General features: G+C 37.7%; 8 protein-coding genes and 6 pseudogenes across 11 annotated transcripts; 6 read left to right on the top strand and 8 right to left on the bottom strand.

Moving 5' to 3' along the window:
* The first annotated feature begins 21,796 nt into the window (after positions 1–21,796).
* Positions 21,797–26,235, top strand: LOC143596117 (fimbrin-5-like; annotated as a pseudogene).
* A 1,630-nt stretch (positions 26,236–27,865) lies between these two features.
* LOC143596132 (V-type proton ATPase subunit e1-like) lies at positions 27,866–31,253 on the top strand. Its single transcript, XM_077074982.1, has 3 exons — positions 27,866–27,985; positions 30,273–30,320; positions 30,999–31,253. The coding sequence occupies exons 1-3, from the start codon at positions 27,888–27,890 to the stop codon at positions 31,063–31,065; spliced, it is 213 nt and encodes a 70-aa protein (XP_076931097.1). The 5' UTR covers positions 27,866–27,887; the 3' UTR covers positions 31,066–31,253.
* A 425-nt stretch (positions 31,254–31,678) lies between these two features.
* On the bottom strand, positions 31,679–33,519 carry LOC143596121 (syntaxin-52-like). The gene is made up of 5 exons (XM_077074974.1): positions 33,280–33,519; positions 32,521–32,726; positions 32,294–32,394; positions 32,156–32,200; positions 31,679–32,050 (listed from the first exon to the last, which is right to left on the bottom strand). Exons 1-5 carry the CDS (start codon positions 33,492–33,494, stop codon positions 31,919–31,921), a joined length of 699 nt encoding a protein of 232 aa, XP_076931089.1. The 5' UTR covers positions 33,495–33,519; the 3' UTR covers positions 31,679–31,918.
* Positions 33,520–35,682: 2,163 nt separating this feature from the next.
* Positions 35,683–38,333, bottom strand: LOC143596118 (protein HOMOLOG OF MAMMALIAN LYST-INTERACTING PROTEIN 5-like; annotated as a pseudogene). Its single transcript, XR_013146651.1, has 6 exons — positions 38,240–38,333; positions 38,060–38,160; positions 37,252–37,361; positions 36,852–36,927; positions 36,558–36,689; positions 35,683–36,474 (listed from the first exon to the last, which is right to left on the bottom strand). The product of XR_013146651.1 is annotated as a protein HOMOLOG OF MAMMALIAN LYST-INTERACTING PROTEIN 5-like (transcript).
* Positions 38,334–40,378: 2,045 nt separating this feature from the next.
* LOC143596119 (E3 ubiquitin-protein ligase RSL1-like) lies at positions 40,379–44,382 on the bottom strand (annotated as a pseudogene).
* A 21,973-nt stretch (positions 44,383–66,355) lies between these two features.
* Positions 66,356–69,925, bottom strand: LOC143596122 (trigger factor-like protein TIG, Chloroplastic; annotated as a pseudogene). The gene is made up of 13 exons (XR_013146652.1): positions 69,656–69,925; positions 69,126–69,209; positions 68,858–68,986; positions 68,687–68,775; positions 68,404–68,587; positions 68,111–68,198; positions 67,874–68,028; positions 67,699–67,791; positions 67,318–67,410; positions 67,158–67,238; positions 66,887–67,036; positions 66,704–66,799; positions 66,356–66,587 (listed from the first exon to the last, which is right to left on the bottom strand). The product of XR_013146652.1 is annotated as a trigger factor-like protein TIG, Chloroplastic (transcript).
* Positions 69,926–71,214: 1,289 nt separating this feature from the next.
* Positions 71,215–74,213, top strand: LOC143596123 (uncharacterized). Its single transcript, XM_077074975.1, has 3 exons — positions 71,215–71,527; positions 72,893–73,048; positions 73,863–74,213. The coding sequence occupies exons 1-3, from the start codon at positions 71,240–71,242 to the stop codon at positions 73,965–73,967; spliced, it is 549 nt and encodes a 182-aa protein (XP_076931090.1). The 5' UTR covers positions 71,215–71,239; the 3' UTR covers positions 73,968–74,213.
* Positions 74,214–75,077: 864 nt separating this feature from the next.
* On the bottom strand, positions 75,078–80,075 carry LOC143596126 (grpE protein homolog 2, mitochondrial-like). Its single transcript, XM_077074976.1, has 6 exons — positions 79,929–80,075; positions 76,259–76,457; positions 75,976–76,160; positions 75,633–75,800; positions 75,413–75,541; positions 75,078–75,312 (listed from the first exon to the last, which is right to left on the bottom strand). The coding sequence occupies exons 1-6, from the start codon at positions 80,073–80,075 to the stop codon at positions 75,244–75,246; spliced, it is 897 nt and encodes a 298-aa protein (XP_076931091.1). The 3' UTR covers positions 75,078–75,243.
* Positions 80,076–81,676: 1,601 nt separating this feature from the next.
* On the top strand, positions 81,677–83,346 carry LOC143596120 (uncharacterized protein At4g14100 pseudogene; annotated as a pseudogene).
* Positions 83,347–84,458: 1,112 nt separating this feature from the next.
* LOC143596125 (GDSL esterase/lipase At4g26790-like) lies at positions 84,459–86,723 on the top strand (annotated as a pseudogene).
* A 943-nt stretch (positions 86,724–87,666) lies between these two features.
* Positions 87,667–90,703, top strand: LOC143596127 (zinc finger protein VAR3, chloroplastic-like). The gene is made up of 5 exons (XM_077074977.1): positions 87,667–88,088; positions 88,608–88,710; positions 88,819–89,042; positions 89,618–89,716; positions 89,802–90,703. The coding sequence occupies exons 1-5, from the start codon at positions 87,676–87,678 to the stop codon at positions 90,616–90,618; spliced, it is 1,656 nt and encodes a 551-aa protein (XP_076931092.1). The 5' UTR covers positions 87,667–87,675; the 3' UTR covers positions 90,619–90,703.
* Positions 90,704–91,634: 931 nt separating this feature from the next.
* LOC143596128 (upstream activation factor subunit UAF30-like) lies at positions 91,635–92,776 on the bottom strand. The gene is made up of 2 exons (XM_077074978.1): positions 92,603–92,776; positions 91,635–91,895 (listed from the first exon to the last, which is right to left on the bottom strand). Exons 1-2 carry the CDS (start codon positions 92,774–92,776, stop codon positions 91,767–91,769), a joined length of 303 nt encoding a protein of 100 aa, XP_076931093.1. The 3' UTR covers positions 91,635–91,766.
* A 1,709-nt stretch (positions 92,777–94,485) lies between these two features.
* Positions 94,486–100,527, bottom strand: LOC143596129 (EH domain-containing protein 1-like). The gene is made up of 16 exons (XM_077074979.1): positions 100,427–100,527; positions 100,269–100,348; positions 98,908–98,976; positions 98,761–98,818; positions 98,605–98,660; positions 98,460–98,496; positions 98,314–98,381; positions 97,876–97,989; positions 97,672–97,774; positions 97,546–97,595; positions 96,811–96,939; positions 96,471–96,722; positions 96,302–96,381; positions 95,620–95,746; positions 95,141–95,284; positions 94,486–94,743 (listed from the first exon to the last, which is right to left on the bottom strand). Exons 1-16 carry the CDS (start codon positions 100,509–100,511, stop codon positions 94,558–94,560), a joined length of 1,638 nt encoding a protein of 545 aa, XP_076931094.1. The 5' UTR covers positions 100,512–100,527; the 3' UTR covers positions 94,486–94,557.
* A 3,945-nt stretch (positions 100,528–104,472) lies between these two features.
* On the bottom strand, positions 104,473–107,673 carry LOC143596130 (uncharacterized). Of its 2 annotated transcripts, none has more exons than XM_077074981.1 (4): positions 107,351–107,673; positions 105,839–106,288; positions 104,820–105,132; positions 104,473–104,702 (listed from the first exon to the last, which is right to left on the bottom strand). In XM_077074981.1, exons 1-4 carry the CDS (start codon positions 107,645–107,647, stop codon positions 104,566–104,568), a joined length of 1,197 nt encoding a protein of 398 aa, XP_076931096.1. In that variant the 5' UTR covers positions 107,648–107,673; the 3' UTR covers positions 104,473–104,565. The 2 variants fall into 2 exon arrangements, with proteins under 2 accessions (XP_076931096.1, XP_076931095.1); XM_077074980.1 differs by having other exon boundaries at positions 104,473–104,746; positions 104,792–105,132.
* Between the last annotated feature and the right edge of the window lie 15,942 nt (positions 107,674–123,615).

Below are 123,615 nucleotides of genomic sequence, written 5' to 3' on the forward strand. Positions count from 1 at the left end.
AGAATCAGTATATTTGTGGAGAAGATAATAATGTGTCAGAGAATCTCCAGAGTATTTGCTTAATTGCTCAATACCCTTCGGTTATGAGACTGTGTGATTGTATGTAACTGACTGTGAATGAATGTGATTCAATATGATTGAATGTGTGATCACTGCTTGTAACTGTCAATGATTGAGTATGAATGTCCCATCAAAGTGGAGTTGATGCTGTATTTATAGTGCTAGGGTTACCACCGGTTGGGCTCAACCTCGTTGGCTTCCTCCAATCGCACTGCGCCACGTGTCCTCTGGGACACCTGGCGCTTTCTCGTTGGTTGTAATCACGTGGTAACACATGTGTCATGCTGAGTTGTCGACCTTTCATTTGGCAGCTATCAACATCAGCATATTCTTTCTCCTTAAAAAGATGCCTTCTGGAAGGTTGTCTGACGTGCACAATCAAGGTTGCCCTAATCCTGATTGGGATAAGGACGAGGTTGATTATGCGCACGTGTGATATGCGCCCATCCTGAGGATGCGCGAGGTCTTCTCTTTATTCTCACGCGCAGATATTTCATGCGCAGATGTGATATGCATGAGCATGTGATATGCGCCGCGCGCTGATGCGCTGCGCGCATATGTGATGCGCGAGCATGTGTGTCTGGGCAGATGTGATATGCACGAGCATGTGATATGCGCCGCGCGCTGATGCGACGCGCGCATATGTGATGCGCGAGCATATGTGTGCCTGGGCATATGATGCCTGAGGATGTTTTGTATGCGCCATGCGCATAGGTTTTGGCTTTATGTCTTCATAATGTCTTTATCTTGTGGGTTGACCCGCCTTGCTCGGTGTTGAGGCGGGTACATACCTCTTCAAGCCCCCCCCAGTCTAATGTGTGTCTTATCTCGCGCGAGCGCGGTAAGATGGATATTAGACTTACTGATTTTTGTCTTTAAATGGGGTTTTGTCGTTTTCCTGGTTGCTTTCATCGTTGCGCGAAGTTCTGTCCATTTGGTTGAAAACGAAGGGTTGAAAACGACGGGTCGAACACGTGGTTAGTTGGTGGTGACGTGCGCCGTAAACATGTCAGACGTTTCGTGTGCTCGAGGTGCTACAGTTGCCTTTCACGTCCCCTCACACAGCTGTCTTGAACACGTGTCGCGCTCGCATTGGTTAGCACCTGCGAGTGGGGGCGCGTCTCTGCTCCGTGGCAGGTCGGTTACGATTTTATGTCCCCTCAACAGTGTTAGGGACACGTGTCACGCCCTCGTTGGCTTGCACCCGCGAGTGGGGGCGCGTGAAATCCGATCAGCTGCCACATTTCTCTATCCTGGGCCTATAAAAGGAGGCCCTTAGGAAATTTTTTATCTTCATCTTCATTGTTGATAATTTTCGAGTTTCTGCCTTTCATATTCTGAATTGAGTGTTTTCATCTTTTCGATTTCTCGATTATCTGCCGCTGCAGTTGTATGTCTGATAGTTCAGACTCGTCTAGCCCCTCAATCACCTCTGTTGCCTCTCGAAGACGCCGTGTGAAATCTGTGGTGATGTCGACATTGAAGCAAAAGGGAAAGGGAAGAGGGTTGTTGAGACCACATCGGAGGAAGTAGGGAGGACCAAGGCCACCAAAAGGTGGAATGAAATCCTCTGCAAATTGAAGCAGGCCGATCTCGACAACCTCATCGCCTCTCAGGGCTTTCCCACCCTGTTTGGCTGCATGTTGCCTAGGTCCGGGCAAACGGCGGCGGACCCGCCTGCCAGCTATATTTCCCTATATAGCCACTTTTTCACCCACTGCAACCTTCGTCTCCCGATGACAAGGTTTGTGGGTGCACTGCTGAAGTTCTATGGGATTCATATATCCCAAGTCCATCCGTTTGGACTCGTGCGCGTGACTCACTTTGAGTTCATGTGCAAATCCCAGCGCGAGGAACCCACTCCTCGGCGCTTTCAGTATTTTTACAAGCCCAAGATCCAGGACAATTGGATCTCTTTCATTCCTCACAGTCAGAAGGTGAAGTGCTCCACTGTTTCATTCAAGAGCCTTCATGACTGGTCTGAGAGGTTCTTTTACATAAGGGCTGGTGTGATCCCCATCCGTATGACCATGCGCTCTATCTCTTCTGCGCCTGCGGATGAGGGTGTCCTCAAGAACCCAACTGGCGCCTGGGTTAAGAAACTGACCGCCGAACCATCCCCCGCGAAGAAAATTTGCGAGGAGGCGCTGGTTGGGGTCGGCATGAGTAAGCTTTGGGCCGATAGCGCGCTTGAGCCCGTTATCCAAGTCGACGGGTTGTGTAAGTTTATTTCATTGGTTTATTTATTTTTTCTGCGCGAACATAATTTTTTTGCTGATATCACTTGATTTGTTTTTGCGCAGTCACCAAGGATTATGTCCTTGCCGCTTATGATGAACAAGTGGAGGGTGGCTCCGTCGCGCTTGGCGCTGGGGAAGTTGGTTTCCCAGATCGCTTCGATGACATGTTCATCCCAGTGGATCTGGAATTTGACTTTGACAGTGACGCGCCTGGTAAGCCTTCGCACTTATGCTCATTCCTTTAGAATACCCAAGTTTATTAACAGTTCTGTTGGTTGTTTTTGTAGATGCGCTTGAAAACTACGAGCTAGAGCTCGCGGAAGAGGAGGAGGAGGAAGAGGAGGCGCCCCTACTAAAGCGCAAAGCTAAGGGGAAATCTGGCGCAGGGGCCAGTAAGAAACAGAAGAAAGATGACACCCCTGTCGCTCATCCCCATGCTCAAACGAAGGGACCTAAGGAAACCCAAGTGTTTACCACAAAGGTTTCTTTAGCTTCCCTGCCTGTGAGAGTGGGCAGACCTCCTGTCCACTTGAGGTATGGTGGCGTCGCCTCCTCCTTTCGCGCGGCTGAAGAGAGAAGCAGTGCCGCGCCTGCAACAGGTATACTTTATTTATCTTCATCTGGCTGAATTGTTATTAAACCTTTCCTCTTTGAATGTTTGCAGAACCGGCGACGGTTGCAGATGAGCCACAGGCGCCACAAGGTGCTGAGGCTGCGCCGGGGGCTGCTTCGGAGTCCCCTGTTCTACCCTCTGAAAAGGGTAGAATGAATTTTATGGCGATGTTCGCCGCGCGAACAGAATTGCGTCAAGGTATGTTTTGCACACTTGTCTTCTTTATTTTTCTTTTGGATTCAGTCATAAACCATTTTTCCTTGTTGATTTGTTCATAGGAGTTGTAGCTGGCGTACAAGTTGCTGGCGACACTCCTGGCGCCGTTGGCGGCGCCGCTGGTTCTGGTCCTGCTCCTGCTAGTGCTGATTCTCCCCTTATTGGGGTTACCAAAGAGCAGGAAGCCGTATTGCGCGCCGAACTGGCGGCGTCGAGACCTCCCTCGCCTCCTCCTACGCGCAGCCCTCTCCGCGAGGCTGGTTTGGAGCCCCCCAGGTCGCAGGAGAAAAGGCCTATTCAAGAAGATGAGGAGGATGAGGGGGCTCAAGCTGAGGGCTCCTTGGGAGACCGCGCCAGCCCTGCGATGCCACAAGTCTTCGCAGCGCATACTTCTGGTGGGGCTGGCGCTGACTTTTCTGCTTCATCCCCGCAGGTATGTTTTAATTTGTTGCTCCGCTGCGCGTACCTCCATATAAGTATGTTTTATGACTTAGAACATTTCTTGTGTTTTGTAGGAAGGTGACCACGTTTATCGCCCGAGATGGAATATTAATGAAGAAAGTTCCTTCCAATCCATGGGCGTATGCGAGGACTTCTGGGCTCATGCCGTGCCTCCTACTGAAAGGAGGTATCAGGAGGAGCGCACTCGTGCTGACTTGCTCAACGATCACATTTTCGCTGGGTCAGCTTTCTTTGCTGCCTCCCAAGAGCTTCATCGCGATTATATTAAAGTACGCGATGCTCTTGTGGCAGCCCAGCAAGAGGCTAAGGTGGCTGCCTGGAACCTTTCTGATGCTCGCGCACGAGCTGAGAAACTCCAGGCGGAGCTCAGCGAAAATAGAGCAAGTGCCAACACCGCCTATATTAAGCGCGGGCATGAGCTCCAAGCTGCGCGGGAGAAGCAGCAGTTGGCGGAGGCCGAAGTTGCCAAGTACGCGCGTAGAGTGCGTGTCTTGGAACAGCAGGCTGAGGCGCGTGACCAAGCTATCGTCCAGAGTATCACTGAAAAATCATCACTGGAGAGCGAGGTTGCGCGCCTGAAGAGGGAGTTGGCGGCCGCGCAGGCCGATAGAGATGAGGCCTTGGCGACGGCGGCGTCCAGCCAGGAAGCACTTGGTGCTGCGCAGGCGGAGAAAGAAAAAATCTTGGCGGCAGCAGCGTCTGATAAGGAGGAGCTACAAAAGACTAAGGAAACTGTTGAGTTATTAAACTCCCAGGTTCCTGTCCTCGAGACGTCTGTTGCTGGCCTAGCGCAGGATCGCCAATGGCTGGTGTCACAGGGCATAACTCGCCGCGCTTTGGCGATGAAATATTCCGCCGAGTTTCAGGCCCTTGTGATGGACTGCAATGCCGCCGCGCGCTTGGTGGGCCGAGCTGAAGGGTTTACGGATGGGTATGACTATGGCATGTTGAAGAAGAACCCATCCGAGTACCCTTACAAGAGCGACGCGGCCTGCGCGGACATGGCCGCGGTGGGGGAAAAGTATATGAATACTCCCATCCCCATCCTTATGCAGGTACGTTGACCTTAATGAGTTTTACTTGACTAATTTTTCCAAGTGTTTTGTACTCAATATTTTTCTAATGATTTTGCAGATAGCTGCGCTTGCTGACCAGCCCGACCTCGGCGCGCTAAAGAAGTTGCTCGAAGAATGCGAGAGGGCTGGTGGCGATGATGGTGGCGCGGGGGATGTTGCCCCTGCCAGCGGCTCTGGCGCTGCGAATAAATCTGCTCCTTGCCACCGTCGTGATTGAAGATTCCAATGAGGAGGAAGAACTTGACTACGGTCAGTTCGGAGATGAAGAGCAGGCCGCGTCAGATGCTGCGGGGGATGATGAAGGTGATGAAGTGGCTGACGTCGACGTGGAGACTTGAGAAGCCCTTCATCAAATTTTACATATTTAATTTTTTATACTTGTAATTTGTAACTCATCATACTTGTAAATTTCAATCCAATGGAATGAAACTTGTTTTCTCTTTTTCACATCTTGCGCATTTCCATTCATCTCTTCATGTTTGCTTGTAGATATGAGATATGCTTGCACGTTAAAATAAGAACAAGGTTGTAAGGAAATTATTCACTTAACCTCTGTTCTATTTTGTTTGTGGTTTCGCAGTATCTTGCTCATGCTGACATGCGCGCTAACTTTTCATTATTTCTTTTTTGCGCGTCGTTGTCGCGCGGTATTTATATGGAAGTATGAGTTTAGCCATTACATGTCAGCGTGTGTTACTCAGATATCCACTATGATTCCGCGCGCGACCTCGACCTGAGACCTTAACATGATATGGCATGTACTTTGCCTTAGTTGTGTTTAAGGATTTTTATGATCAGGCTGCGCGGGATGTAAGATGGATGTTTGTGAGTGTTTTGAGCTAAGGCTGTTTGTTTTGGGCTAAGGCCCTGACGTTTTTAGAGTTAAGACTCATTAACGTGTTTGAGCTAAGGCTCGTAAGTTTGGGCTAAGGCCCTGGCGTTTTAGAGTTAAGACTCGTTAACGCGTTTGAGCTAAGGCTCGCGCATGTATGTTTTACTTCGCTTTATTTTGCTTTGAAGTCAATATAGTGTTGTCATATTGTTCCAAATTAATAAAGGAAGTGTGAAACATGTATGCAAAGGTAATAGAACAAATATTGAAAGATAGCGCGACAAATATTGAAAGATAGCGCGAATCATCATTCATGATGGCTTAAAAGCCTTGATTACATATTTGAACTTTTTACATGAAGCATTTTCTAAGTTGTGCCGCGTTCCACGCGCGCGGCATCTTTTTTCCATTCAAATCTTTTAAAGTGTACGCGCCTTTCCCCAAATCTTCTGAAATTTGATAAGGTCCCTCCCAATTGGGGGACATTTTTCCTGGGGGTATTGCGCGACTAGCTTCATTGTTTCGAAGGACAAAATCATTTTTCTTGAAGTGGCACTCTTTAACGCGCTGATTATAATATTTTTCCAGCTTTTTCTTGTATCTGGCTTCATTAATGATAGCCGCTTCTCTGCGCCCTTCAAGCAAGTTAAGGTCCAATCTTCTTTCGCGCTCGTTATCAGTTTTGCTCATCATGAGTACCCTATGGGATGGGCATCCAATTTCTGCTGGGATCATAGCCTCTGTCCCATAGGTTAGGCTGAACGGGGATTCGCCATTGCTAGTTTTGCTTAATGTCCTGTGCGCCCACAGGACATTAGGTAACTCTTCGACCCAAGAATGGGATTCTCCCTCCAACCTTTTCTTCAGCCCATTTAGCAAACTTTGATTCGCGCGCTCCACTTGGCCATTCCCCTGAGGGTGGTAGACGGACGTGAAGATTTGGTTGATGTGCAATTCTTTGAGCCAGCTTGATATCTTCCTGTCAGTGAATTGTTTGCCATTGTCGCTCACAATTTCCATAGGAAGGCCAAAACGGCAAATGATGTGGCTCCAGATAAATTGCTTCATCGCCTCAGCTGTGATTTTTGCTAGTGGCTTGGCCTCAACCCATTTTGTGAAATAGTCTATCGCCACTACCAAAAATTTCACCCGCCCTTGCGCTTGCGGCAGGGGCCCCACAATATCAATGGCCCATTTGTGGAAAGGCCATGCGGAGGTCACTGGAATCAAGTTGTTCTTTGGACGCATGGTGTTTGGCGCGTAGCTCTGACATGCCTTGCATTTTTGGATTTCTTTTAGCGCATCCAAGTACATGCCTGGCCAATAGTAGCCTGAACTCATTGCCTTGGCAACCACCATGCGCGGACCAGCGTGTATTCCACAGATTCCTTCATGAATCTCCCTAATCACATAGCTTGCTTCTTCCGCATCCAGGCATTTCATGAGCGGTCCAAGATAAGAGCGCCGATATAATGTACCATCAAGTAGTTCATAGTTCTGCGCCTTGTGTCTTATCTTTCTCGCCTGTGCGCGATCATCCGGTAACGTCCCCTCCTTCAGGAATTCCATTATTGGAGTTATCCAGGATGAAGGGGTTGTATGAATTACAAGGACCGATTGCGTTTGTACTGACGGGTTGCTCATCACTTCCACCCTGACATCTTTGCCAAAGTGATCAAAATTAGTTGATGCCATCTTACTCAACGCGTCAGCGGACTTGTTTTCGCTGCGCGAGATGTGTATGATTCTGAAGAAGTCAAACTGCTCAACGAACTTTTTTGCCTGCTCTAGATATAGAGGCATTGTGTTCTCCTTGGCGTCATATAGGCCGTTGACCTGAGCAGCTACCAAGTAAGAATCAACATGGGCCTCTAGCCTTTTAACTCCAAACTTGCGCGCAATGCGCAGACCAGCCAGCAGGGCTTCATACTCAGCCTCATTGTTGGTACTCTTGAAGTCCAACCTAATAGCATAAGTATATTCATGATTATCAGGGTCCACCAGTTTGAGGCCTGCGCCGGACCCTTCGCTGTTGGAGGCTCCATCAGTGAATAGCCTCCAAACATCTTCTTCATCATTTGCTCGCGGAGGGTCTACCTCGCGCTGAGCTTCTTCAATCTTTCCCTCTGGGATTTCCGTGATGAAATCCGCCAAAACTTGACCCTTTATCGCTGGACGGGGCTTATAAGTGATCGTGTGTTCACCTAATTCCAGCGCCCACTTTGTCAGCCTTCCGGAGAGCGCGGGGCGTCGCAAGACTTGCTGGATGTTGTAACCAGTCAGAACTTCAATAGGATGACCATTGAAGTATCTATGGAGCTTGCGCGACGCGTGTGTTAGTGACAAAACTAACTTTTCCATGATGGAATAGCGCGTCTCAGGGTCTGTGAGCACCCGACTCACATAGTATATGTAACACCCCGACCAAAGGCGGATTATACATCGGGGCGCCACATATTGTTTCATTACTCGTGACACTATTGGGTGTCAATATTTAATAAATATATTCATTCACGCATGCGCAACGTATATATATAAGATATAAATAAACCAACTTAAATCAATATATTATAAATCAAAATATTCGAACAGCAATAACTCGTCTTGATACATTTTAATCTAGGTCCAAAATAAAGAAAACTTCCTACGTGTCCACAAGCTCCAAAACAGCTACTGCAAACCTGAACATGTGTTAAAATAAACGTCAAACACTTGCGTGTTGGTGAGAAATCAAGTTTAATACAATACATAGATAACAATAAATCTGCGCGCAACATGTGTATGTCTGGTTTTCAACAAGGGTGTAATCTGATCGGGACCAACTCTAAGATTCATAAGACTGCCAGTGCTCACAATTGAGCTCACAAACAAGACTAACTGTGCATGTGTAAATAAAAGAGAAAATCATAAACGATAGTTCTCCCGTGTTCATCTAATGGTACCATGAAAACTGCGGAATAGACCGACAAGACGGTTAATGATCCACACATACAAATAAACAGCCAAGTCTACGTCCTCAACACATGGGATACTGCGCGACTAAAGTTCATAAACAAGTTTAAGACTCTAAGTTTGTATGAACACATGATCATCCCAAAACATTAAAAGCAAAAAGGGATTAGGTACGAGATTACTCACTTGATAAACGATGCGGTGTAAGATAAAGCAAGAACCAACTTTAAACAAGCACAAGTTAACCTATAAATAAGATTATTGTTTTAACGATCTGTTTTAAGTCTAGATTATAAGTTTGCATAAGTAAATTATTATATATATATATATTACCGGAAAAGCAGGGCAGAACAGGAAGGAAGACGGAGGCAGAGAGAGGGCGGCAGAGAGAGCAAGGAGCAAGAGAGAATAAGAGAGATTAAGTGTTTTGTGTGTGTAGTGTTAAGAAAAATAAGATTATTATTTATAGGAAAACCCTAGGAGACATAAATCCAGAAAAAGGGGAAAAGGTCTTAACAGGATCAAGCAAAAGATATCAAAAAGCATAAGAATCCAAAAGCAAAGGATATGGAAAGATATGGCAGCTGCAGAGGCAAGATAAAGCTGTCAGGGAACAGTAAAAAAAGCATGGGCGGTTCAGATAAAGGTACAGGTCAAGCATGGAAAAAGCAGATCTCAAAAGATAATGTCAGTCACTTTATCTGCCAACCAATGGGGTTGGTGCGCATGCTGCGCCGAAAGTAACTTTTCAGACATAAAGCAGATTAGGTCAACAGCACAAAAGATAAGACAACACAAAAGCAAACGGCTAGATTAAACAGAAGAAAACTCAAAGGGTTTAGCGCGAGGAGGCTGGAGCGCGAAGGCAAAAGTGCGCGAGCGCGAAGGCAGACAGAAATAACCTTAACGCGTCGCGGAAAGAACTACATTTCCAAGCGCGCCGCGGGAAGAATCACATTTCTTAGCGCGCCGCGGGAGGAACTAAAATTCCTAGCGCGCCGCGGGAAGAACTATAATTCTTCGCGCGTCGAGGGATGAACTACGATTCTTAGCGCGCTGTGAGAACTACAAATCCTTAGCGCGTCGCGGGAAGAACTACCGTCCTTCGCGCGCTGCGAGAAGATCTACAATTCTTAGCGCGCTGCGAGAAGAGTTCATTTCGCGTAACGCTGAAACAGGTGGTCTTCACGCAGGATTCCTTGTAAGGGGTCTGGCGCGTGGAGCTGCGCAGACAACCTTAGGCGGGAAGGAACAAGGACAGCAAAGAGTTAGAAGAAAAAGAGGGAAACAAGGCGTAAGGGCGGGACGGCGACAAGAGGGAAAAGAAGGCGGAAAGAGAGAAGGAGAGACGGGACGGCGGAAAGAAAGAGAGAGAAAGAGGCGGGAAGGAAAACATTATTATTAAAAATAAAGTATAAGTATAAATAAATATTAAATCATAAAAGAAAGAGATCGGATAAGAGAAACGGGTACCTGGGTCGGGTCGGATCGGGGCAGATGTCACAGTCTCCCCTACTTTAAGAAATTTCGTCCCGAAATTTATCTCGAAGTAGGTTGCGCAGAGAACAGGTGCGGGTACTTGATCTTCATTTGATCTTCCCTTTCCCATGTAAACTCGGCTCCGCGCTTGGACTCCCAGCGAACTTTCACGATAGGGATACGACTGCGCTTGGTTTGCTTAACCTCGCGATCCATAATCTCAACAGGCTTTTCAACGAAATGCATAGATTCATCAACTTGAACTTCATCAAGTGGAATGTGAAGGTTCTCGTCAGCTAAACACTTCTTGAGATTGGATACATGGAACGTTGGATGCACATTACTGAGCGCGGGCGGCAGGTCAAGTCTGTAGGCAACTTTTCCCACACGCGCGAGAATCTTGAATGGACCAACATAACGAGGAGCAAGCTTACCTTTCTTCCCAAAGCGGACAACACCCTTCCAAGGCGACACTTTGAGGAGAACAAGATCACCAACTTGAAATTCGAGAGGCTTTCGCCTACGATCTGCGTAACTCTTCTGTCGGCTTCTGGCAGTCAGCAGATGATCACGGATCTTGGCGATTTTATCGGTTGTCTCTTGAACAAGTTCGGGTCCTGTGATTTGAGTTTCACCCACTTCGCTCCAACAAATCGGGGAGCGGCACTTACGACCGTAAAGTGCTTCAAATGGGGCCATACCGATACTGGAATGATAGCTGTTATTATAAGAGAGCTCAATCAAAGGCAGGTGTGAATCCCAATTACCTCCAAAATCAAGAACACAAGATCGGAGCATATCCTCAAGAGTTTGAATAGTTCGCTCAGACTGACCGTCAGTCTGGGGATGATATGCCGTACTCATGTCCAAGCGAGTTCCTAGCGCAGATTGGAGAGATTTCCAAAAGCGGGATATAAAACGGCCATCGCGATCGGATATGATGCTCAAAGGAGTACCATGGCGGCAGACAATTTCCTTGACATAAAGTTGCGCGAGTTGCTCAACACGGTAGTTTTCACGAATGGGCAGGAAGTGAGCAGACTTAGTCAAACGATCCACTATTACCCAAATGCTATCATGTTTGCTTGCTGTCAAAGGTAACTTGGTAATAAAGTCCATCGCTACACATTCCCATTTCCACGTAGGAATTTCTAGTTGTTCGAGCAAACCATATGGGCGTTGGTGTTCAGCTTTCACTTTAGAACAAGTCAGACATTTAGCTACGAACACAGCAATATCCTTTTTCATACCGGGCCACCAATAAGTAATGCGCAAATCCTTGTACATCTTATCAGCGCCGGGATGAATAGAATACCGAGATTTGTGCGCTTCACTCAGGATATCAGCGCGAAGATTCTCATCACAGGGAATCCAGATGCGATTGAGATAGCAGAGAATTCCACTCAGATTAGGCACAAAATGTGCTTCCGCGCCACACGCTAACTCGGCGCGAAGGTTACCATTACTGATGGATGCGCGCTGCGCGTCACGAATACGCGATTCAAGGTTGCTTTGAATCGGCGCGAAGTGAAGCTGGGTGCGCGGCAAGATACAGTTAAGCTGGTAGGGTTTTCGGCTGAGCGCATCGGCTACCACATTAGCCTTACCAGGATGATACCGGATCTCACAATCGTAATCGCTGATGAGTTCGTTCCATCGGCGTTGTCTCATGTTAAGTTCCTTCTGATCAAAGATATGCTGAAGGCTTTTATGGTCAGTGTAGAGGATACACTTAGTACCATAAAGGTAGTGTCTCCAGATCTTCAAGGCAAAAACAACTGCACCAAGTTCGAGGTCGTGAGTTGTATAATTCTTTTCATGAACCTTAAGTTGCCTTGATGCGTAAGCGATAACCTTGCCTCGTTGCATAAGAACACAACCGAGACCTTGGTTGGAGGCATCGCAGTACACGACAAAATCGTCATTACCCTCAGGTAGCGCAAGAACAGGAGCTTCACACAACAAACGTTTGAGCGTTAGAAAGGCTTCTTCTTGCTTCGAGCCCCAAATATACGGTTTACCTTTGTGCGTTAGAGCTGTTAAAGGCAAAGCGATCTTTGAGAAGTTCGAAATGAAATGCCGGTAATAACCAGCTAAGCCCAGAAAAGAACGGATCTCGGAAGGAGAGGATGGCGTAATCCAGTTCTTGATTGCTTCAATCTTGGATGGGTCGACATGAATACCCATCTTGTTTACAACATGACCAAGAAACTGTACTTCATCCGACCAAAATTCACACTTGGAAAGCTTAGCATAGAGCTGCTCGGTTCGAAGCTTTTGCAACACCAACCGGAGATGTTGCTCATGCTCGGCCTTGGTCTTAGAATACACCAGAACATCATCGATAAACACAATCACGAATTTATCCAAGAAAGGCCTACACACCCGATTCATTAGATCCATGAAAACGGCGGGTGCGTTGGTTAAACCGAAGGACATGACCAAGAATTCAAAATGGCCATAACGAGTTCGAAAAGCAGTCTTCGGAACATCTTCATCGCGGATGCGCAACTGGTGATAGCCAGAGCGGAGATCAATCTTGGAAAAACAAGAGGCACCTTGGAGTTGATCAAAGAGGTCGTCAATACGCGGTAAGGGATACCGGTTTTTAATGGTGAGTTTGTTCAATTCGCGGTAATCAATACACATGCGAAACGATCCATCTTTCTTTTTAACGAACAACACCGGAGCACCCCAGGGCGAAGAGCTAGGGCGAATGAATCCTTTAGCAGTCAACTCTTGAAGTTGGCTGGCCAATTCTTGCATCTCAGCGGGTGCAAGACGGTAAGGAGATTTTGCTACGGGGGAAGCACCAGGGACAAGATCAATACGGAACTCGACTTCACGAGCGGGAGGGATACCAGGAAGATCATCAGGAAAAACTTCAGGAAAATCACGCACAACAGGGATATCGCGAAGCTTCTTTTCTTCAGCAGGTTTAACCACATGGGCTAGAAATGCAATACACTTCTTCCGCATGAGCCTTCGGGCTTCGGCGCAAGACATAAGTTTAAGACCGCGGGAGGGTTTTTCGCCGTAAATATGAAGATCACCATTTTCTCGAGGAATGCGAATCAACTTCTTGGCGCAAATAACTTCGGCGCGATTCTTCGAGAGCCAGTCCATACCAATGATAACATCAAAGCTTCCAAGAGGCATGGGGATGAGGTCAATCAGAAAATCGTTTTCGTTAAGGTTAAGCGTGCAATCTTTAATCACTGAGTTTATTAAAACAGTTTCACCGTTAGCCAATTCAACTGAAAAATCTTCTTTTAAGTTATCGCGCGGTCGCGCAAGCTTCTGTTCGAACGCGCGAGAAATAAAACTTCGATCGGCGCCAGTATCAAAAAGTACAGAAGCATAAAATCCGTTAAGCAAAAATGTACCATTAACTACGTCATTATTCGCTTGCGCTTGGTGCGCGGTTATGTTAAAAGCTCGTCCACGCGTCACTTGGTTCGAAATCTGGTTTACCGGATTCGCTTGTGTGATTTGCACTTGTAGTCTCGGGCACGCGTTCCGGAAATGACTGGGATCACCGCAGTTAAAGCACGATCTGGGTCGTGGGTTTTGGTAGGTTGGTTGTGGGTTCTGCGGGTAGACTGGTGGTGTTGGCGCAATTGGATTGGCGGGAAGGACTCTACAGTTCTCAGCAGTGTGACCAGTACGGCCACATCGGTTACAAAGTCGACACGGGGTTTGGGTTGGGTGGTGAAATCTACAGGTTGGGCAAAAGGGATGGTTTCCTGTGTAAGGTTTCTTAGGAGGCGGGGCAGGGAGTGCTGGATTGGTTAAGGCATAGTTATGGACTACAGGAGGTGTTGGGTAGGCTGACAGAGGGTTAGGCGCGTAAACTGGGGGTTGGTAGATGGGTTGCTGGACAATGGGCGGGTTGGTAAGCGCATAGGCCTTGCGCCTGCGCTTGAGGTTGTTACGGTTTGAGGGTTCTGGTTTGGTTTCTGTTGGTTCAGGGACAGTCTTGGTGGGTTTGGTTTTCTCAGCTCCCCGCAGGAACAGGGTTCCTGCTCTGACATGGTTGTCGCTGAGCACAGCGGCCAACTCAATGGCGTCAGAGAGGGTAACTGGGTTTCTGGCCCATACAGAATCTTGAATTTCCATGGGGAGACCCCCAAGGAATTTCTCTATGGCTCGGCGGGAAGGGGTAACAAGGTGAGGGACCAGTAAGCTTAGTTCATGGAAGCGCGTCGCGTACTCGCGCGCTTCTCCGCTGTATTGCTTCAAGTTCCAGAATTCTTCCTCCAGGCGCTTAACTTCGTTGGGAGGGCAGAATTCTCGCGTAAGAATTTCCTTGAATTCCTCCCATGTCATGCTAGAAGCAGCCTCTGCGCCACGCGCATGAGCTACTCCATTCCACCATGTAAGCGCTCTGGATTCCAGGACACTGGAAGCATATAGGGTTCGTCTGTCTGAGGGGCATTGGGTGTGGAGGAAAGTGTTTTCTATTTTCTCAAGCCACTGGAGCATCACGGTGGCTCCTTCAAGACCTGTGAACTTTGGAGGGTTACCCGCGTTAAAGGACTTAATGTTGTAACTGGAGGTATTGTTTTGGCTCAAGGCTTGGGCTATCACGGCGGCCATTTCCTGGGAACGTTGCTGTCTACGCATGCGCGAGGCTTCTCTTCTCTGAAATCGGCGAGATAGCGGAGGCATTCTATAAAAGTTTTAATTTTAGTTAATATCTTGGTTTTATCGCAAAGTATAACTTTATAAAGCTTGGTTTCGCAGAGTTAGATACTATCAAAAGTTAAAGTAGATTAAATGACCCTAAATGCAGACTTAATAAAGGTAACAAATTCGAATCAAGAATCGACAATTCATGTATCACCATGACTTTCCGAATTCCCAATTTAAAATATACGAGCAAACGAGTATTGGAGATTGACGATTCATGTATCACCATGACTTTTCAATCTTCAATATAAAATACACAAGAAAATGAGTATTGGAGGTTGACAATTCATGCATCACCATGACTTTTCAAGCCTCCAACCTCAGAACATAATCGTAAATGGAAATTGAAAATCAACTATTCATGTATCACCATGACTTTTCGGATTTTCAAACCCAACAAACGAATATGTAAGAAAAATCAATAAAAATCGAAATTCAACAAAAATCGAAATATCGCGAAATAAAACATAAAATCATATACTGCGCAAGCGCGAGCATATTCATAAATAACGAGTAATTAACAATAAGCGCGCAAACATGAGATTTCTCTCATGCGCGAGAAGGGACTCTTAGGTATTCTAGGCCGTTACGTCTAACCACCTATCCTAAAGTCAACGAGCTCTGATACCAATCTGTAACACCCCGACCAAAGGCGGATTATACATCGGGGCGCCACATATTGTTTCATTACTCGTGACACTATTGGGTGTCAATATTTAATAAATATATTCATTCACGCATGCGCAACGTATATATATAAGATATAAATAAACCAACTTAAATCAATATATTATAAATCAAAATATTCGAACAGCAATAACTCGTCTTGATACATTTTAATCTAGGTCCAAAATAAAGAAAACTTCCTACGTGTCCACAAGCTCCAAAACAGCTACTGCAAACCTGAACATGTGTTAAAATAAACGTCAAACACTTGCGTGTTGGTGAGAAATCAAGTTTAATACAATACATAGATAACAATAAATCTGCGCGCAACATGTGTATGTCTGGTTTTCAACAAGGGTGTAATCTGATCGGGACCAACTCTAAGATTCATAAGACTGCCAGTGCTCACAATTGAGCTCACAAACAAGACTAACTGTGCATGTGTAAATAAAAGAGAAAATCATAAACGATAGTTCTCCCGTGTTCATCTAATGGTACCATGAAAACTGCGGAATAGACCGACAAGACGGTTAATGATCCACACATACAAATAAACAGCCAAGTCTACGTCCTCAACACATGGGATACTGCGCGACTAAAGTTCATAAACAAGTTTAAGACTCTAAGTTTGTATGAACACATGATCATCCCAAAACATTAAAAGCAAAAAGGGATTAGGTACGAGATTACTCACTTGATAAACGATGCGGTGTAAGATAAAGCAAGAACCAACTTTAAACAAGCACAAGTTAACCTATAAATAAGATTATTGTTTTAACGATCTGTTTTAAGTCTAGATTATAAGTTTGCATAAGTAAATTATTATATATATATATATTACCGGAAAAGCAGGGCAGAACAGGAAGGAAGACGGAGGCAGAGAGAGGGCGGCAGAGAGAGCAAGGAGCAAGAGAGAATAAGAGAGATTAAGTGTTTTGTGTGTGTAGTGTTAAGAAAAATAAGATTATTATTTATAGGAAAACCCTAGGAGACATAAATCCAGAAAAAGGGGAAAAGGTCTTAACAGGATCAAGCAAAAGATATCAAAAAGCATAAGAATCCAAAAGCAAAGGATATGGAAAGATATGGCAGCTGCAGAGGCAAGATAAAGCTGTCAGGGAACAGTAAAAAAAGCATGGGCGGTTCAGATAAAGGTACAGGTCAAGCATGGAAAAAGCAGATCTCAAAAGATAATGTCAGTCACTTTATCTGCCAACCAATGGGGTTGGTGCGCATGCTGCGCCGAAAGTAACTTTTCAGACATAAAGCAGATTAGGTCAACAGCACAAAAGATAAGACAACACAAAAGCAAACGGCTAGATTAAACAGAAGAAAACTCAAAGGGTTTAGCGCGAGGAGGCTGGAGCGCGAAGGCAAAAGTGCGCGAGCGCGAAGGCAGACAGAAATAACCTTAACGCGTCGCGGAAAGAACTACATTTCCAAGCGCGCCGCGGGAAGAATCACATTTCTTAGCGCGCCGCGGGAGGAACTAAAATTCCTAGCGCGCCGCGGGAAGAACTATAATTCTTCGCGCGTCGAGGGATGAACTACGATTCTTAGCGCGCTGTGAGAAGAACTACAAATCCTTAGCGCGTCGCGGGAAGAACTACCGTCCTTCGCGCGCTGCGAGAAGATCTACAATTCTTAGCGCGCTGCGAGAAGAGTTCATTTCGCGTAACGCTGAAACAGGTGGTCTTCACGCAGGATTCCTTGTAAGGGGTCTGGCGCGTGGAGCTGCGCAGACAACCTTAGGCGGGAAGGAACAAGGACAGCAAAGAGTTAGAAGAAAAAGAGGGAAACAAGGCGTAAGGGCGGGACGGCGACAAGAGGGAAAAGAAGGCGGAAAGAGAGAAGGAGAGACGGGATGGCGGAAAGAAAGAGAGAGAAAGAGGCGGGAAGGAAAACATTATTATTAAAAATAAAGTATAAGTATAAATAAATATTAAATCATAAAAGAAAGAGATCGGATAAGAGAAACGGGTACCTGGGTCGGGTCGGGTCGGATCGGGGCAGATGTCACAGTATATTGGCGTTTGGATCCCCTTGCGATCCACCAATAATACTGCGCCGATCGCGCGGTCTCCAGCTGACAGGTACAATGTAAGGGTTTCGCCAGGAAGTGGAGCTGTGAGCGCTGGCAACTTTATGAGACATTCTTTTATCTCAGTGAAAGCTTGCTCAGCCTCAGGCGTCCACTTGAATTGGCTCTTCTTCAAACAGTTCCTCAAGGTGTTAACGAATGGAGTAGATTTGCTGGCGTGGTTCGCTAGGAACCTGTTGATTGACACCAATCTACCATTCAGCTTCTGAACCTCTTTCATGGTGGATGGTGAAGGCATGTCAAGGATGGCTTCCACCTTTTCAGGGTTCACCTTGAAACCATCCTTAGTGACCATTACACCAAGAAATTTCCCCTCTTCTGCGCCGAAAGTACATTTGCTCGGGTTGAGCTTCATGTTAACCTCCGTTAGGCGCTGAAGAGTTTCCTCGATGTCTTTGAGCATTTGTCTCTCCTCCCTGCTCTTGATCACCAAATCATCAACGTAGACTTCTAGATTTCTTCCGATTTGTTCACTGAAAACCGAATCCATAAGTCTCTGATAGGTTGCGCCCGCATTCTTTAAACCAAAAGGCATTTTTGTGTAACAAAAAACACCCTTGTCGGTTCTGAAGGCAGTCTTGTCTTCATCCTGTGGTGCCATTTGAATCTGGTGATAGCCTTTGTAGGCATCCAGGAAACATTTGAGCTTGAATGGCGCAACGGAGTCCACCTTTGCGTCGATGTTTGGGAGGGGGTAACAGTCTTTCGGACATGCTTTGTTGAGGTCCTTGAAGTCAATACACATTCTCCATGACCCGTTGCTTTTCTTTACCATCACAGGATTGGCTACCCATTTCTGGTATCGGATCGGGCGGATGATGTTTGCGCGCAACAGGTCCTCCACTTGCTCATTCATGGCCTTCGCCTTTTCATCCCCCATGATTCTCTTTTTCTGAGCAATTGGCTCCACCGACTTGAACGTGTTAAGAGAATGTTGCGCCAAGTCTCGCGGGACCCCTGTCATATCGGAGTGTTGCCACGCGAAAACCGACGTGTATTTTGTGAGCAACTTTTTCATTCTCAATCTTGTTTCGTCTGAAATGGTAGCGCCAATTGTGACCGTTTGCTCTGGGAATTTTGGGTTTAAAATCCACTTCTCTGGCGCATTGTCAGCCATTGGAAGTTTCATTCTCCCTTCCCGCGGCGTGCTTGTCACTGCGCACAAATGATCGCGGTAAACAAATGTTACGCCTGTTGGTGTGGGGAACCCCAATGCGCCGTGCGCTGGCGACGGTACAGCATTAAATTGAGCAATCGTTCCCCTACCCAGGATCATATTGTGGCATGACGTGGTGGGCAGGACCAAGAAGTTGACAACTTCGGCTCGCTTGTGCTCATCATCCCCCATAGTTAGTTCAAACTGAATCTGGCCTAGGGGATGTATGATTTCATTTGAGACACCACAGATTGGTGCGTTCACAATTTCGAGCCGCGCTTGGTCTGCCGGGTCTAACTTTCTGAAACACTGCTCATACATAATGTCAGATTCGCTTCCAGTGTCCACCAGGACCTTTGACACTTCGTAATGAGCAATGTGTGTGGTGATGACGAGAGGACTGCTTATTGAAGGGCCTCCCCTGATTCTTGGGAAGATGACTTGCTGCTCGCGCCAATCTCCGTGGATTTGCGCGCTTCTCTTTTTTGACGTCTGCCCTTGTCGTCCCCCCTCAGCCACACAGATTCTTTTGTATTTCTTGCTGGCAGAGGCTCCTTCCGGTTGCTCATCTTCTATTCTTTGGTTTTTTACCAAGTGAGCCAGCCTGCCTGACTTTACATCCTTCTCGATCGCATCCTTTAAATGATGGCATGCGTCGGTGTTGTGGCCCGGGGACCTGTGAAATTCACAATATTTGCCACTGTTTTGCGGTCCCTTGTAGTGTAGTTGCTTGGGGGGCTTGAATTGGACATTCTCAGTACTTAACACCTGTGAAGGTGTTTTAGTGAGGGGCGTCCATATTCTTGGCAGAGGTCTGCTAGGATCTCTGCCGCCCTCCCTCTTGTCACCCTCCCCGCGATTACGAACTTCTTTTTGGGGCTGCGGTGAGGTTGGTTGCGCTTGTTTTTCCGCGGAAGAAAAACTTGTTGGCTGCAACCTGGACCATACAGAGTTCTGTTTGGCCCTCTTCTCTTTGCTGCGCGGTGATTCTGCCTGATGCGCTCTTTCTCTTGCCCTATCTTGGGCAATCTGTTTCTCATTTCTCGCGAAAACTCGCGATGCCTCCATTAACTTGGCCCACGTGGTGGGCATACCATCTTTGCTTACGAGAGCCCTGCGGAGTTGATCACTGCGCGCGCCTTGTATAAAGGCCACGCGCAGGAGCTGCTCAGTTATACCCCCGATTGCCAGGGATTCCTGATTGAAACGAGTGATGTAATCTTCAATCGTTTCATCATTCCTGCGTATGCAGTGCATGATGTCATCAGGATCGCGCGTGTGCCTGTGCTGCTGTACGAAGTGGGCTTGGAACTTTTCTAATAGTTCCTCGAACCCATCAATCTGCCCTGTCGGCAAGCTCTCGAACCATACCCGCGCTGCGCCCGTGAGGCAGCGAGCAAACATATGACACCATGTTGGCATCGTCCAGCTCTCTAGGTTTCCCGTGTTATAGAAACCTTGCAAAAAGTCATCTGGATCTGTTGTGCCATCATATTTGCCCAGACCACTTGGCATCTTTGTCTTGTGCTGGATGGGAGCCTGCGCGATGCGCGCAGTAAACTTTGAGTGTTTTACCAGGATGGCTGGTCTGTAGGGCGTGGTTACGTCTACTTGCCCTCTGACCGGTGGGCTGTACGGCATGTGCAGATCCAGATCTGCTCTGGCTCCAGGCGCCATGTTCACAGGCGCGCGGAGCTGTGAGCCTCCTGCATGAGTATCCCGTGTCTTCCTCATGCTATGCACTTCTTCATCACTGAACTCAGTGTGTGCAGTGTGAACAGAATGTCCTTCTTCCGGCGCGCGCGGCCTCTTTGTAGTCTGCTTATCAAAAGCTTGCCTTTGTGTTTGGTCGGCTAGCTTCTTCTGCTTGACCATTTCGTTGTACTTTTCAATCAGACGCCGCTGCTCGTTTATGAGCCATTCATTCGGATCATTTGCTTCATCTTCTGGACCCATTGGTCCTTTCAGCTTCGCGCCGGCCATATTTTGTAACGTGAGATCGTCTGGAGGAGTTTCAGTCTGGCCGTGAGGGGTTGTGACGAAGGGACGGTTGCTGGTGGTACGCGTAGAATCACGCGGAACCCTCAGAACCTGCTGTCCGTCGTTAACACCCTCACGTTCAATATCCTCCAGAGCTTGATCAACGTTACGAACTCCAGAAACCATGGTGATTGATTTTTTTTTTTTTATAGATCTGATGAGATCTGATTGCCGTTTGTAACAGTGGATGGCGCCAATGAAGAAACGTGGATCTACTCACTGGTAGCAGATCTACTTTCCTCGGGTGTGATTATACTATTTCACCGACGGTTCTTCTGGATCAGTGTTCTTCCACCTACAAAATGAACAGCGCCGTTACTTACCCCTCAGAAAGGGACAGAGGGGTCCTCTTTGGGGTAACCCTCCGGCGTGAGAATCAGTATATTTGTGGAGAAGATAATAATGTGTCAGAGAATCTCCAGAGTATTTGCTTAATTGCTCAATACCCTTCGGTTATGAGACTGTGTGATTGTATGTAACTGACTGTGAATGAATGTGATTCAATATGATTGAATGTGTGATCACTGCTTGTAACTGTCAATGATTGAGTATGAATGTCCCATCAAAGTGGAGTTGATGCTGTATTTATAGTGCTAGGGTTACCACCGGTTGGGCTCAACCTCGTTGGCTTCCTCCAATCGCACTGTGCCACGTGTCCTCTGGGACACCTGGCGCTTTCTCGTTGGTTGTAATCACGTGGTAACACATGTGTCATGCTGAGTTGTCAACCTTTCATTTGGCAGCTATCAACATCAGCATATTCTTTCTCCTTAAAAAGATGCCTTCTGGAAGGTTGTCTGACGTGCACAATCAAGGTTGCCCTAATCCTGATTGGGATAAGGACGAGGTTGATTATGCGCACGTGTGATATGCGCCCATCCTGAGGATGCGCGAGGTCTTCTCTTTATTCTCACGCGCAGATATTTCATGCGCAGATGTGATATGCATGAGCATGTGATATGCGCCGCGCGCTGATGTGCTGCGCGCATATGTGATGCGCGAGCATGTGTGTCTGGGCAGATGTGATATGTACGAGCATGTGATATGCGCCGCGCGCTGATGCGACGCGCGCATATGTGATGCGCGAGCATATGTGTGCCTGGGCATATGATGCCTGAGGATGTTTTGTATGCGCCATGCGCATAGGTTTTGGCTTTATGTCTTCATAATGTCTTTATCTTGTGGGTTGACCCGCCTTGCTCGGTGTTGAGGCGGGTACATACCTCTTCATTACTCATGTGCAGGCTTATTTGTTTCTAGAATCACTAGCTGCAACAAAATCTGGTGATGTGAAGAGCCCGACTTCGTTTCTAAATGCAACAACCACAACACTGCTTCACACCATTGATGAATCAGAAAAGAAATCTTATGTTGCTCACATTAATAGTTATCTTAGAGATGATCCGTTTATGAAGCAGTTTCTTCCTATTGATCCTGCTACTAATGAGTTGCTTGAACTTGCTAGAGATGGAGTTCTTCTATGGTATTTAAGCACGGTCTGCTCTATCATGCTTTACTATGTATTGGATCCAGTGTTTTCAACCAAATGGGCACACAAAAAGAACAATTTAAAAAAAATGTTCTTCTAAAAGGATTAATTGTAGAAAAATGTAACCGTAATTAGCCAAATTTCTGTTTTTGTAGGGTAAATAAGTTGGTTGCCTAAAACTAGAGGTGTAAACGAGCCAAGCCACTTGTGAGGTACTCAAGATTGGCTCGCTAAAAGCTCGAATTGAGCCAAGATTAAACGAGAGCGAGCTTAAAAATAAGCTTGTTTATTAACGAGCCCGAGCTTCACCTTATCGAGCTGGTTCGCAGCCTAAACGAGCCTATTATTTATAAAATTTTATTTATCATACTAAATATATATTATAAACATAATAATTGTTATTTTATAAATTTAAGATACAAATAGTTGTATAATGTATATTATGTTAAATCTTAAAGTTATAACTAAAATACCTATATAAATATTATAAATGTATAAAAGCCATAAAAATAGAGCCTGAAAGAGCGGAACTTGAGCTCTCGTAAGTTAAACATGCATAAAAAGATAACCAACTTCAGTCGATATTGTGTTTTAGGCTCGGCTTGTTTACACCCTTACCCACATCCATTTATTATACACTTTAGTCAACTTTGGCCTGTTTAACTCGTTTCCCTTTTAGATTTATGTTTGAGTTGTGACTTGTGACCCGTTTGAGATAAAACGCAATCCAGATCAACCATTCTTAAGTAAATGGGTTGAAATCACCAGCTGCACAAAAATCTCTAGTTTGTGGTGGGTTTTCTAATGTATTATTATGGTATAATGCAGTAAACTTATCAATGTTGCTGTGCCAAATACAATAGACGAACGGGCTATCAACACAAAGAGAGTACTTAATCCGTGGGAAAGAAATGAAAACCATACACTTTGCCTTAATCCTGCTACAGCTATTGGATGTACAGTTGTCAATATTGGCACTCAGGATCTGGTTGAAGGAAGAGTAAGATATATGGCTTAAAGTTATACTGAAATTTGATTTTTTAGGTTTTGGTAATCTTTTATTTACCACTTTTGTTTTGCAGCCTCATTTGGTACTTGGTCTAATTTCCCAAATCATAAAGGTGGAAATTATATGTTCATTTTATTGTTTTTTTAACATTTTATAATTTCTTAAAATCTTAACACTTGCTTCTTGAAATTGCAACACTTCCAGATACAACTTCTGGCGGATCTCAACCTTAGAAAGACACCGCAACTACTGGAACTAGTGGAGGACAACAGTGTAACTTTTTTTGTTATTATCTTTTTTCTATAACCTTTTATCATTTACATTTGATTATTTATGTACACGGGATGCTACTATATATCAATTTGCAGGATGTTGAGGAGATCATGGGATTATCACCCGAAAAGCTCTTACTAAAATGGATGAACTTTCATCTTAAAAAGGCAGGCTACAAGAAACCTGTAACAAACTTCTCATCTGATCTTAAGGTAATTTCTTTAGATTCTTCAAGCTTCCACTTATTGTTATAGCATTCATAACTAGAAAATGCCATTTGTTACATTATGTAGGATGGTGAAGCTTATGCTTACCTGCTTAATGTTCTTGCACCAGAGCACGGGAGCCCAGCCACTCTTGATGCCAAGGATCCTGTTGAAAGGGCCGATTTGGTACTTTCACATGCTGAAAAAATGGACTGCAAAAGATACCTAACTCCAAAGGACATTGTAGAATAAATCTTGCATTTCTTGTACAAATATTCCACCAAAGGTCACTTAGCTTAATTTGTGATGCATTTTATAGGGTGTTTGGATATGCATTTTGAATGTGATTATATAGGAGCAAAACCTCATCTAAACACCATCTCCTGTAACACCTTATATGATAATGAATATCGGGTTGGAAACGTGTTGCAGAAATGGTCTATCTGCTGATAGTAAAAATATCTCCTTTGCTGAGATGATGACAGATGACGCACAAATGTCAAGAGAAGAAAGGTGTTTCAGGCTCTGGATCAACAGTCTTGGGATTTCTTCTTATGTCAACAATCTTTTTGAGGATGTCAGAAATGGGTACATTTTTTTTTTACTAAAACCTTATGTTTCAGGCTCTGTTATTGTTTTTAGGCAATAAAGATTGCATCTTGTTTATACAGATGGGTACTTCTAGAAGTTCTTGATAAGGTTTCACCAGGTTCAGTTAACTGGAAACAAGCAACAAAACCTCCAATTAAGATGCCATTTAGAAAAGTTGAGAATTGCAATCAAGTTATTAAATTAGGAAAGCAATTAAAGTTTTCAGTTGTGAATTTGGCGGGAAATGATTTCGTTCAAGGGAACAAGAAACTCATACTCGGTAACACGGTTTTCAAGTTATTTTATGGCATTTTTTAGTTGGCTGCATGGGTGGGTCCAGCAGGAAAATGGATCATTTGTTAGCACAGGTTGAAACAGAATGGGTTGTGTTAGATTATAAATAATGTCCATGCTAATTATAAATATAAAAAACAATATTATTACAATAAAAATTTGAATCTTTGAATAGAAGCATTTAGTATTGTATATCCAACTAAAGTAGACTCTGTGTGACTTTCAACCTGTTTGACCAGCAATTTTGACCCGTCCAAGATAAAATATAACCCATTTTAATTTGCATGGCAAGTAATAATCTTGTGATAGAACTCATTTTTAATTTACATTTTTGTCAGCTTTCTTGTGGCAGTTGATGTGATTTCATATGCTTCAACTTTTAAAGAACTTAAGATCGCGATCGCAAGGTAAGGAGATAACCGATGCAGATATTTTGAAATGGGCAAACAAAAAAGTGAAGATAGCAGGCAGAACATCTCAGATGGACAGTTTTAAGGTTGGATACAATGATGTATTGATGTGTTTATTTGTTTTTCATGATCAGTCATTTTGTTGTGCATTAATGTTGATTGGATACTTTCTTGTATTATGTGTGCAGGATAAGAGCCTTTCCGGTGGAATATTCTTCCTTCAACTCTTGAGTGCAGTTGAGCCTAGAGTTGTCAACTGGAACCTTGTTACCAAGGGTAAAAGTGGTAATATGCTTCCTCATAACTCAAGCTTGTGTATATAATCATAATAATGGATTTGTTTGGCACCTTGTAAAAAGTCACTAAATTTTTAATAAATTACAAAACCTTACGTTTCAATATCGCTGTGAAGTTTTTTATGTTATTTTTTTTTTAAATTAAGTGGCCCAAATGGAACATATTTGAAAGTTGGTTACTGTTTAGTGATTATTTGTTCCAAGTTTAACCTAAAGTAGGAGGTAATTCTGAAGAAAAAAAAGTCACTAAATAATAACCAAGTTTCGTGTTAAATCGTTCAATATATAAACAATTATGAAAAAAATTATAGCAATGGAACAATAATGAAAATTTTCATAACAATGGAACAATAATGAAAACTTGGGTGGTTTTTATAGTTAAAGAAAGTAATAATATTGAAACTTGGTTATTATTTCACAATTTTATCCCTTTATAAATCAAAGAATTAACCTGGTTCGTTTCAGACTCGATCAAGAACACGGTTTAGAAAAATCTGGATTTACCACACCATGATCTTGTTTTTTGTTGGTTGTGATTAGATGATGAAAAGAAGCTGAATGCAACTTACATAATTAGTGTTGCCCGAAAGCTTGGGTGCTCGATCTTCTTGTTACCCGAAGACATCATGGAGGTAATTTGGGTAGCTTGTTACAAGTCTTAGCATTTATGTGCATACAATCTGACTTGGCGAATCGAAACATGTGTTTAATTTACAGGTGAATCAAAAGATGATACTTATGCTTACAGCCGGCCTTATGTATTGGAGCCTGCAGCAGTATAAGGATGAGGCTGAATCATCTCCATCATCGATTGCTGATACTCCTGAAGGGTCTCCGGAAGTTTCTGTTAATGGGGATGATGATAGCCAAGCGGGTCCCGAGATCTCCAACTTGTCGATCGATGATGTGGCGTCTGAAACTGCGGATACGGTTACATCGGTGACAGGACAGGATGACACTTCCTTGTAATAGTATGTTTTGGTTTGTACAAACTTTGGATAGCAGAACATGGAAAGGAAAAAAATTAGATATTATACAAAAAATACAAGGTCTGATTTCCTGCACTTAGGAACCATCTACATTGCCAGTTCGGTTGAGTACTCTTGAATCATCTTCATTTGGGCCGCCGGTTAGTCAAACCAGTTGAACATGATTAGTGATTGGATTAAATTTTCAAAATTTGTTCTTTTCCCTTTAAAAATCTCATTTACTAGTTTAGTTAATACTTCACAGGCTATATTTTGTCAATTACATGTTTCATATTAACATTGCAAATTCGCATCAAAACATTAAGTAGTTTTAATATTTATATTTTGTTTTAAATTAGTTACATTCATATTAACATCCTGTTTTGTTTTGTTTTTTCGCTAACCTTTTAACTATTGTTTTTAAACGTTTAATGTTTCTGCATTCATGCTTTGTTGATGAAGATGTTTAATTTTTTTACCACAATTATATTACCCTGCCTGGCCGTTTAAGTTCTTTAGTTTTTTAAATTACTTTTTAACGATTTATGTTTTAATTTTAATCTTAACTATTAAGATTAAAAAGTAGGGAAACCTTGAATATTGGACAACTATTATCTCTTATTGTTTTTAAAATTCTTGTGTTGACACATAAAATGGTTATTTTAACGGATAAACTTAAAACAAAGAGTAACACCAATAAACAAAAAGAAAAAGGTTGAACTATGACAGATTAATGTTACATAACCAATAACTCTTTCATCAGTTTGTTGGTTTTAAAGAATAATTAGCAATAGTTTATTTTTAACTATTTTTTCTAACAAAAGAAAAGGACGTGTTGAGTTTTACAGATATAAACTTTTGTGGTGGGCCTAGAACGCGAGGAATGGTTTATGCTCTCTTTTTGAATAATTGTGTATCTATGAGCCTATCATATTAGTATCATTGATAATTTGGTGTACGTACTTATATAGGGGCTAGCTGCTTGCTAGTTTTCTTTTGAATGCTGATAAAAGTTGGTCGTTCAAAAAGAATACATAAACTCTTGGTTTTTTATATTGGTTTATTCTGAGAGAATTTCATATATATTCTTTAAACCTTGTTAATTTCGCGTATATTCTTCATCAAACTTTAAATTCTCAAATACATCCATTTTTAATATTTTTTATAACAATTTCGCAGGTATCCTACTCTTTTTGTGTACTTATTTTACCATATTTCCTTAACAACTTTATCCTCTTCTTTGCTATCAGACAATTGTTGGGACACATTGATTAAAAAAACCAACAATATGTTGAAAACTACGAGAACCACATAATACACTTGTACATGATACTTTAAAATCATAATCAAAATAGTGAAAGATTACGTAACCACACCACCATCTTATGTATCACACCCAAAACATGTATTTTACGGTTGTTCAAGTTCTCAACGGCTTTTTTAAAAATAAGCATTCCTACGCCGTGCTTTGGAGATAATTAATTTAAGATCAACTCTTATTCTCTCTAATGGGCTTGAAATAAAGATCCATTTAACGTTTCAGAGCCCAACAAGCTGACGCCAGCAGTGCTTTAAATAAATACATAAGTCTGAAGTATGGTAATAATAATAATAATAATAATAAGATAGATCAGATCAGACGAGGAGATCTGGTAATTTATTATTTCTTTTAAATTCTACTACATACAAATTAGGCTTATGTATGTTATGCTGTAATTCGATTAGATCTTTTTGTTGTTAATAGGAGTTGAATCCATTGATTGGCGATGGGGTTTATATTTACGTCACTGATATTCATTGCAATCGGACTGATAGCATGCCTTTGCGCCAGAATCTGCTGCAACAAAGGCCCTTCTGCTAATCTGTATGCATGCTCACTCTCAATATATATTTCGATTTGTGAAATTTAGTTGAGGCAGGCTAGGCTGCATTGGTTAGAATTAGGTCACTAACATTGTCTGATCTAGTTTCTTCACAATTCAATTAGGTTAACTAAAGTTAGTCTTTTTTAATTTGTTTGTTCAGTTGGTAGCATATGCGTTTGGTTGCATAGTTTCAGTTAAAGCCTTTGCTTCATTAGGCATCAATCTTACACATTACATTTCTAAATAAATTCTAATTGCATTTGGCCGGCTGATATGCGACAATTGACCAATAGGATGATGGAGAGATTATAAATACTTTACTTGATTAAAAGGCTGATACATAAGAAAGCAGATGCAACTTTTGTTTTTATGTACATGGGCCGCCTTTCGCCTTTGGGGGCCTAAATCCTCACACTTTTTGAACCAGTTTATGCATTGAAGATCTTATGAAAAGAGGTCATACTCCACCTAACATTAAACTAATTGCTCTTGCATATGGCTATGATGACTTTGGTTATCATTAAATATATAATGGAGGTAACTGCTGTTTTCGTCTCTGTGGTTTAACCAAATCTGCGGTTTTAGTCAATTAGTTTCAAATTTGCTGTTTTCGTCCTTGTAGTATGTTTTCACTTGCAATCAAGCCCGACCCCACTAACCCCGTTAACTTTGCCCCATCAATGTGTCCCTCACGTGAGGGGCATCTTTATCCTTTTTTCTCTCCAAATTAAAACCCGGCCCTAATTCCGAATCCCCCTTTTAACTTGAGGAGAAAAAAGGACAAAAATTGCCCCTCACATAGTATCAGGGGCACGCTGATTGCTTTAACGACCAAAGTTAACAAGGTTATTGAAGCTGGGCTTGATTGCAAGTGAAAACAAACCACAAGGACGAAATTAGCAAATTTGAAACTAATGGACTAAACCCACAGATTTGGTCAAGCCACATGGACGAAAAGAGCAGTTCCCTCTAAATAATAAATAGAAAAGGATTCAATTGAAAAGGTTGGAGTTATATTTCAATACAGAAACGTGTTACGCGTGAATGTGTGCGGCTTGCTTTTATCATAATATATATTGGCTTGTGATGTGTGTCTGATGTTCATGTCATGACTTATGAGAACCATTACGATAGATACCAGGAAAGGAAAGCTTGATTTTAATGAAAAAGTAAAGATGGTTGACCTGATTCGAGAGGGGCTAATCTCCAATACATGAACACTTGATAATGTAAACAAGAAAAAGATATGACCCAAGGCCTATTCATTCTAAATAATTGGAAACTCCACCATTATTTTAGCTCTTGATTTTGACTCCTCAAATCCAGCCCTTGAAGAAACGACTTGTCCGTAAGTCGAGAAGAGGGATATTCACTGGTCACCTGGTTTATATCTTTTCAGATTGGGTCAATGGTGATTTGAAGATGAGGATGCCGATTCGCATAACCTCTGCACAGTGGTCGCCACTCTAGGCGTACAACGACGCAAGGAGCGGTCTCAGCATAGCGCCACGGTGGCTGCCACTCGCATATCCTTGTGCCACTTTTGAAATGCAACGGTGTCCCGGAGCTACCAATTCTTTGCTTTTGGCAAATGTTAATCTTGGTGTGCTAGCCGCGAGCTCCATCCCATGTGTGATAGCTTTGAGATGTGAACGTGGAATGAACAGCAACGGTAGGGCAAGGGATGTGCAAAGGAAAATTGTTTGGTGTTGTTTTACAGAATCTGCTAAAGGAGGAACAGGACATGGCTGTTGTGGAGGTGTTGGTGTTGTTGTTAGTGTCGATGTAGGTGGTGTTGATGGTTGGGGTGGGTAGAGATACCTTAGTGGGTTGTTGATGGTTGGGTTTTTTCTTCTTTGACGGTTGTGATGTGCTTTCGAGGACGCTATTGCATCTCAAAAAGGATATTCTATAACTTCCATGCATGAGGAAATGGCTGCCCATTGAGCAGCGATGGGAACGGGATTTGAACCGCCGTTTTCATTATTGCTCCGAGTGGAAGGTTCCATCGTTTTCTGACAATGGAACCAAGATAGACACCAGAAAATGAAAACTTGATTTTGTTGAAAACATAAAGATAGTTGGCCTAATTCGAGCTCCAATACATGAACACTTGATAATATAATCAAAATAGACAAGACATAGGCAAAGAAAATGATATGACCCTAAGCCTATTTATTCTAAATAACTGGAAACTCACCCACTATTTTAGCTCTTGGCTTTGACTCATTGACTTTGACTCTGTATTGGATACTCATAACGTTAAAATGTATATATCTCGTGCAGGTTCCACCTTACGTTGGTGATTACTGCAACTGTATGCTGTTGGATGATGTAAGTTTGTCTCCTGTATTATTAATTTAAGTTTCTTTGAAATATTGAAAGTTATTGTTAATTTAGAGCATCAATCTGTTAATGCATGAGCCCTTTAAACTGCATTTTCTCATAGATTGACCATCTATGAAGTATGCAATGTTGACTTATTAAATAATTAGGAAAGTTTTCATAAAATACCTTACAAAACTAGTGGTTTCCCCTTTCCATTCAGTTTTAGATACCCTCGTGGTAGTCTAGGTAAACCCTAGTCCTGTATGATTGGATTTATATTTCTTTTTTTGCAATTGATTGTCTAAAAGCAAGGCTGTCAGGGCAGAACAAGATGTGGTTGAGCCCGTTGACCATTCAGATTACGAAATGCATATTAAGGGTATATAGTGTCGTCACTTTCTTGTGGTTTGAACCCCTAGATTATTGCGTAGTTTAAACGAAAATGTAAAAAAAAAAACCTTTTATGTGACCTCCATTGAAAACTTAAAAGTCCCCACTCTCAAATCAGTCCAATACTCCCTTTGCCCCTTGAATGTAATATTTTTTCTCTCTTATAGACATCAGTGCACACATCAAACCATAAAACAAGTGATAACAGTAACAATTATAAATGTAAAGAATCAGATGTAATCAATTGAAACTTTAAAACACAAATGGACTCATTTGGTTTGTGGGCTGCTGCAGGTGGGCAATTGTTTATCTTGCACAAATGAATCCACTCATTGTTCCAATTCTGAGTGAAGGAGAATGAGACATCCTATCAGCCTGACATTTGTGATTTCTGAGGAAGTTAAAAGAGGAAATTGGTGAATATGGTTATTATTTATAAGAACCAGTGAGATTTGTATGTAAGCCTTTTGGAGTATATTTGGTTTGTGTTTGTTTAACAAGTGGCTTTCTGGCTCACTTTTCAATTTTCAATAGCTATTTCAATAAGGCAATAAATTGACTCTTTTAATTAGTTGCCTACCGTGTTTACTTAGCATGTGCTCATCTTAAGCATCCTTGGATCTTTGGGAATTGGCCATTCCATCTCACTCATAATCAAGAGCACAGGTCTTGGCAGATTTTGAACTCGTTATAGGGTTAACCCAACTCCTGATTAATGGAATGCCAATAAATGTACACCCTATTGCACACAGTCTTAGCTATGCATTGTCAAAAGATATGTAGTTGTGACTAGAAACTTCTAAGCATGTGTTTACAAACTTATAGATTGTCACACAGCTACATGTCAGCTACAAAGTCTCAAATAATCACAACTAATACCTATTATCTTAAATGAAATGTTCACCACACATCCATAATCATCTATTAGTTCATTTGATTCATGTATATAAAGTTATGAAGAATGTAAATCAAGAAGTTTAGCGACTTGAATCTCACAATAAATGACCAAAATAACAATCGTTTAAAAACTCGAATTAAAAACACAAACGCACCAAAGATATCAAACCAAATACTTTCAAGAAACCAACATATATGCACTCAACAACTGTTAATTTGAACAGAACATGAATCACTACACAACACAAGCAAAGCACTCAAATCACCAGTACAAAGAAGCCATTTTTCACACAAAACACAGATGGATACGCTTCACATCACAGGCATTTTATGATCAACCAAAGTGCCACAACTAGGACAACGATCCCAATCACCGACAGTAGCATGCAAAAGCAGGAGCAACCACCCTTGGCTCGTTTGTTCAGAATAGCCAAATTCTTCTGCACTCTCTGTTTCCCAAAAGTCAACCAAAATACAATTGTCAAACATGTCTCATAACTTGTAGCAATTAAAATATTTCACAATTTGTAAAAGCGTATTATTGTAAATGTAACCTTGAGTCGGGAATCTGTAACTTCTACATGTTCATCCAGGTCATCCTGCATGCCAAAAAAGAGCAAATGAACACAACTTTCGGATCACTTTTGTTGATGCATGGTTATTTATGACTTCTAATAAGAAAAACGCCATACAATGAGTCTAGTGTGGAGGGTAAGTTCCTCGTTGACTGCCAAAGCAATATGTTTAGTACTTATCACTGTTTCCTCCAGTTTCTCTAGCCCTTCATCTTGTTCTATAATAGGAATATCAAAATAGCCCGATTTATTACTATAAAACTTGTGAGGAAAATAACGTTGTTCCAAATGCAATGGTTTTTATATATATTTTTTAAAAGGTTGTGACTATTCAAAAAGCTTGCCTCTCATAATTTGTCTCTGAAGCCCAACAACGCCAGAGTTGTCCAAACCAGATATTCTGGTCATGGCATCAGCGGGCTTGATATCTGGCCCAAGCAAGCTATCCCTATTAGCAAAGTTTGACATGTTCAAAGTGGAGGCCATTTGTGTTGCTTTTGTTCTCAAATTTGTAAGCATATCTCTGCGTCGATTCATTTCTTTCTCTGTTCTGCCAAAATTGAAAACAAATTTACCAATATTTAGATAATTTTGTTAACAGCTTCAATATAGTTTGAAAGACAAAGCAATAATAAGTAACTGATCTGAGTGAGAAAACAAAACTTATGATGTGACCTGTTAGTGAAGTGTGTGCATATCATTAATATGCCGAAGGCCAGGCATTAATGAAACTGACTTACTTATGTAGGTACCCGCATAACCATGTATGCACCTATGAAAATGGAGATATTGACCATGGATGTAAATGTAATAATATTTCAACAAAAAATAAGAATCTTTGTGACAAATAATATTTCCATGCTCTCAATGTGTTATCAACATACTCTACGCTTCACTGAGCAATCATGTATCACAATGCATTATACCAACCACAATAAGAAGGAAATTCACCAAGGAGAGTGTGATAGAAACACATCACAGAGCTAACTCACGAATGTACAAACGATTTGCTGTGATGTTACAGCTATAGGCACAGATACAGATCTGCAGGACTCAGTTTGAGATTCTCTTATTACTATAGACAAACAGACCAACATACTTACAAGGGTTGTTTAGCAGGAAGCTTTGTCAGAAGAGACTGTAAGCTATCAAGTCTGGTTCCCAATATCGTAATCTTTCTCCTGATTGCAGATGAATGACGCTGTGCTTCTGGCCCCGTCCCAAAGGAACTCCTCTCTGATATCATGTTGGTGATATCATCAGCAAGCTTAGATGCTTCACTATATTCCCTCACCCATGGATCCGTGGAAGAAGCCATTAATCTGAAACAGAAGCAACAAAAGCCCTAACAAAGTCAGTCATCAACAACAATCATACAGTATACTCCGTAACTTCACAGCATGTAACACAAATCTCAAACTTACTATAAGCGTTGCACACAAACAAGTTAGATAAATTCTAAGCCTACCTAACTACAACTGCAAATCAAATTCCAACACCGCTAGGATCTCAGAAAACACAACGAAATTAGGTCATCTAAGTCATTATGGAACATAATAAATTAATAATACAAATATCATACAGTCTACTCCATAACTTCATCGAACGTGTAACAAAAAGCATACAGTCTACTCCATAACTTGATAGGATGTGTAACAAAAATCATGATCTTACTATATCCATTGCTCACTAACAAGTTATGTAAATTGAGAGCCTACCTAATTAATTACAAGTGCAAATTAAATTAACAGCATCAGTTTCTATGAAATTAGGTCATCTACGTCATTCTAACAGAACCTAATAATAATCCAGACACGAAGATCTAGCTAGAATCGATATACAATCACGGAAGGAAATTAGGTCATCATTGATTAATATAACATGCATATGATTCACGATCTATAATAGAACTAACAATAATAAAGCGCCAAATAAACGAAAACCTAAAAAGTATTACCTCAACCGAACAGAACAGAATAGATATACAGATTGATTGATAGATCAAAATTGGAGCTGATTAAAAATAATATTATATTATATTATATTATATTATACTATATAGAGATGATGATGTATGAGACACACGGCGCCACCGTTAACCGCCGAAATTGTCTTTCCTAATCGTCCTCCTCTGCATTTACTTTTACTTTAATAATTTAATCTAATCTATCTCATAACCAGATGTAATGTATTATTCTACACTCGGTGGATAAAGTCTGAATTGGAACGATGCCGTTTCATTAGTAAATGGCATATATGAATATGAATTTTTGAAAGCTTTTTTTTATAAAAACTAACGCAAGCTATAAATTTTATATTTTATAAAAGCTTACAAATTAAATATGGATGTATGTGATGATAGAAATAGAATTAACTATATTAAATACCAAGTTTTTTTTTTCTGTTCACTCACATATTCTACTATTCATTCAATGTACATCTTTTCTTGCACGCAAATAATTTCTTGTTGCAATTTGCATATGTTATATGGCTAAATTTTGTGGAACACGTGTTATGTTTGGCCTCTCCTCTACGTCCACGAAGTGATGAAGCCGCCTGTTTAAAAGACATTCGACTTCTTCGATTCAGTCTTTCTGATCGACATTCCACTAATTTGATTCAACATTTCTGATTATCTGGGTTGTTCATGCATTCGCTGGTGTTTTCAGTTTCATCCATCTTTGTTTTCTATAATTTGGTGGTTTGTTTTTGTTTGATTTAAATTTAAAAGCCTAATTTCTTAATAATATATGATGATATATTGTTATAGTATTACTGTTATTATTATCTTATTTACAAGGGAGATTTATTCATAAGGTTTTGAGAAAAAATGGATATTCATGAACTTATAAAAAAAAACAAAAGCAAATTCAAAATTTAAGGATCTTGGACAACTTGTGATAATAAATCTTGGTGTCATCCTTCATTATTCCATTCTTGGCAAAGCCAGCTACTCATCCACATCATCAGCATAGTCTAAGATTCATAAGGTATGAACTTTAAGCCTAGTGGCACTCAAATGTCTTGAGCTCGAACCCATTTACTAAACGGACTTCAATAGAGGCTCAGGTCAAGCTTGTTTAAACTTGATTTGATTCAAACTTTTAGCAAGTCAACCTTAAGCAACTCTCGAATGAGTCATTTACCTCATGTTTACATTCTGCTAGACTGCCAACTAAAGAAGGTGCTTGACTACTTGACGAATTTTGTATCTATGAAATTTGTAGGTTGTAAAGTTTATGCACCAACAAATTGCAAATGTGATGCAAAATTTGCAGATGTGTTTTTTAGCAGAAACATAGATAAGTTGTAGTCATCTGCCAGCTGGTAATCCTCAAATCTAAAGTATCTACATTGTGAAGATCTCAAATTATAAAATGCCATTTTCAGTCGAATATGTTATATATTACAACAAAAAAAAACATTTATAGCAAGCATATAAATATATATAACCACAAAACCAGAATAAACCACCAAAACAAAAGGTTGATAATTGATATGCAAGTTTAACAGGTCCAGCAGCAACTTAAAACACTCGCAGATGGATTAGTAAGCAATTCAAGAGATTTTTTACGGTAATCTACAGCAACAAAAACATCATCAAACGCCAATGCTCCAACGGCAAACCTTGCAGCCTTGTGCGCCTCCGCAATCTTCTCAGGGGGAGGTTGGTAATTACTGTCATACTGATAAGACTGTGCAGAAGTCGGTGCAGGTGCAGGTGTAGGTTCTGGAACTGGACCCGACCCATTTGTTGCATTTGGATTGTACTGAGCTGCAGATGGATAATCTGTTGGTCTAGTAGCTGAAGGAGAATAGGATTGTTCAGAGCCTTGATAATAAGATGATGGATAATGAGCTGGTGCGGCTGGAAGGGTAGTTTCGGAAAAACTAGGGTAAGACTGGAAATTTGGATATGTTAAAGGGGGGTCTTGAGAAGGGTAGTTTTGGGAAATGTGATGTTGAGGTTCTTGTGGATAAGATGACGGATGGTGATAACTCTGCGAAGGATGTTGCTGAAAGTTATTGGATGGGTATTCATCAGAAGAATAAGTTGGTGGCGGTGGCTGCGAGAAGGTTGAAGATGATGGCTGAAAACTTGAAGTAAGTGGTTGAAAATTTGAAGGTGGTGGTTGTTGGATGTTTGAAGATGGTGGAGGTGGCATATCACGTGGCGGTGATGGAAGACTAGTTGTGAACCGTTGGGAGTCATTTCTGTCGTAAAACTGGGGTGATTGATGTGATTCTGGTGCGGTTTTGGTGGTTGGTGGTGGCTCACTCCTGCTAGGTTCCAGGTCCTGTCAACATCCAAAATGTCAAAGTCAGGTTGACCCACTTTTTATTCAACAATAACTTTATAATTTGTTTAATAAGATCTTACATATCCATTGCTTGATGTGTCAGAGAGATCCTTATCACCCCCAGGGGGACCGGGTACAGGCTTCCTTCCTTCTTTTATAGCTTTTCTTATATCTGCTGCTTTCCATGCTGCATACTTCTGTTTCTGCTCAAGCTATTATGAAAAAAAAACCAGTTATAATCGATCAAAATTTCTTTTGTTCATCTGTTAAGTATTAAGTTTACCTATTAAGAAAAAGAAAGAAAATAAAAGTGGCAATGAGAATAAACAAAAAAAAAGGTATAAAGGCAATCAGATTATTTGTAGAAGTTGGACTCACATCTGAAGTTCACCAAACTGGTTAAGTATTTCAAAGAAAATGCTGGCAGCATAAAACGTCTTGGCGGTATTGCTGTGACAAGTTTGGATAAAGTATTAATGTTATAATCCTAGTCACCAAATCACCACTACAGTTATAAGGTTATATGCGTGGACTGATTAAAACGATTAGGAAACAAATTGACCAAGGTTTTTTTTTGCAAGAGATACAGTTACATGTTCTTAAATGAATACTGTTTGACAATACCTATAAAAAAATTATTCATTAAGCACTTGAAAACATTGGCATTTGAATTTGGAAGCCTTTTTAAGCACAATAAAACAATATATGTGCATTTAACTCTCTAGCAAACCAGTGTTAAAATAGCTATATCATAAGAAGTAAAATTTATCATACAGATCAGCCCTCCCGGCTCGGTCTTGCTTATCGGCCTTTGCAAAGACATTTGACGCAAATCCTTCCAGATAGAGATGGTCATCAGGCCCTAACTGCAGTGACTTCTTATCCTGTAGTTAAATAAGCAACCTAAATGATGACTAGTTGACTACATAACCAAATACTTTCTACACAAAGAAAACAAAATTACCCCTAGTTCCTGCATAAATCATTACTCTATGATAATACAAAAATAGAAAAATTAATCAGTAGCTACTACCAGAGAAATGCAGCATGATGAAAATGTTATGGTTTCTCGGCGATCCGCCATTTGAATGACAGACCGTAACATCGTTGCAGACTGTATCAGTGTTTGTCTGCTGAGCTGGGCAATTCCTTTGTGTTCCGCGATTTCAAAACGAAGAACCACTATGAAACACGCAGAATCCACCATTTTAAATGGCGGATCGTGTACAGAACAAAGTCAGGTAAGATGCTCAATGGGTTGTGAATTGAATTGGCGAAACATGTGTAAATTGTCCAACTCAGCAGACAGTCAGTCACTGACAGGATCCGCGATTTCAAATAGCGGATCGTCTAGAAACCAAAGCAGTTTCACCTCTCTCGTAGAAACCACTGAAGCAATTCATTTTCTCCTAGGCAATAAGCATTTTTATAAAATAAAGCTGTCAATATAAAAATTCCCAAAATCCAACCCTAGATAAGAACATAATAAGGTAAATCATCAACATAATCATCTACAATCCATTAAAATCAAATTACCGAATGAAAACATAAAAAATAATTAGGTTTTGAGAAGAAATAAAACCTTTTCAAGCTGTTTCATAAGGGATACAAGTATAGAGCTTGTGGTTTTCGTTCGCTCACTCTGCGGAATCTTCAATCCTCGTTCCATCGCATAAAACCGACCTAAAATCATCATCATCAAAATAAGTTGTGAGAATATTATTAATATTAGGGTTTTAGTGTAAAAGTGAGAGATGCGTACAGTAGTAGGCGACGAGAGGCTCGTGCTTTTGCAATTCATCGGCTCGTTGAAGGTAAGGCAACAGTAGCTTCGCTGGTTCGTTCTCGTTCGCCATCAAGGTTTGTTTACACCGGAAACCAACAAGGTTTTGATCGAGGAGGATGTAGTTGCTTTGCTTACTCTACGCGTGTAATAATTAACCACTGCCACGTCATTTGCAATTTTCAAATAGTGTTTTAAAAACCAAAACTTTTTTTTTTTAACATTGCACCACTGTAAACCATAACCGAATGTCAGTTAATGGATAACCATAATCATAAACAACATATTATAGCGGAAACGGTTAATCGGTTTTAAAGGCTATAGTAAGGTTATAATAGTTTGGTTGACTATGAATTTGAGTCTAGCTAAAATAGCATAAACAGGAAGCTTTGACAGACCGATATGGAAATCTCATTTTATTGGGCTTTTGAATAAGCAAATAGAAAGTCCTAAAGGTATCCCCTGGGAGCCCACGCTATGTGATTAAATAAGAAATCTCCCCCTTCTCCCTCTTCAAACTCCGATTCGTTTTTTTCATAAGAAATCTCTAATCAAGAATATAATAAGATCATTTTTGTGTCATATCTAAGGGATTTTTTTGGTTCGGGTCGAAGTGGCAATGCCGCTCAATCCTTATCAATGAAATTTTGTGAGCATGGAATAAATTGCCATAACACATTTGAATATACTAGTAGGTGTGTCTGAGTGTTGAGGCGGGGACACAACACGTATTCAGCCGGTATGGTCTAGTTTGGGTGGAGATGCTATAGAAATTCGATGACATCGGTACGATTCATGACTGTATCGTAGTTCACTATAGGTCAATGCAAGAGATCTTAGTGGAGGTTTAGTAAAAACAAGAAAAATGAGACAAAGAGAGTGAGAAGTGTTTAAGGTCAACACAAGACAATTTGCAAGACGTTATTCGTTTATGTCAATCATATTGCGATATACTGTAGAGTAATATGTTAGTTTTCTTTTTATTTATTTATTTTATAGTTTTATTTAAATTAAAGTTTTCGAGTTAATTGCATTAGTGTGTCCTAAGCATGACATACTTAATCAAATAACAATAATAATAACATTTAAAATAGTTATATTAATTATACTAATACTATTGATTACAATGAAAACAATAATAGAAATATCATAAGTTGTAAATAATCAAAATACTATTAATAATAATTTTAACCAATAACAACAACATGCACTTAACTAAGTATTACTATTAACAAATATTATAAATAAATTCTAATAAAAACAACAACAGAAATCTAAATATTTATAAATATGAATTAATTTAATTAATATTCAAATAATGCATTCCTTGATATTTATGTTATTTCGAAACTTTTTACAACTATTGATTATTTAACTTGTTTTAACCATCAAAAGGTCAGCAATTGCAGCCAATTCCTCTACTAAAGAAGTAAAAGCTGAAAAAAAAGTAAACTATGAAAGGTTGTTTCTAAAATAAATATATCAATAAATGCTTAGAATTATAAGAAAATATAACGGTCTATTATAGTACTTTAAAAAAATAACCTATTTTAACCATCTATACTGGCTATAACATGTTTTGACCTTGAGTTAAATCGATACCTTTTTAAGACGGTCACGTGTTGCAACGGGGATACAGTAGGAATTTGGTTTGTGGCATGTCGATTTGAGTTTTATTTAAAATAGCAAGAGATTAGATGACTAAGAAGTCATGGTATAGAGTCCACCTACCGGCGGGTAAACTTGGGTTTGAATAAAATTTATATAAGATCATAGATATTCAGGGTCGCAACGGGGGTCGTTAGGGGCTTGGTTCGTTGTGATACGTTATTATTGTATATAAAATTGGTAATAAGTAAAAATAATATATTATGTTATATATTAATTATCGAGCTGAGGTTGCGAGAACGCAGAGTTGTGCAAAAAAAAACCAGAAAAATGCGAAAATCGAACTTGAAAAAACCAAACCAAATCGTAAATTCGGTTATCTGATATTTCTAATCGTATCCATATTGTGAATTCAGTTCTGTTCGGTGACTAGTTCCACAAATCTTTGTGCCCGGTTTAATTAAATAACCAAAGTATAACCGGTTTAAGCGGAAAATGAATCGAATAAATCTAATCAAATGAAACAAAAAGTGGCGAATAAACCAATATCTTGTTTATAGAAGTCCTTAACTTGCTAACACTTTGTTCCTCATAAAGACATAGTAATTTAGTCCCGGGCATGTGGTGATGACCCTGACAAAAAAAAATGAAAACTTAAAAAAAAAATGAACTTACATATACATTCAAAGTGAAAGCAATTAATATTTATATTACATTTGTTTCTCCATCCATGGCCTCATTACCGCAATTTGCCAACCTTAACCCGCCAAAGCTCTTTAGGCTAAAGCCCCGCATCATAATCATAGCAAATGAATGCATTCAGTTAGCAATTTACCACCGCAATCCAAATTAAGTTGCTAAAAAAATAAAAAAAACATTACAATTAATTGCTGAAATTACGTACCATGAAATCATGTATACAATTGATACAATTTGGTAATTTGGAACGTAATTTTGATGCGAAATTGAATACCTGGATAATAGCGGTTGTAGAAGAAAGCGATTAGAGGTCAAATGAACGACAATTGGGAGGTGAAACAGGGGTTGCGACCTGAAAGGTGTCGGGATTGAAACGGAAGGTAGGCTTATAAAGTGACACTGGTGGTTCGCATTCATCTTGACACATCTAAAGAATGGATTTGATTGCTTGGATCGTCTTATTACATTACGTAACCGAAGTGAAATTGATGTCGCCGGAGTAAGATCGGTAACATGCATTAGGTCTTTGCCGGAGCATTAATGTACATTTAATTTTACGGTGTCTTAAGGAGAGAGAATGAAGAAGTTGAAAATGTGCCTATATACATTATAATGTAATATAGATATAGATTAATAAATTACATAGCATTAAAAATACATATAATCTAATTTGGTTATGGGTCAGTTAATTAGGTTTTTTCACACGCTGGACTAGTCCCAAAACATTTAAAACGGCTAACTAGATAGATATTTGGGTATATGATTAGTTTTTAAAAAAGACAAAATAGCAAAAGACGTCCTTTAACGTTTTTTCAATAGATGTCCTTTAACAAAAGAAATGGCAGAAGACGTATTTCATGTTTCGTATTCTTTTCATGTTTCGTCATTTGTCACTAACCCAGTTAAATTTTTTTGTTAAATCTGGTCATGTGCCTTGCACATGAGGGCAAACCGGTCATTTTACCTATTTATTTAAAAAACATTGTAATAATAAAAATCGATTTAATTAACCCTTCTCTTTGAGTTCATCCACCACCACCAAACCTTCATCTCCGGCGAGGAAGCCACCACCGTCTTCTCCGGCGAGCCACCAACGTTGGCACCGGAACCACCATAGCTGGCCCACCTACCATTGTCTCTCCCTCCAAGCAACCCAACACTGCCACCATGAATGTCTTCCCTTCCCAAGTGGGTTTCAGTGTTCCGATTGAACCACTTGGTAAATTAGAACCGGCCAAATCGTTCGGCCTACCCACCATCTCTATCTCTCTCTCACACACACAATCACCCACCCTCCCCTTCGCCTACCCACCTCCCCCACTGTCACACTGTCACCGTTTAACTCACCTCCGCCATCCGCCATGAACCATCGTTTAACTCACCTCCTCTTCGCCTACCCAACCCCCCCACTATCACATTTAACCACCGTTTAACTCACCTCCGCCATGAACCATCAGCTTTGAATGAAAATAACCAACAACTGAAATCAATTTCTTTAACCAGATACCCAACATAAAATCATCTGTACAATAACCTCCTACCCTCTCCCTCCCCCCCCCTCTCTCTCTCTCTCTCTACAGCACCACACCGGACCACCGGCCAACCACCTACACACCACACCACCAAACTTAAGACCCGGAATTAGGGTTTCCGGATAGCCAATTAAGGATGGAATTAGGATTTTCAGCGGACTTCATTTGTTTTGCCGCTGGTCCGATTGGACTTGCAACCATCATTTGATACTACAATCACCACTAATCGCCGCTAAAGGGGGCTTCTTCTGGTTGCTGGAAAACGAGAGTGGTTGTGCCATCGCAAACCAACATCCTTGTGATGCCCAAACTCCATTACTACATACTAGTTTCGTGGCTGCCCTGATGCTAGTGGTGGTGCTGGTAACGGTGGCAGGTGGTGGTGGTAAGTGGAGGTGATGGTGGCTTAGAGAGATCGGAGATAGAGGTGAGAGAAAGAGAAGAGATGAGATGGGGAGAGAGTATTTAAGTGATTTTAATTACAGAAATAACCCCTCAAGAGGTAAAATGACTAAGTTGCCTTCATATGAGGCGCACATGACTGGATTTAACGAGAAAAATTAACGGGGTTAGTGCCAAAGGACGTAACGTGAAAGGAATTTGAAACATGATGTATGCCTTTTGCTATTTCTTTCATTAAAGGACGTCTTTTGCCATTTTGTCTTTAAAAAATCTATGTAGCATGGAAGGGTATTTATTATGTGATCTGAATCCTACATGTGTATGTTTTCTTTTCTTTTTAATTTCATTATACTATAGTAATCTATAAGTTGATTGGAAGTCTTAATGGGACAGTTGGGTAATTAACAAACTAAGGGGATGTTTGGTAAATTCTTAATGGTTATTAAGAGGCCATTTTTAAAGGGTTCACAGTCTCTTAATGATTAAGAGGTAATTTTAATTCTTTCTGAAAGGTTAAGAGGTTACCTCTTAACCATTCAAACTTAAGGTTACATCTTAATCATTAAGAGGCTATGAGCCTTAAGAGATAGTCTATTTATAATCATTAAAAGGGTACCAAACAGCCCATTAATGTATATCCACCCGGAATTGAGCACGGTTTTATTACCGGATATGACATGAGTTATCAATTCCTATCACTAATTAAATTACATTTTTGATAATGAACGTGGAGGCTTGGAACCCAAGGCACAGTATAAAGCCTTAAACTTACTACGAACCCCAATGTAAGCGAAATATATCCTATTAGCATGGGTTTGGTAGGGGCGGCTCAACCTATTTAAAGATCTCAATTCATAATTTACTTTCATGTTTTTAAAAAAAGTTCGAGCATAAAATCTGTCCATTCTTCTAAAAAATTCATAAAATTGTTATATCACGTTACCGAATATGAAAAAAAAACACTTGAATTTAAAGAATCTAAACGATATTCATCTTTCTGTCCATCACAAAATACGCTACAAACATTGTCTAATACGTAAAATCGGAAACATATGAATAGAGAAATAATATAATTAGTGCAAAACATAAAAGACCTAAAACCATCCATATGTTTGCTTCTGCCACATGGACACACATGACTTTTGCCTCTTTCCCACACCTGTAGCAAAAACTATATCCACATCTGCAAAGAGCATATAACTTTTATCTAATTTTTTGAACCACCAACAAAACCAGTATGTTAAATGATAAACAAATGTAGGAAGGAAAACAAACCTGCACTGAATAATGTTGCAACCGCCATCACGTTCTATACAATGCCCACACTTGGGACACCTCCTCCAATTATTCGTCGCGTAAAGAACATCAAAACTAGCATCGTTTTCGTCTATCTTCTCTTCGCAAGTAGAACTAGCATGCCACGGCACTTTACACCCGAAACAAAAAGGTTTCTTGCAATGAGGACACACACATCTCTTCAAATCAGGATCGCCACACTCGTTCAAAATCAACTCCGAGCACTCTTGGTTAGGACAGTAAACCCTGTTAACTTCTAACACGGCTGATTCACATAACACGTCACACCATTTATCAAACAGTTGGTGTGAGATTTGCGGGCGGCATGATAAGTGTTCAAGATCATTATTGCAAGAAGTGGCAGGGCAGTTTATGTTGGACACATTCTCTTCGAGTTTCACTGTATTTGATGATACAATCCGTGCAAAACGAGTGATCAGCGCATTTATCGCTGTTTGTGAACTTGTTGGCCAGAGCAACCGGTTCGATGCAAATCTCGCAAGTGAATGTTTCTTCTTCTACTTCTTGTTATTCTCCATGATCATCTTCTGGATTTTGTTGGGGGTTATCAATTAGATTCCCCATGGTATCAAACAAATTTGTTTAGAAAATTAACTAGATGGCAGATGTGACTTATTATAAATAACATGAGTGTACCGATTATACATGAACTCGAATTATAGTTAGAAAAGATAGATTTACCCACTTTTATCTATTTCCGGCCAAAAAAATTTTAAGTAGTGTAAATTTACACGTTTTCGACTTAAAATTTGAGCCCGGCCCCGCGTTTATATTTTGTTATACATTTTGAGGGGTCCAACTCGTTCAAGCTTCGCCACTGTGTGTGTATATATATATATATTGAGTCCGGCCGAGCATTTTCGTCCGAGCTTCGCCAGCGACTAAATTTACGTCAATGTATGATCAAAGAGACCAAAATTACAGAAAAATAAGTAGTTTTACGAACATCAAACGCCATGGATTTCAAAAATAACATTAACTTTAAGCGGATCAAGAAAAACAGACACGTACACGATCATATCAGAATTGCACAAGAAATGGGTACATTTCTACAGATGAAGAGTGAATTGAGGTACACTTACAATGATATACGGTGGATTAGGGTTTTCTTGAAGCTTTAAGGGCAGGACAGAGTTGTTCAAATCTTCCTGCTTTTTGCCGAGAGAGAGAGAGAGAGAGAGAGAGAGAGAAATTGCAGCGTGGTGGTGAACACTGAATATGCAGTACAGTAATAATAATAATAATCATAGTTGTCTTAATATGTTTTGTTTTTTTTCCTTTTTCAAATAAAGTTTAATATCATTAAATTCATTGTTTTTCTTTTTCTTTCCGATTATACAAGTATCAAAAAGGTTTTGCCATTCAAAAAACTGTATTTTAATATTAAAACCCACTAATTTTAATTTTAAAGCTCACTTACTTTAATCTCAAAACACACTTATATTAATCTGAAAAATTCACTTACATCTTTACTTATCTCCTACAACCACCACCACTCCACCGCCCACCGCCACCACAACCGTCACCCACCGCCACCACCTCTGAAAATTTCATCGAAAAAGTCATCAGAAAGCCACTGAAAAACAATCCCCCAGAAATTTCGCCAGAAAAATTGCCAGAAAATTCACCGAAAAGCGGCTGAAAAACAGTCACAGAAAAAGGTTACTGGAAAACAGCCACAGAAAAAACACTATGAAAAAAAACACAATGGATAAAATACTATGAAAAAAAAACACAACAAAAATACAATTGTATGACATAATGTAAAAAACACAATGGAAAAAAACACAACTGTATAATACAACTTTTGTAAAACACACTTTATAAAAAAACCCACTAATTTTTTTGTAATTTTTATATAACAATATGGTACTCATATAAAAGATAAAAAACACTCGTTATTATGGTGAATTTGTTTTTCAATAAAAATGTCGTAAAAAAGTTATGGACGCTTTAAAATGATGAGGGAATTTGACATGTGTCTTGTATGTGAATAGAGATTGTAAATAAATGTGTTATTCCTTTTATGTCTTTCCCCTTATTTCACACTTGATTTCCCCTTATACTAATCTCAACCATCCTTGTCCAAATTCAATGGACTAGATTACTTTTTATCTTTCCTACAAAAACCATACTTCCCATTATAATCTACCCTATAAATCAAATAATGTACATAAAAATTTATAGATACGTAAAAAAAATTAAAAGAACATATAGAAAAGGAGTTTATAGGATTTACTTATATATTAATATATTGTTTAAAAATTATTCTAGTAATAGATGAACGTTGTGTTGAAGCGGCGATCTGTTGCTCTTCTTCTTCTCGGCTGGACGGATTGACAGTAAAAAAAATATTTATAGGATTTTAGGCATAATCTTTAGGATCAATACTTTTTATAAGCCCATCTATTAATAAATTTTTACCTAGAAGTGAAGCCTAGTAGATGAAATATACATAGAGATTAATAAGATGTGTTTTGTATTTATTTTTCTAATTGTGTTGTATGATTATATATGTTGTATAGTATTGCGTTATAACTGTAAAGTTTTCTTTGATTATCATGATAACCTCTCAATATAAAATTTATAGAAGTCCATAGTGTTAGAAATAATCTAGATTTTATATGTGAAAAGTTCATACTTGAGCATTAAGTTTGGTGGGTGACTTTGGGTCTTAGCAATTGAGTTTGGTTTGGTCACTTTAATTAGTTTAATTTGCTTTCTTAAATCTTATCTAATTAAGTTAGTTTGGTTTACAAGTTAAATTAGTATAAATAAATTGGTAGGGCTTTATGATTTAGTGTGGTTTTTATTAATAAAGAAAAAGTTTTTCCACAAAAACTATAGTGTTCTTAATGTGTGTTATATACCATTGTTTCCAACAATTGGTATCCAGCTATTAATCGATCCATGGAGGAAGACCAAAGTGAGCCGGGTTTCAATTCTATTTGAATAACAACACCGGGTTTGATGTGTAGCAGACTAGCCAAAGGGAAGAAAAGTAATAGATCAAGTTTGTGTTAGAAACCAAACGAAAACAAGAATCAAGGCCCATGAAGTATATCTGAACCAAGTCAATTTCAATAAAAAAAAATTCCCGCAGTCCGATCAAGAAGTGATCGAATCCGACAAGACCACACACATATTTTTTGTCGATTTTATACCGATAGATAAACTTGTCACCACAAACAATTTATACTAAGAAGTTCACAGTCGAAGACTAACCGATCAACTTGTGTAAATAGATCATTCGACTCAGCTTCAACCATGCCATGTTGTGGTGTGTAATCATATTTAAAAAAAGGAACAAAGTTTTTGGGGTTTGCTTAGTGTTGTTTTTGTAGTTGCATATTAATCAAAACAGTAGTTGTTACGGTTTATTCGAGACAACCGTGAATCTCCCAAAAACACAAGAGAAGAAGAGAAAATAGACCCAAAATAATAATTCTTTCCTATTCTTTTTCTTAAACGAGATCTACCTATTCTAATAAAGTAAAATAATTGTGGACACTTGTCATGTTTTGGTTAATTCTCACAATTCTTTTCCCCCCAAAACTAAGATCTTAATTAACCCTAATATATGTAATAGATCAAAAAATATTCACTTTTCTTTTATACTCTATTTATATTATATCTATACAATTTTATAAAAATAAATATTAACATATTCTTTTTACTATATATTCCAAAATAATTGGTGAAATTCAAAAATCAACAACAAACCATGTTTGTCAAATATTGAAAAGAATATAATTTCAGATGTTATCATTAACACATTGTAATATGTATAATGTAGGAGATTGTAAAGAAAAAAAACTCGGATACGCTTTCGTTTTGCAAAGTTATTTTTTAATCATTAAATTATAAATATAAGCTTAAAATTCCATCCATTTTTTTAAAATCAATAAATTTATCTATTATTGTTGTTGTTGTTGTTGTTGTAAATTCTCATATAAATTTATAAATTATAAATCTATGCTTTAAATCTATCCATTTATTTTTCCGTTAATTTAGTAAAATCTATATATGTTCAAATGTAAGGATAGTATATACCAATCACTATAAGACATAACAAAGTTTATCATATTTAATTTCTTAGTATTTTTATCAAGGATTGGTTCGGGTTTTTGTGGAACGTAAATTTGATTTTTATGGGTCAAAAGCTGGTAAATATATTGTTCGGTACAAGTTAATTATAATTAGGATCAAAATTTGTTATAGGTCAAAAATGGGAAATCTGAGTATTTTTAAAAGTTTGAGAATGCAAATTGATTTATTATCAAATTAGTAACGGGTTCAAAGTGTTGACTTGACTTTCATTTTACAAAGTTATTTTTTAATCATTAAATTATAAATATATGATTAAAAGTCGATCAATTTTTTTAAAATCAATCAATTTATCTATTATTATTTTTTTTGTTGTTGTAAATTCTCATATAAATTTATGGATTATAAATCTATGCTTTAAATCTATCCATTTATTTTTCGGTTAATTTAGTAAACTTTATATATATTAAAATGTAAGGATGGTATATACCAATCACTATCAGATATAACAAAGTTTATCATATTTAACTTCTTAGTATGTTTATCAAGGATTGTTTCGGATTTTTTGTGGAACTTAAATTTGAATTTTATGGGTCAAAAGCTGTAAATATATTGTTCGGTTCAAGTTACTTACAGTTAGGATCAAAATTTGTTATAGGTCAAAAATGGGAAATCTGAGTATTTTTAAAAAATTGAGAATGCAAATAGATTTATCATCAAATTTGTTATGGGTTCAAAGTGTTGACTTGAAAATGTCAAACAGATAAAAGTTATAATTTTAAACATGATTCGAGTTTCAAAATTATTTTCAAGGGCATTTTTGAAAATAATAAAAAGGTTCGGGATTTGGCAAATTAACTATTTTTCCCTCAAGTATTAAAATTTAAAAAACGATTGTGAACACTTTCGACATACCACCCCTAGACCCATCAATGCTTCAACTTTTATCAAATTTGAAATAGTTGTGTAAGCGTTGACTTTTCCTTCAATGGTGATCAGAACGTTGTATGAGAAGCATGTCATGCAAAATTATGCTCAAATAAAACAAAATAATCACAAAATTGAATGAGTTAACATGTTATGTTTTTTTATGTTGTCATTATGACAAAGTCAAGAATCTCCCTGAAACATATCAAAATATTTTTCATGGTGTAGCTCAGAAAAATAAAGTTCATAAAGAACATTCGTCGTTACAATTTAATGTTCTCCTTTCCTTCGATGAGTGATAAATTGATAAATATATCAATAAAGGTAACAATTATTTGTATTTAGGCTGAGTTGTTAAAACTACTATTGTATGAAAGTCTTATTTCTGAAATTGGTTAATAGCCAAAATTCTTTCAATCATACATATGTGACACTGAGAACGAAATTTTCAATAGAAAGAGCGTTCTCGGGTACATTTCTGCACGTGCATTTTTTTATTAAGTTCATTTAAAAAAATTATTTTGTGATTTAAATAAAATTAATTTATGTACACATAGTATAGAAACAAGCATAAATATAATACATTTTTTCATATACGTTATGTAATTATTTGCTTTACTTGTAATTTTATAATTTGGATAATCACGTGTGTGACACGGGCTCTAAAGCTAGTTACAATATATAGGAAAACAAAAACATAAAAATAGAAAAAGATAAACAATAAGGAAACATAAATTGACTATAATAAGGAAACTAAATAAAATATAAACTTAAAAGATAATAATAAACTTCTTCATATAATATGATCGTATCAATTCCCGACCCCTTGAAAACGTCCTTGTCCTCAAGGACGGAATGTCGTTTCCATGGCGGTCGCCACTCGAGTCGTACAATGACAAGTGGGGCGGTCTCAACGTAGCACCACGATGGCCGCCATTCGAGTCTTCCAGTGTAATTCGCGCCAATGTCAACGGACCACCACAAGGGGCGCAACACGGGCCGCCTTGTTGCCCCTTTTAACGACGTCGGCGCCAATGAGCTAATTGTATTGTTGTAAATTTGATTGGCATCTTTATCAACCACCAAATTACCACTTTGTTGCTTATATTTACCACTTGCATACCCGCCTAAGGTCACATCCCCTAATCCTTGAGTAACTTCCTCATTAACAATGATTTCATGATCAGACTTGACAATTGCATTGATGGAACTAGCATGGAACTGAGTAAGCATTGTAGTAGTGAAATCATCCCATGTGAGGAAGTTTGAACTCCGAAGCCAACCATTAACCCACTAAAATGGTTCATCATCGAAGGATTCAATGACATCGGAAAATCGCTCGACGCCATAGATCGCGTAAAAGAGGAAATATCGTTCGGCTTGAGAGATCCATAGGGCAGGATTGGATCCAGTGAAATGAGGTAATTGTGGATGCTCCCACAAGAGTTCTTCCAAAGCCATCTAGGCTAAGGCTCAATGAAAGCACCAATTGTTACGGTTTATTCGAGACAACCGTCAATCTCCCAATAACACAAGAGAAGAAGAGAAAATAGACCCAAAATAATAATTCTTTCCTATTCTTTTTCTCAATGAAAGCACCAATTGTTACGGTTTATTCGAGGCAGCCGTCAATCTCCCAAGAACACAAGAGAAGAAGAGAAAATAGACCCAAAATAATAATTCTTTCCTATTCTTTTTCTTAAGCGAGATTACAATATATAGGAAAACAAAGACATAAAAATAGAAAAAGATAAACAATAAGGAAACATAATTTGACTATAATAATGAAACTAAATAAAATATAAACTTAAAAGATAATAATAAACTTATTCATATAATATGATCGTATCAATAGTCAACACCAACAATGATAATGTAGTGATTGTAAGATTCATTTCAAGTCTTTTGACTGACATCAACAAATTATAATACTTTGACGATCTTAATGAAGTATGTTTTGGATGCACAATAATTGTGAGTGATGCCATATAAATGATTCAACCGTGTTCTGTATTCACAACTCATACAAGATATACCAGTTGAGAAGTAACATAATGTAACATATAATAAATATTAGTGACTTTAATTATGATTTTGACTAAAACTTTGTCTAGGACTTTTGACTAGGAAATACATACAATTAATCTTGGATATGGCTAAGAATTGGCTGTATCTAATAATGAGAAGCAATTGAACCGGTGACCGATGAAGTTATGGACGAGAAATAAATAGGGTAGCAAGGGCCATCTTGTTTCAAGCTCTACCAGCGGACATACTTCTTTAAGTTTCTAAGAGCTAAAAGCGAAAAAGATACGAAGACTCTAAAGGTGAGATTTATTGGAGGCAAGCAAGTGCAAAAGGCTCGTACTAATAAACAAGTTGGAATCATTGAAGATGAAAGAAAACAAGACAATTGGAGACTATTTAGGTAAGTTAAGCAACTTAGTAGCCCAATTAGAAAACGTTGGCTCGAATCTTGGGGACGAAGTAATAGTAAAATAGTTGCTTAATTCAATGCCAAGGAAGTACTTGGAAATCGTGGTTGCTATAGAACAATACTCGGAAATTGACTTTATGCCACTCAGACTAAACCCCTTTGCCAAGAGCATAGTGATGAGCAGATATGGGATCCGACAAGACTAGAAAGGAGTATTCAAATGATACTAGGATTAATAGTATTCTGGGGATGAGCAATGAATCTATTTAAAGTGGCTCATCGTACGAGGAAATTGTTGGAAGATTAAAGTCTTTTTAAAGAGAGAATCAAAGACCAAGATGAAAAGGAGGATGATCGAGGTAAGAGCACGTGGAGAAGAAAGTTTACACAATGTCGAAACCGGATGTGAACATTGTGGAGAAGGGTAATCAAGGCAACTGCAGACATGGGCAAGGTAGAGGTCGATGAGACAAGGATCAATCCAATGAAAATCAAAGAGAGATTTCGAACATAAGTAGAGTAAGGTGCTTGTCACACCCCAACCTAAGGCGGAAATGCCAGGGCGTGATCCGATTGCTCACCGCTCGAAGATACTATCATAAATATAAATGACAATATCTAATTAATTATGTTTTTCAAATAATACACACAATAATCGAATACAACAAAACAATTCAAATAAATAAATACAATCATTTAAATTCAAGTTTGTCTTCAATATAACCCTAAGGTATTTCTAAGTGTCCATCCTTCAACTCAGGCAACCTGCATATGCGTAGAAAATGGAGTTTTTGTCAACAAACATGTTAAGTGAGTTTATCACCAATTTATGACACCAAAAATAATGTTAATAAAATAAATAAGCAAAACGTAATAAATGCGGTAATGAAATCAAACCATAAGCAAATAAGTTGTCGATTAAACCATTGCCAAGCGAATCAGGCGCTGATAATCAAACATGAGCAAATAATGAGAATAAGACCGTTGCCAAGCGAATCGGGCGACGGTCAATAGTATGAGAACCCTCTCCAAGGGGATATGTCAAGCGATTGAATACAAAGACAAGTAAGCACATGTCAAGCGATTGAAGAAAATAGATTTGGTGAAACAGATGTTATTGTGATAATCGAGATTAAGGAAAGGAGATGGAGATACAAGATCTTAATCGATTAACTTCGATAAAGGAATTTTATTCAGGGGATGAATTACGCAAAGATTTAATTTATAACAAATAGTTAATGGCATGTGGGAGTCCTTAAAGATCGTATTCTTTAGAAATGAAGTTCTTAAGATCGAGAATATAAGTTTAAACATAGTTAACGAAAATTTTGGTGAGTCGAGTTTAGTAAATTTAAGTACTTATGAGTTTAAAGAGAAGTTAATGTAAAGTCATAATTTTTCAAGTTTGTGATTTTGAGATTAGATTAATTCGACTAAGATATTCTAAAATATTATAATAGTTAATAATTTAAATATTAATGATAATACGAAAATATACGTATTTGAATAAATCGTTAATAGATTAAATTGAGAAGCGGATATTCCCGAATCACTGAGATAGTCCTATTCCTATGAAATCTTTAAAATTAGATAAAATACAAATTAGGTAATGAAAGATATTAAATTAGATTAAATTGGGAATTCGTGGATTTTTTCTTTTTCACAAAATCGTTATAAATATTTGGAAATATGTAAATTGAATTATCGATGATGGAAATTTAAGTAAATAACAAATTTTAAATTAAAGTGAAACATATAACAAATTGAGATAAATGCGAGGCTAGAAATGCATGAACCACCATGACTATTCTAACAACTATGAATTTATTATTTAAAACGTTCAAAATTTTCAAAAAATCAAAGTAGGGAGTTGAAATATTTATGATGAAGGTTCACTCAAAAAGTCAATTTAATAATAAAAGTTAAATTAATTAATGGAATTTTTTAATTTAAAAATAAAAATTAAATTTAGAGAATACCTAATTTAGTTTAATAATAATAAAATTTTCAATAATTGAATTTTAATAATAAGGATTTATAAAGTGGAAAATAAGTTGTGAAAACCATCATGATTTTGAGGAAAACAAGAGATAATAAAATATTTATAATTTAAAGTTGAAGATAAGGATTTAAATGTACTTAGAAATTTATAGTTTAAGGATATGGATATAAATAAGAGAATATAATTTAAATAATATTTTAACGGATATGAGTTAGTATAAGATTTCTTGTTCGATGTATTTTAGTTTTGTCGAGATTAGCGGTCGTTTGGTTAACGGAATACATCAGCAAACACTTTATCGATTCTAGTAGTCGAACAACAATCACGAGAAGCAGGTGAACGGCGTTGATTACGATATTTGATTCTTAGGAAAGACATTCTATGAGGACCAACAATGAAAATGTGTAATATGACAGGTGAGTTGTAAGAATGAGTTGATATGAAATTATGGGGATGCGTATGTGTATGTATATGAATTAGTACTAGTGAAGACTCGAGTGTAACATTTTGGATTTTCTAAACCACATTCGTTTAAGTATAACCCGACCCGAAACATTTTTAGATCTTTAATATTAATCAAAATCAAATATTTAAGAGTAATTAAGTTTCTAATAATTCACTTTAAACCATTGTACTTTGAATCATGTTCAAATAAGTAAAAAGTTTATTTAATAACCAAGAACTAAACTATAAGGACCAAAACTGTCATTTTGTGAAACCAGCCACCACCTTCCACCGGAGCGCCGCGCGGGCAGACCCCCATCCTCGTCGCGCGCCGCCTCCAACCATCTGCACAGATCGTTTATGCTTTAGTTCGTTTTCTAGTTCGTTTAAGGTATAAAATCGTTTATTTTAGGCATGTTTGAGTGAATTAAGGTCCAAGTAAACATCATACAACTAAAATACCATTCCTAATTCGTTTTCCCTTGTCCAAGATCAGATCTTTATGAATAAATCGTTGATTCTTTCCTTAAATCGTATATTCTTACCTAAACGGGCCAAAAGCTCATAATTAGTTCGTTTTTGCTATTCTTATATAAACAAGCCCCATTCATCTTGTCACACCCGGACCAAAGGCGGCGGAACATGCCGAGGTGTAACGATTGTCCATAAGCACATGACACTAATTAAAGTGACAGTATTTAATAAACTCATTTCATTTCACCACATCGAAAATGTCACATAACAATTATCCATAAAATAACCATGAACAAGATATCACAAAATATGGCAAATTGATATTGTTCATTTTTACTAATATCCTAAGGTCTTTGATGTCGTTTTCTTCACAATCATAAATCAACCAAGATGCAAACCTGCAACATTTCATAAAATAAAGTTTGTCAACACAAAGGTCGGTGAGCAATTCATAAGTTTAATCATATTAGTATATAATAAAGATAGCCACAAAACTTGCATACGAAACGATAAATAAAAGTGGTAATTTGGATAAATAGATATCGCTAAACACATTAGCGATACCTAGCTATAAGGGGATGCCAAATAGTCTAGGATTTTATAGTTATCGTTAATTGCATTACATTAACGACACCTTGCTATAAGGGGATGCCAAATAGTCTAGGATTTTATAGTTCCACCAACCAAAAGCGATAAACACATAGGCATATAAGCATAGAACACCAAATCGAGCAATTATTTAGGTAAAGTATACAACTACGTTTGTGGTTTAAGATTCAAATATAAAGCATTTTGTTGAATAAGTATGAAATGTCACTCCCAAAATAAAAGATGGAAAATAGGGTATGAAGTACTCACCTTCAAGTGGTAAACTTGAAAGATGATAATTTGGAGATTTGTCGGAACGACGAGTTTAACGCACAATGCCTAAAAAGAAAAGAAGTCTTGAATTTAGAAAGGTTGTCTTGAAGGTGTTTAAACAAAATAAATGTTGAGAAATGTAAATAATTAAAGTAATGAGAATAAGACTGTTGCCAAGCAAGCGATTGAATACAAAGACACGTAAGCACATAACAAGTAGATTTGATTAATCACACACAATTACACGTTTGCTATTTTTGATATATATGTATATAGATATGTATGTATAGTATGATATACACATATGTCCCCAAAACGTTTGTGAAAATTGAGTACAATAGGGGAATGATAAAAAAAACTCACCTGATCGAATAAGCCAAACGGGAATGATTACGACAAGAAAGCGATAATCACGATCTTCAAGAATTACCGAAAAGAATCCTAATTAAATGATATAATATTATGAACAAACTATAAATGATGTAATACGTATAATGAATTTAGGATTTCGATGTGGATTCAGTTACAATCATGCTTGGTATGTTATGGATTGAACGATTGCTTTCTAAGGATCTTTATTATTATTCAATTATAAAAATCATTGTTTGTTATAAAAATCGGGTCTACGAATAATTAGCTCAAATAAATATGAGTTGAGATCTATTATGACAACAACCGTTTAAATATAATCCGCATAAAATTTATATCTTAAAATCTTTAACGAAATCCGATGGTAAAAATATAATTAACACGTTTTAAGATGTTAAATACATTTATTAGGATTTTGTTTAAAATAAATAATACATACATATATTTATATATATATATACACACATATATAATATATATCTAATAAATATGAGTGAATTTATAAAGACGTTTTTACAACGAGAAACATCAATATTAATATCGGTTCTTAATTAAATAATAATGATTTATTATTAATAATAAGATACACACACACATGAAAACTTGGAACGAAATTAGTCGACATGAAACTTTTAACTTTTATGACATCGATTTGAATAAAATATTATTTATTTAATATTTAATATTATTTATAATATATTTTATAACATTAATATGAATTAAAATGATAAAGAAATAAATATAACAAAAAAATGGATAGCCGGACTCGAACCCGCGCCTGATGGCCGGACCAGGTTTGAGCACACACACCCTAGCCAACTGTGCTAGGGTGCCAGCTGGTTAAAATGCGTAAACAGATTTATATATACAGAATTAGAAACAAACCAATTTTGATTCATAAACCCTAACTTATCAAATCGCTCAATCCGTTAAGAGTTCGTTTAATTGATGTTAGGGTTAATGATCAGTACATCTAGGCGAACCTATACATATAATTTATTACCTGATTCATTGATTAAGCACGGGTTTATCATAGGTTAACAGAGCCGGCGAAATAAGATGACGAACAGAGCATCACAGACTTTGATAGAACAATTAAGCATAGGGTTTCAGTACGCGCTGGTCTTAGGGATGTGCAGACACAATTAATTGATTTATGATCAAGCCTAGGTTATATAATAGATTTTAGGTTTAGTCGGTTTAGTTAATACTTAATTCGGATCATTATTTGATCTTGTTTCCTAATTCCTTGAGTCTTTTAGGCCGATAATGATACGGGAAAACATAAACACGATCCAATTCTTAATTTAGAACAACAATTGTGGCTCAAGTAGGCTAAACGGGTCACGGATTGGGTATACGGGTCACGGGTTATGGATACGGGTTCAGAATCCAATTGATTATAAAAGTATTATGCAACAATTGCAATTTAGTCCTTGAAGAGTTGAGGTGGAAACAATAGATGGTTAAAGTTTAGTTTTTGGACTAAAAACGAACATTTTCTAAAATTAAACTTATACTAAATAAATACATAAACAATTATAAATTTTATATTAATGTCTCGATAAACGTGCTTACTTTTCGTTGTTAAAATTTCCCGAACATAAAACGGGTCGGGTAGTAGGTGTGAATTTGTATGTGGAAAACCCGAGTTGTTACAGTGTTGTTTTTTTTTTAAGACAAAAACTGTCTGCAATCTTATTTCATCTGATTTCATGTCTGCAACTAAATATGTGGTATGAGGGTATGCAATCTGAAAATATAATACTGTTTGTTTTATAAACTGGATATCATCTGCATAAGCTGAAAATTAGTTACCTATAAACTGGATATCGTCTGTATAAGCTGAATGGTGGTGGTGGATGGTGGGGTGGTGGTGATGGACGGTTGTGGTGGGTGTGGACGATGTTGGTGGCCGACTGTGGGTGGTGGTGGTGGTGGTGGGGGTGGTGGACGATGGTGGTGGTAGTGGATGATGGTTGTGGCCGACGGTAGGTGGTGGTGTTAATGGATGGTGGTGGTGGCGGGGCGGTGGCGGGTGGTGGCCAGGGACAATGGTGGTGGCCAACGGTGGGGTGGTGGTGGTGGTGGGTGGTGGTGAGTGGTGGTGGCGGACGGTGGGTGGTGGTGGTGGCAGACAGTGGTGGTGGAGGTGGTGGACGGTGGTGGCGGACAGTGACGGTGGGTGGTGGTAGACCGTGGTGGTGGCGGACATTGGTGGTGGTGGGTGGTGGACGGTGGTGGTGGCGAACTGCGGGTGGTGGTGGGGGACGGCGGTGGTGTGTAACATCCACTTTTCTGAGAATTATAAATAACAGAAAGTTCTATAATTAGTGTGTGTCGTTAACTTAATTGGGTGTGTTAATATTTGGATAATAAATGGAATTAGAAGTGTGAGTGGGTTGTGGGGCCCATAGTCCCCTATATAAACCCAACCCCTCCTTTCTTTCACCACTTTCTTCCCTTTCACCACACACACACACTCAAGAACACACACATTTTCTCTAAAGACCCGAATCCGAATCCAGGCTAAAGCAAGGAGGATCTTGGTGTTCGAGTATCTCAAACATCAAGAAAACGTCCAGATCTTCGGGGTTGTCCAGATCTGAACCGAACCCGGAGCAAAAAGGTAAGCTTCGGCCAAAGGGTTAAGTTTTATGGTTAGAATCGACATGCAAACCGATGTAATGATAGACCGGGTTGTGAAATATAAGAAAAACATGAACTTGGTGAGTTTTAGCCTCACGGGTCTATTATAGAACAAAAAGGTGACGTCTGGATTATGAGAAACACGGGTATACAAAGTTGGTACAACCCAAAACACATAAAAAGAGTAGAATCGGGTCCTAAGGAGGAAACAAGGAGAAAAATGGCTTTAAAATGGTAAAAACGACGAAAGGCAGGAATTTCGCATCGCACAGCCATGCGAAGCGAAATCAATATTTTCGCATCGCACAGTCATGCGAAGAGAAAAAGTCATGCGAAGCGAAATTCCATGCGAAGTGAAAAAAAGTCATGCGAAGCGAAATTCTTCCATGCGAAATTTCATGAAATTCATTTTATGATGCATTTTTGTTAAAGGACTGTTAGTGAAAATAAAATTTTTCTGAACTGACCTGGCAGCTCAACCCCAGCCAGGGGCTCTGCCCCTTGGACCCTGCTAGGGGCTGCCGCCCCTAGACCCCGCTACCAGGGGCGTTGCCCCAGGACCCCTGTTAGTTGAGGGTTTCACTAACTTAAATGTAGGAAGTAGTAGTAATGGATAATTGACAAGCGTAATGTGTTGTACAATTAGCCATGCACGACTAAGGAAGGGCATTACCGTTAACGGCGAAAGAAACCGAATCCAGGCTAAAGCAAGGAGGATCTTGGTGTTCGAGTATCTCAAACATCAAGAAAACGTCCAGATCTTCGGGGTTGTCCAGATCTGAACCGAACCCGGAGCAAAAAGGTAAGCTTCGGCCAAAGGGTTAAGTTTTATGGTTAGAATCGACATGCAAACCGATGTAATGATAGACCGGGTTGTGAAATATAAGAAAAACATGAACTTGGTGAGTTTTAGCCTCACGAGTCTATTATAGAACAAAAAGGTGACGTCTGGATTATGAGAAACACGGGTATACAAAGTTGGTACAACCCAAAACACATAAAAAGAGTAGAATCGGGTCCTAAGGAGGAAACAAGGAGAAAAATGGCTTTAAAATGGTAAAAACGACGAAAGGCAGAAATTTCGCATCGCACAGCCATGCGAAGCGAAATCAATATTTTCGCATCGCACAGTCATGCGAAGCGAAATTCCATGCGAAGTGAAAAAAAGTCATGCGAAGCGAAATTCTTCCATGCGAAATTTCATGAAATTCATTTTATGATGCATTTTTGTTAAAGGACTGTTAGTGAAAATAAAATTTTTCTGAGTTGACCTGGCAGCTCAACCCCAGCCAGGGGCTCTGCCCCTTGGACCCTGCTAGGGGCTGCCGCCCCTAGACCCCGCTACCAGGGGCGTTGCCCCAGGACCCCTGTTAGTTGAGGGTTTCACTAACTTAGATGTAGGAAGTAGTAGTAATGGATAATTGACAAGCGTAATGTGTTGTACAATTAGCCATGCACGACTAAGGAAGGGCATTACCGTTAACGGCGAGAGAAACCGACTCCAGGTGAGTTCTAGCCCCCCCCTTTATCTGTTATGTTTTCGGGGCTGTGTGCATACTCCCATGTGATAGTTAATACATTTACTTGAATGGTAAGTGTATGATACGTGTATGACTATGTATAGAATGTTATTATTATATAATGATTATATGTATGATCATGTATATATATTATATACATATGACAGGTATGGTGGTAAGGTTATTCGAGACAGTAGGGACCAGACCCTTATAATATCTGTGATGTTAGGGACCAGACCCTTCCAATATCTGTGATGTCTACGATAGAATGGCTTATGGTATACCATAGGGTTTTATGAAAGAAAGTATGTAAGAACGTATGCATATATGTAAAGTATGTATGAAAGAAGTGATAGTAAATAAGGTATGAATACGTATCTCCGGACACGTATGAGTATGGTATGAATGTAATGTATGTTAATTGATTAACTAGAACTCACTCAGCGTAGCTGACTTTTAGTATGCACGCAGGTAAATAGGTTGAGGCAGCTGGCTTGAGGAGAGACACATGGCACGAGCTAAAGAGACTGGCATCCATGAAGAAGTGTCATGACTATTTTATGTTAATATTTATGAAAAGACAACTTGTATGTTAAGACATGATTTGATGTTTTGTAATGTAATACATGAAGTTTTAATTATTCTGCGAAAGTTTTTATTATCTCTGATTTTAAAACTGTGTTTATGAGTAAATCCAACACCAAAGTAGGGTTACCGGGAACGGGGCCTTACATGGTGGTGCGGCGGAAAGTGGGTGGTGGTGTTGGCTCACGATGGGTGGTGGTAGTGTTGGATATTGAGTGTTGGTAGGATGTTAAGAAGTGTGAAGAAGTTGAACAATAGCTTATTTTTAAGACCATAAAAGCAGTTTTCAGATCTTTTTTTCTAAGAAAACAAACAGTCTTCAGAAGCTTATGTCTACGCGCTTGCAAACGTAAGCCCCTTACAGACCTTTTAAACAAAAACAAACAGTACCTAAGATGTTGAAGTTACAATGAGTATGATCATTTTACATATGAATGCCCCATGCAAAAGAGAAATTAATGAATTTAGTTTAAGAGGAGGATCCGCTGACACTATAGTACTACACTAATGAAGACACAAGTCTATATCAATTTTTTTTTCTTAATTTAAGTTCATTAGCCTAGTTTGGTTTACAAGTTAGTTTAGTATAAATATGTTGGTAAGGTTTTTCCACAAAATTCACTGCGTTTTTGTTTCGAACACATACTCTGCTAGCTAATAGAATGATGTAAAATATCATTTATGTTAAGAAAAACAGTTTTTAACCTCACATATATTCATTAACCAACATGATCATATAGTCTTTAAGAGGTTAAAAACATTAAATCGGAAAGTACATTCAAATTTGAAATCTTTACAAAGACTCAAAGAGGGTTAAACAATAACCACTAGACCTCTTAAATTAATCTTATACATATAATATATATTAAACTAGTGTTTTACCCTGTGTGTTGCACCGGGACAGGTTGGTAAAACCTGGACGGTGGTAAACCCAAGCGTCGTTGGTCCTAAGCGTTGAGGCGATAAGTCGACACAAATTCGATCGGTTTTGATTGCGTGCGTGAGGGTTGTTCTTCAGGTTTGTTTTTCGGGTTTCGGGTTTTTCGGGTCGGGTTCTTCGGGTTTCAAAGTTTTAAATCTTGACCCGAAACCCAACCCAAATCTCTCATGGATTATTCGGGTTTGGGTTATTCGGGTTCGGGTTTTTTCGGGTTGGGTTAATCGGGTTTCGAGTTTCCTAGAAAACAAACAAACAAAAGAAAAAAAAACAAAAACAAAAAAATTTTAAAATTACAATGCTAAAATTAAAACATCATATTGTTCTTTACTTATAACACAAGTAATAAAATAACAAACCAACAAAACTTGATAAAACAATTCAAAAGAAGAGTAAAGCTAACCCGAGCCTTGATCGCATTCAATCGGGCGTGATTTGGTTGTTCGATTTCGGTTGCTATTAGTAATAAACGGAAAACATAAATTAATAATAAACAATCGATCTATAATAGTTAGAATGACAACGGTCGATTAGAGCCAGATTCTGATAACTTTAGTGGCTAAAACTTAGCTTATTATACCTAAAAATATATTTAATTTCAATACTAAAAGTTCGGGTTTTTCGGGTTGACCCAAAACTTATAAATCAAACCCGAGAACCAATCAAAATTACTTCGGTTCGGGTTCGGGTTCTTCGAGTCGGGTTAGTCCGGTTTCGGGTACGAGTTTTTTCGGGTTGGGTTTCGGGTAAAAGTGACAGCCCTAGCGTGCGTTATTATACTAGAACTAAAACCAAATAGAAGACAAAACATTCTAAAAAATTAGGTGGACCAATGAAGTGGAGTCGGTTGGTAAAACTCAAGCGTTGAGGCGGTGAGTCTACTCAAATTCGACCAGTTTCCGTTAGGTTCGTTACGGTACTAGAACAAAAAAAAATCGGTATTCGGTCGGTTTTGGTTACGATCGTTACAGCACTTGAACTAAAACAAAACGCGGCGACTCTACGCGAATTTGACCGGTTTCCGTCACATTCGTTACGGTACCTGAACAAAATCATAAAAAAAAATGTCTTCGACCAAGTGGCCCAATGAGGTACTATGACACCAAAACTCTTATTTATATTAACATATTTAAATAAAAACACAAATAAAATATTAAAAAAATAAAAAGAAGAAACTTAAAAAAAATCTATTTGAAGAATGAGTCTCCATCCACTTAACAAAAATAAAATGTTAAAAGTTGCTCCATATGAGTCTTGAACTTGAGTAGTTTATCATTGCCAAGCATTAACACACTTAACATTAACCAACACACCAAAATGTTATAATTGATTAATCATCAAAATAATTTACATAAAAACAAAACACAACTAATAAAATATTCTAAAAAAGCTTTTGTTGCACCAAACTTCTAAATTATACTAGATATATGATACTGGCTTGAATATTCACCCTAAAGCTAAATTAGGCCTTTAAGACACGCAAAGAAAAAACATTTTTTTAACAGTTTAGATGCGTTAAATAAATTTCTACAAAGAGTCGAACCTGAGAACAAATTACATCAAAAGGAGAGGGTTTTTTAGCCACTCATCCCAAGCAAAGTTAGATTTTCGATTTCTATTCGAGTACCGAGTGAAAGAAAAATAAATTATCGAATCAAAAAATTTTCCACTTTAAATCTCTTTCGGTTGAAACAGTAGCATATTTCTGAATCTCCATATAGGCCACCACGTCACTTAACAAGCACACTCAATAAACTTTTCTTTTTAGCTGAGAATGATGACGAGCCTAATAAATTCATCATCAATTTTGGTTTGACTCTAATAATGAACTCCACTTCAAGCTAGCCCGCAGCAAGTCTCCAAATCTTTTGAGGCAACAAAACAATCTCCAAACAAGTGGTATGTGGTTTCCGGGCTCGAATGGCAAATCGGACAACCAATGGGCTCGATATCAATACCTTGGTAGCGTAATTTGCTCAAGTTCCATCCAGTTAGGTTTCGATCTAACAAAACATGCCAACACAAATATTAACTTCTTTTATAGGATTAGATTATTCCACCTAGTTTGAAATGGTACGCTTGGTAACGTGCATCGGTCAATGTGAACTATTTCAATAACCATATTATTGGCCAAATTAAATACTAGAAAAATTATTTTTTATTTGAAATATTAATGTATATTATACTTTTACTATATTTTATTAGTATATAAAGTCCGGTCTAATATTACTAAAAAGTTAAAGTTGGCAAAAATACTTTGATATATTGGGCGCCGTGGTTTTTGGGGTTATTTACTACGAATGACACTATGAGGTATTGACCAATTTGTGGACCCGAAAGTGTAAAGGAGAAATCAGACCTTGTTTCTCGGCTTTAAATTATCATTTTAAATTTCAAATAAAATGTTTCAACTGAAAATGATGATACAACTTTCAACTATGATTATGACCTTGACTATATGCTAAAGAAATAAATTTTCCATTTAAGTCTGAAAGATATATTGGAATTTTTACTTTTATATTTTGATAACATACTCAAAAACAAAAATAATTCCTATAGTATATTTGATTTGTATAACAAAGGGTCTTTGGCCTACTTCATAGGACCCTTTTTTTTACATCGGTGAATGGAGAGGAATTAAATCTTATGAGTGACAAAAAAAAACGGTTGTTTAAAGAAAAACATATTTTGTTCGAATATAATTATGTCTATAAATAGTTCAACAACCTTAAAACTTTAGCAAGCTTTGTATCAACCAATGAAAACAGACTAGTTTTTTCTTGATGCAAAAATTAAAGGAAACATTTTATAAAATAGCAAACAAGTTTCAAAAGTGTTCCAATTATGTCATTTATGTAACTTTTTTCAAATCGGGTCACTAAATCTTCAAATCAAGTCTCACCGATTTTTTTGTGCGTCAACAAAGAAATGGAGGATAAAATGTGGGAGTCGGAATTTACAGTATATGTAGTTAAATTTAAATAATTTAAAAAACATTAATTATATTAAAATTTAAAAATGAAAAATAAAATCCATGTCGCCACCTAACGTCAACATAAAAAAAAATAAAAAGATTTCCTATGTGAAACAAAAAAGAAAACGGCTAAAAAAACATGTTAAAACCTTTAATTTAATAAAATATGAAAGTTAAGTGACTTAATTGGAACACTTTTTAAAGTTGAGTGGCCTAATTAGAATAATTTTGAAACTTGATTACTATTCTATAAAATTGCCCCAAAATTAAAAGTTGTATTAGAACTTAATTTGCTGTTTTCTTGATGCAAAAATTAAAAGTTGTATTAGAACTTAATTTGCTGTTAATTATTGGTAATAATGAAAATCTTAGTTTTAATACCTTTTAGATTTTCTTTTAAATTACCTCTTAAAGTATATTAAATCTTTCACTCATGTCATCAAACCAACCTCCTATGAAAAATACATTCACAAATGATGGTGTGTAAACTTTGAAGAGCTTTAGTTTACATGACACAAGCCGATGCTTTATGGCTATACAGAACTCCTTGTAATGAGGACATAAAGGACTCCCCATGCTGGTTTTAATAAAAGTTGTGGTTCAAAAATAAAATAAAATAAAAGACAGGACTACATGAAGATCTTGCCTAAAAATTTGAGTAAGACTCGTTATTCTAGCCATCACCACTTTGATGGGATGGTCAGAGGATTTTCGTATTTTTCCATAAGGATTTCTTCTTTGGGGGCGCACGTAAAAGTCTGTAAAAATGGTGAGCGCCAATGTTAGAAGATTCGAACTTGGGTAAGCCGAAAGCATAACCAAAAGCTTCTATCATGCATAACCAAAAGGAATGTGAATGAACATGAGCTTCCATACTTGCTATTATTTAATATTTAGCTCCAACTTATTATTAACTGAAAGTATGCATACCAATTAGTGAAGTGCTTGCTAGTGAATATTTACGAAGATGCTAGCCAAAAGATTCTGAGATAACTTTTAAACATTCCTAAATAGTTAAGCTTTGGTTCATCTAAAACCTACACACCACTATATTAGCTTAAAACCTACACACCACTATATTAGCTTATGACAACAAAATAATTTGGGCTCTCCATAGGTTAACGCCTTAACGGTAGCCTTACGGTAACCCACCTTAAGCCTATGGTGGCAACTGATAGGCACTGTCGTTCAACCATTTCAAGTTCATTTTATAATTATGTTTTATGCGGCAATTTAACGTGTTGAAGATTTACGTGTATCCTCAATGTATTCTAACAATGATTATTTTCGAAGTGTAGGGAGGTACCACCATTTAGGGAAACTCAGCCCGGCATCAGTTTTTGCCGCGCTTGGCTAGTTACTGAGCTCACCGTCTCACACAATCATGTGATCTGTTAGTAACGAATAACACTCTAATTTCTCTTAGCATTTTGCATAAAGAACGCATATGCACATAATTTTAGTTTAGCAACTGGCATGTATAAGCTTATAAACATGTCCAAACACAAATTAAGTATACATTAAGCTTTCTAACTTCTAAGAGAAAAATGCAGCTTCAATACAATAAGTTGATTATGTACTTTCTAATAACATGGGCGTGTGACCTCTTATTATTAAGAATCCGAAAAAGAATTAAAGTACATGAATGTGTGTCTGTGTGAAAGTTAGTCGCATAGCCGTGTGTTCTTATAGATTTTTAAAATTTGGTTTAAGCTTACAAATAAATTATCAAATTGTATGATGAACTAAAGTAAAGTTACTAGTTAATGTTTTGGGTATTTAACCTCCTTTGTTACTTAGCAATTCACTAAACATGTGTGATGTGTGGTTAAGTCCAGACTTCCTTCCATATGGCGTAAAACCTTACTGCTGACGGCCTTGCAAGTTCTCATCAATATCAAACATTTACGCGTCTATATATTGTTTATGCTGTTCTATAAGCACGTCTTTATATACATCCTCTCATGAACCTCAATTATACCGCTCTTTAAGCGCTTTTTTCGTTAAAGGTACAATTATGCTGTCTTTTTCGTTAAAGGTACAATTATGCTGTCCTTCATATCTGCTAATCCCATCTCCTATAATCATAGTATAATATATACTAACAAGTTCATAGTTACTTGGTGCTTTAAGTATTTACAAAACAAACCTTAACAACTTCTATCACCTATCTACTAGCTACTACAATTGATACGTAACACTGAACATTTAACTATACTTAGTTACTGTGATTTATTTAACATTTGATAATTGGTAGATGTTCCATAACTTGTTCAGAAATCACGACGAATAAATCTACAGGGGAGGCAAGAGAAAATGTTTATTTATTTCTCTTCTCTGCTACTAAGGTTGTTGTTCATTTACCAAAGTTTTGTTCAACCTTATTTCCAGAAACTAAAACAATTAAAAGCATGCACCTGTAACAAAAATGTGTCTTTGACTGCTACTTTTTTTTATCAAGCTTGTCAGTTGATTATATACTGAACATCTGCATGTTCTCGCAACCATTCGAGAACTTTTGCTCCCTCTAATATCTCTTGCACCTAACAAACATTTAACGAAAACATGCATAAATTTACCAAGAAAGAATGGTAGAATAATAGATAATTAAAGATTCTATTTGAAACCCATGCGCCCCGTGTAATATGTTTGGAGTTACCTGCGCTTGAATGCTTTCTTCATCATACTCCTGTTTGAGTGTTTTAAATTCAGCAACAGAACTCTCGACCCCTTTCACGAGCTCATCCTTTGATATCTGTAAGAAAATCAATTTTTTGGCAATTTATAAATTTAATATCCATATATATTTTGTGATAAATGATTGAAAAAAAAAAAGTTGAACCTGCAGATTTCCGCGTTTAAAAATATCTCCAACAGCAAAACTCTGCCTGATTAGGCATTCTATGTTCTCCCTCTGGTTTTCCAAGAACTCTCTTACTGCTTCTGGCTTTGAAAGTGCTTCTAGCTGCTCTTCATTCAGTTTCATGTTTGACTGTGTGTACATAAAATGAATATTATTGACTTTTCAGGGTTAAATATAATTTTTTCAACCACTATTAACTACTTACAAATGTTGCCAAAAAAGCACACTAGAGACAAAAGTTATATTATACCTGTATTTCTAGTAGTTTGCCTCCATAAAGTTGGCTTCCTTGATCTTCAAACAATGATTTAGGAATTTCAACTTGAATCATCTGGAATAGAGAGTCTCAACAAATTATTAATATTGAAGAAGTAAATAATTATTAATTAATTATTGTGGAAAATTAACACCTTTTGAAGCTGGTCAAGAATGGCGTTATCAGTCGCTTGAGCTTTAGCTGTTTGTTCCAGTTCTATATATCTCTCCAACAATGATTCCTTAACCTGAAAAAGTTCCATACATCAAAGAAATATTATTACAATAATAATCTAAATATTTGGATAATAACAATGTAGGTGCTTGTATGCATCAAAAAGAGACTTAAGGAGACTTTCAACACATTCCTTTTTAGCCAAATTTTATTCGACTCATTTGACCTTTTCGTCCCAAATCAACCCATATTAGAAAATGAAATGAAAATATTGACCCATTTTAAGTTGACCCAAATTCACCCATGATAACCCAACTTGACCGATTCTTTAGTGTAAAAACGTGTGTGTGTTGTGTGTAACCTGCTCGATAGTGGTGCATCCTGGAAGAAGCTTATCAGCAATAGCATCATTCAGTTCTGGCAATTCTCTAAAAAAGAGCTCTTTACATTCAACCTAACAATAAATTTAATCATATAAATTTCCCCTTAAATTTCACTTCACATTTTCAGCAGGGTTGTTTATGAGGAAAACTTACAGTAAACTGACAACGAAGACCGCGAAGATCTTCTTGTTTCCATGAATCTGGAAATGAAAGTGGGAAAGATTTTGTTTCACCTCTTTGAATTCCGATTATCGCGTCAAGAAAACCAGGAACAACCGTATCTCCATCTTCGGTATCAAAATTGAAGCCTGCAGGTCCAAAGAATATGACATTATTTGACTGAAAAAGTCAAAGTTATAAAGTTTGACTTAGAACAACAGATGAATATACCTTTACTCCCTGCAGCTGGAACCTCCACTTCTGATCCATCCTGTCCCACTGTTGTTGCTGATATATCCAGGACCACAACATCACCAACCTAAAGACGTTGTCGTTAAGCCCATTTAATTTTATTTATTTATTTTTTTTCGTGTCACAATATCACAATATCACCCAAATTATATTTGATCCATTTGACCCGTTAAAGATAAAACACAACCTAAAAACTTGTCACCTTTAAAAGACTATATAACAAATTATAAAACAAAAACTTGAAATCTTGAATATATCCAAAGCACAAGTACCTGTAGTCCTCTATTTTTGACAATTCTCATTGTACTTAGAGTTTTGTAAAGACGTTTTAATTCTCGTTCAGAAGCTGTTTTTGCCTCTATTTCACTGTCAAGCTCAACTACAACTTTTAAATTCTTGTAACCATCCTCCGGAATCCATTTCACTTCAGGTGCTACTTCCACAACAACATCATATCTATACCCACAACAATATTGGCATCAAGATTTGAAACTTGTATAGATACTTTTAAACGAGACGCCCATATTTAACTAGAAAATTAAATCTATGACGTACCATAAAATGTTCAAAGAAGCATAAGTTTTTTCCATTTCAGAAAATGTAGTTGTGATGCGTATCGAGTCGTTTAAAGCCCGCCCTTCTACCTGTGTAACAAGATGTTTAAGATTATGGGATCATTATATTTTGACTTGAAATTTAATACTGAAACAAGAAACCATTACATACTGATGACATGGCATGTGGAAGAGTTCTCTTTAGAATAGCTTCAACAGTCGCCTTTCTGATACCCTCCGTTCCAATATAATTTACAAGAACATCTTCTGGAACTTGCCTTCCAGAAGGATATCCCGGAACCTAAAAAAAATAACAATGAACATGAGTGATATGTAAATTGTTTTCCCCCAAAAATAAAACTCATTATAACTTATAAGAACACTAAAAACATTTAAGCATTCAAAATAAAAATGATTGACAAAACAAAAGCTAAATGTACCACTGCCCACTTCATAAACTCATCTATGACTCTTTCGTAGCAATCTTCACATACAACTTCTGGAACTTCAACGCTCAACCGCATCTGCAGGCTTCAAAGGTTAAAACGCAGAAAACACACATTTACAATACTCCTTCTTTGAAAAGAGCATCTACATTTTGAAATTGATGTAAATAGTAGTTAATTTCAAATACAAAGTCTCTTACTCAGCACCACCATGATTCTATTTGCAGTGCTTGTTTTAAAAAATAGTGTCATATGGTTGAGAACTCGCTAAGCGCTGCCCGATCGGTCGACTAGGGAGTTGCGAGTACTCGGCATAGGTGGGAAGTACTCGGGAGTACTTAGACACCGTAAATTATACAAATATTGATTTTTGGGAATTATATATACGACAATTATTATAAGTTTACTAGTATTTATAACAAAAAATGTCATTGAGTTTTACAACACTTGTAATAATAATGTCATTGAGGACTTTCAACAAACAGTTTAAATGCATATAAACAATTACTAAAAATATAGCTCACCCTGCAATTCGGTTCTTGGGTTTCTTTAACAATAAGATCGGTGGATAGCGGGTATTTGACGACTTCGTTTGACGCCGAAGCCCTCGCGCAGACTGATAAGTTTCTTGGGGAATAATGAGGTAACTGGTGACATGTATGAGAAACTGTGAGAGAAGTGAATTGTTTGGTGGGCTTGAAGGAATAAGGCGAGCAGATTGAAGAAAGTGGGAGAGAAACTACAAAAGATTTTAAAAAATATGAGGTTACAGGAGCTGAACTGCAGAGCTCCATTGTTGAATGTTGAAGATAGCCGGCAGTTCAGTCTCAGTGGATAGGAATATTACGGTTACCCGTTTCTCAAATGCTCCGGTTTTTTTCTCTTTTTTTTGGGTAAAGTATTATATGGCCCCTCCACTTTGAAATCTTTTATATAGGCATTGAATTTAGGAGAACTTAGGCCCCTATTTTTTTAGTATCGCCTCTCACCACCAATCTTGCTTTATAACATTTAACCGTTTCATCTGCGTTGTGTTTAACTTTAAACATCCATATGCATTTAATAGCTTTCTTTTCACGGGAAAAACACAACAGCAGCCCAAGTACTAGTTTTCTCAGGAGCTTTTATGGCATTTTGCCATTTAGGAATGCCAACGGTTTCCTTACACGAAGTATGCTTATGTAAATCAGATATCACTTGGGTGAGAAACTGACTGAAAGGAAGAAGATGAGAAGACGAGCAAGAAAACAATTTATATAGGCACAATATATGCGGTGCATATGTTATCCGGCATGTAAGTTACACGCCGTATAATATATACGGTGTATAAGTCTTGGCATATATGTTTATACATATACTCCAAGACTTATACGCTCACATTTTGCTCAATTTTCTATGCTTCGACATGTTTTCACACAAGTTTAATGGAGTGACATGTTTCACATATAATATGAGTTTAACTGTAATAGTTTTCATCCAAATAAGCCCGACAAGTGATGATGTTGGTTGTCATGCTGTATGTTTGTATGGCATTTTTGAAAAGTATTGGTAGAGTGATCCAGCAATAGAAGCTTATGTCTCTTGGTGGGAAGTCACATATTCATTTTTAGAAGTTAGTTTCGAAAAAAATCAGTATAACATAGAAGAGTAGTATAAAACTGTAAATTGCATTTTAAAAAAAAGTTCAAAGCCAAAAAGGTAATGAACCGTAAAGTGTCAAAATGATTAAAAATTAGTTGAGACATATACTTGTATAGTTAATTACTGAAATTGTACGAGACTATGAGAGTGTTGAGGGAAGTGCATTAATAATCTATACAATAATAAACCAAAATAGTCAAACGGAATAATTAATTATAAGTAATATGTAAAACTAAAACAACTAAAAATGAAATCACCCAATCAACAATCTTAGAAAAAAATTAAAGCATTTATTAAACAGCAGCCACATGGTCCAAAAGTACAATTATAATTATCCCAGTAACCTACACGTGGCAGTGCCAACCCCCAGCTAAAACCAGAAACCAGCACACGACGTCGTTTAACATACTCCAAACGACTAAACACACACCTGTACTCTGTCTGTACAATCATATCATTTCTACTGAATGGAAGGAATCGGTTCGCGTACTGGCCGTCCATCCTCCCGCTACGGGTCGGCTCCGGTTTTCACCGGACCGGTGAGACGGTGGCAGAAGCAGTGGGTCAATGTCTCATCGTCATCATCATCTTCTGTCACTTACAACCATAGCAACACCTCCAACTCTAATGGAACCACCACCAACAACGTCTCTGCTATACGAGTTCGCCGGTGGACTCCGGTTCCGACTAAGTCCGGTGGAGTATCGGAATCAGTAGCCGAAGAGCCGCAGAGGCGGAAGCTACGTTATGCACCGGTAACCTGAAGTTGAATATTAAGTCTAGGGTTTTAATGTTTTATGTAATTGATCATTGCAAATTATTCAAATTATAAGTTACTCTTGAAATTGATAAACGTTAAATATTATTGAGTCTAGAGAATTGGATGTTATAGACTTATAGATACACGGATTAAACACCGGTTTGCCTGCATGTTAGTCATTTCACATATTGTCATTGATTGAAAGAAATTCGCCAATTCCGGACCGTATTCACAAGTTGGTGAATATGGGAGGACCTGAGTTGCCCAGTCGGTTAAGTTGGTTTGGTTTCTTAATTGTAATAGGATTATTAACGTAATGTCTTGGTCACCAAGTTAGGGTTAAGGTTAGATCGATAAAATATAATATGTATGAATTGGGTAGAGGCGTTGGGTGTGTGATCAATAGAGAGTTAATGTAATGAGTTTTTGAGTCGGTCTTTCTCTTGCAATAAAAGAATGTTTATCGATCGTGTGCCTTGATTAAATTGTAATTTCACATTTCGATTTGAGTATCTTAGACAATCATACACAAATTTTGATATGCATGCAACTTTTTATATGTAGTGGAAGGTAGTTGATGTTCTTGATTTTGGTATATGAAGTCCATTTACTACGTGTTCGTTCGATTAAATTCCTTAAAATCAATGGTGATCTATGATGTTTATAGTTAATAATTACTTCTTATATTTGTAAAGTTTGTGACTATAGGAGAAGGTGATAGTTTGGTGGATTTCGGATTTTGTAAGTTAGGATTCTGCCCTGTTTTGTCCACTAATGGATTGTAAACTTAACTTAAATGTGTGGATTCCTTTGCTATCACAGCATTACAAGAACACTTGGAAGTGCAGAATGATTTAAATTAGGTTTTCGTTATGAAAAAAGGGTTGTTAATTTTAAGTTAGGCTAAAGCTGATGTTCGTTCAATTAGATTCCTTAAAATCAATGGTGATATTTTATGTTTATAATTAATACTTCTTACATTTTGTAAGTTTTGTGACTATAGGACAAGGTGATAGTTTGGTGGATTTGGGATTTTTAATGTTAGGATTCTGACATATTTTGCCACTAACGGAGAGTAATCTCAACTTGAATGTGTGGAAAGTGCTGAATGATGTAAGATAGGTTTTCATTAGTAAGAAAAAGGTTGATATTTTGAGTTGGAATATGATTCAAGCATAAAGGCTAAAGCTGATGTTGACAAGTAAAGATACTTTAATTTCTGTTTTCAAGTGGGTTGGTAATGGATGATGCTTCCAAATTAGGCTGCAGTTACTAATTATCCATTATTCGTTACCGTTCATCGTATTCTTGTAATATTTGTCTAAAATGCTTGTATTAAGTTTGGTAAGTATTCGTGCAGATTGTCGTGCTACACGGAAAGAAAAAGGAAGCTGAAAAGGGTGATGTTCATGTTAAAGAAGAGAGCAAGCCAAACAGATCTCCTACTCAAGAAGCTTCAGAAAATGATGATAATGAAAAAAAGAACTTTGATAATGCTCTTGCAGCAAAGTCTCAGGTGATGATGCTGAAATAAATTTGTTCTTTTATCAACCTTTATGAGTGGGTTGACTCAAGTTATGCTTTATCTAATGGATAAATAAGTAAAATGAAAAATAATGCATAAACATAAGACCTCCTTATACAACTTTATAAAATAAAAGGCATTCTAAATCAATCCAACCGAACGTGTTTTGAGTTTTGACTCATAGAAAGATTGAAACTGTGATGCTTTTGGTTCGTGGAATTTAACTGAATTGGAGTTTGAATTCCATTTCTTCATGTGTTTGATTCACATAATTTGGTGAAATTGGAATCTTAATTTCATTTTCAATAAATGAATTGGATTTATTCCATGAAATTACTTCATGTAAAGGAATTCTAACAATCCTTTGAAAATGTGAAGTAATTTACCCAAAAGTAAATGGAATCTCCGACTAGTCACTGTTCTCAAATCTGCCACTGCAGTCATCGTGCTACCACACCCAATGCCCCACCCTATTGGTGGCAGCAACGATAATGGGGTCAGGGCAGCGGAGGCGGCGACAATGAGAGTCTTGTGGGGTGGCGGTGGTCATAGTGGCAACCGGTATGTTTGCGGAAGTGTGATAGACTGATTGGTTCCAATCCATTCCAAATTTCTTTGATAGATTTTAATGTCTTCATGTTCCAAATATTTTAGGCAAATTCCAATTCCTTGGAAAGAAAATCCACGAACTAAACGCACTCGTCTTATTGAGCATTGTTTTGTTAGGCGGAGAGCATCTTTTCCATATATGGAAATCTGTCTTTCATTTTCTCACGATTTTCTATTTGAGCATGCGTATAAACAGGCATCACAGAAGAATGACAAAGCAACCAAAGACTTGAACAACCAACCCATGGATTTGGATGCAGATGGTGATGATCATGATGATGATGATGAAGACCATGATTAGGTGGTGTCAACAAAGTTGCTGACTGGGCGAAAGCTGCACAAAGGGGCTTTGCAGCTTAAACTTATCACCATTATCTTATCATGATTGTGAAAAAGATAAAGTTATCAACTTGTAGGTCCATGTGCTTGTAGTACAACCTTGACTCATGTAATTAATCCTTCATTGTGGTGTAGATATCATCTCATCAACGTTTTAGGACAAATAACCCATATCAGGGCAAGTTAATGCAGAACCAGTTTTAGATTACCTTAGCATTATCAGTAGCGGTTGTGCGGTTCGGTTTCAATTTCAGCTCATTTAATTAACAAACACAGATTGACCCTAATTATAAGGTTACTACAGAACCAGCTTTTAGATTTCCATAGCGGTTTTTGATTTAACCCGTTAATTAATTTATCCCATTTTGATCCGTATTAATGGATCGGTTACCAACCTTAACGGCTATATAAAAAAGAAGTGTGCAGGTTAATTCCGATTTGTGCATTCTTTGTGGCAAAATTCTAGATGTGGCAAACCATCTCTTTAGTATGTGATATATCGCTTCGGTTGCTTGGCAAGGAATTAGCAGTTGGTGCAAGAATAAATCAAATATTTGCCTTTACAGTTAAGAGACTTATTGGAATTTCCAAATTCAAAACGGATAGATATTGGACAAAAAGACATTCTACATGGTATTATCATCACTGGTTGTTCATGCATATGGAAGGCAAGGAATGAAGTTCAATTTTCAAACAAAGAAGCTTAAGTGTCAAAAATACTGGAAGACATCAAGTCGCTCGCTTTTCTACCAATAAAGAATAGATCAAAACAGAGTCTATTCTTTGGAGAGACTGACATGACTTCTCCTTTCTGTAATTTTGCTTCATTTTGTAACTTCTTGTATTTGCCTTGCTCCGGCTTGGTGTTTTTTTAATAAAATTTGTCTTTTGAAAAGAAAAGAAAAACAATGAACCGGTTTTGATATTAAGTTAGGGGTGCCAAATTTCAACCTATTTATTTAGCAAGTTCATCTTGATCTGATATCCTGTTTCAACCTACTGTGGGAGTCACCCACCTTGCAAGTTGAGGCATAAGGTGGATGGTATTATAGAACCTCTATACCCTCCTCTATATGTATCAAAAATTTATTACACTCGCTACAAAAAATTAAGTAAATAGAAAAAGTTCAGTTAAAATACTGAATAAAGCCCCATGCTAACACGACAAAATGTAAAAATCTTTTAATATAATCTCACTTAAGAGGTATCAGGATCCAACACCACTTGTATATTTAATGCTAACACGCCTTTATAGTAACGCCAACTTCAGCAGGCCGTATGATTCGATCATGCAGCATGTATCCCGCCTGCAAAACCAAAAGAAAACAACATGATCAAGTGTTCTGCACATTATTGAATCACAACTAAAGCTATTAAATATATGAAATTGGTAGGGTGCCATTATACCTTGAGCACAACTGCAACAATACCAGGAGGCTTTGTCGCATCTGGTACTTGAAAAACTGCATTGTGCCTGTTTGGATCAAACTCCTCATTTATCGGATCATACTTCTCCACAACATATTTTTTAAAAACCTGAAATCAACAAATTCATCAACCTCTTAAATTGCTTTACTATAGAAAAACTCAAATATATATAAAATATTGTTTTAAAGGGACATGTTACCTCTGCCAGCTGCTTTTCAGTCATTTCAACACCTTCTAAGAGTGTTTTCAGAAGTGGAACAGCACCAGCAGTGTCCTTAGATGTATCAATCTTTGCAAAACTCTCTTTTACAACTGAGGAAGCCCGATCAAGATTATCTGCAACATCCAGCAAACTCTTTGCAAAATTCTGCAACATATAAATGCATAAACACAAAATATGGGCATTAATTTAATTAAGAAAAATATTAAACATAGCTACTACTATTAAAAAGAACAAAATGCTAACTCCTAACAAATACCTATTAAAACAAATAATAAACCTCTTTAACTGATAAATATCTATCACTAGAAAGATATTAAACCTGAATTGCAAATTTCTTTGAGTTTTCCGCCTCTCTTTTTGTCCTGTCCATGATGTTTTCCATATCTGCATACGTTCGAAGAACTTTATCTTTCATTTTCTCAATTTCTTCTTGTTTTGTCTTCAAAAGTTCATCTTCCTCTGTCACAAGTTTGTACAGATCCTCCATTGTCAAGTCTTCCTCACCTAAACGGCACTCAAAAAACAAAGTACGATTTAGCTGGTCGCAACTTTTAAAAACCAGACATTAATGTGTTATTAACTTGAGTATTTAATAACAAAACCTTGTCCTTGGTCATCAGAATTTTCATTTTCTTTTGCATCATTTGAACTGCCTGCAGTTTTTCCATTTGCAGTTTCTTTTCCATTTTCATTTTCTTTTTCATTGGACTCAGGAGATGCAGATGATGAGAATCCAAATCTTTGAAAAGGCGAGAAATTGTAGATATAATTATGTAATAAAGAAATTTGACCTGTTATCACCTGCAACAAATACAGCATTGATAAGAAACCTACAACCCATGAAACCAAAAGTGGGACCAAATGGAATAACTTCCTTATCATTATGATTCGACAAAAGTAATATTTTTCATGAAACATTTAAATGAACAAGAATCCGAATCTTATTTAATCTACAACAAAAGGTATGATTCAACCAATAAGCATAAATGCTAACCAACCACATTAATTTTAACCCAAACAGAAAAATAACAAAAATCATTATAACTTCCAAGTTGGTGTAAAAAGAAGAGGACATGTTAATACTAAAATATATAGAAAACAAAGCAAATTGCCATGTTGGGCAACATCACAGCTGTACAGAAAGATTTCTCTAATCCAATACGACTCCCCTAGTTAGATGATCGATTATCTCTAGCAGCTGCCAAAGTTGTGCACTTATTTCTGAAGTGCCCGACCTGTTGGCAATACCAACAAGTGATGTCTTGCCGGCATTTTGACTGTCCCCTCTTTCTGCCCTGATTGTTTCCTTGTTCAAAATTTCTTCCTCTGCCTTCGGTGCTTAACAGTGAGTTTGAAGATTCTCCTGAACTCCTGCGGCGTATGTCTTCTGCCCGAATTAAGTCACGAATACCTTCAAACGTAAACTTAGTAGTTTCAAATGAAAAACTAATTTTTGTAACTATTTCTGACCAACTCTCAGGCAGAGAAGATAAAAGAAAATGCGCCTGAATCTCTTCAACAAATTTAATACCAACCGATGATAAATGCCCTATGATTGATTTAAGCTGATTGATATGAATGCTAACTGAAGCACCTTCTTTCATTCTGGCATTGACTAACTGCCACATCAGAAAAACTTTGTTCCAAGCCGACGGATTTTCATACATCTTGGATAAAGTCTTCATTAACCCATATGTGGTCTTTTCGTTGACGACGCTGTAGAAAATGTTCTTCGACAACGAAAGTCTGATCTCTGCCAAAGCCTTTCGATCCAGCAACTCCCAATCTGCATCAGCCATATCTTTTGGTTTCTCTCCCAACAACGGTTGGTGCAACTGTTTCAGATACAGATAAGCCTCTATCTGCTTCTTCCAAAACCAGAAGTCATGCCCATCAAACTTGTCGACCTCAATATTCCAATCTTCTGCCATGATAACCCAATAAAACAACGAGCCTGAGCTCTGATTCAGTGATACCACTTGTAAACCTAACCTACTGACTTCTGGCAGACCTGCTGACCGGCTTTAGTCTTTATATTTGTAAAAAGACTAAAACAAGGTAATTGATCTTCCTGCCTAAAATAGCTGATTTGCAATTAAATAAAATTCTTTCCTTATGTGGCTAGGGCCGGCTGCCAAAACAGCCTCCACAACCTAACAGTTTGCACTATCATATTCTAAAACATTCTAAGTATGCCTTGATTGTAGAAAAAAAAGGTGAATTTACAATTAGGTCATGGAAAGATTATGAATGAAAATCTAAACAACTCATATATTCAAAAACAGAATCACTCTCATTTGATATCTTCAAAACTGATTGAGAACTCAAAATTCATTTTTTATTTAAAATAATTAAACAATTTATTTTTCTAATTGTAAACTTGGATTTATAGATAAAGATTTCTAACGGATTTAGAGAAAAATAATGATAGATCACTATGAAGGAGTCTGTTTTATGTATATAAAGATTTGGTTAAACATAGGGCTGGCAATTTATACACGAGACAAGAATACACGACAAATACCTACATGACTTTAACAGGTATCAGGTAAGGCCTTAACAGGTTTCGTGTGCTAAACAGGTAGACACGAATTTACGTGTTAATTTTCGTGTCTAAACAAGTAAAATACATGTTTACCTGTTAAGTACGTGGTTTGACTTTTATAATTAAATTACATATAATTATACGTTATCCTAAACCCTAAATTCTTAAAGCATTCCCACTCTCAATCACCACTCACAGCATTCCCTCTCCGGCTATCAGCCCTTCTCCGGCCATCAGCTCCTCCTCTGAACTCCGGCCATCAGTGTCGCCTCTAAACTCCGGCCCCGCAGCCGCCGGTGCTTCCTCCGGTCGTCACATCTTGCTGCCTCATCGTTAACACTGCTTAGTAAGTTAATAATCTCTCTACTTTCGACGACTTTTGTTTCTCTAAACAGGTTGTCAAATATGTGTTTCTAAACAGCTCTTATCGTGTATTATCGTGTTTTATCGTGTATACCAAGTAGTAACAGGTTCATGTTCGTGTTTGGGATACAAGTAGGGGATAATTTTTCGTGTAGTGTACAGGTATACAAGATATGCCAGCCCTAGTTAAACAGACAACAAAAATAAATAACTAGACTCCATGAATTATAATCTTCAAGTTTTGACACCCTTATTAGTATAAAGAGGCTGGTAGCAACATAGGAATTCTCCTATCCATATTAGAATAACAATCAGGGTAATAACAAGTAAGTAACAACAACAACAATAATAACAAATACGCAATGAACACATTAGCAAGAGCACTGTTGAAGACACAGAAACTCCTTCTGGTATACTAAAAACTATTAACCAATTATTAACAAATCATAAGATTGCAATTATGTGAAAAAAAGAAAAAACATAAAAATAAATTTTTAGCAAGCCGTAACATCACAAATATGATTGAACAGACAAATATGATTGACCAGAACTTGTTGCCTACTCAAAACACAAAGCGTCGATTCCAATTTAGTGACATTACAGTGTTCATAACAGCTTTACTGTCACCAGACCACAACAGATCAAGAAAAGTAACTACCCGTCCCTCCCATGAGAATTGCAATATTCAGCTTCACGTGCCATTTAATATAAGTGTGTAACTCAATCACACATCTAAAACCCACTTAACTGATGACAAAATAAAAAAAAAAGTTGCTGAGCAAAAGTAACTGCCAAAAAGTATTTAAAATAAACATAAGTCACTGGGCAAACAGGTAACTGAAAGTTGATAAAATGCCAACAAACTTTTGCAATTTACATTATAAAATCATATAAGAAAAAATCGAAATTGTTGAAACATTGACCGAACTGAGAGTATAAGTGCTAGGATTAAAAACCCTACTAATTAAACTCGAAAAATTAGCTGACCGAGTAGTGAACCACAGAGTGCTGAATCTATAAGCAACAATGTGAAATATACCATACAATTACTAAACAACTAACCTATTAAGCCGATCATAAGCCACAGCAGACAAATACATACAAAAATTAAAATTAAAAAAAAAAGTCCATTAATCTCTATTCATTATCAATTTTTTTAGTTGGGGATCACTTGCAAAGTATACTATAGATAAAAATCTAAAAGAATGTAATGAAAATTAATAATTTTGGAGTAAACAAAGCAAATCTTAAAAGAATTAACATGAAATCCAAGCACCCCTTAAACCCTAATAAAACCCTAACTGGTATGCAACGCAATAATTAATCAAATGAATACATAAACCCTAGATAACATAGATCAATACCTTGTTCTGTGAATCAGGAAGAGAGTGAAATTGATTTGAAATCAAGAGAAGATGATTAATATTATTATTATTATGAGGTCCGCCACGGAGGAATAAAGAGCTCCGGCACCGACTAGCCACGGTCCTTGCAATCCTGCCGACTAACATGTCTCAATTTCTACAACAGATGATGATGATGATGATGATGATGAAATGTGACGAGTTTTTTTATCGAATATTTGGGGTTTTAAGAAGAGAGTATTGTTAGGGTTCTTATGTGTCCGGGAACAAAGAAAACGGGTCGGATCCAGATTTTATTTATTTATTTTTAAGTAAAATTGGATTTTAATAATTCCAACTTTATTTTAATCGACTCGTATTCTCCTTCCGATCAAAAGCCCTAAAAAGTCAGTTTGAAATTAAAAAAAAACATGACGTTGTTAGGTTTTTTTTAACGAAAGACTATTGAGAGCCAGTTTTTTTAAATTTGGGACCACTGGTAAGAATAAACTAAATTGGGATTATTATCAACAATAACAGAAAGTTGAGATCATTAAAATTCAATTTTCCTATTTTTAAAAGCTAATTTATTTTCCTGCCTCGTGTCAGTAGACAAGCCAGTGGTTGTATCTAGAGTTTATATGGAAAACAATAAAGTTAAAAGTCAACGATCACTACTTTCCTTAATGCTCATACTGATGACGCATCTAAGGATAAGGTATTTGAGTAATAATCGTGAGCTTTGCCAAACCATCGAGGTAGGTACTTTAGCGATAATTGTCGTTCACTCTTAAGTTTATATGGAACAACCCAATCGTGTCGAGTGAGCAACATCGGCTTCTACAAAAAATGATAAGATATTCTACAATATTAGAGGATTAAAGTCATTCCTACCTATGGATTAAAAACAGGTCCAATTCAAAAAAATTTTATAAGCTAGATTGGTCGTTTTTGAGGTGATTTGCATGTCGCTTTTTGATTAAGCCTAACATGACATCTTGTTTTGTGGTATATTTTGTTCTGATTGCATTCGCAATTAACCATCTTTGCTATGTTGTTTCTATATAATTAAATTTGTTTTTCAAAAAAAAACCCCTAAGAAATTGACTAATCGGTTATCAAACCTTTTTTAGTCAAGCTTCCGATCTTACGCTAATCAATTACACTAACAAGAAGTTAACCCAAGTCAACACACCACCTCGCCTTACAAAAATCCTTTACATGAAACTAGTAAGAGCATTCATCCTATGATTCCTATCCCCCAAATTTGTGTGAGCGGAGTTTGTAAATTATAGGGTGGGGTTTTGAGAGCATTCTCATCCCACCCTCTATCTTCAAACAAAAAATTACACTAAAACTCACTTTATTTTCTCTCTTCATTTCAATTAAATAATACTTTTTATACCTTTTATCATTACCTTTTCTCTTTTCTTCACTCACAACACCCTGAATCACTATCTAAATATAAAAACACACCTTACATAATATAAGGGGTTGAATGAGAATGCTCTGAGTGATTGTGAGTGTAAATTATAGGGTGAAGAAAGAAAATGTAGTGATTTTTTGTAAATTTGAGAAAAAGATAGTAATTTTTTATAAATTATAAGATGAAAAGAGAAAACTGTAATTGTAACAATATAAAATAATATTATTTAATTAAACAAAGGAAAAAAATATAACGTTTTTAATGTAATTATTTATCGTATAAAACTTAGTGTTCCTAACACCAGATAACACTCGCCCACCTTTCTTCTATCCCACCACCAACAATGGTGCCGACGTCATCAATAACCACCTCAATGCTCGTAATCTTGGCATTATCCGTCATCGTGTCCACAACCCCGACCCCAACCCCAACCCCAACCCCAACCCCATGGCCACACCAATTCCACTCACTCCTAGTAATGAACTACACCGGCATACTCCAAACAATCGACCTCTGGTACGACTGGACCAACGGCCGCAACTTCAACATCATACAACGCCAGCTTGGAAGCATATTATACGACCTCGAGTGGAACAACGGCAGTACTTTTTCTTATACTCTGGATTCCGACCTCCAGCAGTGCTCGTCAGCTCAGCTGGAGGTCGGAATCCTCCGACCTAATTGGCTCGACGGAGCCAATTACGTCGGGCAACGTCACGTGGACGGGTTTTTGTGTCACGTGTGGGAGAAGGCGGAGTTTATTACTTATTATGAACATGTGGAAACCAAACGGCCCGTGCATTGGGTGTTCTATACTGGTATATAGTTAAATCACTTTACCAATTGGTTTACAATTGTAGTATGTGATTGGCAATTTGGGGGGAAATTTAGAAAATTAGGATTGGGGCTGGGTCGGTTTTGGGCTAAAATTGAACCAAAAACTGAAATTTTGGTTCTTGAAAACAATTTCAGTTTTTTTTTTTTTACTTTGGTATGGGTTTGGGTTCGGTTTTGTCATATAAGCTTGAAAATTTTTGGCCGTATAAAAAAGTCAGGCTAAAAATAATGGATTGGTATAAGTTTTTTTTTTTTTTTGTTAGTTAATAATTAATTGACTACTAAGCATTTGGGCTAAAAAATGAAACTCTATAAGTTCGGCCTGGTTCGTTTTTTTCGGTTTTAATTTTGCACAAAACCAAACCGAAGGTTCGGTTTTTGGAAACATATGAAACCAAACCGTCGTTTTTAGTTTCGGTTTTAATTACATGCATAACCGAATTGAAAATCCGGTTTTTAGACAAATACGATACCAAAGTACCAAACTGTCGGTTTATGATTGGGTTTGGTTTTTTCGGTTTCATGCACACCCCTAGCTAAAACCAAACAAAAAACCGAAACATCAGTCTTTGGTTTCTTGAAAACCTTTTTGTTTTGGTTTTCATTTAGTTTCTGTTTGATTTTGCCATTTTAGCTTGAAAATTTCGGACCGATTTTTTTTATTTTACCCAAAATAATGAATTTAGGGCTAAATCATTTTGTTAAGTAATAACTAATTGATTATTATGTTTGGGTTCAAATACCTGAGTTACATATTTATTAAATTCTTATAAATTACTTCAAGTGAAAAATAAAAATGAAATCTAGAAATTCGGTTCGGTTTTCTCGGTTTGCATTTCATGCAAAACTAAAACCAAACACAGATTTTACAAAAGCATAAAACTAAACTGCCAAATCTTTTTTTTTTCTTTTTTCTGGTTTTTTTTAATTTTTATTTTTTCAGTTTCAGGTCTGCTTAGTTTTGGGTATTGATGATTTGTGAGTGTGAATGCAGGAAGAGAAGCACATGTGATGACATTTGAAGTAGGTGCAGCTCTTGAGGATGCAAAGTGGCAGGTTCCATGGTATTGCTTCGAGAAGACTACTCCGGTTGCCACATTGGCAGACGTTAATAGCAGCAGCATCACACATCGAGGTTTGGTTAATTTTGCCTCTCGCAGAATCGCAAGTGTGTAACAGTAAGTCACGCAATGTGATCCTATTAGTTTGTTCCGTCGGCTTAATAATATTTATTTAACATGTGAAGGAATAACCATTGTCTTCAAGAATGTATGTGTGGTTGCAAAGATCAGTTGGGTTTGTTGTTATTCGGTTGGGTCGGGTTTTGTGATTCGGTTTGGTTGACAAATTGTTCGGTTGTGTTAAATGGGTTTTTTTTCCGGTTGAGACTGTGATGGAGGAAGTACATGAGATAACCCGAGGTCCTGAGACTATGGACCATAGTCTCGGGACTTTATCTGACGGTCAAGTCAGTATTATATTTACATGATTTATGCTTGCATTTATATAGTCTAGAGAGAAGTTTATAGAGAGAGAGGGATATGGGCTGAATTAGAGGTGCACAGAATACCCGGTTTCGGACCCGACCCGGAACCAGTTCCTACCCATATCCGATCCACGGGTACGACCTGGTATTGGATTTCTTCTTGGAGTCATACCCGGAACTGCCGAAACCAAAACCGGAAATACCCGGTCAAAACCCGACCCTACCTGAAACCTCCCGGAGAACCCGGTGAAATACCCGACTATACTCGGAACCGGTTCCTACCCGATTCCGGTTTCTTAAAATACCTGATTTGTGCACCTCTAGGCTGAATTGAGTGAGGTTCGTTTTTTCCTTGTTTGTTTGCCGTGATTTTTGTTTTGTTTTAAAATGTTTGCATTGTTTTTTTATTATAAATATGTTAATTTGTTGTATTTGAACGTTGACGAATTTACTTTTTGGTTTAGTTTCGGTGCCATAACTGGATACCGATTGAGTCTGCCAACGCAGCACGGTTGTTTTTTTTAATAATTTTAATTATGCTAATTTGTTGCATTTGGGTGTTAACGAATTTATTTTTTGATACGACAATACGTTTATTTTTTTGGGTTCTTTGTTTTTATTTTTTGGGTTTTCATAGCCAGATAATATTTAATACTGACATTCAACATCAGCTGCCAACATTCAATATCAGCAGATTTAATGAAAATGTTTTCCGTTACAACATAGATTCCTCTGAAACTTCAAGAACAAGATTCAAGTGAAACATGTGATACACCCACAGATTCTGCCACCCTACATTATCTCATTTCTTAAAGAATCATAAAAGCCACAAAATCAGTATCTAAAGGTATACTTTTGCCCCACAAAACAAAATGACACGTAAACAACATTAATGCAACATTTGATACAAAAACCTTATCAATCTCATTTCCATCTTTAAAAACTCAATCAACCAGCTTCATTTGTAATAATATTTGCCTATTTGCAACAATTAATGGCAGGAATAAAAGGCATACCTTTGTTGTTATTTGGTTGTTTTCTGGCTCATTTAATAATAATTCAACTTCAAGCGAAAGTAACCTCGATTATCGTGTTCGGAGACTCTTCTGTGGATCCTGGTAACAATAATCAAATGGCTACTATTGCCAAGAGTAATTTTCAGCCCTATGGCTGTGACTTCTTTGATGCCCGACCCACGGGTTGCTTTTCTAATGGGCGGATCGCAACGGATTTTATCTCCGAGGGGTTCGGAATCAGGTCTCTAATACCTGCCTACTTGGACCCGCATTATGGTATAGCAGATTTTGCAAAAGGAGTCAGTTTTGCTTCAGCTGGAACCGGTTATGATAATCTTACCTCTGCAATTATGGTAAGTTTTTAACTTTTTTAATATGTGGCAATGGGCAGGTTAGGTAGCGGGTCAAATTGGTACTTAGTGTGGCCGTGTGGGATACCGGGTTGAATAATGGTCAAACGTTCATGTTAAGTTGGTCAACATACTCCCATTCTTATATTGTTATAGTCTCCAATCTCATTAGAACTTCAAGGTTTGGTATCTTAGTGAAGCTAATAAATGACTTTATTTACTCATTAACAATTAAATTATAAGTGACAATTTTGACATATTTGATCATGAACGTGTCGATTAGACGTTGTGTATTATCTCTGACAGCTTAAAAGAAAGCAGGTTAGGCAAAAAGTCATGCAAAATGTACTTTTAATGTATAACACTTTCTAATTATCTTAGTGAAAGTTTCTACTAAAAAGAAAACTTTTGCATAAAAAGTGTAAAAAGGAAATTATAACGATCAGCGCGTTTTCTTTTCACGAGCATCAGCACAAGTTTTTTTTGACGGTGCATCAACGTGTTTTATTGCTCCCGGAATTTCCTGAGGCACGTGGTGTCTTCTGATGACTTCTTACACTTTTTAGGTATAATATACTTTTTAGCATAGCTCTACTAAGTATCTTTATTCCTAAGAAGAAGATTATCAATAAAATCATATACTTTATGCAATCATTTGTGTCACACCAATTACTTATAAGAAAGTTTAAATAAATTTTAGATAAAAAAAATGTTTTGTCACTCTATCACAAAGAGCAGATTAACATGAAGCTGTTTTGACCATTTATCCACCCGCTCGAACCAGCCATTTTACCATCTCTAAAGAAAACACATAACTTATAGTCAGAAAGTAATTGCAGTCGGTCATACCGCTATGGAGGCAGCTCGAATACTTCAAGGAATACCAGAACAAAATGATGATTGAATTTGGAGGTGCAGAAGCTACCAAAGTATTAACTGAAGCACTTTACCTTATAAGTCTAGGAACAAATGATTTCATCGAAAACTATTATGCACTTCCACTTAGACGAATGGCTTATTCCGTTGACGAATATGAGAATTTTCTTTTAGTGAAAGCCAGAAACTTCATCACAGATTTATATAATCTAGGAGCGCGTAAAATATCCATAGCCGGGCTTCCTCCAATGGGTTGTTTGCCATTAGAAAGAACCAAACATTACTTGATATGTATAGATAAATACAATTATGTGGCTCGGAGTACAATATGAAGTTGCAGCAATTGGTCACAAATATGAACCAGGAGTTGGGTGGCATACAATGGGTCTACTCAGACATTTATACCATTCTCAATGATATCATCAATAATCCAAGTTCTTTTGGTAAGTTATTCTTTAACTTTGACGATTATTATACTATACGTGTGTTCAACAGTTTAGAATGTATTGATGATCAAGTGCAAACTATCTCAGGGTTTGTGGTTGGAGAGCGAGCATGCTGTGCAACAGGAAGATATGAAATGAGTTACTTGTGCAACAAATTTAACCCATTCACATGTGACATTGCTAATAAGTATGTATTTTGGGATTCGTTTCACCCATCCGAGAAGACGAACTTCATAGTTGCAGAACATGCATTGAACAACACTTTGGCAGGATTTCTGTAGCTAATCTTATATAGATAAGTGAATGGTTTGTGCAACATCACTAGATTGTATTAATCAAGTGCACAAATGCTATATAGCAACATCGCCACCGACATTTCCTACTTTGTTTTGGTTGTTTTAATCCGGTCTTCCATTTTTCCATTATAAACTTGAGATGTTAAAGGAAGAAAAAAATGACATGGGGTGGTTAGGGTGATATGGGCCACTCAGCATATATATTTCGAAGCCTAAAGGCTAAAGTGATATTCAAACTTGAGGCCTCTGGCTATCAACTTCTGTTTTCTATCCCTAATATCTAAACCAGTAACGAAAAACTAAAAAAGTTTATAGTTTAAGAAGTTTACAAATGTCCACTACATCATAAAATAGATCAACAAAGAAGTTTGGATTTTACGTTTAAGGCCTAATTGACTACAATCAATTAACAAATGTCCATTTACATGACCCAAAATATTATGTATAATGTATATATTTACACGTTTGTGTGTAAACTGTAATATGGGTTCCTCAAGTCGGTCCGTTTTGAATTTTTCAAAACCACGAAACTGATTTGAGTAATTTGGTTCATGTTTAAACTAACTAACCTTGTAGTTTGTTTTTATTTTATTAATAAAATGCCTACTTAAAGAACCCCACACCCTCAATTTAGGCTCAACATATGATTTGGCTAGTTGGGTCACCCCCGTTGAGGACAGTCTTTAAGGTCAGCTCACGTCCTCCATAAGTACATACATAACCCACCGGTAAACCGGTTTCCAGCTCGACCCAGACTCGCAGTTCATATACGGGTTTGCACTTGGAGACTAAAACTGGTTTTAGACCCGGACTGAATCTAGTTGCACATTTTTCTTCTTAAACCAATTTGTAGCCAGAAGCCCAGAACAGGTTAGTGGATGTCCAAACATAAGTGCATAAATATGAAAATGTAATTTCGGCCCATTAATCTTTGCAAAGTGGGCTTGTTGATGTTATGGGCCAATAATTAGTCAGCGGCTGGGTTTGCTTTGTTTTAGGTTAACGACCGGAGCCTCATCTCAATCTTCAAACCAAATGGCTGGAGCATCATCAAGACTACTAGTCTTTTCATCTCTACTTCACCACCAACTCCCCATCAATCTCCTCCGCTTAGCTCGCCGCCACAATATTAATATTATTACCTTCTTCCCATTCACTGCCCCCACCCGCCCTAATCCGACTGCAAGGTTTTACTCCGGAGGAACTAATTATGGGTTCCACCAAAATAATAATAATAATTCCGTCAACGGCCACCGTGCTCCGCCGTCTCATCCTTGGCCGGAGTGGTCTCACCTACTTGAAACCCTAACTTTTGCAGGCTACTATAACGAAAATCATAATAATATTATTGAGGATGAGTTTGTGGAGAATGGGAGTTTATCCAAGGAATTTGCAGCTGCTGCTAATTCGTGTTTGGCGTTTGCTCGTCATAGACCGGAAATTTTAGGGTATGCAATACGAATCTTTTCTACCTTTAGTTATACATTACCGGTGTACACCCGAGGCTTGAGCTTAGCTCGTTTTGAATTAGGAGGGAGCTCTTTTTCTATAGCTCGGGTGAGTCAGTTTTCTCAAGCTCGAGCTTGGTTCGGGATCGGTTTTTTTAAAATATGTTAATTTGTGTACGTTTTAAATTATTTTTATACATTTTGAGAAAAACCTTAATGAGTCTAGGCTCTAGCTCGGCTGTGCAGTGTGAAATTAATGCATAGAAGCTCATAAGAGTTAAAACTTAAAAATACAACAGGCTCATTAAGGTTCGGCGAACCTAAACGATATTCCCATACAAGGCTTGATCACGGGCTCGATAACTAAACAAGCTTTATTTGAGGCTTAGGCTTGATAAGGGTCAGCTTGTTTCGAGCTTTTCATCAAACGGCTCAGCTCGTTTGCACCCCTGGTTATAAACCCTAAATTACTAGTTCATATGCTCCTAAGCTAATTGCAAAAACTGAATCTTTTTTCAGGTGGCTTCCAATGAAGGATATTGAAGTGATGATCAACAACGGATATCCATTACTGTTCAAAAGTGCGGGTGAAACCGAGAGAAGAATGAGGTCTTTCTTACAGGTTACCTTCTTATACAGTTTGTATGCTTCATTGAATATGTATAACTATGATCATAGAGCATATTCGGGTTTTTATGTGATCTCGTTTGTTATGTTAAACTGAAGACAGGGATCGAATGAAGCAACATCAGTAGACTTGATGAAGTATATTTTGAGTTATGCAAACAATCCTCAAAGAAACTTTAATGAGGCTATTGAATCATCTGTGAGAAGCATGTTGCAAGAGATCGTTAATCTTGCCAATAGAGGCCGGGTATCAGAGCAGTATGAACAAACGCCAAGAAATCTTGGACCGAATATTACAATGAAGAGGGGTGATTGGATATGCCTAAAGTAAGTTGCAATTCTTGTTTTGATTCATTTACGCTAACCAACTTTCTTTTGAGTACTTGGATAATTGAATCTAACCGATGACATGAGCATAACATGAAAATTTGCGGTTTGAGTTAGCGTAGATGGGTTCGGATCAGTTTCAGGTCTAACCCGTGAACACTTTTAGCTAAACAGGTCGTGTTCAAGCCGACCTTGACCAGCTTAACCTGTTTATTTTTAAAACTTTTCTAAAAAGATGTGCTTTATGTCATAACTTAAACCGGTCGACTAGTTTATGCCAAAATTTAAAAGATAAAACCACAAATGAGCAGTAGGTTTTGTTGTTTTAATTGTAATTATTTCTTATACATTTGTATTTTTTTGTTTAGAAAATTTGTAGTTTAGAGTATATGTGTGCAAAAAAATGGATTAAGCGGATTGTGCTCATGTCAACTCGCAAATAATACTGTCGTGTTTGAGTTCATGTCGATTGTGTCAAATTTCTCTGGCACGTGTCGGGTTTGACCCACCAACCCCGAACACGACCCATTTAACATAAATTTTATGAACATTTATGATTTCCATGTTTCGAGCAGATGCAATTTCATGAACTTTGCAAGGAACACAAAATGCCTTGAATGTGAAGAGACAAGACCACAGAGAGAAAAGACTGATGGGGAATGGGATTGCCCTCGGTAAAAATCACTTCAAACCCTACATTTACAGGTTATAAAACCCTTGTTTTAGATCTGAAGCAATACCGTTCATCTTCTTTTTCAGATGCAATTTCTTTAATTACCGAAAAAACACGGTGTGCTTGAAATGTGAGTGTAGCCGACCCGACACAGCTCCATTACACGGAAGCAACTCGGGTTATGTTTCGAGTAAGCATACTCCAGATTGTGATAAAGAAGATAAAACACAAAGATGGTTCAAGAAAGTAAAGGAGTTGCATGGTGTCACCGACTCAAAAAATGAAATTTCACATGATATTCCCCAAGTTACCCCTATACATAAAGAGGAAAACCGAGTTATAGATAATAAAGGAAGTACTGGCGGCTTTGTTCCATTTCCACCTAACCATTTTGCCAGAAAAGATAACCAAGAGCAACCCAATAGCACACATTCAACCATAAAACCAATAAATGAAAATCCTTACAGGAATCCAAGTAATGCCAGTTTTGATCAAAATCTTGTGCAAGAAACAAGAAACCAGTTTAGAATAAACGAGACTAAACGTGAGACCTCATACGTGAGTCAAAAAGCACCAGAAAGCATGAACGGAAAAGTTGGGTGGACAGGAAAGAGTCTTGAGGGGTCAGCAGTGACAGAACCCGACCCGTTAGACATGTCAGAAGAGGCCAAAGCGGAAAGGTGGTTCAAACGTGTTGCACAAATTAAAGATATATCTGAGCTGAGTCAAATTCCTGATGAAGATTTTCCTTCAATCATGCCAATGCGCAAAGGGGTTAATCGGTTTGTTGTTAGCAAGAGGAAAACGCCATTAGAAAGGAGATTAACGTCTCCTCAGTACAGAAAGAATTTAAGAGTAATGAGTTCTGATCCAATGAAAAAGGAAGGCAATAATGATGATTGAAGAATAAAGGTGTATGTTTTCAGTTAGTGATGAAATGTATTTTATTATTTTTGGAATTTTGTTATAGATGGATGTTGTGGTACAGTTTTGGCAAATGCTTGGCAAATTGCAAGAACACATTTCTCTTTCATTTATATGGTCTTATTTTTTAACCAAATTGCCGTGTAACTCTTGGTGGTTACTCGTGACACGACATGAAAATAAATAGGTTTTGGGTCGGTAATATAACTTGTTTATTAAGCAGGGCAACTTGAATATGGCATGTTTAATAAACGGGCCAACCCAAGCACAAGTGTCTTTTTTTTTTTTTACTTCAATCACATTAAAATTTTTTGTGTTAAAAGTGTCAAATCAAAATAATCACAATAAGGGAAAATAATTTTCACTCGTCATCTTTTCATTTTAAACAAGTTTATTTTATTACTTCCAACTATTGATTCTTATCATGTTACTCTAATCTCTAACTAAATACTGTATAAGCAAGTTTGTTGATGGAGAATGAGAGATTTAAAAAGACACAATTACAAAACTGATAATTCGAGATTGAGTTATTGGTTGATTAGATTGTTATTGTTGGAAATGCAGTTGAAAATATAATACTAACTTTCACACACGTATGTTAGACGCTTGCACTCTTGATGAGAGTTTGACGAGGAGTTAAAATGTGTCCGTGATAAGAGGTTCGCAACAAGTTAAGAGTGTCCAAAATGAAAGTAATACAAGCCTACATCAGGCACATGACTTCATCACCAGCAATATCTACGACTGATGTACCGATTGATTTACCCTGACTCCATGAGACAACACATTGTCTGAACAGAGAAGTGGAATCTATTTTAAAGGAACCATCAAACATGTGGTTTAAAACAAATCTAAGCTTCCTAATTTAAGTTGATCTTGCAACTCCATAACCCGGTATGAAATATTCTGTTATTTTTATGTAAACTTGTTTAGCACACACTTCATTGCAATCAGTTTTGTATCAAAGGGAAAACCTATATGGCTATAATCTATATCTATATTCTCAAAGAAAATTGTTCCGTACAGTGTTATTTAGAGCAATTAAAACCTGGTAGTTATACAATGATAAATCAAACAGTCTATTGCATAATGTGAACTGGCAAATGTACGAATCTCAGATAATGGAATCACTTCTGCACCTTGGGAAAATGCAGCTTGATTAGCCTGGGAAGTTCAGCTAGCTCCACCTGAGTTTTTCCCAACAGAATACTCTTCAGTTTTGCATCACAATTTACTATATTTTTGTTGTTTGGATCCTGAATTACAGAAATAGCAGCATATGCATTAGTAATGATTAACAAAAAAAACAAAAACAAAAAACTACACAAAAGGTTGAACTTTATGTTTAGGTTTTAACGTTTAAGTTTTAGCACGACGTTGTTTGGTTGGGCTTTAGCTTTGTTGTTAAAAAAAAGGGTTTCACTAGTGCTCATAAACCGTAATCAATGATAACTCGAATCATGTTTGTTATGCATGCCATTTAAAGGCGCTGCCCCTAAACCCAGCAAGGGGTCCTCCAATCGTTTAGCTAGTGAATGGTAAGCATGTGGTTAACTTCCAAACAGATGGAAACTGTTAATCTTAAGTTTGACAAGGTCCATATATATTCAAAACTACAGATTGAAAGCTCAATCTTTAAAACATTTTGTGGCGATTATTTCACTATTTGCACCTTGCATCTCAAGAGTGTCAACTTTTGGCTCCAAACGCTAAGGTGCAATATGACAATAAATCATCATCATCATACTCAGTAAATCCCACCAATAGCAAAGCTAGAGGGTAAGATGTAGACAGCCTTATCTCTACCCCGTAGGAATAGAAAGGCTGCTTCCGGTGAGACCCCCGGCTCGATAGTAGTTTTGCATCAAGCCTTGGACATAAGTCACATAACAACCATTGGGACATCGGCTGATTGGAATTTGGAATGCGACAACAAAACTAAATTGATAAGATTAGTACATACCTGGAGATTGTTGTCTTTTATGTAGGACCACACATGTTTAAAAAAACCTAGTTGCGAACTTTGGGACCGTCCAACAAACTCTCTAAGTGTCGAAGGCAAGTTAACAAGATCGATCAAAGTTGCAAGTTTCTTGGGGTTATCAGTGACAACCTTCTTAATCCTTGGCGGTAACATTATCACTGTTCAAATTAAAAAATATTAAAACAAAAACACAATTCACAGCAGCAAGTGCTCATAGTTATCGTAACAAGAAACTAGCATTGCATATTTTTAGTCCAAACACGGTAAAAAATTATATTTATCGACAAGGTTCGGCAAATAGTGGAATGCATTTCTGTGGGGCATTTCATCGAACACCTGGTGTGCATTTGGTTTTAACTCTAATCTATTCTTACAATGTAAACCCATGAATGAACAATCACAAATTAACCCTGATTAGAATACGACTGTGCACGTATCACATACTAGTATATTACAATCTAATGAATCAAAAAACATAGTTATATTATATGAACAACAAGAGGATTTTACAGCAGTAAAATGAATTAATTAAGCAGTTGTGACAGTTAAGTGGAGAATATTTTTCGGAATCATACCAGAGATTTTGACGAAGGCTTTGATGGTTATATACCGGCCGGTTTTAACTTTGCCGTCCAAGAAGAGAAGCAAGCGTCTGGTTATTATTTGCCTTAGCCAATTTACATATCAAACACTCGTTGATTAATTTAAGACTTGATCTTGAAACTTTTATGTTTTTGTGGTTTTGTTTAGTTAAAGCCTCGCGTCATTAGGTGTTACTTAGCAGGGTTTAACTAACCAACACTTTTAATTAAGTCTTGACCAATTCCTGAAGATTTGTGTTCTGGTATGGCTAAAAAAGAATTGTCTAAAATTGACAAAATATGTCAGGTCTTAAAAGACAAAGGTAACATGCACCCATGTGCTGTGTAAGCTTTTGAACATGAACCCATGTGACATGCTTTAAAAGCAAAACGTTAAATAATGAGCACTATCTCTTAAAAATTAGAACAGATTTTTGATAATCAGCTTGTGGTTTAACTAGATATTTTAAAAAAACAAGAAAAAATGATTGACGGGTAGAGGGCAACAAGGTTGGCACTTGGTAGGTGTTGTGGTTTGGTGGTGGATTAACGGGTGAGGTGGCATGGTTGGCGCTCTCAATCCATCGCCCACAACACTTAGTCTGATATTTTAGAAAAAATAGGGATAGTATTAACTTTTGTGATAATCGTGCTCAGAATTTTATAAATTTGTCCTTAAATTTCAAAAAATAAAATAAACTTTTCAACAAATTTTGTTAATACAGTTTAAGGAAATATATTGTACAAAGTGCAAACAATATCAAACAATGTTGTAAAACGCAGTAAAAATGTAATTTCATTTTAGGTGAATTTTCAAAAAGTTTTCTAGTCTGTCATGTAAAACAACTTTGATACATGATTAGAAACTATAACCATTTCACTAGATACTTAAGAAAGCAAATTAGATTATTCTTAGATATGCAAGTTTAGCAAAAACTGAATCATGCATAAACTTCTATCCTGCAAATATCTTAAAATCAGATGCCAGAAAGTGCAAAACCATACAGAGGATGGGAAAAAGAAAAGGTGAGGCGGTCCAAGCGGTGTTGGCTGTTACTTTTTGGATGTTATGGAAGGCTCAAAACGACATCACTTTTAACAACAAACCTCTTGCATTAAGCAAATTGGTGGGAGATATCAAGTCATCTTCATGTTTTTGGATTACTCATCGAGATAACAAACCTCGTAACTTCAAAATTCAAATTTACGACTTTAAAATATATTACAAGAATCAGCTATCAAAACACTTTTAACAGCTAATATAACAATACGCATACTCGTATCAGCAAACAATGCTTTCCTATTGCCATCATACACACAGCACATTACAAGTAATACGATTGACAAACCGCTTTAGTCATACGGATTACTGAAGTTCTTCAAAAGGTCAGGAATGTCATAACCGAGCATATCATCCACTGTTTGGATCAATTTCGGCTTCAGTTTCTCAAATTTGTCCAGGTTGTAACCGCTCAATCTCTCCCTGAAGCTTTCAACAAATGGAAAGTCTCCCGCTGGCAAGTGGTGCTCCCTTTGGACCTGTTTGCAAAAGCCAATAAACACACAAGCATATATATAGGGGTGTGCTTATTTCACAACCAGTGTCCTATGGAGAACTGCATAAACATATTTATATAAAGTTCCCATGAGAAAAGCAGTCCTAATTAGAAAAGCTAATTAGAAAAGCAGATAAAATAAAGCCATTAACACTATTTTGATTTTATCTGTGTTCCTAATTTTCCTATTTTAAAAGTATAACAATGGGCATGTAATATATTAATACCATGTTTTCTTAAAATAAATAACATATTGAAATCCACATGCATTCTAGTCAATTTACATAACAAAAAGTACAAGGGTTAAAAGCGGTTCTCACAATTCTCAACATAAGATTGGTTCTAAAAAAACATTTATATGTATAAAGATAGAGACGAACCTTTGCAAAAACGTCTTGCAGGTTATCGATGAGCTTCTGCTGAGCTTTAGCCTTACCCATCATGGCCGGCATCTCTTTCTTCAGGTGGCTGATGATGTAAGCATGAATCTTGGCTGCTCTTGCTCGTTTCACAAATTCGTTGATCTGTAAATAAGATTGAACAAACAATATATGATTGTATATATAATTAGAATCCCTTGTGCTTAGAGAAGGTACTTCCAGCCCGTTACGGATCGATGTGTTTTTTATTTTAATCTTTAACGAGTCAAATGGATCAATAGTAATTTATAATTTTAATACTTTTAGAGTTCTAGACAAAAGGGGGAACAACCAATACCTTATTAGGATTTAAGTATTAACTTGCAAACTGGTATTGATTGGTGTGCCCCCACATTTTCATTGTGGGGCCCAACTTCATGAAGAAAGAGATGGGACCTTCCAAATGAAAACAAGAAAAATGCAATAAAAATAAAACTCACTCTGCGGTCGCAAGCCTTCTTAGGTATGTCCTTTAAGTCACTAAGAAGATCTTCCTGTTCTTTCTCAAACAGCTCTGTCCCAATTGGCCCAGCAGTAACCGAATTTATGGGTTTGTCATTAAAAGAGCTGTCGACATATAAGAATTAAGAAATACGCCATAAGTTTCAAACAATACAAGCAAATTATAATCCAAAAATCTAAAAAAACACAGGACATTAAATTATTAAGTGTGAAGAAACTTTTATGCTAAGCCATTTGAATGTTTTAATGGTACAAAACATACAAAAAAAAGAAGCAAACATGATAGATTTGTTATATACAAATCTATCACGTGTTGCACATTACATATGAATTTATATGAACTTTAGTGCTATGTTTAGAATTCAGTCCCCCTATGTTTTACAATAGGTTGGAACTTCCCCTCCGAGCTTATTATTATTGATTCAAGTGTGATGAACTGATAATCAGTGCCCAATTGAGATTTGCAGCTTTTTAAGATGTATAAATAAAAGGCAAGGCAAATATTAGAGTAAATTTAACAAATTAAATTCCTATCAAAATCAAAAGAAGGTGGTAGTGAATATTTAACTATCAAATTAAAGAACTGTGAATCAATGTTGACATTTGTTTAGCGGGTTGAGTATTTGCAGAACATTAAGAAAAAGAATTAGATGAGAATACCCGATGTATACGCACATAACCTCAGGAGTGTTCAGGACTTTACCAAGTGACCACATTAGGGCTCCATACACCCTCATAAGCTACAATATAGAAAAACACGTGTAAGCAACACAATAACTAGGTCCGTTTAAGGTCATTGATATATTTAATATTAAAAATTATCTCTTACTTGTTGGGTGTCAACTTGATCAGCCTTGTTCAATACCACACGTATTTTGTCATCGTTTCCTCTTAGGGAAGATATAACACGTTTAAACTCATCGCTAATATCAAGTTTATGAGGATCAAAGAGAAGCAATATTAGGTCACACTTGGCTGCAAACCAAGATGTGACACCTGTGAAGTCATAGCTTCTTTGAGTTCTTTGTTTTTCTCCTGATAATACTCCAGGAGTATCAACAAATGTAATATGCTCCAGCAGCTTTCATTCAAGAAAACAAAGAATATGGTTTAGCATGAAGAAATAATGATTAAATTGAACACAGATAAGTTTTGGCAAGTAAACTAACAGGATGTGGCATTTGAGAGCACTCGAACTTTGACAGAAATGCTGTTCCAAAGTTAGTTAGACCGCTGTACGGCATGTCTGCTTGAACAGCAACAGTATTTCCTGGAATACTTCTTTCATCAGGTCCGTTCTATAGAAACAACAAATAAAAACTGAAGTTTTAGTCTCTACTGTTGTGCTACAAAAACTGACAATAAGTTTGTCTGCCATCAAAAATTTGTTGTATAGATGACAAGAAAAATAAATATAAAGAAAAAGAAGCTGGATAAAACAATGTTTCTGAGACTTGAGATTTAAACGAAGCAGTTATTATGCAATAACTGAAGTTTTGAGATTTGCATACAGCTATCAAAAACATTTTCAACCAAAAAAAGCTCTCAACTGTTTAACTTTAGTAAAAGCCATAGGTCACAGCAGTACTCTTATATGATTATATCAAGTATGAGCATAAGAATTATGGTTGAAGATGGGACTTATTAAAACATGGTTTGAGTTTTTTGTTTTTCAAATATAATGTGCAGTTAAATTTTGTTTTTCTCGAAGACGAGCTTACTACTTAATTGCTTTTTTTCATGAGCAACAAAGATTCTTTACATGCTACATTTGATGTGTATCATATCCCATAAAATTTATTAAAAGATATTCAAAAACAAAATATTCGCAATCCAACACACCCACAGATGAATACAAGCGATGTGATCATACCAAGAAAGTAAAAGGAAAATTCAAGGCATACCATAACAACAACAAATCTATCTGTGGTAGGCTCAGGTCCAATATGAGCTCCTGTTATAAAAAATTGATAATAACTAAACATGTGATAATAGTGAGGCAGAAAGAATGGAATGAGAGAAGAACTTGCCTGGATAACTACTTCTAAGCAAATGTTTAATGAACGTTGTTTTTCCTGTTGAGTATTGACCTAAAAGCATTACCATTGGTTTGGCATCAAAATCGCTGTTTGTCTAGAAACAGAACAAGAAACGTTAACATGTAAACAAACCATAGGTGGTCATAATTCAAATGAGGAAACTGTATACGAAACACACAGATTAAAACAACTTACCAATAAGGGGGAAACAAAATCATTAAACTGATATGTGACTTCTAAAGGTTTCAGCTTCTGAATGTACAGCTTCTTCAGGCCATCAATGATTGATGTAACAGCTGTTAAGGGAACCTAAGCAAGCATAAACAGTATGGAATGAAGACATAAAGTTTAGAAGCAGCTACAAAATATAATGAGTGTATGATAATGTGAAGATAGCTTGTAACATTAACGGCTAATGATAGATCTGAAGTATTGAAATGCGTAAGCTTATTTTGCATGATGCATATTATGCTAGAAGACTCTGTTGCATCTAGGACCAGGATAAGATGCTCTTAAAAAAAGCATCATATATGTGTTTCTATGTGTTGAACACAGTATTAATCTGATTTCCACATTTTTAAACCTTATTCTACATGGTGAGAAAAATAATAAAAAAAAGGTCATAGCACATACCTTCTTTGCAGATTTTGATGAAGTAAACCAACTAGCTGATGCTGAGGGTGGTGACAGCTGTGAATTACCTAAATCAATGTTGAGCGTGAAGATCAAAAAGTAGAGACAATTTTTTAAATAATAATTATAGCAGCAAAAATCATTACCATTTGATTCAGAATCATTTTTTGGACGTCTTTTCCTCTACATATATTGATAAGCAAGTTAGGCTTTCAATAAAAATATTTAGTTTCTAGGCTCATAGTGACCCTAATGCTCTTTTTTCGTTAAATGAGAGGAGGGTATACATACTGCTAGTAAGACATCCAGACCGTCCATCACCGGTGGTTTCAGATTTTCAAAATCAACTGCGTTGTAAAAATTCAGTATTAAGAAAACCAATCAAATGTAAATAATGCACATTAAAATTTTATTGTAATGAGAAAAAAATGTGACTGCATTGCCTACCTTCAGAGTTTAAGAGGTCATTACTTATTGCATGTCCTGCTTGTGCCATAGAAATCAGCAGCAATTACCAAATACACCAAAGGTCATGTGTATAGAAATGACAAGTGTAATTAAAAAATATATATAATGTTAAAGGCAGCAAATTACCTGCATTGCAGTAATAAACTCTTTAATGCCAAGAAAGCCTTGTCGTTTAGAGTCCGCAATTGCCCACACCTTATGTATTCATATAAACAGGTGGGAAAGATAAATAAGTTAGGAATTTAGGATTCAAAAGTAGAAAAACAATTGGCTAATTATGAGAAAAAGTAGTATATACATAAAAGAATAAAAGAATGTCATAGAACAGTAGAATACTTTGCAAATTCTGAATTTTTAGATAGTCAATCCACCTTTTATAACTAATGTTTCTATCATGTAGTTACAGACTTACAGTTAGAATAGCTTTAGAATTTTAGGTAGGCCATTACTGCTTTGTCAAGCCTATCAAAGATCCTTGATTTCAAGAAACTGTAGATTCATCTATAGTGCCCATAATTCATCTACCACTTAATAGTTGTCAAAATAACACTAATATCGATGCAAATGAATCCTTATAGGCGCACCACTGGAGTCTGGAGGACATACCAGGAACCATTATGGTTCACTTGTGGTGTGTTCTTATGTGAATACTAAATATACTGAATCACATTCTAATGGTGTTGGTTGATAAAGAAGATTGCATGATCTATGACTCTGACCTACTTTCTTACTGGCATTGCTTCTGCTGTTAGGTAAACTAGATGGGTGTTTATCCTTCTAATATTGAACACATGAGCAGATGCTTTTTGTTACATATAAAAGCAATTTCAGACTTCAATAGCAATCCGACAAAAAAACATCAGATCTTGCAAAGAGGATATCAGAGTCTTCCCAAGTTCCCATAGGTGATCATTTTTCAATTATATTCAAAGAAGATGTTTGTGTGTCACTACTTATTTGCTACAATATAGTGCCATCTAATTTCACTTCGTTAAAAGGGTAATCCTATCTACTATCTATGCACTAACACTTAATCAAGTATTTAGGCGTATGCTCTTAGTGTCATTATAGAAAGTGCAGAATTAGCACAAAAATAACACAAATAAACGATAAAAATCCCAAACTTGCCTGCAGTTCTTTTAATACAAATAAACAAGCACTTGTTATATAGCAACTAACTAATCGAATAAAACTTGTTAAAAAATACTATCGATAAAATTCCAAACTTGCCTGCAGTTCTTTCAACACAAATAAACCCGCACACTTGTTAAATAGCAGCTAACTTTAGTAGAACAACGAGTCAATAACTCAATAACCAAAAACACAAAAACCTATGCTATGTTTCACAACAGCACGCACAACTTAGCAGTTAACACTAATCAATCACATGCAAATCAAAGGTAACTATAGAAGCTAGGGTTATCACTTATCAACAACTCACAGTTCCTTTCAACACAAAAAAAACAAAATAGGGCACAAACACAAACCTGCTTGAGATCCTGGCGAGCTAAATTAGACATGACGAAGAAATTAGTAGCATCGGCACCAGTAAGACGTCCATCACCATCTGTAACCAAACAATAAAAACCAAATCAATACAAAAATCAATACAAAAGCTGCTAAATCAAACAACGAATAACGAGACCTGAATCGGCAACAGTGAACCAGTCGCTGTAGATCTTCCGGTGGTCTACAGAGCACCGACTAATCGCTGCTGAATCAATCTCCATTCTATCGATAGCATACAGATTACAAATTTCTGTTTGGATGTCAGATCTCGCCGATGGTGAGAGAGGTTTTGTTTAAAACTTGAGTGGTAAGATATTTTATTATTATTGCTTAGGTGGTGGTGTGAGCGCCAAACCTTTGGCTTTGAGTGATATTAACTTTAACTTCAATAGGAAGATGATTATTATCAATTAATTTTAACTTTAAGCTATGTTGATTGTTGAATATAATATTGTCATTACGTACGGGTTACAGTGTTACAGACACATGGTTTTGGGTTTTGAACTAAAATTTAGGTCGGTATGGTATGGTTTGTTTTCCACTTTGATTGCGTAATAATTTATTTACCCGATTAAAATCAAAAACCAATTTGCTTATTTATAATATTTTGTACTATATTTTATCCCCCGTATTACGTTGGTTGTTTTACATTATTCGTTTTTAATATTTATTATATATATATATATTTGGATTTTAATTTTATTTATCGTAAGAAAGTTAATAATTAATATACTTAAGGTTTGATCATAAAATGGTTTCACAAATAAATGATATGTTATAATCCGGTTTAAAAGCTATCTGGGTTTGGTGATACCCATTAACCGTTTATTTTCTTTATTATAAAATTGTTTCTTAATTATAAATAATATCTTTTTTTAAATAAAATAAGATATTAAGTTTTAGTATATCTATATTTTATAGGATTTTCATATCAAATATTTGATGAGATTAATTTTTAATATAATTAGATGTTATAACCCGTTTAAGAGCCATCTGAGTTTGGTGAGACATTTACCCGTGAATTCGGGTCAAATGCGTGATAAGTCTTCATTTACAAATAAAGCAATATGATGGTTTGAGAGAATGGTTGTTTTACATTTTTTGTTTTTTAATACTTATTTTTTGGATTTTAATTTTCTTTATTGTAAGAAAGTTAATAATATACTTAGGGTTAGATGATGAAAGGGTTTCATAAATAAATGATATGTTATAACCCGTTTAAAAGCTATCTGGACTTTGTGACCAATGACCCGCTTATGTTTTTACTATAAAATTGTTTATTAATTATAAATAATATCTTTTCTTTTTAAATTATATATTAAATTTCAGTATATTCCTATTTTATAGGATTTTCATATCAAATAATTTGTAAGATTAATTTTTAATTTAATGAGATGTTACAACCCGTTTAAGAGCTATCTGGTTTTGGTAAAACCCATACCAATGAATCTGGGTTAAATCAATGAGAGACCTCCATTTAAAAATCAAGAAATCTGGTGGCTTCCATAGAAAGGGGGAGCGACCACATTACGATATGTAGGATTTTTTGGTTTTCATTTATATATATTATAGATGTAATATTTTTAAATAATTATTAAACTATTATCTTTTTATAAATAATTATTATAGTTTTCATAGCCCTATTTTGATTACGAATTGGTGTTTGTTGAAAAGGAGGAGCGTTGGTGCACTCCGTGACACCGATTTAGGTTTCAAGCTTGGTGCTTGGGCTTTTTTTGGATCAAGAATAGGAAGAAAAAAAGGTGGACTTTTTTAGAAGAATTGGTGTGGCTTTTGTTTGTAATGTCTTTAGTTCGATGGGGTTTGATTGTATGTTAGTTTCCTTTTTTTCCTTTGTTTTGGTGTTGTGTATTTTTGAGTATTAATGAAATGCTTTTGTTGGTCGTTAAAAAAAGGTGAATATATAAGGGTTGTTTTAATAAACGAGTATATTTGATATTATGACTTTTTTATTGGTTAAATATAATATTCTATCAAACTTTGTGAAGATGTATGAGATTATTTTTGGTTATAAAACTACGGGGGATCAACAAACTTGTAGCTTTGACAAAATTATTCTTTTAGGAATTGGCAATGTATATATCAAGAGGGTGATATGATTTGTTTCATGTCAGCATCAAATTATGATATATAGTTGTTTTTCATTTGTTAGTTTGTTATTGGTGGTCCCTAGTTTGTTATGCCAGATTAATGTTTTTAACTCTTTATTATCCCGCTATATCTAATTATATTTCTCATCATGACGCTTGACCCGGACCAGTACACATTAAGCTCCGGTCTTGAACTGTTTGATTCGGACTCGTGCTCTCAATAAGCATGCATGCCCCTTTAATTCAGTGACATTCTTTGACATTAGACTTGATGTTTAATTATATCTCATGTTACTTCGAAAAGTATTCATGCAAACCAAATTTTGTACAAGTAATCAAACTACTTCAATAGAGTATTCAATCACATACGACACAATATGTCTCTTTGAAGGCTTGAAGCACTAACGTGTCAGATAGTCAATGTCATTCAATCTCACGTGGATCGTTTGAACTTTGAGACTTCTACCTCTTGATTCATGCGCACTCCTTGTCAACTTCCTAAGTCGTCAAACAATCCCTAATGTGTATCTTGTGGGCTGTGGCAAGTGCATAGTTATTAACTATTTGGTTAATTTTCATTGCTTTAGCACTTAAACACACTTCAAATATGTTTTACTAGTGATGGGATTTTAATTGATCTAAATGAATATTCATTAGAGAATATAAACCTCTTGGTAAGTAGCTTGGTCCTTTTAAAACTAAAATTTACATAATTCATTTAGATCACTTCCAATTGCTGTCCTAACCCAAGGATTAAAGATCCCAAACACAAAGGATGGCTTGCCTAGCACCTAATGATTAAAGATTTAAACTTCAATTTGGATGAATTTGTTGATTTCTCGATTGTGTTCTTCCCCACCGTCGCTACACACGCTCACACACACTTGGTGATGATTCTGGAGTGCTATCACTGCTATAGTACTACGTGGCTTTATGTTTGGATGACCATATTTCTACACGTGTTTGGTTTGTCCATGAAAGGCCCCTCAAGTTGAGTTAATAAGTTGAATAATTATACGTTTGAGTGTTTGACCCTATGGATCAAATAGTTATGACTTTTAAGTCTAAATGGACATGAAAATAGAAACCAAGTTACCAACGCATCACCCAGGAATATTTATCAACATAATTCAATATCACATACATTTGTTTTTCTGGTTATGCCACTTGACTATTTTGTTCTTAGCTTTTTATAGCTAAGATGTCACCATTATACAACATAAGAATCAAAACAATGATCCATACACCGTAAAAAAATTTCAGGACAATCTAATAGAAATTCAAAATACTTAAATTTAATACTCGTACATGATGAAAGAAATGCCCTCTTGAAAAAATAAAATAAAATATTACGCTAGTCACCAGCACAGGGCTTGGTTGACCCTATGCCACGTCATAGTCAATGGCCATTTTTGTAAAAACAAAAGTCAAGGATTGCAATTCCTTTGGGGCTTTGGTCAGGTTTTGTTTTTCTGGTCCAACCTGTTTTATTAAAATAGGTTGGGTTCGGTTGACATGTTTTAACTCATTAACCTAAGTTGATAGTGTTCAAATTTTCAAAGATTAAACACATTGATCCACTAAAAAATCAAAAGCAAAATACCACCTAATCTTATTTTAGGTTGTTTTGTCACATAAATATATAAGCTGTATTCAGGTTCATCAATTTCAACTCGCCAACATGATGATTAAACCCCTATGGTGGATACCATATAACTATTCAACTTTTTTCATCATTAGCACCATTAAATGTATAACTTCTTTGTAGTTCCAACAATAATCCAACCATAACAAGATAGCAACTTGAATTTGTGATACATGTGTTCACTTTCAGCCTTTCATGCATATGCCACTCGATTGGAATCTAGTAATGATGTATAAATAGTTAATCTAGGAACAAACAACAGAAAGCAGAAAAGAATGAACCAACAATCAACATACACGACAAATAATAATCAACAGACCTGTGTATTAACTAATCCTGTCGTCTTTGCTACTTCTTTTAGACTTCTTTTCAACCCTTTTAAGGTGCTTTTGCATCCATCGGTCACCCTGTTCTGCATGGTACATGCAACCGTTGATGTTAACTGATCCACGAGTAACCAAACATTTGCATTCTTTTTCCAACAGCTATGCTAACATTCTTGGTCTTAGAGTTGTTTCATCAAGATATACCAATTGTTTTTCCAAGCAACCACAAGACCAATGACAACTCTATTGTCACTATGGTGTGTAGCGAAGTTCTATCCAACATAAACCCGAATACCGTTATCCCAGCTCTATTATTCTCAAAATACGTCACTACAAAATATTTCAAAACAGAATCGTTATCAATTACTTTTAAGCTACTCAATTTTCTTATTTTACCATTAACCTTGTTACTTTTTAACTAAAGAATAACTTGGTTAATAAACTTACCTAAGGCTTGTCTTTTCTGAAAAGAGATTGTGCTATAAGCATATGCGGGTATGAGTTTAGTATTGTCCAGCTCATCTTCTTCACTGCCAACATCATCATAGTCAGAAGAAGATGCTTCACATGGAAACACCGGGCTGTCAACAACAGCAACAGGTGGAGTTTCAGTATCAGCTTCAGGTGACTCAAAGACATCAATTGTTGCACATACATGCCACTTGGCGGCCAGACACGTCACACCTTGTGCTTTGTGTGTAATCCTAGTCGCGCTCCTCAGCAGTATCATTAGGCCCGCAAGCAGGCTTACTGAAACCAACTACAATACAAGAAAAACAGAACCATGTTGTAAGGTGGTCTAGACCGTTTATGCCTGCGTCTAATTGTGCAACATTCTGTCTCTACTGGGTAAAAACGGTTATCTTTGAGAGTAACGGTTAATTATTACAATAGTGTAATGTTTTCAATACAAGGTGGCATTCATTACATAACACTACATTACTGTGATAAAGGAACAAACATAAACTGTTTATTAATGGTTCGTGTATGTTAAAAAGGTTACTTCTTAGTTCTTATATAGTATATACAAATGCCTATATTATGTACATAATATATATAATTAAATTAATTTGTTCATATGCTTTTTTTAACTTTTAAATGTTTACCTACACATGTATAGGTTATGTGTGATATAACCTTCCCATGATTTAAAACATGTGTATTCTGTATATAAAACGAAATTTGTTCATACTTTTTTGTTAATATCAGGAGAGATGAATAAACATTTCATTTCAACAAGTTTTAAGGAATGAAAAGAAAATTTATTATTATTATTATTATTATTATTATTATTATTATTATTATTATTATTATTATTTTTATTTAGATTTCCTAAACTTCATTCTGTTTATTCCCATGTTGGACAGAAAAGTGTTTCGAGTCAACCCATTGACCCATAACCCAACCAGCAAACTTTGCTACCTCTAGACTTTTAACTAAAAAACCAAAGCTACAGAAACACTTACTGCAAGTTCACCGGATTTGAAAATGCTGAGGTCTGCAGTGTGGCGGGTGGTATTAAGAAGTGATGCAAACTGACTGACTGTGACAATGATGAGTGAAAACAGTATGAAAACGCGATAACGGTGACTTATAATTTTCAGGTGCCTTCTGATCCTTAGATGTTCCCTCAATACAGACTCGACATCAGAGTCAACTTGAAAAACTCGAGCAAAATCTTGTAACCGGAGGATTTGGAGGTAACAAATGAGTCGAAAAAGCACGCAGACAAGAAAAAACACCACAGTTCGGTAGAGCCATGAGCCGAGTTCCAGGATGCATGCTACTGAGTCACTCACTACAACATTCCCCAAAAAAGGAATGGCTGTTGCACCTGAAGTGTACCACCAGATCTTGTATGCACTCTCAGCTGTAAAACACGGGATCACGAAGATGGACAGTATTTTAAGTGATCTCTGCAATTATATATTCACAACAATTAGAGCCAGAATAAGAATGAACTAGAGAAAAGGAAACTTAACAAAACTGGTTTTTAAGAAGCGCGTAGAGATCCGATGCGTTTTGATCCCAAAAGCAGATCATGCATGCCAGGCGTTTCAGCTTGTTAAAAACTCGAACCGAGCTTAAACAAGTTAGAACCAAGACCAAAGATAATATTGTTTAATAAGCGAGCCCAAGCCCAAAATCAAGTTATTGAGCATTTTTAAACTTGCTCATGAGCCTAACGAGCCTATTTAGTTATATAATATTTATTTAATATATAGGGTTTGGATCAAATACAAACGAAATTAACATGCTAATTGTGAGAATCAAGTACAGTAATTATATATACAAGTAGAGTAATTATGTAATTACATCGTTTACTCTCGTAGAGTAATTACATAATTACTCTATGATGTTATTATATATTTACTCTACTTGATTCTCACAATTAGCAAGTTAATTTCATTTGTGCGTTAACCTTCCTCTTAATATATAAAATATATATTTATATAATAATACTAACAGACTTAAATTTTGATAAAAATATCTAAATAATATATATTTTGTTATACATAAAAATTGCCATCAAAATATATAACAAATTAATTATAAATATATAAATTCAAATACTAAATAATAAACAAGTCAAACCCAATCCAAGCTTGAATTTGAAAAAACTACTTACCAGTCGAGCTCGAAATGAGCCGAGTTTGAGCTCTTGCTTAGCGCAGAGGGATTCATTATCAAAAAATCTACAGGAAATCATTTATATTATTATATATAATTTAGGTCGTTGACCAAAACATTTAAATAAAAGATATTCTCATCATCTCTGATCACAATTGCTCAATCAAAATTTAGAAAACTCATCATATTCATTGACGGATTAATTTGTTAATAATCCATTTTACTACATAATTAGAGCAAAATTACTCAAATTACATATTAACCAGAGATCGAAACTTTAATCAATAAACAAAATCCACAATAATAATAATAATAATAATAAAAATAAAATAAAACAGAGTACTTACATTAAGCTGTGCAGTATACCCCATCCTAACCGTCTCACTCTCATCACACAGCTTATCAAAGAACAAAAACCTCCGAAGCCCATACACCCTCACAAACTGCGAAAGCGAGACGAACGACAGCGTGGCAATCCCACTCAACGACAGCTGAACAAGCGTGTCGTAAGGCCTGGCGTGGCGGTTATCACAGTCGCTGCAGGCAAGGTAGAAGTGAGAGAAGCCGGGGATGATGAAGGTGAAGAGAATGAACATGAACCATGACAGAGTTGCAGTCCAACCGTTGGACTGGTCAACGCACATCCAACGCAGCCATGACCGGAAACTGTGGAGCTCATCGTATGCGTGTGAGGCGGACCGTGCGAATGCTCGTTTTTTGGAGAGTAGAGAGACAGATACTCTTCCGTCTTCTACGGCCATTGGGTGTGATTGGTTTGACTGTGATTGATATTTTGATTGATATAGGCTCCATTTTTATAAGTTTTGTATGGTGAAAGTTTAAGACGTGCCCCTCAGGTTAAATATGTTAATACTTTAGGCCTCAAAGTTTTTTTTTTGTTTCTAAAGGAAGTAGTAGCTTAAAACTAGTAAGCAGCGTGCACGTAGTGAAGTTCGGTGTGGTTTTGAGATAAAACCAAACCGAAAACCAAAACTTCGGTTTCAGATTTTTGAAGCCGTTTGATTTCTTCAGTTTTTTCCATTTGAGCTTGAAAATTTTTGGTCGAAGAAAACTTGGTCGAAAATAATGAATTTAGGAAATTTTAGTTATAACTAATTTTGTTAATTGTTAAATAATAAACTATTATGCATTTGCCCAAAAGTATTTGAGTTACATGTTTATTAAATTCTTATAAATTATTTAATATACAAAAATTAAAAATCAAGAAATTCGATTCGGGTCGATATTTATTACATGCAAAACCAAAACCGAACCGTTAGTTTAGTTTTTACAAAAACATAAAACCTAACCGTCGTTTTTTGTTTCGGTTCAGTTTTTTATTTGGATTTTTCGATTTTTTCAATTTCTTGCACACGCCTACTAATAAGAGAGTAACGCGCGTTAAGATTTCTAACTTTACATGAATACAACGTGAATTTATGTGTCTTAATTGGACCAAAATCCAATGGGTTAAAATTGTTTGTAGTTATAAAAGACTTATCATTTATGCTGTTTGTTTTTTAAGACAAAAACTGTCTGCAATTTGATTTCATCTGATTTTATGTCTGCAACTGAAGATGTAGTCTGAATGTCTCCAATCTGAAAATATAATATTGTTTGTTTTATAAACTAGGTATCGTCTGCATAAACTGAAAATTAGTTACCAATCATACATATCACAGTAGATAGAAGTCATTTAACGTCTGTAGATTCGTAAAATAGTTGGTGGTGGGCGGTGGATGGTGGTGGTGGCGGACGGTGGGTGGTGGTGGTAATGGACGGTGATGGTGGTGGGTGGTGGACGGTGTTGGTGGCGGATGGTAGGTGGTGGTGGTGGACGGTGGGTGGTGGTAGTGGACGAGGGTTGCAGCCGACGGGTGGGTGGTGGTGGTGATGGACGGAGGTGGTGGTGGTGATGGACGGTGGTGGTGGTGGCGGACGGTGGGTGGTGGTAGTGGACGATGGTTGTGGTGGGTGGTGGATGGTGGTGATGGTGGGTGGTGGTAGTGGACGGTGGGTGGTGGCGGTGATGGACGGTGGTGGTGGCGGACGGTGGGTGGTGGCGGTGATGGAAGGTGGTGGTGGCGGATGGTGGGTGGTGGTGGTGGTGGCGGCGCACGATGGGTGGTGGTGGTGTTGGACATTGGGTGTTGGTAGGATATTAAGAAGTGTAAAGATGTGAAGAAGTTAAATAATAGCTTCTTTTTTAAGACCATAAAAGCAGCTTGCAGATCTTATTTAAAAAAAAAACAAACAGTCTTCAGAAGTTTATGTCTACGCACCCGCAGACATAAGCCTCCTGTAGATGTTATAAGTAAAAACAAACACCATCTCAATCTTTGTATCTTCTGAATATGGTGAATTTGTCACAAAAGATTTTTTTAATATTTTATTTGTTTTGCTTTGTTATTATGTAAAATTTAACACAAACAATTTTGATGTGTTGGTGGGTTGATTGTTTTAAATTTGTGAATCCTTATAAAGGAGTTGGAAGGAAGTATGCATGCACGTTCGAAACTCACCTGCTGCATAAAGTAAATTTTTTCTTGATTTGTTTTTTATGTGAGGACCTTCTTTTTTTAAATGGATTTTTTTTGTTTTTTATTTATTAATTAATTTATTTGTATTTTTTGTTTAAATATGTTAATATAAATAAGAGTTTTGGTGCGCAAGTATCCCCGTCGGCCACTTGGCGGCACCTTATTGGTGCAAGACATTTTTTTAGTTCCTGTAAAGTAACGAACGTGATGGAAATTGACCGAATTCTCGTAGACTCATTTTGTTTTGTTTTAGTATCATAACATACGTAAAAAAACCGACCGAATGCCTATTTGTTTTTTTTGTTTTTATTTTCGAAATTGTAATGAACGTGACGAAAACCAGCAGAATTTGCGTAGACTCTCCACCTCAACGCCCGAGATCGATAAAGTTCGGGTTTTTACAAGATTTACCAATCAATGTCACCTCATTGGTCCGCCTCAATTTTTATAATTTATTTTATTTTTTGGTTTTAGTATCGGTACATTAAAGCATGTAACCGAAACCGGTCGAAGTTGCGTCAACTTAGCACTTCAACGCTTGGGTTTTACCACCGACCGAGTTTTACCAATATGCCCCGGCGCAACGCGCCGGGTAAAACACTAGTTTAAGATAAAAAAAAAGAGACTTCGAGTTAGGGGGTGAAAATACTGATTGTGTGTACGCCGATAAGGATTGAAGACGTATAGCTTATACAGGAGGAGTTTGTTAGTGTATTTTATGTATGTCATGACCTATATGAAGACACATGTGAAGATCAATTGAAAGCGTACTAGCGTAGCAACAAAGACTAAAGCTTTGAATAACTCCAACAATTGTCAAGTGGGAGTTTGTTAGTACACCAAATGTGACAAGTGCTAAGAGTTGAACCAAATAGTTGTTTATATTTTCAAATGGAATAGAGAATTTTTCAATTAATTGATATGTTTCTCTATTTTACAAAGTACAGAGACAATAAATATACAAGAAAAAGTTTAACCCTTAACAAAGGTAACTAATTAAATAAAAGGAATGTGTATCCTTGATTGTAGTCCATGGAATAATATGGCTGTCAATATTGATCTTCTATTTCCTAGCAATATTCTTTAATTATTCTTGATATAATTTCTAACACTCCCCCTCAAGTTGAGTGGTGAGATTTCTGATGCTCAACTTGTTAAGACAAGAGGTGAATATTCTTTCATTGACAGCCTTGATTAATATGTCTGCTAATTGATCTTCAGATCGGACGAATGGTAATTCTATAATTCCGGCTTCGAGCTTTTCTTTAATGATGTTCCTGTCAACTTCTATGTGTTTCGTACGATCGTGTTGAACAGGATTTTCTGAAATTTGTATAGCGGCTTTGTTATCACACATAACCTTACTTGCTTCTGTTGGAGGAACCCAATCTCAGTCATAAGTCGACGAATCCATAAAACTTCTTCTAGGCCTCGTGCAATCCCTCGGAATTCAGCTTCAGCACTGGATAAGGCTACAACTTTTTGTTTCTTGCTTCTCCCGGTTACTAAGTTTCCCCCAACCATAGTGAAGTATCCTGATGTAGATCTACGATCATCTTGATCTCCTGCCCAGTCTACATCAGTATATAGCTGAATTTCCATATGTTTGTTTTGCTGAAAAAGAACTCCATGGCCCACTGTTCCTTTAAGATATCTAATAATCCTCAATACTGCCTCCATGTTGTTGACTTGAGGTTTATGCATAAACTTGCTGACCACTCCAACTGCATATGCAATATCAGGACGAGTATGTGAAAGATATATTAGTTTACCTACTAGGCGCTGGTATCTTTCTTTGTTCGTTAACTCTGCTCCTTCTTCCATATGAAGTTGATGGTTCACCTTTATTGGTGTGTCTATCGGCTTACAGTCAACCATCCCTATTTCAGCTAGAAGATCGAGGATGTTTTTCTTCTGGCATATAAAAATCCCTTTTCTGGAACTTAGTACTTCAATTCCAAGAAAATACTTAAGCTTTCCCAGGTCTTTCATTTCAAATTCCGTGAACAAGTTTGTCTTTAGTTTCTTCATTTCTTCATCATCGTTTCCTGTAATAATCATGTCATCAACATATATAATTAAACAAGTCACGAATTTACCTCTTCGTTTAAGGAATAATTTATGATCGGAGTTGCTTTGTTGATATCCATATGTCCTCATTGCTAGAGTAAATCTACCAACCCACGCTCGAGGGGATTGTTTAAGCCCATACAAAGATTTCTTTAACCGACATACTTCTTTTTCTTTGAAAGTTCGTGTGAACCCAGGTGGAGCTTCCATATAAACTTATTCTTCTAATTCCCCATGCAAGAAGGCATTTTTAACATTAAATTGATGAAGAGGCCATCCTTCATTTGCAGCGATTGAAAAAAGAACCCTGATGTAACCCAAAGTGTACATCTTATTGCATTGAATTATCCTCATATTTGTGTTAAACTCCATGCAAATTCATTGGTTTTGGTACTTATTAGAGTTATTTGTGAATTTGCAGGTCCGGGCGCCCGCCCGACAAAGAAAACATGAAAAGAGGGCGTTTCAGGGACAAAATAGGCAATCTGCCAGACTTGCACGACCATGCTTGCCCGTGCCAGAGCCAGTGCCGCAAATTCAAAGGTGCACGACCGTGCATGGTCTTGCGGATGCCCGTGCAGGATCTGCACGGCCGTGCGGGCCCGTGCCAGAACAGAGAAATCTGACCTTTTGGTCAGGCTAAAGCAGGGTGTTGACTTTCCACTTATATGCACGACCGTGCATGCCCGTGCACAAGCCCGTGCCAGACGTCCAAAAGCTTAAATATACCTCCACTACCCCCATTTCAAGTGTGGAGCCTTAGGGGAATTCTCTAAAATTTCTGGAAAATTGTTGTGTGTTTGCTAGGGAGAATTCAAGGCTTCCATCTTGTATGATCATCCTTGCAAGTAGCATTCATCATTCATCTTAGTTTGCAATTTCTTGTTTCTAACAATGCTTTGTAAGACTATTTTGATTCTGGTTGTTGTATTAAGCCTTATGGGCTAATACTTTTACTACTTAGATTATGTTGAAACTCCTACTTATGTGATATTATCTATGCATGATTTTGGCAAGTTGGTATTCTTCAAGTTTATGATATGTTCTTGAATAGAGTTTGATGGTTGAATGCTTGTTTTAATTTCTAGTCTTGTTAGTTTGATAGATGCTTAGCCATAATATGTTGGAAAACTATGTGTTAAGTATTTGTTTATGAACTTAGTTTGTGTATGCATACTTTGTTTATATCACTAAGTTAGGAATGACTAGTGAAAATTAACTTGGTTATGAATTTTAACAAGCATGAAACCTATCACTTGATATTGGAAAATTGTATGGTGATAATATGATTCTTTGAGTTGGTTAATATTTGCTAGGGATTAAGGCCATAATTCTTGGTTCATATTTTGCTAATTAAAAGACTCATGTGTTTAACTAGTGTTCTTGAACTTGTCTATTTTACATGATTTTAGGTGGTTAGTTTGTTGTTTCATTCTAGCTTTCCTTTGATTATGAGATTAGGTAGTTTTGACAAACTTACTAATCTATGGTTATTAACTTGTTGAAAACCCATCATGTTGTTTTGTTGCTAGTATTAGGTTGTCTGGATTGGAATTTAATGTTGGTGCTTAATACATGATGTTTGTCATTATCATTGCTATTTTGTCACTAAGTTGAGTGGATGCATAGTCTAAGTAGCCTTGTTTGGATTGATTATTAGTTGTATTTAATTTGCTTTGTCATTGTTGTATGCTAGTTACTTGAAAAGAAATTATTTGGATTGTTGGTTTGGTTAAATTAATTACAAAGATTTAGTATCAAAAGTTAGCTGTGTCCATGGATTGACACTCGGTTCTTACCGATACTTTGCTACAAACGATAGATACACTTGCCTTTCGTGTGTGGTTTGGTTGTTGGTGAAAACCATTTTTAAAACCCGATTTGTGTGAAACTTTTATTCAAATTTTATATATATATTCGCACACGTCAAACCCGTATTGTATCAAACTTGGCTACTGGGGAGAATGTTTCTGAGTAGTCAGTCCCATATGTTAGAGTATACCCTTTGGCCACTAACCGTGCTTTATATCTTTCAATTGTTCCATCTGGTTTGTGTTTGATTGTAAAGACCCAACGACATCCCACTGGTTTCTTTCCATGAGGAAGATTGCACTTTTCCCATGTGTTGTTTTTCATTAATGCCTTCATTTCAGTATCCATTGCATCCTTCCATTGGTTTGATTTCAGGGCTTGTTCCACAGTAGTTGGAATTTGTTCGGTGCAAAGGGAAGAGATAAAGGCTTTGGCATATTTAGATAGATTCCCTTCGGTTATGTTCGCCATGGGATACCTAGAAGATTTAGATTGTTTTTCTGGAGAGTATCGTTTTGCTGGAATTCCACTGCTACTCTTGGTGGAAAAATGTATCTCTCTATGGTTTCTTCTTGTATACTTTCTTCTTGTTCCACCTGCACTGTTTGTTCTAATTCTACCTCATGGTTGTTAGTCGTATTTTCATGAATATCATAAGGTGCGTTAGCTGTTATATTTCAGAATTTTGAGAGTTACTTACTTTAGATGTTTGGTCAGGAGGATTTTGAATTGTAGCACTTGATTTGCCGGATTGGTGTGGAGTTGGTGACTCATCTTGGGTACTGTGATTGACTTCTTCAGATGTAGTAGCCCATTTTGGAACCCATTCTAGCTAACTCACTGTGTCATGTTCTTTCTCCCCCTCACCAACGAGTTGGGATGTATAAAAAAATTCAGTTTCTAGAAAGTCACAATTCATGGTGGTGTACACATGACGTTTGGTTGGACTATAGCATCGGTACCCTTTTTGGTTAACACCATAGCCTACGAATACACATTTTTCAGCACACGGGTTAAGTTTGCTTCGATTGATTTTGGGTATATGTACAAAGACAGAGCACCCAAATATTCGTGATTGTAATGTGAGTGCAGGTGGAAGTTTGGTAAAATCTGAGAGGACTTGAAGAGGTGTTTTTAGATCAAGAGCTTTTGTTGGTAGCCGATTGATAAGATATGTGGTAGTAGCTAGAGCTTCGGGCTAGAATGACCTAGGAATTTGGGATTCAATCAGGAGAGCTTGAGTTATTTCTAAGAGGATACGGTTTTTTCGTTCAACGATTCCGTTTTGTTCGGGGGTATGGGAGCATGACGTTTGATGAATTATTCCTTTTGTTTGACAAAAAAACTTCATTGAATCATTTATGTATTCCCCACCATTATCAGATCGAAGAACTTGAATATTGGTTTTAAATTATGTTTGTATCATAGCATAAAATGTAGTAAATTTATCAAAAACTTCAGATTTATTTTTTAGAAAGTAAATCCATGTCATCCGAGTGCAATCATCGACAAAGAGGACAAAATAAAGAAAGTTTTGTCCTCCTGTAACTTTTTTCGGACCCCATACGTCCGAATGAATAAGTGAAAAGGGTAAACTCACTTTAGTGTTATTTGGTTTAAAATTATGTCTGTGGCTTTTAGCCAAGACACAAGTTTCACAACTTATTGTTTCATTAACAGGAAAAAGTTTTGGAAATAAAATATGCAGATAACCAATAGATGGATGCCCTAATCTCCTATGCCATAACCAGGCCTCTCTGTCTGTAGTTCCATGAGCCAAAAATACAGTACCATGTTGAGTCACTTCTTCCACATAGTACAATCCTTGACGCTCAGAGCCACGCCCAATAATCGCTCCCGTCCTGATATCCTGTAAGATACAGAAGATCGGGTGCATTAAAACTATGCAATTTAGTTCTTTTGTCACATGACTAATGGATAACAATTTATGTGACAATGAAGGAATATAAAGACAGTTTGACAGTTTCAATATGGGCGATATTTCAATAGTCCCCCCTCCTTTTACGGGAACTATCCCCCCATTAGCAGTTTTTATATGGTTAACTTTTGGTTTAGAATTTGAAATAATGTCAGATAAGTCAAACGTCATGGTGTCGATCGCACCACAGTCAAAAATCCAAGATTTGTTTAAATTTTCACATTTTCCAACCATATTAACTTCTCCCATCTTATTTAGGTTATTTTTATGAATGTTAAAATAGTGAAGGGCTTTTAACATTCATAAATTTTTGGCTCGTATCAATAAAAACAGATTCTTTCAAGTTACTTTTAAACATGACAGATTCTTCAAGAGTATAAAGAGTACCATTTTCTTTATTTTCTATATTGAAACCTTTTGTTTTTAAAGAGGGGTACTCTAGCAATTTCCTAACATTGGGGTTTATAAAATAAGGACTACAAATACAAGGGTTTGAGAATAAACTCTCAAACCCATTACCTCTGTTACAAGCAATTTGATCGGAATCTCCATTGCCAGCCGATGCCATCCCACCAAACGAGCCGCTTCTGTTTCCATTTGAGGTCTGGACGTTGCCGGTATCTGTGGCCTCCGAGTTTCCCACGGCAGCCGCCGCCTTTCCTTGTCTTTATCCCCCTTTTTGGGCCATCGGTCCACCAATCGGGAAAAACCGACGAGTTTGAAGCATTGCTCTTTCGTGTGTTTTGTCATCCCGCAATGGCTACACTTCAGTTGTGACTTATCAACCCGAGATGATGAACCAGTAGGTTTCCGACTTTGGTCTGACCGGCGATGCTCCTTCGTTGCCAACCCTAACCCTTTGGTAGTGCTATGTTCAGATGCGAAGAGACCCGCCGCTATCCCCTATGGTTCGCCCGAGATCCCACCTAAAATATTTTGATGGGCTGTTTCTTTTCTCACGGCTGCATATGCCCCTTCGGCTGAAGGAAAAGAGTCCCATCTTAGAATTTCTCGTTTAATCGGATCGTATCTACGATCTAAAGCATTCAAGAACTGAAACAGTTTTTGCTCGTTCCTGATTTTGTTGTATGTGGTGATGAAGAAACACTAGGTAACCCCGGCAGATTACGGATAATCTTAGGGTCAAGTAGATGTTTCCCACGAGGGTTAGGTCCGGCAAAGATGGTTATTCTTCTGATGACCTGCAAAACAGACACCGTGAGCTCATCACTGAGAAGGGGGGGGGTACCTCCTTTTGACCACCCTCCGGCGTGAGAATCAGACTAGATTGCTCTGAATATAAATGTATATTAGAGAAATAGCTAGAGCAGATAAGATATGTGATGGTATGAGAGTATATGAAACCGTTCCAAGGTGTTGGAGTATTTATAGCCGAAGGTAGGTTTCCAAGCAGGTACAGCCAGCTGTATAATATTCCTTTTCTACCAACTGTGTACGCACGTGCCATGCTGGTGGTTGGTGGGTAGGCAGCGGCTGATAGTGACATGGCCGCTGTGTACTATTCCTTTTCCACTAACTGCAGGCTATGTACGTGCCACGACAAGGGTTGGTGAGTAGGCAGCGGCTGATAGTGACATTTTGTACTAGAGCGTGCTCCTCGTCGTACTGTTGTCAGTGAGCTGTCACCCTGTGATTGGTTCATGGGCTGCTTTGGTCAGATCTTGTCTATTTTGTCCATACCTTGGAAGGTATAGTACAAAAGATCCTCCAGAACGGTACGGACTGGCTCATTTGGGCGGGAGTATTCCCGCCTTGCTCATTCCTTCTTCAGGTGACATTACTGAATTATTGAGAGTTAGTGCCTTGTGCGTGTAGCCTTGCTATTAGTGCGGGTAGCCTTCCCTGATGGCTTGTATCCGCAGCTGCGGGAACAGGCGGGGTACTTCACCATTGGGAGGCTTTTCCTGCGGGAACAGCTGGCGTACTGCGCGTAAGGTCTTCATCTCTCTGAGCATGGTGGGTCCTGCGGAACCAGTTGGTCTTTGCGCAGACGTCCCTCTTCAAGGTGAGTCTTGCGGGTCCAACTGGGCCCTGCTGGGACCTACCTCTTCAAGTCCCCCCAGGTCCAATGTTCTTCTCATGAATTGTTAATAAGTGAGGTGAACTTTTGGACTTAAGCAAAGGGTTTTGTAAAGGGTTTTTAGTTTTAAGGTTTTCCGTGGGGATTCTTCCGCGGTTTTCCTAATGTCACGCAGAAATTCCCGACTTTTCTGCTTGATCTTTGGGTATGATGCGGGTAGGTGCGTAACCTCCTCGCAAGTCAGGAGCGTTGAGTTTCACTTGTGTAGATTCTCCACGAGGTTTTGGTAGTTTTAGACATAGTGATCAATATGTTAAACAACCAATTCCATCTTGGAGCTTCAAACAATCTAGTTCTCAACGTTCCCGCTATGCGGGGATGTTATTTCCCTTTCCACAAGCATGGCCCAGAAGATCCTTCTTGGTTTTAATTCCCTGCAAGTGCTAAGTATGTGAAGGGTTTCGCCTTGACACTGTACCCGCACTCGTCTTATAGTTACTTGACTTCCAAGGTATTCTTGGCTTCAATTCCCTGCAGGTGCTAAGTATGTGAAGGGTTTCGCCTTGACACTGTACCGCACTTGTCTTACGGTTTCTTGGTTACCAAGGTATTCTTGACTTCAATTCCCTGCAGGTGCTAAGTATGTGAAGGGTTTCGCCTCGACACTGTACCCGCACTTGTCTTACGGTTTCTTGGTTACCAAGGTATTCTTGGCTTCAATTCCTTGCAGGTGCTAAGTATGTGAAGGGTTTCGCCTTGACACTGTACCCGCACTTGTCTTACGGTTTCTTGGTTACCAAGGTAAGGGGGTATATTCCCCTTATTTTTGAATCTTTGTTTCACGCATATTTTAGTTTAACTTAGCAATTTCTTGAGTAGTTTGGATAAGTTAACCTTTCAACGTGGCAGATGATAGGTTAAAGTTTTGCTCTCTTTCGTGATTGTGCGGGTAAGACCGTCACTTTCACTTGGCTAAACTTACCTATATCTGACCTGCGTGAAGGTTTTCCTCATCTTTTCCTTAGAAATTTTCTAAGTGTTTTAAATAAGTTAACCTTTCGACGCGCGGTTGTCAATAGGTTGATGTTCAGTTTCCTTTATCATGATTGTGCGGGTAGGACCGTCACTTTCATTTAGTGGGATGACCACACTTTACCTATAACTGACCTGCGTGAAGGTTTTCCTCATCTTCTCCTTAGAAATTTTTGCCGTTTTGTGGTTTATGCGGGTTTTGCCGCCTTCCACACGCAACGACTTACTTTCCCACTTATTTATGCAGTGAATACCGGCATATCAGTGTTTTGAATAAGTTAACCTTTCGACGCTGCGGTTGTCAATAGGTTAATGTTCAGTTTCCTCTATCATGGTTGTGCGGGTAGGACCGTCACTTTCATTTAGTGGGATGACCAAACTTCACCTATAACTGACCTGCGTGAAGGTTTTCCTCATCTTTTCCTTAGAAATTTTTGCCGTTTTGTGTTTATGCGGGTTTTGCCGCCTCCACACGCAACGACTTACTTCCCCACTTATTTATGCGGTGAATACCGGCATATCTGTGTTTTGAATAAGTATAAAGGTAAGGCTATCAACACAATGTGATAAAGGAGAATCATTTCCATTAGAAGTGGCTCTAGGCCTTTTCTTTATAAGTTTGGAATTGATCTACATGTAACATTTGCGTAATTGAGCTCTCATGTTCTTGGGATGGGGGTGCCATCGAGCCTTTCGAGCCGGTATACGCCCTTTCCCAAAACTTCTTTGATAATGTATGGCCCATCTCAGACCGGGGCCAGCTTTTCTGGGCGTTTTTGGTTCGAAGCCTCGTTGTTACGCAGTATGTAGTCTCCGACATTGAAGTTGCAGAGTTTTACCCGCGTGTTGTAGTACTTTTGCATTTGTCGCTTGTAGTTATCTTCACGCGCTGCGGCTAAGTCTCTGCGTTCTTCGGTTAGCATAAGGTCTAACCGTCTTTTCCGCATCATTGTCTTCTGGCTGAATCAAGACCCTTGGTGAGGGTAAACCAACTTCGACCTGGGACCATGGCTTCAGTGCCATAAGTGAGGCTGAACGGGGTTTCTCCCGTACTGGCCTTTTTCAGCGTTCTGTTTGCCCAAAGGACGTGTGGAACTTCGTCCACCCAGCCGGATCTGTGTTCCAAGAGTCTTTTCTTTATGCCGTCGACGATGCTCTTATTTGCTCTTTCCACCTCACCATTACCCTGCGGGTGCGCCACTGAGGTAAAGGTGTGGGTGATTTGAAGTTCTTCCAGCCACTTTTGTAGCTTCTTGTCAGCAAAGTTGGTGCCGTTATCGCTCACCAAATTCTGGGGAAGTCCACAACGACAAATAATAAATTCCAAATAAATTTTTTGATATGTTTTGCGGTTGTTTGGGCTAAGGGTTTTGCTTCTATCCACTTGGTGAAGTAGTCGATGGCTACCACCAGAAACTGAACGTTCCCTGCTGCTGTGGGAAATGGGCCTGTCACATCGATGGCCCACTTCTGAAATGGCCATGAAGAGGTGACTGGAACAAGTTCATTCTTCGGGCGATGCGTGTTGGGTGCGTAGAGTTGGCAAGACCTACACTTTCTGATGTATGCCAGCGCATCTGTATGCATCCCCGGCCAAAAGTATCCCGCGTTATTTAGCTTAGCTACAACAGCGCGTGGACCTGCGTGTACTCCACAGATGCCCTCGTGCACTTCCCTTAGGAGGTAGCCACCATCTTGGTTGTCCACGCATCTTAGGAGTGGGCCAAGAAAATTACGCCTGTAAAGGATGTCATCGATGAGTTGATAGTTCAGTGCTTTACAGCGTATTTTTCTTGCCTGTGTTTTTGACTCTGGTAGTATACCCGCCGCAAGGTATTTATTATTGGTGTCATCCACGTTTCTGTTCCGGTTTGGATGACACAGATTTCCTTGTGCGGGACTGATGGTGCTCCAAGGAGTTCAATGCGGATATCCTTTCCCAAGTGGGGTGAAGGCTAATGATGCAAGCTTGCTTAACGCATCCAGATTTGTTTTCGCTACGCTTGATGTGTATGACCTTACAATCGTTAAAGTCGCGCATAAGGGTTTTTGCTTGTGCGAGGTACAGGGCCATTGTGTCGTTCACGGCCGTGTACGTCCGTTTATTTGGTTGGCTATTAACATGGAATCCACGTGGGCTTCCAAGTTTTCACTCCCATCTTACGCGCAATTCTCAGCCCGGCCAAGAATGCTTCATACTCTGCTTCGTTATTTGTACTTGGAAAATCCAGTCGAATAGCGTAAGTGTATTCTTGCCTGCTGGGTTGGTTAGTTTCAACCCTGCGCCTGAGCCTCGTTGCTGGCTGCTCCATCAGTGTAGAGTCGCCAGATATCATCGATGTCCTGTGCTGGAGAGGGTTGAGCCTCCTCCTGGCACTCTTTCTCCCGCGAAGCGGGGACTTCGGCAATAAAGTCGGCCAAGACTTGGCCTTTTATGGCTGGCCTCGGCTTGTACTTTATCGCGTATTCTCCCAATTCTATTGCCCATTTGGCTAGGCGTCCTGACAATTCGGGTTTGCCTAGAACGTTTGCGAGTTTGAAGTTGGTGAGAATGGTGATTGGGTGACCTTGGAAATATCGTCTTAGCCTGCGTGAAGCCTGTACAAGTGCTAAGACTAATTTTTCCAGGGTAGAGTACCGGTTTCTACGTCTGTTAGGACACGGCTAACATAGTAGATTGGCATCTGGATGCCTTTTCGTTCTACTAGCAAGACGGCCCCGGTTGCTCTATCTGTGGCGGAAAGGTATAGGATTAATTCCTCCCCCGCTTCTGGTGCTGTGAGCGTTGGGAGTTCGATCAAGCGTGACCGAATTTCCTGAAAAGCTGCTTCCGCTTCTGGTGTCCAGCGGAAGTGCGTTTTCTTTAAACAGTTTCTCAATGTTGACACGAATGGGAACGACCTATCCGCATGGTTTGCCAAAAAACGGTTAAGTGCGACTAGGCGTCCATTCAGTGTCTGAGCTTGCTTGATGGTAGTAGGTGATTCCATTTTGATAATGGCTTCGACCTTTTCAGGGTTCGCTCTGAAGCCATCTTTAGTAACAATGACTCCTAAGAAGTTCCCTTCTTCCATCCCAAAAGAACACTTGCTCGGGTTGAGCTTCATGTTTATCTTTCTGAGCGTGTTGAAAGTTTCTTCGATGTCTTTCAGCATCGTTTCTGGGTCAGGGCTTTTGATGACCAAGTCATCCATGTAGACTTCCAAGTTCCTCCCAATTTGGGCATGAAACTCTTTGTCCATCAGGCGTTGGTATGTGGACCCGGCATTCTTGAGTCGAATGGCATCATTTTGATAACAAAATGTACCATCGGGCGTCCGAAATGCGGTTTTGTCCTGATCGTCAACGGCACATGTGGATTTGATGGTACCCCTTATACGCATCAAGGAAGCATTTAAGACGAAACGGTGCTAACGAATCTACCTTAAGATCAATTTCGGGTAACGGGTAACAATCTTTGGGGCATGCTTTGTTTAAGTCTTTGAAATCTATGCACATGCGCCATTGTTTGTTAGACTTCGGTACCATGACGGGATTTGCAACCCATGTTTGATATCTGCTAACGCGTACGATGCCCGCGTCAAGGAGTTCCTTGACTTGGGTTCTACACGCGTTAGCTTGTTCCGCCCCCATTACTCTGCGCTTTTGTATGACTGGCGTAAAAGCCGGGTCACACTTGAGCTTATGCTCTGCCTTACTTCGAGGTACACCAGTCATGTCAGCTGGTGTCCACGCGAAGATGTCAGCGTTTTTCTGTAGTAAGCGTTTGAGTAAGGTGCGCGTAGGATCAGTGACTGTTGGGCCAATGGTAACAGCCTGGTCAGGGTATTTGCATTGAAGGCCCATTCTTCTGGTTCGGTGATTGTTGGTTTAGCCATCTTTGGTTTGGGTTTTGATGAGACAGATGCGATGCATACCTGGGGAATACCGGTGATCATCGCTACACCCTCAGCTGTTGGCCATCCCATCATGCCGTGGACTGAAGATACCACGGCATTGAATCTTGCCATCCGTCTCTCCCGAAGAGAATGTCGTATATGTGGTGTGGCTTCCTCATTACGACAAAGTCCACGTCTTCTATGCGGGAGTGTTTCCCGTCTTTGAGAATGACGGGGAAAGATAGGATGCCCAGGGGGGTGTTTGTGCTGCCGTCGAACCCTTCCATCGAGGCGTAGACCGTTTCCAGGGCTTCCTTGTCTTCGTCGTCTAGCTTGTCGAAGAACTGCCTGTACATAACCGTTGACGAGACGCCGTTGTCAGCAAGAGTGCGGGAAGTGATGTAGTGCCCCAGCTGGCTTTTGATGACGATAGGGCCTTCTTTGCTGGGTCCTCCTGGCACTCGCGGGAAGCGCACCTCAGCTTCCTTCCACGCGCACGGTTCTGTCGTTCGTCTTTTTCTTCCTCTGACGTTACTATGAACCATGTGGATGCTGATGTCAACGGGCTTTCGTCCGTTGCTTTTGTATCGGTTATCCTTCTTCCCTCCATTGTTGATTGATGCCATCAAGGTGTGTAAGTTTTCCATCCTTGACGATGTTTCAACAATATCCCTCAAGGATATACACTCCTCAGTGGTGTGACCCTTTGTCCCGTGGAAGTCACAGGATTTGCTCTGATCCGCGTTATGTCGCTGCCGGACCATTGGAGCTTTGGCCATGGGAGTTTTTCGGTGGCAAATATCTCCATGACGCTTTTGGTGAGTGGCGTCCACCGGGGGTTTCGGCTTGATGGGTGCGTGTTATCCTTCCGCCTACTAGAGGGCGAGAGCTGGATGAGGTGTCAAAGTTTACCCTGACTGCCAAATACCTAGCTTCCTCTTTTTGTTTTGCGGGCGGTTCCGGACGTTGTTTTCTCTAGTCCTCTGCGTGTAGAGGTTTGTACTCTGGGGAAGATCCCTACCCAGTTGCTTCTCCGTTTCGGCAAAGCGCTTGGCCGCCGTCATGATGGCATCCCATGTGGATGGCATGCCGTCTTTACCCGTCAACGTTCGGATAAGCTCTGGGTATTCGGCGCCTGGATGAAAGCGGCTGCGAACAAGATCTTCGCTTATGGTGCCCAGACTCAGCTTTTTCGAGTTGAAGCGAGTGATGAAGTCTAGTAAAGATTCATCTTCTTCTCTAACGCAGTTGATGATCGTCCACTGCTCTTCAGTATATTTCCTCTGTTGGCTGAAGTGCT

Source organism: Bidens hawaiensis, unplaced genomic scaffold, assembly GCF_021521415.1.
Source record: "Bidens hawaiensis isolate Kalapana, Puna unplaced genomic scaffold, B.hawaiensis_p1.1 tig00046083_1, whole genome shotgun sequence".
NCBI lineage: Eukaryota > Viridiplantae > Streptophyta > Magnoliopsida > Asterales > Asteraceae > Bidens > Bidens hawaiensis.

What these genes read in the sequence shown, in the direction of transcription:
- LOC143596132 (XM_077074982.1), top strand. Translation starts at nt 27,888, where the DNA reads ATGGGGTTTATATTTACGTCACTGATATTCATTGCAATCGGACTGATA. An exon ending in AAAGGCCCTTCTGCTAATCT is followed by an intron (nt 27,986 to 30,272) that starts GTATGCATGCTC and finishes TATCTCGTGCAG; the next exon opens with GTTCCACCTTACGTTGGTGA. An exon ending in ACTGTATGCTGTTGGATGAT is followed by an intron (nt 30,321 to 30,998) that starts GTAAGTTTGTCT and finishes GGGCTGCTGCAG; the next exon opens with GTGGGCAATTGTTTATCTTG.
- LOC143596121 (XM_077074974.1), bottom strand. Translation starts at nt 33,494, where the DNA reads ATGGCTTCTTCCACGGATCCATGGGTGAGGGAATATAGTGAAGCATCT. An exon ending in CTTCCTGCTAAACAACCCTT is followed by an intron (nt 32,727 to 33,279) that starts GTAAGTATGTTG and finishes CAATTTTGGCAG; the next exon opens with AACAGAGAAAGAAATGAATC. An exon ending in TTACAGATTCCCGACTCAAG is followed by an intron (nt 32,051 to 32,155) that starts GTTACATTTACA and finishes TTTGGGAAACAG; the next exon opens with AGAGTGCAGAAGAATTTGGC.
- LOC143596123 (XM_077074975.1), top strand. Translation starts at nt 71,240, where the DNA reads ATGGAAGGAATCGGTTCGCGTACTGGCCGTCCATCCTCCCGCTACGGG. An exon ending in GGAAGCTACGTTATGCACCG is followed by an intron (nt 71,528 to 72,892) that starts GTAACCTGAAGT and finishes GTATTCGTGCAG; the next exon opens with ATTGTCGTGCTACACGGAAA. An exon ending in CTCTTGCAGCAAAGTCTCAG is followed by an intron (nt 73,049 to 73,862) that starts GTGATGATGCTG and finishes GCGTATAAACAG; the next exon opens with GCATCACAGAAGAATGACAA.
- LOC143596126 (XM_077074976.1), bottom strand. Translation starts at nt 80,075, where the DNA reads ATGTTAGTCGGCAGGATTGCAAGGACCGTGGCTAGTCGGTGCCGGAGC. An exon ending in TTCCTGATTCACAGAACAAG is followed by an intron (nt 76,458 to 79,928) that starts GTATTGATCTAT and finishes TATTTGTTGCAG; the next exon opens with GTGATAACAGGTCAAATTTC. An exon ending in TTCTGATGACCAAGGACAAG is followed by an intron (nt 76,161 to 76,258) that starts GTTTTGTTATTA and finishes AGTGCCGTTTAG; the next exon opens with GTGAGGAAGACTTGACAATG.
- LOC143596127 (XM_077074977.1), top strand. Translation starts at nt 87,676, where the DNA reads ATGGCTGGAGCATCATCAAGACTACTAGTCTTTTCATCTCTACTTCAC. An exon ending in GAATGAGGTCTTTCTTACAG is followed by an intron (nt 88,711 to 88,818) that starts GTTACCTTCTTA and finishes AACTGAAGACAG; the next exon opens with GGATCGAATGAAGCAACATC. An exon ending in GGTGATTGGATATGCCTAAA is followed by an intron (nt 89,043 to 89,617) that starts GTAAGTTGCAAT and finishes TGTTTCGAGCAG; the next exon opens with ATGCAATTTCATGAACTTTG.
- LOC143596128 (XM_077074978.1), bottom strand. Translation starts at nt 92,776, where the DNA reads ATGTTACCGCCAAGGATTAAGAAGGTTGTCACTGATAACCCCAAGAAA. An exon ending in TAAAAGACAACAATCTCCAG is followed by an intron (nt 91,896 to 92,602) that starts GTATGTACTAAT and finishes TCTGTAATTCAG; the next exon opens with GATCCAAACAACAAAAATAT.
- LOC143596129 (XM_077074979.1), bottom strand. Translation starts at nt 100,511, where the DNA reads ATGGAGATTGATTCAGCAGCGATTAGTCGGTGCTCTGTAGACCACCGG. An exon ending in GTCTGGATGTCTTACTAGCA is followed by an intron (nt 98,497 to 98,604) that starts GTATGTATACCC and finishes CAATATATGTAG; the next exon opens with AGGAAAAGACGTCCAAAAAA. An exon ending in CATCAAAATCTGCAAAGAAG is followed by an intron (nt 97,990 to 98,313) that starts GTATGTGCTATG and finishes ATGCTTGCTTAG; the next exon opens with GTTCCCTTAACAGCTGTTAC.
- LOC143596130 (XM_077074980.1), bottom strand. Translation starts at nt 107,647, where the DNA reads ATGTGCGTTGACCAGTCCAACGGTTGGACTGCAACTCTGTCATGGTTC. An exon ending in GGTATACTGCACAGCTTAAT is followed by an intron (nt 106,289 to 107,350) that starts GTAAGTACTCTG and finishes ATATAATTGCAG; the next exon opens with AGATCACTTAAAATACTGTC. An exon ending in ATTAACCAAGTTATTCTTTA is followed by an intron (nt 104,747 to 104,791) that starts GTTAAAAAGTAA and finishes AAAATTGAGTAG; the next exon opens with CTTAAAAGTAATTGATAACG.